This window comes from Erythrolamprus reginae, chromosome 3, assembly GCF_031021105.1.
Source record: "Erythrolamprus reginae isolate rEryReg1 chromosome 3, rEryReg1.hap1, whole genome shotgun sequence".
Taxonomy (NCBI): domain Eukaryota; kingdom Metazoa; phylum Chordata; class Lepidosauria; order Squamata; family Dipsadidae; genus Erythrolamprus; species Erythrolamprus reginae.
Window position 1 is genome coordinate 58,251,644 of NC_091952.1, and position 144,179 is coordinate 58,395,822.

A 144,179-nucleotide genomic window follows, 5' to 3' on the forward strand; every position below is an offset into this window, starting at 1 on the left:
CTAATTAAAGTCATTGGGATTTATCTAAGAGTAGACATTACAGAGTTACATTATACAAAGTCTTGTTTAGACATTCATTCCTGCCTTTATCTATCCTTTTCATTATCTGAAACAGACTATTTCATTGTGTTCCTATGAAATATCATGTCACCTGATGAAGTTATTTTACATGGATTGTTATACATAGGTTAATTAGTTTTTGCAGCTTTTGTGGGACCAATTAATCATAGAAAATGGGGAAGTTCATTCTACTATGTTTTCTGTCAAATGAATCTCATAATAAATGGTCCTCCCAATTCAAATATTAGGTACATAGATAGTTCTGTTGTGATTAAAATGACAGTACATTATATTTACTCAAAATAGCTATTTTGAACTGTCGCAGAAGATGTATTACTTGAATAATTCATTGTGCCAGTTAAACACCAAGATGGATCACTAGATTGTGACAGGGCAAGAGTTACTATCACTTGGTAAAAATCCATCGCCCAACCTAGAGGGGCATTGTTGTGGTTCAGACATTGTGCCAGCCATTACCTTTCAGCCCTAGGAAGAAAATATCACCAAGAAAACTGCTTATTATAGTCCATGTAGTCACCAAGAGTAAAGCCTAATTGAAAGTACAAATACACCCAAAAAAGGCTACTGTTATTTTTCTGGATTATTTTATTTTGGAACTGCAGTCAGAGTGACTCATTTGATAGGATAGGAAAAGACAGAGCAAAAATATAATACTGTTCTTATGTGTTGAAGTCATATGACTGAGTATTTAGTCTTGAAGTTACTGTGTGTTGTATGTTGTTCAAGTTCTGCTTAGACCACAAAGCTCAAAGTGAATGTTTTAAACAAGACTCAAAGCAACCTATAAAATGTGGGTCATCTTTTTCTGTAGGAGTTGGGAACTGGAACAAAATTCATGTTCAAAGACTTTATTGTGAAAGTAGCAAAAGCCTCTATTCAGGCAATATATTATATAAATATAGTATCAATACTGTTGGAAATATAAATGCACCCACAAAAACATTACCACAGTACAGTAAATCAGATGACTTGAATCTGACAAACCGCTGACCAAAATGGCAATATGATTTGAGGTTGTTATGGACAATGATGGAGGAAGAGTAAGTCCGAATCCGGTTGAACACTTGTAAGAGCTCATATTAAGACTTACAAAGTGGCGCTCAAGGCAGCAAGATGCACGTATCATACCACCTTGATTGCAACCGCAGAATCTCACCCAGCCGCTCTGTTTAGGGTGACCCGCTCCCTTCTTTACCAGGGGGGAGTTGGGGAGCCCTTGCAGAGTAGTGCTGAGGACTTTAACACATTTTTTGCTGATAAAGTTACTCACATCCAGGCAGACCTTGACTCCGATTGGATAACAGAGTCGACTGACAATGAGTCAGTCGAGGTGACTGGGGCCTGTACTTGTCCATCTGTCTGGTAAGAGTTTGATCTGACGACACCTGATGAAGTGCACAAGGCCATTGGAGCTGTGAGTTCCGCCACCTGCTTACTGGATCCGTGTACCTCCTGGCTGGTCTCGGCCAGCAGGGAGGTGACACGGAGCTGGGTCCAGGAGATTGTCAACGCTTCTTTGGGGACGGGGTCCTTTCCAGCTCCCTACAAGGAGGCACTTGTGCACCCCCTCCTCAAGAAGCCTTCCCTGGACCCGGCCATTCTCAACAACTATCGTCCAGTCTCCAACCTTCCCTTTATGGGGAAGGTTGTCGAGAAGGTGGTGGCGCTCCAGCGGTCCTTGGAAGAAGCCGATTATCTAGGCTCTCAAAAGTCAGGATTCAGGCCCGGCTACAGCACGGAAACTGCTTTGGTCGCATTGATGGATGATCTCTGGCAGGCCCGGGACAGGGGTTTATCCTCTGTCTTGGAGCTTCTTGACCTCTCAACGGCTTTCGATACCATCGACCATGGTATCCTTCTGCGCCGGCTGGAGGGATTGGGAGTGGGAGGCACTGTTCTTCAGTGGTTCTCCTCCTACTTCTCTGGTCGGTCGCAGTCGGTGTTAGTGGAGGGTCAGAGGTCGACCTCTAGGTTTCTCCCTTGTGGAGTGCCTCAGGGGTCAGTCCTCTCCCCCCTGTTGTTTAATAGGGTGAGATCATCCAGGGGCATAAGGGGCGAGATCATCCAGGGGCATGGGGTGAGGTAAGCATGTTATGCACATTGCTTCCTTGCCTTTTAAAAGTGATAAGATTGACTCAGCCTTCCATCCTTCTGAAGGGGGGTAAAATGAGGACCCGGATTGTGGGGGCAATATGCTGGCTCTGTTAAAAAGTGCTATTGCTAACATGTTGTAAGCCGCCCTGAGTCTAAGGAGAAGGGTGGCATAAAATCAAACAAACAAACAAATAAATAAATAAAATAATATCAAGGTTCCAATAATGGGAAGAAAACAAAACAAAATATAGTGGTACCTCTACTTAAGAACTTAATTCGTTCCATGACTGGGTTCTTAAGTAGAAATGTTCTTAATTAGAAGCAATTTTTCCCATAGGAGTCAATGTAAAAGCAAATAATGCGAGCAAACCCATTAGGAAAGAAATAAAAGCTCGGAATTTGGGTGAAAAGAGGAGGAGGAAGAAGAGGAGGAGGACAGTCACTGCCGAAGGAAGGAGGTGAGGTGAGGGGAATAAAAAAAATACAAAACTCCTTCCCATGCTGAAGGGCTCCCCTCTCCTCTCGCTCGCTCATTTGTAGCCGGCGCCTTTCTTTCGCTGTGGTGACTCCTCAGCTGCCCAGAGTGCAGGGGGCGTTTCTTTTCTCTGGGTGCTGGCAGAGGTTTATTCCCTCTCCATGCGCCCAGAGAAAGGAAAATGCTTTGTTCGCTCTGGACTGCCCAAGCCTCCTTAAGCACCACCAAAAGGCTCCTCTGGCAGCCTAGATGGCTGGAATTAAAGGAGGAATGGAAGGAAACTGGCCGGGCCTTCCTGCCGCTCTCAAATTTCCTGGGAGATTTTTCTGGGCTCTTGTTCTTAAGTATAAAATGGTTCTTAAATAGAGGCAAAAAAATCTTGAACACCCAGTTCTTATCTAAAAAAGTCCTTAAGTAGAGGCATTCTTAAGTAGAGGTACCACTGTGCCGTAGTGTGTGACACACGATAGCCTTCACATACATTAATGCCATGTGGTGAAATGTGGGCAAATAGATTTAATAAATACGATTGAATAAATTGAATAAGAACATATTCATGGCATCGGACCAGAATACCTTCGGAACCGCCTTCTGCACGAATCCCAGTGACCAATTAGGTCCCACAGAGTTGGCGTTCTCTGGGACCCGTCGACAAAACAATGTCTGGCAGGCCCCAGGGGAAGAGCCTTCTCTGTGGCGGCCCTGGCCCTCTGGAACCAATTCCCCCCAGAGATTAGAATGCCCCCACCCTTCTTGCCTTTCATAAGCTATTAAAGACCCACCTATGTCGTCAGGCATGGGGAAGCTGAGCCCCTGGGTTATATTATTTATGTATGGTATGAGTGTGTTGTATGCTTTTTAAATAATGGGTTTTAGACTTCTTTTAATGTATTAGATTTGTTACATTGTTGTTATTGTGAGTCTTCAGAGAGGGGCCGCATACAAATCTAATAAATAATAATAATAATAATAATAATAATTAATAATAATAACATTTGAAATAAGTTTGCCCAGGAGCAATTGGCAGGCTGGGGCTGATGGGTGCTGTGATGGATTCTTTTTGCTGCGTGCTTTACGCACGAAATCATAAAACACCTCTCCCCGTCCTTTCAGTGGAATTGGTCACGAAGTGTCTAAACAGAAGTACGAATTCCGCACGTCCTGTCGACACCGACACGCACACCTGAAAACGCACAGCCAGGATTCTTAACCGGAAAAGCAACCAAATGTTTACCACGGGGAAGCTGGGAATAAATTCGAAGCAAAAGCAGTCCTCGGGTGAGGGGGGGCTTGCTGGTGGGAGGAGTTCCCATGGCGATAAGAAAGAGTCGGCATGACTGGTATCAGCCGCATCCCCCCCCCCCCTCAAAAAACCCAAAACAGGCTAAGCGGGACCCCGCCAGTGTCCTCCCTCAGGTCCGCGCAACAACGCTGCGAAGGAAGCGAACTCCCGCCCGCACTGCAAAGCCGCAGCCCAGTGCAGCACCATTCCCCTATTGACAGCTCCTGATAGCGAGAAGGGGCGGGCGGCGGGCGGGCGGGGGGGATGGAGGAGGGCGAGAGCCAACCGGCCAACCAAACCTTGGAAAGCGCTCGAGGCTTAATCCCCGCCTCCTCGCTCTCCAGATCGAGCTACGGCTCGGATTGGCTAGGCCCGGCTATCAATCACCCTAAACCAGCCGGCTAGCTTAAAATGGGTGGGTTACGCTGAGGGAATTGGTTTCTTCGGGCTCGCCGGGAACGGCGGAAAGCGGGTCCCTTTTTTTTTTGCCTGCGCGGGGGAAGTAAGCAAGCGGCGACCAGCCGTCGCGTCAATACGCAAGAGGGAGACATGCCCTCGGCGGCGGGAGAGCGTTGCCCCCCGTGCAGGACGCTGGGCTCAAGACCGCTCTTTCGTTTCCCTAAGCGGTGAGTAGCCTATGAAAGGAGGGAGGGGAGCGCTAACAAATGCCACACTGTTTACTCGCGCGTCATCCTCCCAGTCATCCTCCCAGCTCTTTTCTCCCAGTTGCAGTTTTTTTAAAACTCTGGCCGTCAAAGTTGGGTGGTGGGAGCGGGTCCTCCTTGCCCTGCCAATCCAGCGCATTGAGTTGAATGGACATGTTTTGTTTTATTTTCCTTCTTCTTCTTTGCAGCTCCTCCCTTGTAGTCTGCTCACCTCCCTCCGGATCACAGGTGAAAATGAACTCCAGCTTTCTGGGATGATCTGACTTGGGTCCTTTGCTTCCCCCCCCCCCCGTTTCCCCTTCCCTTCCTCCTGTTTCTTTACCTGCGATGCTTTGGCAAAGCAAGAACCAGAGGCTGGTGTCTCGCCCAGCATGAAGAGGTGCAAGTCAGATGAGCTGCAGCAGTTAGAAGGAGACTCTGCTGGGACGGAAGATGCCCTCCTCCTGCCAACCATGGATGCCAAGCTTGGGGACGCGGCTGCTGCCCCAGCGGATTTGGGTGCCTCCAATCCCAACCCAGCTCCCCATCCTGTTACCCGGAGCAAACCTCCTGATTTAAAGGTATTTTTTAAAAAGCTGTTATTATTATTATTATTATTATTATTATTATTATTATTATTATTTTATTTATTAGATTTGTATGCCGCCCCTCTCCAAGGACTCGGAGCGGCTTCCAACAAACAATACAATCTACAAATCCAACATTAAAACAAAACATATTAAGAAACCCTTGTTAAAAACAATCACACAACTCAATAAACCATGCGTAAAACGGAACAGTCTGGGCACTCAATTCCCCCATGCCTGGCAACCTAGGTGGGTTTTAAAGAGTTTATAAAAAATGTATTTGGCTAGAACCGGAGCCCCCCAACCGGGAGGTGTATAAATTATTGACAAGTGCAAAAATGTCACAGGTGCTACATTCGCATATGGGCCATTCTTTGTCAAGTGGATCAAATTTCAGAATCTTCCCACCCAAAATTTTGCGCACCTCAGTTTTATACCCTAAGGAATATATGTGCAAAGTTTCGTTGAAATTGAAGGTGGTTGAGTGGGGAAGATTCTGAAAATTGGTCCACTTGACAAAAAAAATGACCCATATACTTATTTTTAAAGGTGCACCATTCAAAGCAATCATTGTACTATCCAGCTTGCATGGCAAGTTCCCAGTGCTGAGTTTTCTTGTGGTTCATATATGTTCATTGTTAAATAATAGACTTCCTTCTGTTCATTACCTTTGCAACATAATATAAATAAAATATATTCTACTGTATAGTGGTGCAGTGGTTGAAAAATCTGATCATATTCGATGACATTTTAAGTTAACATTTCACACCATCATTTTTACCTATTATATATTTAAGCTGCAGTTCCATACTTAAAGATAAAACCCAGTGAGCCCATTGGGACCTACATTTAAACAAACACTGTTGTATTGCTAGTTCAAAATTTTATCTAGTAATTCCTTCACTGTTATTTACTGTGTGTAGAGAATAAATATAAGTTACTATGTAAAACTTAATAAAGTAACACCCAATTTAGTGAAAATTTAGACAGCTGTTAGCCAAAATTAGACATCAGTAACTATCAAAAGATGTTGATCTTAATGGAAGATGTTGTTATAACGGGACAATGAATATAAATGGGCCAGTAGAAGTGACCCAATGTGGGTATGATTATTTTTCTGATTTAATGAACTTGGTATAATTTATCTGTACAACTGCAAAATATATTAAAATTATAAACTGTAATCTTATCATATATACTATATAATATAGCCTCTCCTAACAATTGTTTTTGCATTAATGATTGTGTGGTAGTGAAAATTGTATAGATTATTTATTACTTTGGAGTCTAAGATGTTTGCAAAAGAACTTCCCAGATGGGTCTTTATCATTAACAGTGAATTATTTTTAATAAAATCAGACTAAGTACTGTTTGTTAAACTATTTAGTAAACTAGTTTGAATATGAAAGTTATAGGTTACATTTCGAGTCCTGTTGCAAGTTTGTCAACTTACTTGCAACAAGAAAATTTCTTCTTCTAGTAACCAGGAATAAAACCTTTTATAAGTTACAAGAGCATTCCTGCTGCTTTTCTTTTAGACCTTAATGAGCCATAAATGACGGTTTCAGGGCACAACCAGATGGCTGCATTATGATATTATTCCTGAATCAGCAGAAAACTATGCCAGCATAAATTGTGCTGCCCTGAACCTTATCCTGTCTCAGGGAAGAGCCAATTAGTGGTGCCAACATTAAAAATGTTATTGCAAGATGGGTTAAGGAAATTGATTGCTGGATTCCCCTAACAACTTTTCGCCTTCTGCTGAGCATCATTTCCACAGATGAGGTGAGGAATCACTGTTAATCACTCTTCTTAACCTATGGTACACTAGGGTTAGCCAGGTCTAGAAGATCCTAGGATGAGAAGTTTAGCCATCTTTCAAATTGCCTGAGTGATAGGTTGCTGATATAGAAGAAAGCTTTTGAGGACTATCATGGCTTTTCTTATCTTCCACCTTACCTCAGGTCTTCTGGTGCTTGTGATCTGTAATGTGGATAAGATGGGATCAGGTGAAGCAAGAAGAGAAACAATGAATAAATAAGCAACTTCCATTCTCAGCTAGTGATACAAGGGAAGGTTATTGGTGGGCAGAATGCAGAAATAATCTGTAGAATGGTCAAAATGACGCTGCTGGAAATAAGGACAAGACAGCAATATGCAATGGACAGCATCTGTCTCTGTTTCGCTGTTTAAATGGACCCTTAGTGAAACATAGGATTACACTGTTAAAATATTGTTAATCCTGTCGACAGAGATCTAATTCTTTTTCAAAAGAGCACTGAATCTGTACACAATAATGAGGTCAGATGAAAGTGTCTCTCGGACATTACATGGAAAGTCCCTCTAAGGAATCTGGTATCTTCTTCAACTCACACGAAAATGAACGCAAAGGGATCTAGAGGAGTAGAGGGTATACCTCTAACAATGCAAAATGGCCGATAGGAGTTGAACTGATCCCCAGCCCATACCACATTATTAATCATATGGTTGATTAAGTATGTGAAAAAGTATCCCCAGCAAAAATTGAAAAGAGGGAGAACACCTTGAATAGCTGAAGATAATGGAGATGTGGTACATACAAAATGGGGCACCTGGGTATGTCAGTGTTGCGGTTAGGGGCTCAGATGGACTAGTAATTACTGTAGATACTTTTGCAAAAGTGGTATAACTGTACATTAATTATTTTAGTTGGTGTTTATATTTGCCCAAGATGTAGGTTGGGACATATTTGTCTTGTCTCTGTGGAACCTTGTTTATTACATCTTGAAAGCTAATGAAATTTCTGCAGACATTTTATAATAATCCCATTTTCTTGCTGTTCTGGGTTTTATTGGTTGAAAGCTAAGGACAGAAATAAAACAAAATAAGTTAAAATGTATAAACTATATTTTTTCTACTGTCTCAGTCTATGAACAGAACACTAGATATACCCTGTCCATCACTGTTCTATAATTCTTCAGCTCCCATCCCATTTAAGATCTATGCATCTCTACTTCCACAAGTGATCTTCCCATGAGAATATTTATCTATTAAATTATCACAAATTGCAAGGCCCACACCAGTACATACTTGTAGCTTTGTCTTTTTAAACATTTCTATTGGGTTTATATGACCCTGGGTATTTATTTTTAATTAAAAAAAACTAATGATGAGAACATGCAAAATATTTTTCAGTGGTGTCTCATGCTTGGCATTTCTACGTTTTTGATGTATTTGTCCAACATATTTCTTTAAAATGTTAGTTCTATTATGTTTTTCAGAACAGTAGTAGTCTTTTTACAGTTATATTTGCAGCCAACAAAATATATGGATTTTTTAAAAAAAATGTAAGGACACATTTGAACAAGTTGCACCCAGTATACAACTTGTTGAAATGTAGGGATTGGTGAGCAAATCAGACAGAGATGTTAATCTCTTTTGATAAGAATAAATATGGGTGAGATTAAAACATGTCTTGTCTAAGGAAGAATTATACTCCCAGAACATGTACACATGCATAATTTTAACATTAACACTAGGAAATTTATATATTGCTCTTCGTCCCGTGATTATAGAGCGGTTTACAATAGAGAAAAGAAATCTGAGAAATTTAAGAGTCCAATAAAAAGAAGACAGCTCTAGAGGCATCAGAAGGAATCAAGATCACAATAAGTTTTTCAGATAGTGTAAAATTGTAGAGAATGATGTTTAATGAATTTCACTGCTGTGTTTTATATTTCCTAGGAATTGGAAACTTGCAAATGTAGCATTGTTAGCATTCAGAAAAACGCAAGGAAATTTCAATTGCGATGTACTGAAGATATGTTAATCACAATATATTAAATACTAGTGGTTTAAAAAGAAAATAGAACAACATTCATGCAGATATAGTATGTAAACAGACACTATGACAAAAAATGGAATGCTATTTTCCCTGGAAAGAAGAACAAGTGTTTTTCTTTTCAAAACTCCTTTAGCCAGGATTCTCAAACTTTGCAGCATTATGATGCCTCAAAATGAGAGGTGAATTTGTGGAACCACTTCATAAAAATGTCAAGGTAACAAATAAATCAGAAATTCTATAACATATAAAGGACTACACCAATGGGTTTCAATACTGTATCTGTCAACCAGGGCTTTGCTTCCTGCTTTATGTCAGTTTGTACTTCTTGTTTGCTTTGCCTAAGCAAGCCTGACAAACTTTAAAAGGTTTTTGTAAGTCCCACCTTGAGTTCAACTAGCTACTTACTTGCTTACTTACTTATTTATTTACTTATTTACTTATTTATTTATTTGACTTATATTCCACCTAATACTATGAGACTCAGGGTGGCTTACAACAATAAAGTAATAAAATGATGTATTAGAAGTCAAAAATAACAATAAAAACCCAGTTTACTAATCAACAAAAACCCCTGCATTCCACTATACAATCGTATACACATACATACCAAGCAAAATGTAATTCAGCTGTGACTAAATGTTATTCTCACAGCCCCCAGGCCGGATGCAAAGCCAGGTCTTCAAGGTCTTTTGGGGGTGGTGGTGTAGTTGGTTCCAAAGAGCTATGAACTGTGGTTTGTTTGATCATGATTTACTGAACAACCAAAGAGTTCATTCAACACATAGCCATAAACTATGAGTCTTAGAAGACCCCTAATTGCATGCCAGTGTTGAATGGGAATTATACGGCCATTATATGCCCATGAAGATTAAAGATGGAAGATCTCCAGGATTGGAGAATTCAGATATCTGCAGCCACTCAAACCTGTCAGGGCTCTGTTCCTTCTTTTCCAGACAATCAATAAATGAGGGGTTCTTCTAGTTATTCTATATATAGTTCAGTACTTGGTCGGTATTCCCATCATCTATATCAGACCTGGGCAAGGGGCGGCCCACGGGCCACATCCATCCTGCCCACTGTCTGTGACCGGTCCATGGAGGTTGGGGTCCGCTCCAGTGCGAGGATGAAAGAGCTCACCACATCTGCCGGGACTCCTCCAGTTCCTGCTTTCCTGATGAATCGCACTGGAGTGGACCCCGACTTCCTACCGAGAGCGGCCGAGCACAGAAACCATGCAAACACTCCAGTGCAGTGACTGTGGTGCACCGTGTTGCCGTAAAGCAAACAATTAGGGGTCTGTAGAGTGGGTCAGGGTGTTTAGGTCAGGGCAGAACTGAGTTAATTATATATAAAACCATCCCAATTTCTCATGTGGCCCCATGCCAAAATTAATTGCCCACCCCGATCTATATTATCATTTTTTTCTGCTTAAAAATTCAAATAAATATTTGGGGGGGGGGAACAATGTTGGCCTAATTTTTTCACCATTGTAACTGAAAGATTTGCTAAACAAGGCAATTGCTAAATGAACAGAGTCATGATTTCATTTAGCAACCCCTTGATTTAACAATTAAGTTGCCAGTGCTAGTAATCACTAAACAAGGACTATCTGTATTGATAAATATTTTCTCTTCTAAATGTGTAGATAAGGATTTTGAAAGAGAAGGTATGTCTTTTAGATATCACAAGAAGCCTTCTTGCCCAGAGTTATTCTACTATGTGTTAGGTTCCATTTATGCAGCGGTGTCTGTCTGTCTGTCTGTCTGTCTGTCTGTCTGTCTGTCTGTCTGTCTGTCTGTCTATCTATCTATCTATCTATCTATCTATCTATCTATCTATGTATCTAGTCTTCAGAGAGGGGCGGCATACAAATCTAATTAATAAATAAAATAAATATCTATCTACCTACCTACCTACCTACCTACCTACCTGGGGTGGCTTACAACAAAAATAGTATGTTACAATAAGAACAAATCCAATTAAATTAAAAATTATATAACTATCTAAAATCCCTGGTTATATTAAAATTCAATTCAATTTATTAGATTTGTATGCTGCCCCTCTCCGAAGACTCACACCCATTCATACAGCAACCATACAATCATTTGTTGGCCAGGGGCTAAGGTCTAATTGGCTTCATAAATGGTGACATTAATGAGTCTTAAGACTCTTATGAAAGGCGAGGAGGGTGGGGGCATACAAATCATTATGGTAAGGACTGTCACATGTCACAAGACAGCCAGTAAGTAAGTTTCCACTTTATGCTATAAATTATAACACTGGTCTTGAGCAATTCAGGATTTCTGTCAATGCTAAGTTAATTTCTGATTGACTGCTCACTCAATTTTCCTCCTTTTGCCTACAGATTGTCAGATATTTTGACATCATTTTTCTCTGAGCATATTTTTTAATAGTAAACTTACTGTATATAAATATGTCACATACCTGTCACTGCTTTCTTATACTATACAGTTTATAAAGATAAATTATAATATACAGCTGTCTCTCAAAATCTAAAGGATTATTCAGAACTGCTTTAATAATATGCTTCAATCCTTTTGATCTTATAAGACAATTTTTAAAATGCTGTCCTTCAACAGCAATATTATTTAGCAGATCCCTTAGAGCAAGAATGCATTACAAGTGATGGTCAGAAAGATAATTTTAACACATGTTTTTATACATTTGTGAATAATAAAATTATCCAAGTTCATTCATAGCAGAAACAATCAGGATTAGATATGGTCAATAAACGTTTCAGACATAAGATACACAACATCCAAGTAAAAAGCAACCCACCATATCTAACCGATAGTAAAGGTCAGTTTTCCAGAAAAATCAGTTACATAAGCTACTGCTAAGAATATATAAGGCAAGCTTGTTGCTGATACTGTTCTGGGACCTGACTCATCATAGCAACCATAGATGTTTTTATACAGGAAGTCTTTTAGTCTTCACCTACATCCATGCTAATTGCACTGAAATAGAATCTAGAACTACTTAAGAGGAATTCCCAACTTCCATGCAACTCTTCCTTGGTCTAGTGATTCTGTATCTCCCTCGTTTCTTTGCATCTCAATCTAGTACAACTAGATTTCATGCAATTTCATCAGAGATGTAATTAATCCAAGGGCAAAATCTAAAACTGAGTTCTGTTGTGATTCTGCTGAGTCAGACTTTAAAATATGTAACCTACTTGTCCTCCTCTTGTTACTCACCTCAGTTAATGATTGCAATTGAAGTAATGGCATGCACTATCTTAAGCCACATTGAGTGCCCCATCATAAAATTTGTGATTGTATTTATTATTATTATTTATTGGATTTGTATGCCGCCCCTCTCCGCAGACTCGGATAGGACTTTGGATAGGACTTTAGTCAGCTATGAGGTTCTGGTAAAAGTACTGGCATACAATGAAGGCCAACTCAAACTGGATAAATATTTGCTCCCTTTCCCTTTCTGGAGTCAGGTTGGGAATGATCTTTTCTAGAATTTGAGGTCAAAAATTGGAAATTCACCTTGTATTATTGTTTTAAATAGGGTAGACATGTCTATGTTTGCAAGACACACTAGTATAACCAAGGTTTTCTGAACCCAGTTTTAAGGGATTATGTGAAATATTGAAATCTTTTTTCCCTCTAGAACCTTGCATCACTATGAATAATCATTTATACTGTACTTCACTCACTTATGCAACCAAACTCAGTTTGAAGCAGTATTCTGTTGGCCTGTTCATGTGCTTATGCTTTACACTTTACTCAGGTTCAGGGGGGGAAAAAGACACCTCGTGTAATTTTGAGGGGCAAATCTCTAAAAGACTCAATTCAGAATTGAGTCCCCAATTAAAATCAAAATATTTGGATTGTTAGATTTTATTTTAACTCAGCTTGCTTGTATTTTGTGAACCTGGACTGGAGTTTAAAGTGAAATGAATTCCCTTTCCAGCTATGAATACAGAGACAAGAAGATAGGGCATCAATTCTTTTCCATGTTTTAAAATCCATGTAGGTAATAAAATGGAGGCAGAAGAAGGTGCTAACAGAAACATAGAAACATAGAAGTCTGACGGCAGAAAAAGACCCCATGGTCCATCTAGTCTGCCCTTATACTATTTTCTGTATTTTATCTTAGGATGGATATATGTTTATCCCAGGCATGTTTAAATTCAGTTACTGTGGATTTATCTACCACGTCTGCTGGAAGTTTGTTCCAAGGATCTACTACTCTTTCAGTAAAATAATATTTTCTCATGTTGCTTTTGATCTTTCCCCCAACTAACCTCAGATTGTGTCCCCTTGTTCTTGTGTCTCCATATGCATTGGTTTTGATCCCAATCACCATTCTAGGTCACCATTTTAATTTTTTCCCCAACCTGAAAGCAAAGAGTGGAAGAGAAAATAGGACATAAACCTAGATTTTGTTTTGTAATTGATAAAGGAAAATGTGACTTTCCCCATTGTATAATATGAATTACTAAGTGCATAGCAACCCTGTAGTATCAGTATCAGCAGAGAAGACTTAAGTCTACCATAAGAACATAAACAGTCTTAAGTCAAGGCTCCTTCTCCCAATAATACAGTTACTGTATTATAGCTACTGTAAAGCCAATTTACACAACTAAGAAGACATTCTGCTTTCTTACTTTAGTTGTACTGTAATTGGTTCCCTAAATTGATTGGATGCAGCTGTTATTGTTTTGCTGGGATATTCTTTAAAGATGCCCCTGGTGAATCACATTGCTTGCTCAATTCTTCCTTGAAAAACAGAGAACCTGTGAAGTGTTTAAGGAGTCACTGCAAAAGAGAGGAGACCTGAAGATAATAATCTGAGGGTGAATTAGAGAAAATAGGTGGTATGTTATTTTGTAACTTTAAAATTTTCTGCCACCTTTTGGGTTTGAAATTAAACGAAAAATTATTGTTACTAGTTTCATTTTACTTCCATTTACTATGTCTTCTTCCTTTATTTTCCCATCATTTTCTATTCTTTTTTTCTTTGTTTTACGTTTCTTTTATATTTTAATGCTTTTTAGGTTCTATTTATTTTCTTCCCTCATCCCCAATTGCTATAGAGAAGTACAAAGAGTAACTGATTAGAGTTAGAGTGTATGGTATGCCAGGATGTGTTGTGGTTAGCTCTGGCCCAGCTCCTGCCCCAAGGACTGTGGATGTGGGGGAGACATCCACATGCTGCAGGCCTGTTTTGCCCCCCCCCTCCCTGTGGAATCTGATGATGAAGGCTCCTCTGACCAAGAAGACATGAGTGACAGGGAGGAGGAGAGTGTGGCAGACAGCTCAGAAGGAGATCAATTATCTAGGTCCTCCTTGGATTCAGAACAAGAGTTAATGATACAGCCATGAATGCGGAGAGCAATGCATAGGCAACAACAACTGAGAGATTATTATCAAAGAAAATGAGGCCACCTGTGGTTGGGTGGGGCTGTGGTAATTAGTGAGGCTGCTATAAATAGCCTGTGGGTTTGGCCATTGTGGAGGATTATCTGATCCTTGTGTTTCGTGACTGCTTTACTGACTTTGACCTTTTGTGTGCTGATTTTTCCCCACTTTGAAACTAAACCAGGGCAAAGTGTGTTTCACTTTGTGAAAAAAGAAGGACTGAATTACCTCACAGCTGCAAGCTAAGTATCACAGAACTGACAAGGGACTTGTACAAATTACCAGTTTGTTTGGAGACAAGTGCTCTTTGCTATACAAAAAGAGGGCTTAGTTTAAGTGAATTTTCATTATAAAGAACATTGTTTTGAATTTTCAAACGTGTGTGTGTCTGAAATTGTATCTGTGCATTTTTGGGAGGATTCTACCAGAGAGCTCGACAGAACAGGATGTATATTTTTGTGAGGCATAAAAGATACCACAAAAGAAAGCTTGTGTAGGTTCATTTATCAGAACTGTAATTCTGCCAATTACAATGGACCTTATCCTACATTTGTATGATAGAATTGTAATCTTAAGAATAAAAAAGGAAAAGTGGTAAATGGGAGAGGAAACACAAAGTGTGGATGGATACAAAAGATGTTATGTTCCCAGTATGTAAATGAGGGGATTCTAAATAAGCCTACTGTATTATTTTATATCTGGTGGTCCTATAAGCATCAAAACACATATTTTGCTATTTTATTAGAATGTCAAACTGCTGTATTTTAAAGATATTTCAAAAGTCTGGGAGTAGAATTTAATTATTATCGATAAAATACTTCTTATTGTAGAACAAATGAAAATATTTTGAAGTTTTGTGTGTGAACATTGCATCCACCATATTCTGCTTTATATACATACAATTTGCCTTTTAGTCTTCATTTACATTTCTGTGAAATAGGATTCTATTGGAGATAAATTTTCTGTTATGATATGAAAAGATAATCTGCCTGTTTTCCCACCATCACTTTACCACTAGTACAGACTTATGGAGGTCTGTTATCAATTTTGCTCCCATGTATTTTTTAAAGTCTGTAACCACAGTGATTGAGTGAGGAATTGGGTTACTAATTATAAACATAAAACTGCCTGATAAGACTGGTTGATGATTGTGAAGGTATTTCTATAGCACCATCCTCATTGGGACACTATTGGAATAAATAAAATGCCTTTCCAGAAAAGAGGGGAAAATATAGTTATAAAATCTAAGCAGTCTGGTGCTTAATGTGCTTAGCCCTTCCCTGCCAAATTTTTTTTAGGAAACTGATATCGCACTCATCAGGCTTACCTCGCTACTGTGGCTCAGTGCTAGCAGAGTCCAGCGCAATTCTGCTACTGCCCTTGTGCAGGTAGCAGAATTGCAGGCGCGGAGACGCAGGTGCACCTGTATTTCAGCACGCATGCGTGGAAACAAAAAAATTGCACCAAAACACAGGCGCACTTGCATCTCCATGCGTGATTTTGCTGCCTGCACAGGTGCAGTAGCAGAATTGCACTGGACTCCGCTAGCACTCAGAGCCACGGGAGTGATCAGATGTCACCGTTCCACCTTAGTAGCCCACCTCTGCTTCCTTGAAGATGGGAAGTGGCAGCAAGAACTTTAAAGCCATTGCACCAAAAACAAGTTAAAACTAAAATGAATAGACCCTGAAGACATCTGGAAGAGGAAGTTTGAGACTTCCAGTTTCTTACCTCACATGCTTAATCACGCTGCTGCAGCTACATATATATTTTTCTTTCTATAAATGTTACTTTACCAAGTAAATAAGTAGTAAATTATAGTCTCATGACTTTTTCTTTTGTTGTGTTCCATAGTATTGCCTTTCTGAATAAGGTTGTGATTGAAGACTTTTGCTTTTTCAGCTGTCGAAAAATGCTGATGCATCCTTTATTTTATTTTGTGGAGTAAAAGACAATATAATTTCATCATTGTCCATATAATTTCAGAATTCCATACAAACAGCTTTGTTTTCCTTGCTTAAAGTCAGTTTTGCGAAGATCCTGTTCTTCATGAGGCATATGATTATAATTATTCTTTGCAAGCTAAGCTTTTAAAGAAAGAAAACACAATCCTGCAATTATAATGGGCTCCAATATTTCCCTAAGGGTAAAAAAGGATGATAGTTAATTGTTTTCCTCATCTTTATTGAAGTGAGCATTGGAAGCTATATATTAAAAAAGCCAACTATTAACTCATAGAAACCAACCTCTTAATTCTTGACTGGCAAACTTTATTATCTGGCTGTAACACTGCCAATGATCTTTATAACATCTTCCTCAAAGTCAAAAGAACTATCAGACTACATATTAATAACCACCATAATAACCACCATTAATAACCACCATAAACAAGAAAAACAAACTGCCCATAAGGAAGCTACAATCCCCCCAAAAAAATCCCTCTGGCGAAAAAACAAAGCAGGCTATATAGCTAACTTCAAATACTGCTACAAAAATATATGCCACCAAATAAAGACAGAATGCTCCAACTATCACAGCAAACAAGAGGAAAACCTTCTTCACACAAAATCCAATCATGCCTTCTACAACTTCGTAAATAATAAACTCCAGGACTCAAGACTCCTCCCACCACTAAAAGGACCCAACAACAAAGAATGCTATGATGAAACAGTCAAAACTAAACTCTTCAACACATTCCTTGGCTCAGTATTTGTAAACAGCAATGGTTCATGTCCAAAATTCCCTAGATGCGCCACAAATACTCACAACGATTTAACATAAATAGATTTCACTGAAGACAACATTGAAAAAGCGTTGCACAGCCTAAAACCTCTGTCAATCGGAACTGATGGACTATGTGCATATTTCCTAACAAAACTCTTCACAGCCATAGCTGAACCACTAAGCATAATCTTTGAAAAATTTTACAAGACCAGTTCCCTACCAAATCTATGGACACTAGCCACAGTCATCCCCATCTTCAAAAAGGGAGATCCCAGTCTAGGAAAAAACTACAGACCAATCTCTCTATGCTGCATCACATGCAAAGTCATGGAATCAATCATAAACAAATCCATTACCTTCCACCTAGAAACTAAGAACCTACTTTCAAATAAGCAATTTGGTGTCAGGAAAAAATTATCCTGCAATCTGCAACTACTACACGGCAAAAGCATATGGACCTCAAAACTTGACCAGGGTAAATCAGTAGATGCAATTTACATAGACTTCTGTAAAGCCTTCGCCTCAGTGGTTCATGATAAACTAGTTCTGAAACTGAAATCCTATGGCATCTCTGGATCCCTACATGATTGGATAACTGCGTTCCTGTCAAACAGACAACAAGTGGTCAAAATAGAGAGAGCCCTATCTAATCTCATTCCTGTTAACAGCGGTGTACGCAAGGCAGTGTACTAGGACCAACACTCTTTATACTCTATATAAATTATCTTTGCAATCACATTACAAAGGACTGTGTTCTCTTTGCTGATGATGTAAAAATCTTCAACATCACCGACAATACTGCTACCCTCCAAAAAGACCTTGACTTTGTATCAGAATGGTCAAACATCTTGCAACTCCAAATCTCAATCAACAAATGCTCTGTCTTACACATTGGCAAAAAGAATCAGAACACCAAATACAAACTGAATAAACAAGACCTTGCAGACGATCCTCACTCTGTCAAAGACCTTGGAATACTCATATCAAATAACCTAAGTGTTAAAGCCCACTGCAACAACACTGCCAAAAAGAACAAGGAAGATGTTCTTGCATACCTTTCTAAACTAAATGTCAACAAATCGCCAGGTCCAGATGGCATCCCCCTCAAGGAACTCAACAGTGTGAAATTGTTGAACTTCTAGCTGAAATATATAATCTTTCTCTAAGATCAGGCACTGTACCTGAGGATTGGAGGGGGGCAAATGTAACTCCGATCTGCAAGAAAGGATCCAGAGGTGATCCAGGAAATTATAAACCAGTCAGTTTAACCTCAGTTCCAGGCAAAGTGATGAAAACCATTATTAAAGCCATTATTACTGGGCACATAGAAAAACAGGCATTTCTGAAAGAAAATCAACACAGTTTCTTCAAAGGCAAATCATGTCTTACTAACTTGTTAGAATTATTTGAGGGTGTAAATAAACACATAGATAAATGGGACCCAGTTGATATTGTATATCTGAACTTTCAAAAGGCTTTTGACAAAATCGCTCACCAAAGGCTCCTAAAAAGGCTCTTCAACTATGGAATTAGAGGACAGGTCTTGTCTTGGATTGGTAACTGGCTAAATTTTGGAAGCAAAGGGGAGCAATAAATGGACAATTCTCTGGATGGAAAGAAGTGAGAAGTGTTGCACCCCAAGGTTCAGTTTTTGGACCATTATTTTTTAATTTATTCATTAATGATCTGGATGTAGAAGTAAATAGTAAGGTGGCAAAGTTTGCTGACAATACTAATTCCGGGTAGTGAAAAGTGAAACTGATTGTCGGGAGCTCCAGAAGGATCTCTTGAAATTGAGTGAGTGGGCAACAAAGTGGCAAATGCATTTTAACCTAAACAAGTTATGCATATCAGGGCAAAGAACCCCAATTATATCTACTGATGGGGACTAAGCTTTCTGAGACAATCTAAGAAAGGGATCTTAGGGTTTTGGTGGACAGCTCAATAAAGATGTCAACCTAGTGCACAGCAGCAGTAAAAAAAGCGAATTCCATGCTTGGCTTCATTAGGAAGGGAATCAAAAATAAGTAAGTGTTGTATCGCCTCTGTACAAATCGATGGTGAAACCACACTTGGAGTACAGTACTTGTACAGTGCTGGTCACCACACCTCAAGAAGGCTATAATAGAACTGGAAAAGGTCAAAAAAGGGCAACAAGTATGATCAAGGAAATGGAGCACCTCCCTTATGAAACCAGGTTGCAACGCCTTGGTCTCTTTAGTCTTGAAAGACGGCATTTAAGGGGTGACTTGATTGACGTGTATAAAATCATGCATGGGATAGAAAAGGTGGATAGAGAAAAATTCTTTCTTCTATCACACAATAGGGGGCCACTCCCTAAAGCTCATAAGTGAGAATGTGAGGACTAATATAGGGAAATATTTCTTCACCCAGAGGGTTGTTGGTTTATGGAATTCACTTCCAGAAGAGGTCATGACAGCTGTCAGCCTTAGACAGATTCATGGATGCCAAGTATCTCGGTGGTTATTGAAATGGATTCCCTTGAGTACCATTTGTTGTGTGTCAAGGGAAAGAGAGGGTTTTGCCTTCTCTTTCTGCTCAAGATCCCCATGTACAATTGGTGGGCCACTGTGACACAGAATGTTGGACTCAATGGGCTTTGGCCTGATTCAGCATGGCTCTTCTTATGTTGTTATGCTTCAAGAGTTGTTAACCTAATCTTATGTAACTTCTTCTCCAGTAATATCACACTACTAACCAGAGCATACAAAACATTTGCTAGATCAATCCTTGAATATAGCTCATCTGTCTGGAACCCACACTACATATTGGACATAAATACATTAGAAAGTGTCCAGAGATACTTTATGGGAAGAGCCCTCCACTCCTCTACCCACAACAATTTATCTTATGCAACCAAACTTGAAATCCTGGGCTTAGAATACTTAGAAGTACATCGCCTTCGGCACGACCGAAGCATAGCTCATAAAGTTATCTGCTACAACATCCTTCCTGTCAATGACTTTTTCAGCTTCAACCACAACAATACACTAGCATACAACAGATACAAATTCAAAATGAACCACTTCAAATTTGACTGTATAAAATACGACTAGCAACAGAGTGGTTAATACCTGAAACTCACTACCTGTCTGTGGTTTTGTCACCTAAACCCCCAAACTTTACCCTTAGACTGTCCACTGTTGACTTTACCCAGTTCCTAAGAGGTCAGTAAGTGGTGTGCATAAGTGCACCACATGCCTACTGTCTCTGCCCTAATGTTCCCTGTTATCAATATCCATCTCATGTATCTAAACAATTTATATATACTGTATGTTTATTACCAATACATGCTTCACAAATAAGTAAATATAGTAAATGCCATTACAAAGTTGTCAACTTCTTGCTTTTTTTTTTTTAAAGGCTATGTTTTTGGAGGAGACGTTAATTGAAATTGTGGAATTTGGGGAAAGCAAGTTTTTTTTCCAATCATAGACATCTACAAAAATAACTCCTATAGATATAATATCAAATAAAAGAACAATGCTTTATTATTTTCAGCGGGAATGAATTTTCTTTCTGTATTCCTGATATCTCTTCTACTAAATTAATTTGCAGTGAGAAAAACTACTTGCATACATGAGATATTTTCATACAAAAGGAGAACAATCCATTTAATCTCAAACCTGTTTTTAGAACGAAATAGCAGCAGGAAGCTCACAAGCATGATTTAAAAGTAATAGCAGTTTTCCAATAATTTTCCCTAGCCATTGGTATTTAGAGTATATAGGTCCTATTATTCTCGAGAGTAGATACAGCCTTTATTGCCTTTATTAATTTGTCTTGTTTTCTTTTAAAAGGCATTTAAGTTGATGGGACCATCACTATATCTTAGGTTAGATAATTCCAAAGGTCAGTTATGTACTGTACGCCATTTAGTGCATTGCAGGGATCTATCCAAAGCAATTTTGATTGATTGGCTTCAAATATATCATTAAGCTATGATTTACTTAATCAATATTTCTCTGCTTTCTCTCTCTGCTGCCTGTTACTTCCTTGCCATCTTCTGTCTTTAATGGACTGTTTTCTTGAATTTTTTTTTGTTATCTTTGACTTTTATTGCAAGTCTTTTGTTCATTCTGTGCCTTTGTTTTCCTGATTTCGTCTTTGCAGATTCTGGCTATCTGCTGATATTCTGCCTTAGTTGTGTGTCCTTCTTTCCATTTTTTATACTCGTCCTTTTTGTCTTTCAGTTTGTCAGAGAAATCTTTGTGGTTTCTTCTTGAATTTCTTGTTTTTCTTTTTCAGTTGTATTGTGTTGGACTACACTTTTATGATCATATTTCCTGATTAAAAACAATTGGCTAGATTCTACTAATATGATGAACCAAAGCTAAACAAATTATATTATATTTTAGGCTGAACAGTAAATCCAGCTATTGCTTTGCCTGTAGAAATTAGGTTTTGAAGTGAATGGATGCCTTCCCAGAAGGGTTAGGATTATGTTAACAAGATTTCCCACTTACTTGGATGTTATCATGATGCCATAATTAGAGGGCATCAAATTGGGAAAGGTTGAGAAACTATTACCAGCAAAAGACTATATGCTTCTGATTGTCATATGGTGCTTTTATTGATGCCTAGGAATGAATTTAATCATAAGTATCCAATAATTTTGGAATAGATGAAATTGTTTACTTGCCTCATTAATGCTAAAATGGGATGAGTGAAGAAGTGGACTGTTGAAACTGATTTCCAAAGTATTCAACAGAGAGAGAACAGTGGGGATCCTATTAGAATTCTATTTAATTAGGATAATTTTGCAACACATTGTAGTGAACAATTTTCATTGTTTGGGATTATCTATATGTCTATCAGAACTATATATTTTTTTAAAGTACTGTACTGTATATGCATTTTATTTTATTTCCAGTAGGTATTTTTGTGAGTGCCAAGAAACCCAGTTTAATTTGGGAATGAAAGAAGTAACTATCTAGTTCTCAGGTACCAAAAACAAACAGTGCAGATCAAGTAGATTATACTGTAAAAGAAAGAGCTTGCAATGGATAAAAGAGGTCAGACTTATTACAGCTTCTATAACTTATCTATGCAATAAATTTTTTTGCAGAAGCTGACTCATGTCTTCCACACCTGAATAGTAAGATTTCAAAATAGCAGTCTGCAGAAGTGGAATATTTCTACCATCTGCATCATGGCACCTGCTATTTTCATTAAAATAATATGCACGATGTGTTATTTGGAAATAGTTCCCAGGTTTTCATACATGCAGTAGTACAAATGACTAGTTTTCCAGCTGTATCCTTTGAAGATGAACTCGTTTCCTATCAACTGAAGCCTAAAAATAAATAAATAAATAAATCATTTCATCAAATTTTAAATTTAAATGCATCATTATATACCTATATTTAAGCATACTTCCTTATTTTTAAGCCACCAAACCCCATGCATCTATATCCATTCTGACAATTTGGATTTTTCTTTGCTTAAAATTAATACTCTTCACCAAGAGCCATTAACATTAACAGCATACAGTGTCAGAGTTTTTGCTATTGCTAACATCTGTAACATGCAGGGTGGAAGAATCTATTGTGTTTCGGCCTCTTCAGTTATATTTGTTTGGAAAATAGTTTAGGACCATCTTAGTTTCTGGAATGTCATGATTAGAAACTTTCTTGTTAACGCCACCTTTCAGGTACTGGATTTTGTTCTTGTATCAAGTTACTGGTATGCCTTTTTATACACTTGGTAGGGGGCTGCACTATTTATTTATTTATTTATTTGTTTGGATTTCTATACTGCCCTTTTCCATAGACTCGGGGCGACTTAATCTCTGAGGCACCATTATGATAAGATGTTTGGGAAAAAGACTTTCCAGAGTATACTGTAGTTCAGCGGTCCCCAAACTACGGCCCACGGGCCGGATGCGGCCCACTGAGGTCTTTTAACCGGCCCGCGGCAGCACACGAGATTTTACCGATTTATATAATAAGAGGGAGAAATAGAGAGGGAGAGAGAAATGAAGAGAAGAGATAGAAAGGGAGAGAGAGAAAGGGAGAAATAGAGAGAGGGGGAGAGAGAGAAAGTGTGAGAGATACAAAGAGGGAGAGTTAGAAAGAGAGTGACTGAGAGAAAGAGAGAAGAGAGAGAGAAAGAAAGGGAAAGAGGGAGAGATAGAGAGGGAGAGAGAAAGGAAGAGGGAGAGATGGAAAGAGAGAGAGAGAAAGAGAAAAATGAGAAAATGATGGAGGGAAAGAACGAGGGAGAGGAAAATGAAACAAATGAGAGAAAAGGAAGAGGGAAGAGAGAAGTGGAGAGGAAGGAGGGAGGGAAGGAAGGAAGGAGAAATGGAGTTTGTTGATTTAAGTTTAAATTTACTTGTTAATAAAGAAGTATAAATTACTTTATTACTTAATTATTAATTACTTAATTACTTATTACTTCTTCTTTATTTTAAATATTGTATTTGTTCCCATTTTGTTTTTTACCTTAAATAAGGTATGTGTAGTGTGCATAGGGATTTGTTCATAGGTTTTATTTATAGTCCAGCCCTCCAACAGTCTGAGGGACAGTGAACTGGCCCCCTGTGTAAAAAGTTTGGGGACCCCTGCTGTAGTTATTCACAGTTGCTAAAGCTCAATATAAGAGAGCTAAACCACCTTGCCTTTTGCACTTATTTATTTTATTAGATTATATATACTGCTGACTTCTGAAATACCCCAGTGATTTGCAACTTAAAGATAAAATCTTAAAGTGATGTTAAAAGTAAGGATATTAAAAATGAATGAAAATATGTATGAAGATATGCGTTTCAAGTCTTTAAAAAGTGAACAAAGTAGTGAGTTCTTCCACTGAGAAAGAAGTGGTGCAGAGAAGGTTCAGTCCCACAATGGGATTCTCCTCAGATTACCTCAGTTAGCATGATGGTTGGATACAAAAGCGGGACGTGGCATTGCAACAGCTTCTTTGTTATACTATTTGAGATTGAATAAGAGAAGCCAAGTGTAAATACTTTAAATTGGTACATTAAATAATGTTGCATTCCTGGGTTGTTTTGAAATCCAAAGAAGGCCTTTGTTTTTATGTCTCCAAACTGGCCCATTCATTATGTAGAGAAGTTTTTATAAAAACCATAATTGTTTAAAGTTTGCAATTTGGAAAGTAAGAGAATGAAATGGGTTCATCCCCTCCGTCGACCCCTTCCCCCCGCCCGCCAACCCACGGAGGAGAACTTCAATGTTTCCTCCGCCCTTGAGGAAATCCAGTTTGACGTCCCTGTTCTAGATCAGTGTTTCTCAACCTTTTTTGAGCCGCGGCACCTTATTCACATTTTCAAAATCCTGGGGAACATTGAGGAGGGTGGGGGGGGCTAAAGAAAAGTTTGGACAAAAAAAATATCTCTCTTCCTCCCTTTTGCTCTATTTCTCTCTCCCTCCCTCTTTCTCTCTCTTCCTTCCTCCCTCTTTCTCTCTCTCTCTCCATCCCTCTTTCTTTCTCTCTTCCTTCCTTCCTCTCTTTTTTGCTCTCTTTCTCTCTCCTTCCTTCCCTCCCTCTATGTCTTTCTCCCTCCTTCCCCCTCTCTTGCTCTCTCACTTGCTTTCTCTCTTTCTCTCTTGCTTTCTTTCTCTCTTTCTCTGTCTCTCTTACTATCGCTTTCTTTCTTTCTCTCTCTCTCTCTCTTGCTATCTCTCTCTTTCAAAGGACATTTGTCGCCGCCCCTGCCAGGGAAGCTCCAGCTGGGTGGTGCGGTGCCGGTGCCTTCGACCTGGAGCTCCCGCTCGCAGCCGCCGCCCCCGGCTACTGTCTGAAGCCACTGCTGCCGGCACTCTCCCACTGGGCCCCAAAGCTCATCTGCCACGAAGAAGGAAGGCGTGAAAAAGAATGAAGGCGCAAAGAATGAAGCTCAGCTTCCGATCTCAGAAGCTGAGCTTCGCGGCACACCTGACCATGTCTTGCAGCACACTAGTGTGCCGCAGCACAGTGGTTGAAAAACACTGGTCTAGAATCTAGATGATATATGATATAAATTAATAGATGAGTGATAGTTTCATGATACGCTCCAGGGTATAGTAATAACAAAGTAATCACAGATGCATTTTAGGAAATACAGTATTGTACAATGTTCTGAATGAAAGTGATACCAAGGCAAGGTTACAGACTAAAGAAAAGTGGGCCATTCAAAGACTCAATAATGAGAATAGTGTTTATTTGGTGAGTATATTCTAGAAAAAGTTCCAGTTCCAATCTATGGCTTATGGATAAATGTAATTTATACATGCATTCATACATGCATACATACATATCTCCCCAAATGCTGCTCTATTGCTTTATTGCCGTGGGGATTATTTCTGGGAGGGACGAGTGAAGAATGCAAGGAAATGTGCCAAAAGTATTGCAGCGCCACCTCCGACCCACAGAAATACAATTCCTGAAATGCCCAAGTTCAGCTATGGGAATACTTTAAAACATATTTAGAATTCCTTCAGATCCTGGGAGAAATATGACCTTTTATAGCTTCTTCTAGAACTAAAATGGCGTTTTAACAGAAAATTAACCCAAATCCAAATATGAATGCATCATAGGTGAGTTCCTTCCAGTTCGGACTGACCTATAGAACTGTTAGTAACTTGGTGGCCCCAGTCATTGGAACTGGCAGTGACCCTGGCCTGCCATGCCCCAAGCCAGTTCTCTCTACATCAGTGCCATCTTATTTTTTGCTTCTGTGCATGCTCAGAAACCTTTTTTTTACTACTGTACATGTGCAGAGGGTCATTTTTGGGAAGTGCAAAACATGCACTTCCGTTGCGATGTGAAGCGGTGGGGAATGTAAGTAGAATCCACCCCTGGAATGCATACCTAGAAAACATTACTCCATGGAAGTTCTTTTCAACAAAACTCTTGAGTCATATTAAGCTGCTACTACCATATTTATTATACAGTATTTATTTGAATCAACTGTATATGCAAAATATTTAGGGCAGGTTCACATGGTATATATTTTTTTTCTTCCATAGCAGTTCAAGGTTTTTGCTCCTGGTGAATTGAAGTTCTGTGAAAATTCTGAAAACTGTGAATAACATCAAGAGTTAGTTAATGCTTCCTCTAGCCAATAAAATGGAATGTGCTAAACCATCAATTAAGTGTGTTTTCTTTCCAAATCAGGGCAACCTGGTCTATCCAAATATGGGATGGAGCTTCTGCTAAATATAAATTTAACCATATCATTTAGTGTTCCTCTTCTGAATGTCAGTAGCTAATGGGGTAATAGAAATTCCCTTTCTTTTGCTCCATACAGAAAAGAGAGAAAAAAGTTATAGTACTTTCAGTTCTTGGTATAAATATTTGCTTAGTCATTTTGCAAAAAGTGTGAAGTGTCAGTATGGGGGGAAAGCTGCTTAGCCTTCAACATGTCAGTTTTCCTGATATAAATTTCAGTGAAAGCTGTAGTGGTTACAAGCAACCTATATTTATATTTGTGGCAGGGGTCAGGGAATAACAGCTTGCTTGATTTCAGAGATGGCGAGGCTTGGTAAAGTGAGAATGATGTGTATAAGCAAAACTGAATAGAGGGATTAAAAAGTAGTTATACCAATAGGGCTGCCTGTGAAATCTACCCAGAGAAATCTGAATTCAGGCTATGTGAGATAGGGCAAGACAATGATTCTTGTTACTGAAGTTCTATCCTGCCCCCAAATTCTTGGTACACAAAACTTAAATATTATAACATTGAATTTTGCAATTTGACCAGCAAATTTCTGAAATGGAATAATGATTATCTTAGCTGGACAGTATTATGGGAAGTGCAATGCTGGTGCCAGAATGGCATAAATACTGCAGATGGAAGAGTCCCAATCATATCCAAAATGAGGAAAAATAATATGAGTCTGTCTCTATTCTCAGTATATTGTTCCTTTGCATTTCCCCCTGTATTTTAAGGGAAATGAATCAGGTTTGCTTATTTTTTTTCATTTCTTTCAGCTCGAAAGGCAGTTGTTGAGTCATCCGGCTAAGGTTGGCAGGTCAGTGCAGCTGTTCTTCAATAAGATTTTTGCCATCAGTTTTTCAGTAGAGAAACATTTCCACATTTCTATCATAACATTCAAGGTTTGAAGTTCATAGAATCATAAAAATGCAAGGTTTGGGACGGACTTGGAGTTCAAGTACAGGTAGTCCTCATTTAGTCCTCGTTTTCCCGAACACCATCACTCTACTAAACAAATAATTCCCTCAACACTATCAGACTTTTTACTAAATCTGCACTTCTATTTCTATTAGTTTTTCTCATAATTCCTATTGTCCTTTTCCTCCAATTTAGGACTGTATGACTGTTACTTGTTGCTTGTATCCTATGATTTTTATTAATATTGATTGTTTCTTCATTGTTATTTGACCCCTATGACAATCATTAAGTGTTGTACCACATGATTCTTTTTCTTTTATGTACCCTGAGAGCATATGCACCAAGACAAATTCCTTGTGTGTCCAATCACACTTGGCCAATAAAATTCTATTCTATTCTATTCTAGTGACCAGTGATGAAAACGTGTCTGTATAACTAATCTTCACTTTTACTACCTTTTATTTATTTATTATTTTATTTATTCTTTGTCCAATATACAATACATATGGAAGAGAATAGACATTAAGTAATATATATAAAGATAGAAAGTAAAAAAGAAGAGAATATATGTGATATAAGAGATACGGAGAGAATATATATGATATATATATATATATATAATAGATAGATAGATAGATAGATAGATAGATAGATAGATAGATAGATAGAAAGAAACATAGAAACATAGAAACATAGAAGACTGACGGCAGAAAAAGACCCCATGGTCCATCTAGTCTGCCCTTTTACTATTTCCTGTATTTTATCTTACAATGGATATATATATATATATATATATATATATAGATAGATAGATAGATAGATAGATAGATAGATAGATAGATAGATAAGGAGAGGATATATATGATATATGAGATAAGGAAAGACAATTGGACAGGGGACGATAGGCACATCAGTGCACTTATATACGCCCCTTACTGGCCTCTTAGGAACCTGGAGAGGTCAATCGTGGATAGTCTAAGGGAGAAATGTTGGGGGTTGGGAGTTGACACTATTGAGTCCGGTAATGAGTTCCACGCTTCGACAACTCGATTGTTAAAGTCATATTTTTTACAGTCAAGTTTGGAGCGGTTAATATTAAGTTTGAATCTTTTATGTGCTCTTGTGTTGTTGCGGTTGAAGCTGAAGTAGTCGTTGACCGTAAGGACGTTGCAGCATATGATCTTGTGGGCAATACTTAAATCGTGTTTTAGGCGCCGTAGTTCTAAGCTTTCAAGACCCAGGATATTTAGTCTATTTTCATAGGATATTCTGTTTCGAGTGGAGGAGTGAAGGGCTCTTCTGGTGCAATATCTTTGGACGTTTTCGAGAGTGTTGATGTCTGAGATGTGGTGTGGGTTCCAGACAGATGAGCTGTATTCGAGAATGGGTCTGGCATAGGTTTTGTAGGCTCTAGTCAGTAGTGTGAGATTGCCAGAGCAGAAGCTACGTAGGATCAGGTTAACAATTCTGGAAGCCTTTTTGGCGATATTGTTGCAGTGGGCTTTAGGTCTATACAGCAAAGGAAAGCTAAAGGATAATCATAAGCACAATCATGGTTTCACTTAGCAACCATTTCACTTAAAATCACATGGTCCCACTTGTGGTTGTTGAGTGGAGTTCAACATCCAGTGCAGGAATTCATCATTACTTCATTCATAATAAGTAGTCATCCAGTCTATTTCTATAGCTCCTGTGAAGTACATAGCAATGGGGGGTGGGCGGTGGGGTGGGGATATTTTAATTGCTTTTAAAATAATAGACAGAGAGAGAGAGCGAACAAAACACTGACAATTAGTGTGATAAATTAGTGTGATAAAAATGCATACCTAGTTGAAGAAAAAAACTATTATTTTTTCCTCATTTTTGGGATGTGATTAGGTTTCTTCCATCTGGAGTATTTATGCCAATTCTGGCGTTAGCATTTCAGTTCTGTGTTACATAACACTCTATTTACTTATACATACATTGGACAAGTATGGAGCCCTTTTGCAATTCAACTATACTGTACTTCCCTCCAGCTTGATGTAGGCCAGTGGTGACGAACCTTGTTTTCCTCGGGTCCTGAAAGAGTGTGGCTGCTATCGCGCATGCGCAAGTGCCCACACCCATAATTCAATGCCTGGGGAGGGCGAAAACAGCTTTTCCCACTTCCCGGAAGCCCCCTGGAGGCCAGAAACAGCCTGGTTCCCAACTTCTGGTGGGCCCAGTAGGTTCGTGTTTCACCCTCCCCAGGCTCCAAAGTCTTCCCTGGAGCTGGGGGAGGATAAAAATGCTCTCCCGCATCCCCCCGGAGGCTCTCTGGAAGCCAGAAATGCCCTCCAAAAGCTGGCCCACAGTGAGCTAGGGCAATGGCTTGTGTGTCAGCAGATATTGGCTCGGTGTGCCACCTGTGGCACCTGTGCCATAGGTTCGCCATCACTGATGTAGGCTATTAATGTAAACTCTTTGGCATAGGTATTCAACCATCTTTATTTTTTTCTAATAGTAGCCTAGTCCAGGCCTCATTTTTGCCATCTTCTCTACTAGAATTGCAATGAAAGTTTGTCAAATGCTGTGTTAAAATCAAAGTACACTACATCTGCTACATTTCCCATTGCTGACTAATGTGGTCAATCTATCAAAAAAACACAAAACAGACATCGGGTCGCTTCGGTTTCCAACTGACCATTTAATAAGTAATATTCTGCTTAATATTCTGGTACCAATTCAGCAAGAAATATTACCGCTAAATTTCAGTATTTGTATTGTGAATGAACCCGTGGTATTTGTAATCAAATTCTGTGGGAATGTGAATTATCCAGGAGCAATGTATTTTTTCAAAAACAGTTGCTTCTCTGTCAACTATATGTAACCTTGTTAGTAAATCCTGACACTGCATGAAATTGGATACCACTGCTGTTTGCTGATATTTTGCAGATGTGCTGGGACTACAATAACCCAGCAGAGTCGAGCAGATGTGGGAAGTTCTGGGAGTTGTAGTTCCAACACAAGGCTGGAGGCCGACTTACTTGATGTGACCACTTATTCTCTTTCTGTGTTATGTGTCTTCCTGAATAATGTACAAAACAAAAAATTCAGCTGTTATTTATTTGTTTTGCTATTTAGTTGTCATCTGTCACTCCCAATCTACTCCCACCCCCATCCCCATTTAATGGAAAAAATGAGATTAAGTTAGTCTCTGTATGTTGCTGTCAAAAAACTTGATTTTCCTTCTCTGCAACCAACTTTGTCTTTTTAATGTTTGACTTTAGTTATTTTTAGAATGTGGGAACTGTTCACTTTGGTTCCCATGAGTCTTTTTAAGGCAGATGAAGAATCTAAATCCATCTTGTATCGTGATGGGAGAAATCTGTAGGTTTTGTAGTTCTTTTTTATCTTAGGTACACTGTTTCCATAGAAACACTATAAATAGGATAAACTTTAAATTATGATGTCCAAAGCAACAATTCAGTAGAGAGATTTCCCCCTCTTTCAAAAATAATTTTCTAAGATAACAATCCATAGGATATGAATGATGAAATATATCTTGTTCAAAACACCGGATTCTATTTTTCATACATCTTAGACTCAGATGTTTTGTGAAAGGCCAGTTAATATTAAATTCTGGACTTCTAAAATGCATATGCTGTTTATAAATACTAATGTAAAAAAGGGATGTCCTCAGTGAATCTTTTACTGCTAATTTATTTAACCGGCAAAAGGGATGTTTAGTGATTGAAATGCCAGTGTGTTTGCAATGACATGAAGCTGCTTCACAAAATAAATTATTATTCAATAATATTTGTATTCATAACAACAAGAACAGAGTTGGAAGGGACGTTGTAGGTCTTCTAGTCCAACCCACTGCTTGGTCAAGAAACCTTATACTACTTCAGACAAATGGTTATCCATCATGATAGGGTTGAGAATACTATAAAAGAGAATCATCCTTAATACATATTGTATATGTAATGGTATTGCTACATATTACTAGTCTGGTGCAGGAAGAGCTATTTATCCTACTTATGTTTCACTTCATAGGGTGAAACAGAATTGGAAACAGCCTGATCTATTTGTCATCTCAGGTTTTGTGGATTACTGTTCCAATCCAGAAATGTATGCATGCAGGTCATATGTCCACAACCAAATCTCAGAATCTCTCCACATTCATTGTAGAATGGATTATTAACTTGAAAAACTGAAAAAAGTAGAAGAACTTTAGAAAGAGGCAGGGAGGTTTGAAAAGTTTCAAAACTTTAATAAGAAAACAATAGCTAGACATTTATTGGAATTTTATAGCATTCTGTTACTCTCTGTTGATTAATCTCTTGTGCTGTAACATGATAACTGGTTTTGTATATGACTCTTGACTTGACCCATCATTAAGCCCTTTCTTGACCCATCATCAAGCCTTTTCTTGCTTCCTATTGCATCAGAGTGAAGGTTCTATACAAGTAGAAAACATTGATAGAAGAAATGATTATTGATTTATGTCCCACAATTTGCATCTTTTCCTGAATGCTTATTGCTTATTTTTATCATAAAATAATAACACCGCCATCATTGCTATTAAAAGGTAGCTTTACTTGGAACAGCTTATATTAGGGGTGGGTTCTAACTTACCTTGCTGTCGGTTCACTTCTTCTTGCTCCGAGTCCCGAGTCTTCGGAGAGGGGCGGCATACAAATCTAATAAATTATTAAATTATTATTATTGCACCACGTGGGTGCACATGCATTGTATACCCCATGCACCTGCGCAGTGCTGAAAACCAAAAAACAAGATGGCAACCCATAGGTGCTGGTAAGAGAGCCAGTTCAGCAAGAGGAGAGAAATTTCCGCTATCGGTTCTATAGAACCTGTCCGAACAGGGAGCAACCCATCTCTAGTTTATGTCTATAATCTCATTGGACTTTACTTGTGAATATTGTAGGAACTTTCCTTTCCTATTGGTTTTTTTATTTATACAATGTATCTCCATTAGGCTTATTTTCCAATATCTGTAACCTCAGCAAGCCTTGTGGTTTGGTAAAAAATAAATGAACCTACAGAGCACGCTGCTCTTCCTTAGAATAACTTCTCCCTTAGGCTTTTCAGATTCTGACTTTGGCAATAGCTGGTGCCAATGGAGAGCAGTAAAGAAACAGAAGTAGAGCTAACACTGCATACTGTATGTAACAGACTAATCAAGCTTTTGGGGCTGCTTTATAATTAAATTATACTAAGAAGAGCAAAAATAAATATTTCATTTGGAAATATTGTTAAGGTAAATCAAAACAAAAGTGATCACAGTATTGTTGTCACACAAGTTAGACTTTAGAGTGTGGATTCTGTGAGCTGCTTTGATATTCAAAATATCCAACCCTGGATATACCTTACCATGCCATGTTTCAAATGACACACAGCAATGATGATTGACTTTCATGATTTAGTAAGTTTGCCATCGTATAAGAAATGTATCTTTAGAAGGAACAATATACTAATCTGAAAGAACAAGTGACAATATCAATATGTAAATCTAGGGGAAGCAGGATAGGAATGGAGAAGAATACTGAATGGTGATGGTATATAAACTACATTTTGCTATATATATTTTTATGCTTATATCTAACTCCTTGGGCTGATTATTTCTTTTCTATGCCTTTACACTTAAGCATTAATCCTCGCCCTCCTCAGAGTTTTGATACCAACAGCCTTATAAGAAACTGTGTTTTCCTACCACAACAATTTTTTTTTTATTTATTTATTTATTTATTTATTTATTTATTTATTTATTTATCAGATTTGTATGCCGCCCCTCTCCATAGACTCGGGAGGGCTCACAACAACAATAAAACAATTCAAGACAAATCTAATAATTTAAAAACATTTAAAAAAAACCGTTATTAAAGCAGACATGCACACAAACATACCATACATGAATTGTATAGGCCCGGGGGAGATGTCTCAATTCCCCCATGCCTGACGGCAGAGGTGGGTTTTAAGGAGTTTACGAAAGGCAAGGAGGGTGGGCAGTTCTAATCTCAGGGGGGAGCTGGTTCCAGAGGGTCGGGGACGCCACAGAGAAGGCTCTTTCCCTGGGACCTGCCAAACAACATTGTTTAGTCGGCGGGACCCGGAGAACGCCAACTCTGTGAGACCTAATCGGTCGCTGGGATTCGTGTGGCAGAAGGCGGTCCCTGAGATATTATTAGAATAGTTATAGTAACAGAATCTTACAAGTCCCAATATGGTTCCCTCTTTTTCCCCCTTTTCTCTATCATGATGGAGGGAGGGGAGTTCTCTGAGAATTTTTATACAACTCTTTTTTGATATGGGCTCAAGTCACTTTATCTGACTGTTGCCTTGGTAATGGATCTTTCCTGTCTCCATCAAGGCCTGCCTCTTTATTCTCTGCTCCTACTTCTTCAGCACATATCTCTGACTGTTGCTGATGTCACCCCTTCAAGATGAACCATACAAGGAAACAGACGACACACAAAAATAGAACTAAACTTTATTTAGATAAGTCTGTTCACATGACTTCCTCTGGGGGAGTCAGATGAGGAGCTTTTGCACCTTTTTAGATTTAATACGTATTTTTTCTGCGCTTGGCGTTTTCCTACTGGCCTCTGGATTCCTTCTCCGTGGTTTTTTTCCATAGCACTCCATAGCCACTGACATTGGTACCTTTCAAAGGGGGAACAATGTACTGTATTCTCTATTGCAGATAGGCCAACACAGGAATCTACTAATGTGATGAAGAAGCATGCTATCCAGGCTTCTTGGTTATAATGTGCACTTCATATGGATGAAATCTGGACTTCAAAAGAATAACACCAGACAGTGACAATAGACATTTGTAAAATTGTGTTTGGGGGTGGCATGGACAGGGTGGGTTTCTTCATATTTTCATATTTCATCTGTGTTTTGCAACAAATTTTATGTAGCTCCTTCCATAACTATCTTTCCAATATTTTGTCTTCTTTCTTGGGACAGAAGATACAACAGCTGTCTGAAGGTTCTATGTTTGGACATGGATTCAAACATCTTTTCCATAGTCGTAGACGATCCCGGGAACGGGAGCATCAAAATTCCCAGGAGTCATCCCAGCAACACCATGGAATGTCTGACCATGACTCCCCTGATGAAAAAGAACGCTCTCCTGAGATGCATCGTGTGTCTTATGCTGTGTCTCTCCATGATCTCCCTGCTCGACCCACTGCCTTCAACAGGGTGTTACAGCAGATTCGCTCCCGTCCATCCATCAAGAGAGGAACCAGTTTGCATAGTGGCAGTCGCCGAGCCAAGAGTGGCTCTGTAGAACCACAAAAAAGCAGTCCACACCTTGTGCGTAGAGCTCCCCAGGATAGCAGCCTGACAGCAATCCTGCATCAACATCAAGGCCGGCCAAGATCTTCATCTACTACAGACACTACTATCCTTATGGCTGAAAGTGGAAATGTTTACCTTCTGACAGAAGAGTCTGAATGCCTCACTGACAAGGTAAGATTAAATGGTCATGGCTTTGGTAAAGCTTAGAAAAAAATGGGAGACACCATTTGTACATTGCTCAGTTCTACATCACTGCTGGATTTGTCATAGATAAGAAAACTGGGCCCTAGAATCCAACTTTGTTTTTTAAAAAAATATTTTTATTGATTTTTATAATATAAGAAAAACACACAAACAACATATAACAAGTGCTCAGTGATTGTGCCCACCAGCAGACAAACATTCGCACCGCACCACCAATCGGGGATGTTACTTATATAAATCGTTTTAACCCAAGAGCGAAATATTTATTTACATATTATAAAGTGATTCCAACTTGTTTCTTATAGCTAGAATCCAACTTTGTTTTTTAAAAAAATATTTTTATTGATTTTTATAATGTAAGAAAAACACACACACAACATATAGCAAGTGCTCAGTGATTGTGCCCACCACCAGACAAACATTCATACCGCACCACCAATCGGGGATGTTACTTATATAAATCTTTTTAACCCAAGAGCGAAATATTTATTTACATATTATAAAGTGATTTCAACTTGTTTCTTATAGCTAGAATCCAACTTTGCAGGACAAGTATTTAAAGTTAAGAGTATACGTATACCTATTAAGTGTATGGCATTGATATGTATACACAGATATTTGATACTGGAGATTTAGCACTTCACTTTTTTTCAAGAAAATGAGAAATATACAGCATTCAGCCAAAATCATATACATCTGTTCAATGTTTAAGAAAACATTGAAAATGTTTCTTGTTTCAGGTGAATTATGCAGGCCGTGCTACAGGAGGTAGAGATTTTCTCCCCATCCTCATTGCACAAATCAAAATTTAGGGCATGCTTAAACATTTTCCCTGTAAACATGCTCTAATGATTATACTATTTATGCATTCAGGAAATATTGTTAATATTGTTAAATTGTATTCCATTGCCTTTACAGCAAACTTGTGTTATATTCATCATATACAGTATTTCCCAATTGGGAAGGGTTACTTTGATGCCTATACCAAGAGACAAGGGGTGGAGCAAAAGCAGTTGAAGTTACAACTCAAGAAAATACAATGGAATCTGGGTGCCCTTTAAGGACTGAATTATTCTAGAAATTTTCAGGGATTACATCAGAAGTTTTGAGTATTGAATTTAACACACAGTTGGTAATGGAGGAAAATTAGCTTTTTTTAAAAAAAAAAATCTGACCTTTCAAAGACATTATTTTCAGTCAATTTTCAATTATGAGTGACCATGTTACATAGTGTTTTTTAATGGCATAATTCTTATGGCAGTATCTTTAATAGATAACGGCTATAAGAATTATGCTATTAAAAAAGAATGACAATCTAAAGCATTTCAACTTACTTAACAGATAGCATATAGAAACTGATTTCATAGTTACAGTTGCTTGCCTTAGAGGAATTTGAATTTTACTCAGTGACTCATCTTTACATTTTGTTATTTTGACCATCTCGTCTGATGAAGAGTTCTAAAAACTAAAAATATCTGTTGCTCTAGGTAAGGTACTACTTGTGTACTTCTGTTGCCCTTGGTAAGGTGCTACTTGTGAACATATGAAGTCCAGGTTGTACTGTTGAATTCTTAGTGCTATCTGCAGATTACTATTTCCCTTTGTTTGGATTGTTTTTCTGTATTGCATGAATATTAATTTGCATGAACAAGAGATTTATTTGGATTTTTATAAACTTGTAGATTAGCTAGTAATTCCAATTTCAGAGAATGATTCCCCTCATGTTCTCTATACTCGTAGTACAGCATAAGAGGCAATCATTACATCTTACCTTACTCAGCAAATGAAGTTCCCTAATAAGAGACCCTAGTTTGCTCTAACTATTCTTTTTGCAGTTGAGTGCAGTTAAAATATTTTTGTTGAGAACCGTTTGGGAATATTCCATAAAGCTAAAGGTCAGCAGTCACTACAAGCTGTTATTAAGGCAGACATTGGCATTGGTAAGAAATTATAGTTCTACTGAACTTCTATCAAAGAAGGCCAGTAATTCAAAAAGAAACATTTTGATGAAATAAGCATATCTGTCTTTAATTCATTATTAGGATCTTAGCTATTTTAACCTTATCAGACAAGGAATACTTGGGAGTTCAGAGAGGACTTGGAAAAAGATTAGGGTGTGAATGTTAATCAAGTTGCTTTGTCTGACTCATAATGAATTACCCAGAAAAAGGTAAGTCAATATCACAGGAAAAATGTATTCAATTTTCTTGTTGCAACTACTACTACCTGCCCAGGGCAACAAAGGCAAAATATTTTGCTATGTTTTTCAATATAGGGAGTATTACAAATGGCATGTGCCCGCAATGGTGGTAGCTACTAACAAACAGATCTACATACAAAGAGTTCAATACGCTGTTTGATAATTTGCACCTAGGACAGACTGATAAGCTTGAATGACTTTACCATCTTATGCCCATATAGGGTTTCCAGACTAACTCCCTATTTGATTCCCTTCATTCAGCTCAGCCAGTTTGTCTTTGACAAGAAAATGTATATTTTCATTAATCCATCCATTTTGCCTTCTACTGATGATTTTACAAAATCCAGTCATATTCTTTTATATTTTTAAGAGGGTTTCTTGGCTTGCTGCTAGTGAAAGACAGGCAATAAATAATGTAGCTAAGGACAAAATCTGGACAAACCCTTATCTCCAGTGTGTCTTTTTCAGTGCAGTATTGTAGTTGTTTTTTCCTTGAAACTTAATTGTTCATACTTACAAAATTCTGGATCTCAAATAGTGGAGGGGTTATAAACCTTCCAGAGAATATGTCAGAAATGGAACTAGGAAGTCTTGATACCCAATTTTTGGGTGTGTTGGTTCTCTGTGGAAAGGGAGATGATGGTAATAGAACTGGAAAACTGCAGAACTCTTCCTAGAATGACAAGAAGGACGTCATCTCATTTATTTCCTAAGACTGAGGAGTGTTGATAAACAAGCCTTCCAACTTTAGTTGGTTATTTTCAAGGAGGCTTAATCAAATGCTTAGCAGAGAGGGACAGGCACAATAAAATTATCTCTCTTTTTTTGGGGGGGGGAGCAGTTAAGCATTCATGTACCCAACAGTGTCCCAGCAGTTCCTTGTCATAATTTGTTAGCCATAAATTCTATGCTGATGTCATAAGAAGATGGCATTTTTCTCTTGCTTAATCCAGCCTAGTACAGTGTTCCCTCGCTTTTCGCGGGGGATGCGTTCCAAGACCGCCCGCAAAAGTCAAATTTCCACGAAGTAGAGATGCGGAAGTAAATACACTATTTTTCGCTATGAACAGTATCACAAGCCTTCCTTTGACACTTTAAACCCCTAAATTGCAATTTTCCATTCCCTTAGCAACCATTCAGATTATTACTCACCATGTTTATTTATTAAAGTTTATTAAAAAAAATATTTATTAAAGGCAGACGAAAATTTGGCGATGACATATGACGTCATCGGGTGGGAAAAACCATGGTATAGGGAAAAAACCCGCAAAATATTTTTTAATTAATATTTTTGAAAAACCGTGGTATAGACTTCCGCGAAGTTTGAATCCGCGAAACTCGAGGGAACACTGTATTTGCTAAGGACTCAGCCGCCCAGATTCCTCGGAGAGGGGCGGCGTATAAATCCAATAAATAAATAAATAAGTAAGTGAAGTGTGGAACAAAAATCAAAGATTCCATGAAGACACCCCCCCCCCCCCCCAGTAAACCATTCAAAACCATATTCCTTTCCTCATGTTCTTTGTAGGACTATATTTCCACTTATTCACAGAGGAGCTAGTACTGGACTCAACGTGTTACTTTATCTGTCCTTTCCTTTGGTATGTAGGTGACTGTTCATTATGGACAGTTTCCTTGGCAGTCCACTTTCAGCTCTGCTAATCTGTCCAGTGGGGGATATGACCAGTTACCTTATACTAATCTAATAATAGATTAAAATTGAGGGTTTTTTTTAAAAAAGGGGGGGTATTAGTCATGATGTATAATATTTGTAGAAATTATATCCAGAACAGTGATGGCTTACTAAGATTCTGAAAATTAACCATAGACTAGCTTTTCAGTTCGGTTACTGATTTTGGTGCATTGGACAAGTGACATTTGGTCTCACGGCTCTGCATGGTGGATGCCACAACAGAGCTTTTTTTCGCTTGAAAGGCAAGAAGAAGTCTCAGGTGACAGGATCCTGTTTCCTGTTGATACCATTCAACAAGCAGCAACCTCCAGTCAACCTGATTTATACCTTCAAAAGAAAAGGAATCAGAGAAGAGGCACAGATGGCTCACGACTGCTGCAATTGTTCCTTAAGTACAACTGAAATGAATTTCTTTTTGCATGTCATGATCGTTTGATCTTTGTGTGGATTGATGTTGTAATAGGAAACAATAGCATTTGCATTCCCTTCTCTTATTTCACTCATTGTTTGGTGTACAGGTAGTCCTCAACTTAACAACCATTTGTTTAATGACCAAAGTTACAAAGGTGCTGGGTAAAGTGACTTATGACCTATTCTCACACTTAGGATTGTCCCAGCTATCCCCATAGCCATGCAGTCAAGTTTCATGTGCTCGGCAACTGGTAAGTATTTACAATGGTTGCAACATGCTGGGGTCCTGGGACTGTCGTTTGCAACCTTCCTAGGGAGCTTCTGACAAGTAGAGTTAATTGGGAAAGCCAGATTCATTTAAAGACTGCATGATTCCTTTAACAACTGCAGTAATTTTCTTAACCGTGGCAAAAAGGATGTAAAAATGAGTATGATTCATTTAACAACTGCCTTGTTATTAGAGTGTGTTGCAAAATCAAAACCAGAAGAACACAGAGATGACTGATTCAGCTGAATTCTATAAACATAATAACTGATACATTTATAATACCATTAGCAGAGTTCTTCTTCAAGCAGTTACAGACAGCAAAGAACAGTTACATTTCAGCAGAGTTCAGAGAGAGAGAAAGAGAGAGGGAGGGAGAGAGAGAGAGAGTACAGAGTGGACAGGGAGCAGTGTGGGAATGGAGCCATGCCCAGCCTAAGTATTCAGTTTCGATTCTCTACACAGACTCAGAAATGGTTAGCTCCCGTTGGCTGACTTAGTTGCTATGCCTATTCATTGGCTAACCTTGTTACAACCGGCGGTCCCAGTTCATGAATATCTTAACACTTATTTGTTTGTTTGTTTGTTTGTTTGTTTGTTTGTTTATTTATTTATTTATTTATTTATTTATTTATTCAATTTTTATGCAGCCCTTCTCCTTAGACTCAGGGTGGCTTACAACATGTTAGCAATAGCACTTTTTAAACAGAGCTAGGCTATTGCCCCCACAATCTGGGTCCTCATTTTACCCACCTTGGAAGGATGGAAGGCTGAGTCAACCTTGAGCCGGTGCTGACCTTCAGATCTACAAGTCAGCTTCAGAGGCCTGCAGTACAGCACTTGTTAGCAATGAAAATGTTGTGGTCGTAAGTCTAGGACTATAGCAAAAAACTAGTGTTGGCAAATACCATCTCTGGCTGGTTCCAGAGTGGGGTGAGAATGGAGATTTTGCAATATCCGTCCCCCAGGAGTGGGGAAGGAATGGGGGGGGTAGTATTCTTTCCCTGCCACGCCCACCAAACCATGTTCACAGAATCGGTAGCAAAAAAAAATTCACCACTGAAATTTTTCTTTTTCATCTGATTTCCATTAGGCAATGGAAATGCTGAGTAAATAATGCGGAATCCGAATTGGACCAGCTAAGCGATGTATAATGTGGAGATTATATTCAACCTGTTTTGGTGAAGATTGCATTCCCCTAAAATTCTTATAGCTCAGGAGCACCAGAAGACTTATCTACTTTATTTGTTAGTCCAGATTGCTTCTGTGAGCAAGGAATGCCTTTCCTCAACTGTTACGTCAAATATGAGTACTCATAGCTTGATCATACTTGTCTGTACTTTGATAACATTAAAATAGAATAGAATAGAATAGAATTTTATTAGCCAAGTGTGATTGGATACACAAGGAATTTTTCTTGGTGCATATGCTCTCAGTGTACATACAAAAAAGTTCATCAAGAATCATAAGGTACAACACTTAATGATAGTCCGGGTACAAATAAGCAATCCAATAATATCAATATACAGTGTTCCCTTGATTTTCGCGGGGGTTGCATTCCAAGACTGCCCGCGAAAGTTGAATTTCCGTGAAGTAGCGGTGCGGAAGTAAAAACACCATTTTTGGCTATGGACAGCCAAAAAGTACCCCACGCACCCTTTTTCAAGGCAGCGCAAGGAGCCGGGCTTCAAGTTGGGGGCGGGGAGCGACGAAAGTGCGGAGGCCGGCAAAGATTGTTTTGAATGTCAGTTGCCTCCGCCCCCCAGTGCCTCCGGCCCCCTCGCCGCTACCCCCCCGCCCGCCCGATTCGCCCCTCTCAACGGCTTTCTTGGGACACAGGTTCTCCTGCAGCAGCGCTGGCGGCTACGGCTTCTCATCCTCCTCATTCGGCCGCTCGCCGCTCTGAGCGCTTTGAGAATGCCCGCCCCGCCCCTCTCACAGTCCCTTAGCCGAGAGCGCTTTTGTCCCAGCTATCAGCGAGGGGGCTGCAGGAGAGACAGGGCAGGCGTTCTCATAGAGAGGGAGAAAGAGAGAGAGACAGAGAGCAAGAGGGGGGAGAGTGGAAGGTAGAGAGAGAGAGAGAGAGAAATGATAGAAAAAAGGGGAGAAAAAAAGAGAAATGAGAAAATGATTGAAGCAGAGAATGAAGGAGAGAAAGAGAAAGAGAGAGAGAAGTGACTCTTGGTGATGACGTATGACGTCATCAGGTGGGAAAAACCGTGGTGTAGAAAAAAAACCACAGAGTATTTTTTAATTAATATTTTTTGAAAAACCGTGGTACAGTGGTCCCCCGATTATCGCGAGGGTTCCGTTCCAGGACCCCTCGCAATGATCGGTTTTTCGCGAAGTAGCAGTGCGGAAGTAAAAACACCATCTGCGCATGCGCAGATGGTGTTTTTACTTCCGCCGCAGCAGCGAGGAGCCGAAGATTGGGGTTTCCCCGCCGCCCACGCAAACTCCTCGCTGCTGCCGCGCCCGCCGCTTGTCTTGTCCGCCCGCCACTTGTCCGCCGCCTGCCTTCCTGCGAGCCCGCCGCTCGCCCGCCCTTCACCCGCCCACGCCGTTCGCTCGCGCCGCTTCCCAGCTGAGTCCTGAAGCCAGAAGGCAAAGGCGAACTTCCGCGTTTGGCTTTGGGACTCAGCTGGGAAGCGGCGCTGGGGTCTCCCCACCGCCCATGCAAACTCCTCGCTGCCGCTCGCCCGCCCTTTGCCCGCCCACGCCGTTCGCTCGCGCCGCTTCCCAGCTGAGTCCTGAAGCCAAACGCGGAAGTTCGCTTCAGGACTCAGCTGGGAAGCGGCGTGAGCGAACGGCGTGGGCGGGCGAAGGGCGGGCGAGCGGCAGCGAGGAGTTTGCGTGGGCGGTGGGGAAACCCCAGCGCCGCTTCCCAGCTGAGTCCCGAAGCCAAACGCGGAAGTTCGCCTTTGCCTTCTGGCTTCAGGACTCAGCTGGGAAGCGGCGCGAGCAAACGGCGTGGGCGGGCGAAGGGCGGGCGAGCGGCGGGCGCGCGGGCAGGCAGGCGGCGGACAAGCGGTGGGCGGACAAGACAAGCGGCGGGCGCGGCAGCAGCGAGGAGTTTGCGTGGGCGGTGGGGAAACTCCTCGCTGATGCCCGCCGCTCGCCCTCCCGCCAGCAAGAGGGGGAAGACCCAGGGAAGCCGCCCAGCAGCTGATCTGCCCGGCGCCATCTATGCATGCGTGGCCATAGAAAAAAGGGCGCGCATGCGCAGATGGTGTTTTGACTTCCGGGTTGAAAAATCGCGATATAGCCTTTCGCAATGATCGGGATCGCGAAACGCAGGGGATCACTGTATAACCGTTTGGCAAAGTTTGAACCCGCGAAAATTGAAGGATCACTGTAAATTGTAAGAATACAAGCCACAAAGTTACAGCCATACAGTCATTTGTGGGAAGGGGTGGATGATGGGAACTATAAGAAGATTAATAGTAGTGCAGACTTAGTAAATAGTTTGACTGTTGAGGGAATTATTTGTTTAGCAGAGTGATGGCTATGCATTATATTAATTATTAGATAATTATAATGCATACTTGAGGCTCACTTTAGATAGCTTTTGGAAGTTACAGTTCTTAGTTGCATTTTCAAGGACACAAGGCACCATATATAGTGCTTTCTCCTCCTTTTTTCCTCACAGCAATCCTGTGATATAGAAGAGACTGAAAGAATGTGACTGTTTCCAAAATCCCAAATGAATTTTTGTGGCTGATGCTATTTTAGTTTTTTTTAAAGGACATGTTTACATTTTTAACCCATCCACTGGGAACACATTGGGTGACTTGTGGAGTACACCAATATAATTCACAGGATTGCTGTTATACTGTACTGTGTATATAAAATGAAGGAAGAAAGTCATTTTAGACAGTCAGAAGAAAATACATTTTACAAATCTAACCATTTATAAATCTACAATAACAAATAAGTGAAAGGTTAAATATAAAACAACTCACTACCCTAAGTCAGTTGAGAAGGGCAGCATAGAAGTCAAACAAACAAACAATAAAATTATGAAATCCCAGTGACTACCAACAAATAATTAAATCAGCTAAAGACAAAATAAAGTTAGTTTAGTTATTAAAAATGAGTTGAAAAATCATATTAATTTTATTTATCTGCACTGAAACATCATATTTTTCCATTCCATTTTTTTAAACTGAGATTCTACCCAACAGTCTATATTAGGAACGTGTGTGTGAGAGATTGGGGAGTGAGCATCTGCTTGGGCGTAAACTGGGCAAAGGAGATCATTATATATTTTAACATTATATTAACAACAGTAAGTTGCTATATTATGCTTTAAATGCACATGCAAATAATGCATTGCTGTGTAAGTTTGCACATGCATTCATATACGCATTCTCAAGTCATAGTCGTATCACCAGATGCGGTTGCAAGCATGCACAAAGGTGTATATATACACACACAGAGCAAAAAGAGTTGGCTGAGATAGTCTGTAAATGCTGTAAGCAAATGTTTGAGTAATACCTTTACTGCTGCTTTGCTACTAGCCTTTATGTGCCACATTCAAACACTATGCTTCTCATTCTCAGTGTGGTACTTATTGACCTTGACTGCCCTAGAAACTGAGAAGAGGCTGGAGCAGTCAAGATACATGATTCCAGTTTTTCTTTTCCCTTGAGAAGAATTCTGTACATCTGCTTCACAGAACTGGCTTCATCTTCCTGCTGGCACTTAAGCCTTCAGGACAAATGGCCTGTTAGAGGCATCGTTTCTAGGACAGCTCATTTTTAGCTGTGCTGGAAAGAACACCAAAGCTTGTACACAAAAATAGAAAACTCTGTGTGATGTACACTTTTGCTGTAGCGGTGGCAATTAAGCAATAACAAGCTTAATATGCCTGTTAATTTAAAAGCTCTATGACAGAGGTGCAAGGTTATGGCCATCCAGGTAGTGATCTATTTATCTGTTATTTAATTCTGCTTTATCCTTATGAATACAATGATTACGGTAATAGTTATACTCTATCAGTGCTGTGAAGATGAACTACTTTCATTCTAGCAGCTCCACTCAATGAACCCAGTCACTTGACATTTTGTGATAGTACTGAGTTACCTTGTTGGCAACAGTTAGAACCCTCCTAAAACCCTCCTAAATATTTGTAAAGGTGGATATTAAACAGGTTTGAGATCCTTATTAACTTCTTTTTGTTAACTAGAATTTTTAGGTTTCGTGCGCAATCCCTTTGTATTCAGGGAACTGCATTATAAACATTAACAGATTTATCTGTTTGCTTTGTAGCAGGTATGGGACATGGGGCAGCCAGGGAAACAAATATTTATTTATTTATTTACTTACTTACTTACTTACTTACTTACTTACTTACTTACTTACTTACTTACTTACTTACTTATTTAGTCCAATACACAATGAGGGTTTTAGTGGGTATATATCTATATACACATAGTAAAATACATGATGAAGGTTATAGAGGAGATACTCATAGTAAAATATATCTAAGAAAAAATAGAAAAGAAGATATAGTAATAGAACATATCAGTGAAAGAATAGAAGAAGAGATATAGGAATAGAAGAAAGGTATAGGAGATATAGGAGAGCAATAGGACAGGGGACGGAAGGTACTCTAGTGCGCTTATGTACGCCCCTTACTGACCTCTTAGGAATCTGGAGAGGTCAACCGTAGATAATCTAAGGGTAAAGTGTTGGGGGTTTGGGGATGACACTATGGAATCTGGTAATGAGTTCCACGCTTCGACAACTTGGTTACTGAAGCCATATTTTTTACAGTCAAGTTTGGAGCGGTTAATATTAAGTTTAAATCTGTTGTGTGCTCTTGTGTTGTTGTGGTTGAAGCTGAAGTAGTCACTGACGGGCAGGACGTTGCAGCATATGATCTTGTGGGCAATACTTAGATCTTGCTTAAGGCGTCTTAGTTCTAAACTTTCTAGGCCCAGGATTGAAAGTCTAGAATGGGGCAAATGCAGAGTAAGTATCCTGCCAAATATCATGTGTGTTAAATCTAAAGACTCACTCATAGGCATATGGACTCCTACAGAATGTTTATTGAATACAGCAAGAAAAGAACAAAGTACTAAACAGCAGAACGAATCAAAGAAGAACTCCTCAGCTGAGTCTTGTGACAGCTCTTTCATAGAGAGCTGTCAGACGCGGCAGCCAATCCAGCACTTCCAAACTTTCCCTTGAAACAGCGCCCAATCAGGAAGCCTCTGGCTGTTGCTGGGATGGAATAATGTGCCATTCAAAATATAGACACATCCACACAACATAAGGCATCATTCTGCTTTCTTGGAGAATGTTTTGATTTCCTAGAATTTATCTGTTTGATAACTTCAGGAAAAGTTTGGGATGATCCCTAGTACAGTGATGGCGAACCTTTTTTTCCTCAGGTGCCAAAAGAGCATGGGTGACTGCTATCGCGCATGCACGAGTGCCCACACCCATAATTCAATGCCTGGGGAGGGTGAAAACTGCTTCTCCCACCCTCTGGAGGCCCTCTGCAGGCCGGAAAGGGCCTGTTTCCCAACTTCTGGTGGGCCCAGTAGGCTCATGTGTCACGCTCCCCAAGCTCCAAAGATTTCCCTGGAGCTGGGGAGGATAAAAATGCCCTCACCCATCCCCCCTAGAGGCTCTCTGGAAGCCAAAAACTCCCTCCCAGAGCCTCTATGCAAGCCAAAAGTCAGCTGTCCGGAACACATATGCACATTGGAGCTTAACTAGGGCAATGGCTCGCATGCCTGCAGATATAGCTTCGTGTGCCACCTTTGGCACCCATGCCATAGGTTCGCCATCACTGCCATATTCCATATATTTCTGAAAGTGCTCATCAGGTATAAATGTTGCTGTGATTGGGGCTTTAACCTGGTAATATATATATAAAGGTATTAAATAAATACAGACAGGCTTACTGTTCAAATAATAAAGGAACCGATTAACGTGTCTGTCGGCATATGAAACATCATTGGAAAGTTTCTAGAGTTTTTATGCAATTAGCTTGTCAGTTTTTGTCATCAGGTACCTTTCAGGTACCTTTCAAAAAATTGGTTCTTTGATTGTCTGGTTCCATGCTATTCATCTTATTTATAAAATAACCATATTGAAAATTCTGTAATGAGTCCAACTCTTTGGTTTTATGTGTATTGGATAATTGGAGAAAGCTAGAAATGTTTATTGATGTGGATACTTTAACCATCACGGCATAGGAACTATACTTTAGCAATGGATCTTCTACATCAGGGGTCTCCAACCTTGGCAACTTTAAGAATTGTGGACTTCAACTCCCAGAATTGAAGCCCCCAATTCTTAAAATTCGCTAAGGTTGGAGACCCCTGTTCTACATGTACACGTGTAGATCCATGTGCAGGTCCTAATGGACCAGGATTTGGAAAATTTGTACATAAATATAGTGTCTCAAGGAAATATCGCCTTCTCACTATAAAAAGTAGTCTCTTTCTCACATATTTGAAGTACAACATTTTAATACTTTTTAATGTTCAAGAAGCTCCATAAAACCATCCTGAATAGCACAGAAATCTATTTGAATTGTTATATCAGGTCTCTTGACCTCCTGCTTGTACATATCTATGCAATTAGAGATATGATTCTCTAGTTCTAACTGTGCTGACACCAGGTGCCTGGCATTTCATGCTGAATGTGGGTACTTCTACGTTCAGCTCATCTGGATATTATATACTGCTCAAATAAATAAAGGGAACACTCAAATAACACATCCAAGATCTGAATATGTATATAGATCTATCCTTAATTTTCAAATTCAGCAAAAAAACATGTGATATATATATATGTTTTCGTAGATTTTCACGGGTATATGTATGTAGATTGTTCTGAGTTCGGGTTTTGCCCCGTGTAATATTTTGAGTGTCTATGCGACGTTTTGGTGAAATCACATTCACCATCATCAGGCTGAAGTTGTAAGCTTTGTGCTGCTGTAAATATAGTCTATATTTACAGCAGCACGAAGCTTACAACTTCAGCCTGATGATGGTGAATGTGATTTCACCGAAACGTCGCATAGACACTCAAAATATTACACGGGGCAAAACCCGAACTCAGAACAATCTATATATATATATGTCACATGTTTTTTTGCTGAATTTGAAAATTAAGTGAGACTAGGATAGATCTATTTCGGCCTTATTTTGGCCTCATCAGCTAGCCATACCATATGTGTGTGTGTGTGTGTATGTGTGTATATGTGTGTATGTGTATATATACTGTATATGTGTATATGTGTATATATACTGTATATATATTCTCATTGAATACTTTGTTCTGTACAAAGTTGAATGTTCACAACAGCATGTGAAATGAATTGTCAATCAGTGTTGCTTCCTAAGTGGACAGTTTGATTTCACAGTTTTATTTACTTGGAGTTATATTGTATTGTTTAAGTGTTCCCTTTATTTTTAGAGCATTTAATGATAGGAAGAGTGAAAAGAACATAGTGTTCATTGCATAATGCTTTCAGTAGAAAAACTAGATTATTTTTTTATATGACAGCTCTTTCTCAGCAAGCAGTTGAAATAGCTGTTAATATTCATAATTAAATACTTACCACCTGTTTTATCAAACCTATTTGGATGCTGCACACTGGAAAACTTTTTTAAAAATCTCAGTTCACACTGCCAATTCACTGCCAGTTGTGTTAAGATAGATCTCCCTCTACTGGTAGCAAAAATTAATACTATATGTGCTTCAATTTATAAAATCTAGAGTTGGGTGGAGGGAGGGAGGGAGGGAGGAAAGAAGGAAGGAAGGAAGGAAGGAAACATAGAAGTCTGACGGCAGAAAAAGACCTCATGGTCCATCCAGTCTGCCCTTATACTATTTTCTGTATTTTATCTTAGGATGGATATATGTTTATTCCAGGCATGTTTAAATTCAGTTACTGTGGATTTATCTACCATGTCTGCTGGAAGTTTGTTCCAAGGATCTACTACTCTTTCAGTAAAATAATATTTTCTCAGGTTGCTTTTGATCTTTCCCCCAACTAACTTCAGATTGTGTCCCCTTGTTCTTGTGTTCACTTTCCTATTAAAAACATTTCCCTCCTGGACCTTATTTAACCCTTTAACATATTTAAATGTTTCGATCATGTCCCCACTTTTCCTTCTGTCCTCCAGACCAGTGTTTCCCAACCTTTTTTGAGCCACGGCACATTATTCATATTTTCAAAATTCTGGGAAACACTGAACGGGGGGGCGGGGGGGGGGCGGGGGGGGGGGGCTAAAGAAAAGTTTGGACAAAAAAAATATCTCTTCCTCCATTTCACTCTATTTCTCCCTCTTTCTCTCTCTTCCTTCCTTCCCTTCTTTCTCTCTCCATCCCTCTTTCTTTCTTCCTCTCTTTTTTGCTCTCTTTCTCTCTCCCTCCTTCCCTCCCTCTATGTCTTTCCCTCTCCCTCCTTCCCCCCTCTCTTTCTCTCTCTCTCTTGCTTTCTTTCCCTCTCTCTTGCTTTCTTTCTCTCTCATTCTCTCTCCCCCCTTTTTCTCTCTCTCTCTTTCACCACGCCGGCAACAGAGAAAAAGAAAGAGAGAGAGAGAGCCGGAGAGAGAGTGGAGGGCGCCGTTGTCTTCACCTCCACCCGCCGGCTCTGCATCTAAGAGGCAGCAGCCATCAGCCCCCTCGCCCTCCCAGACGTCCCCAGCGCTCGACCACGCGCCGCCTCCCGTTAGCCCGGCCGACTTTTCCCTGCTGCTGTTTTCTCTTCATGGCGCAAAGCCACACAGTCCCGGACTCCCGGATCGCTCACTTCTCTGGCCAGCAAGCCGGCTGCCAGGAAAAGCATCGCGCTTTTTCAATGCACGGCGCTTTCCTGGGCAGATGGCTTTGCTGACCGGAGAAGCGAGCGATCCGGGAGTCCGGGACTGTGTGGCTTTGCGCCATGAAGAGAAAACGGCTCCGCCAGCAGGGAAAAGTCAGCTGTTTTCTCTTCATGTCCGGGTCCTAATGGACCCAGGATTTGGAAAATTTGGAAAACTAGTCACAGTTTAACTAATTAAAAAAAATTATACTATTTGCCCAGCTAGGTGGCAGCATATAGTTGGCCTTGGCTGATACTGAAAAAATTGCGGTAAGTTGAGTCAAAGTTGGCTACAGTTCAGTAGTGGGTTCTAAAACCTGTTGCTACTGGTTTGCGCTTATGCTTGTGCAACACTTCTGCAAAGAACCAGGCCAAACTGGGAGCAACACTGCTGATACAGTTTGGATGAAAATTCCTGAAGGCTGTAAACTAGTCTGAAAGGTTTTTGTTTTTTAAAAAAATAGCCTGGCAAAGCAGCAGTAATAAACTGCTTCCATATTGTCACCCATGAAAGCAAAATGTGTATGTGAATAACTGAAGTTTATCTTGAGGAGTAAATAATCTTTTCACCTAGATATAGTGATGATGTTCGTCCATCGTGTTCGAAGAAGTCCTTGACATCTAATGGGTTGTGGGTTGTATGCAATGTGTCCACTGGTAAGGCATATACGGGCATGAAATGTTCTGCCATTTGTTGGGTAGGTATGTGTGGGCACCGTTGTCACAGCGTTTGCAGCTCTAGCTTTGTGGAGTGTTCACTTCTCTTCTGCTATGAATGTTCTTCTGTCCTCAGATGTCTAGCAGCCTTGGTGAATTAGCATACACCATGTTGGTCAATCTTGTGCCAGGGCTTCCCAGGAGGTGGTGTCGATATCGAGGGATTTGAAGGAGGCTTTCAATGTGTCTTTGTATCGCTTCCTTTGTCCCCCATGCAATCACTTTCCATTAGAAAGAGGAGCTGTTTAGGGATGGGATGGTTTGGCATCCTATCAATATAGCCTGCCCAGCTTGCCTAGGCTTTTATCAGCAGGGTGGGAATTGATGCCAAGCCTGCTCTGGAGAGGACCTCAGTGTCAGACACCTTATCCTGCACTGGATCCTCAGAATTCTACAGAGGTAGGTCATGTGGAAGTGGTTCAATTGCCTAGCATGTCTCCTGTATACAGTCCAAGTCACACTGGCATACAACAGGGTAGTTAACACTACTGCTTGGTACACTTTGAACTTTGTAGCACGGCTTATTCCACAGCGGTCCCATACATTGGTCATTAATCTGCTAATTGCAGAACTTGCCTTGGTGATTCTGCAGTTGACCTCAATGTCAATTGTCATTGCATGGGAAAGAGTGCTGCCCAGGTATGTGAATTGGTCCACTGCTTGTAGCTTTTGTCCCTATACTGTGATGGTGGGCTCTTGGTATTTGGCTTTCAGAGCTGGCTGATGCATCACTTTGGTCTATGTTGATAAGGAGACCAAAGTTGTCGCATGCTGCTGGTTTGCATTTCCTGCTCTGATCCAGCATTCAGGGCATAGTCGTCAGCAAAGAAGAGGAGATCACGTAGCACAGTCTCCTGTTCCGGTTCCGGTTGGGGAGCAGAGAGGAGGGGTGGGACTGCTGCTCCGCTGGCTACGGTAGATAACATCAAATAATATAGGAACCCCTGGTATTCCTCTCTGAGCAACTGAGTAATGGTCTGAGACTAAGAGGCTTAGAAGTGTTGCCTGTGTCATGGTCAGACCATTTTCTACTGCGGCTTGACTTCCTGGCTCCAATCCTTCCCCGCAGGGAGGCGGAACCGATTAAGCTGTTCCGCCCCAGACGCCTGATGGATCCAGAGGGCTTTCAGAAGGCGCTTGGGGTTATTCCAGATACACTCGTACACAGTTCGGCAGAGTCTCTGGCTGAGGCCTGGAACAAGGCTGCAGCGGAGGCTCTTGACCGAATTGCGCCATTGCGACCTCTCCGCGGCACTAGACCCCGTAGAGCTCCATGGTTCAACGAGGAGCTCCGGGAGTTGAAACGCCAGAAGAGACGTCTAGAGAAGCGATGGAGGAAGAGTAAGTCCGAATGCGATCGAACACTTGTAAGAGCACATGTTAAGACTTACAAAGTGGCGCTCAAGGCGGCAAGATGCGCGTATCATTCCGCCTTGATTGCATCAGCGGAATCCCGCCCGGCCGCTCTGTTTAGGGTGACCCGCTCCCTTCTTAATCAGGGGGGAGTTGGGGAGCCCTTGCAGAGTAGCGCCGAGGATTTTAACACGTTTTTCGCTGATAAAATCGCTCGGATCCGAGCGGACCTCGACTCCAATTGGAATACAGAGTCGACTGACAACGAGTCAGTTGAGGTGACTGGGGCACGTACTTGTCCACCTGTCTGGGAAGAGTTTGATCTGGTGACACCTGATGAAGTGGACAAGGCCATTGGAGCTGTGAGTTCCGCCACCTGTTTACTGGATCCGTGTCCCTCCTGGCTGGTTTCGGCCAGCAGGGAGGTGACACGGAGCTGGGTCCAGGAGATTGTCAACGCTTCTTTGGGGAGGGGGTCCTTCCCGGATCCCTACAAGGAGGCACTTGTGCGCCCCCTCCTCAAGAAGCCTTCCCTGGACCCAGCCATTCTCAACAACTATCGACCAGTCTCCAACCTTCCCTTTATGGGGAAGGTTGTTGAGAAGGTGGTGGCGCTCCAGCTCCAGCGGTCCTTGGAAGAAGCCGATTATCTAGGTCCTCAGCAGTCAGGATTCAGGCCCGGCTACAGCACGGAAACTGCTTTGGTCGCGCTGATGGATGATCTCTGGCGGGCCCGGGACGGGGGTTTATCCTCTGTCCTGGTGCTTCTTGACCTCTCAGCGGCTTTCGATACCATCGACCATGGTATCCTTCTGCACCGGCTGGAGGGGTTGGGAGTGGGAGGCACTGTCCTTCAGTGGTTCTCTTCCTACCTCTCTGGCCGGTCGCAGTCGGTGTTAGTGGGGGGTCAGAGGTCGACCTCTAGGTTACTCCCTTGTGGGGTGCCTCAGGGGTCGGTCCTCTCCCCCCTACTATTTAATATCTACATGAAACCGCTGGGTGAGATCATCCAAGGGCATGGGGTGAGGTATCATCAGTATGCAGATGATACCCAGCTTTACATCTCCACCCCTTGTCCAGTCGGCGAAGCAGTGGAAGTGATGTGCCGGTGCTTGGAGGCTGTTGGGGTCTGGATGGGTGCCAACAGACTCAAACTCAACCCGGATAAGATGGAGTGGCTGTGGGTTTTGCCTCCCAAGGACAATTCCATCTGTCCATCCATCACCCTGGGGGGGGAGTCACTAACCCCCTCAGAGAGGGTCCGCAACTTGGGCGTCCTCCTCGATCCACAGCTCACATTAGAGAAACATCTTTCAGCTGTGGCGAGGGGGGCGTTTGCCCAGGTTCGTCTGGTGCACCAGTTGCGGCCCTATTTGGACCGGGAGTCACTGCTCACAGTCACTCATGCCCTCATCACCTCGAGGCTCGACTACTGTAACGCTCTCTACATGGGGCTACCTTTGAAAAGTGTTCGGAAACTTCAGATCGTGCAGAATGCAGCTGCGAGAGCTATCATGGGCTTTCCTAAATTTGCCCATGTCACACCAACACTCCGCAGTCTGCATTGGTTGCCGATCAGTTTCCGGTCACAATTCAAAGTGTTGGTTATGACCTATAAAGCCCTTCATGGCACCGGACCAGAATATCTCCGGGACCGCCTTCTGCCGCACGAATCCCAGCGACCAGTTAGGTCCCACAGAGTTGGCCTTCTCCGGGTCCCGTCAACTAAACAATGTCGTTTGGCGGGACCCAGGGGAAGAGCCTTCTCTGTGGCGGCCCCGACCCTTTGGAATCAACTCCCCCCAGATATCAGAGTTGCCCCCACCCTCCTAGCCTTTCGTAAGCTCCTTAAAACCCACCTCTGTCGTCAGGCATGGGGGAATTGACATGTTCCTTCCCCCTAGGCTTATAAAATTTGTGTATGGTATGCTAGTGTGTATGATTGGTTTTTAACTTGTGGTGTTCTTAAAATTAATTTAATATTGGATTTGTCTTGTATTGCTGTTGCTGTGAGCCGCCCCGAGTCTGCGGAGAGGGGCGGCATACAAATCTGATTAAACTTAAACTTAAACTTAAACTCCTTTATCTTGGTGTGAGCCTGGAGTCTTCGCAGGTTAAACAGTTTCCCATCAGTCCTTTATCTCAGGCTAACTCCCAAGGAATTGTTCTGGAAGGCATCTGACAGCATGGCTGAAAACATGCTGAACAAGATTGGTGCCAACATGCACAGTTACTTGACACAATGTGACGGAAAATGCCTCTGAAGCTTCTCCATTGTCCAGCGCACTGGCCATTATTTCATTGTGAAATTGACGTACCATCAGGATGAATTTATCAGAGCACCTAAATTTTGACATGATGCGCCACAGGCCTTCATGACTGACAGTGTCAAAAGCCTTAGTGAGATCCACAAAGGTACAATTCACGATTCTGCTCTTGACACTTTTTTTGGAGCTGTTGCTGTGAAGATCATGTCCACAGTGCTACGCGTTCTGCAGAAATCGCACTGTGCTTCGGGTAGTAGATCCTGTTCCAGGTGGTCAGTCAGAAGGTTCGGCAACACTTATGCAAGGATCTTGCCTGAGATGGAAAGCAGTGATATTCCTCTATGATTATCACAGACTTGTTGGTTCCCTTTCCTCTTGAAAAAGTGTATGATGGACACATCTTTCAGTTCTTGAGGAATGACTATTCATTGATTCCAGAAAGACTATAATAGCTGAGTGAGTTTGTTGACAAGCACTGCACCATCATCCTTATAGATCTCTACTGGTATCGCATCAGATCCTGGTTGATGGCCTGTAAGCTTTCAGTCTTTGATGGTGGGGAGTCCAAGCTGTGGTGGGAGTCCAAATCAACACAGACTGTGGAAACTTTATACTGGACCTCAAGCATCTTGTAGTGAGATGCAAAAGTTTCCACAGTCTGTGATGATTTCGGGAGCCATGTCATCTACTGGTATCCGTCCACTGTGCTTCATTAAGTCCAGGATCAATACAGCCACCTACTGGAAGATTTTGGAGCACTCCATGCTTCCATCCGCATATGAGTATTATGGGAATGTTGACTTAAATTTTCCAGCAGGACTTGTCACTTGCCCATACTGCCCAAAGCACCAAAACCTGCTTCAATGACCATGGGATTGCTGTCCTTGATTGGCCAGCAAGCTCACCTGACCTGAATCCCATGGAGAATCTATGGGGCATTGCCTAGAGAAAGAGATGGAACAATTCAGAAGAGCTGAAGGCCGCTATTGAAGCATCCTGGTCTTCCATTACAGCTCAGCAGTGCCACAGGCTAATAGCGTCCATGCCAAGCTGCATTGAAGCAGTAATTGCTGCAAAAGGGGCCCAAATGAAGTACATATGCATGCTTATACTTTTCAGAAGCCCAATATTTATTTATTTATTTATTTATTTATTTATTTGTTTGTTTGTTTGTTTTATTTATTTTATTTATTTATTTGTTTTATTTATTAGATTTGTATGCTGCCCCTCTCCATAGACTCGGGGCGGCTCACAACAATATTGTTCTATGTACAATCCTTTTTTATTGATTGCATGTCATATTCTAATTTTCTGAGATGGGAGATTTGGGGTTTTCATGAGCTGTACCCAGTGAAGGGCTACCAAAAGTTTACTACTACACTGTGGGCGTGGCTTATGCAGGTTGCTCTGCATTTCCTTTCAACATCTTTCTGTGCAAATTGGGTGCTCTGGGATGGAACTCCATTTTCGCTACCCCACTGCGTTCCCCCCCCTCCAGGCAGTAGCCCACCCCTGGCTGTACCCCATAATCATCACAATTATGACAAGTCACAGCTTGAACTATCTTGCCTTGCAGGTTGTGAATAATCTCTCATACATTAAGTTTTTCCTTTTAAAGTTACATTACTGAAATAAATGAACATTTGCACTATATTCTTATTTTTTGAGTTTCACCTGTAGCTGCTGTTTTTGTGAATTGCAGCTTTCAAATAATGTTCAAAAGCAGCCCATGTTCAATTTGATGTGGCAATTAAAATGTGAGATGACAATATGAGTCACTACAGTATTGCCAGGGCTTCATGGTCTAAAAAGATGACAATATGAGTCATTACAGTATTGCCAGGGCTTCATGATCTAAAAAGAGCTCAAACTGACCTAGGTTTCTTTGGCCGTAGCTTGTACCTGCTGTTCTAGATAATAGAAGACTGCCAATTACAGAAGTAATTCAGAGGCACCTTGATCTGCTTAAAGCTATCACTGGAACTGAATTATAGCCACATCCAAATACATTTGGAATGTATTTATTCCAAATAAATAGAAACTCTTACTTGATAGGATTTAATTTGAGCTTTTTGTGACATATCTGCTCCACACATCAGTAAAAAACTACCGTATTTCCAGTCCATTGTGAGGAGGTGTTGCATCATTAGCATTAGCATGTTTATAGTATCTTCTCCAGACCAATAGATCATTTATTTATCTTCTCCAGACCAATAAATTATTTGTTTGTTTGTTTGTTTGTTTGTTTGTTTGTTTGTTTGTTTTGCATGCCGCCCCTCTCCGTGGACTCGGGGCGGCTAACAACAGTGATAAAAACAGCATGTAACAATCCAATACTAAAACAACTAAAAAACCCTTATTTATAAAACCAAACATACATACAAACATACCATGCATAAATTGTAGAGGCCTAGGGGGAAAGAATATCTCAGTTCCTCCATGCCTGATGGCAGAGGTGGGTTTTAAGGAGCTTACAAAAGGCGAGGAGGGTGGGGGCAGTTCTAATCTCTGGGGGAGTTGGTTCCAGAGGGCCGGGGGCCACCACAGAGAAGGCTCTTCCCCTGGGTCCCACCAAACGACATTGATCTCTCCCAGTGGGTTTTTAAATAGATATTAAACAATCCAAGAGCATGAAGTCCTGTAGAACAGCCAAGAATTTGACTTCTGCACTATCACAACTACCAACTGGGACGAAAGATTTTGTTAGGAATAGAACCATTGTAAACAGTAAAGAATACTTCCACTCTTTATTTTCAGAGGTGGTCAAAACTGATATCACAGATGGCGGTAGTGAATGTTACTGAAAGTTTCAAAAGTAAATTCCCTTTACCAACTGGCAACAGAGCTCTTTCACAAGATCAATGAGTTCTGTCTCAATTGTCTGTCCTGAATCTTGATTGGAAGGAATCTAAATAATCTTCTTCATCTATGATCTTCCATAGCTACCATTTCCCCCCCCACCCCCAAAATCTTAAATGGGAGAAATTTCTTTTAACACAATGGTATCTAAATATGGCTTCTTCAAGACAAGGCATACTAGTGCCTTGTTCAAAACGTACAGTACCTTATCTTTTCTCAAAGGTACATTTGTTACTTCTTAAATCTAGCAACCCATGCTCTAAAACAGTGGTTCTCAAACTTTCTAATGCTGCAACCCCTTAATACAGTTCGTCATGTTGTGGTGACCTCCAACCATAAGTCTAGTGCCAATTCTCCCAACAGAGCTTTAAGCTGCTTGGCAGGAAGGTCAGAGGGACACCTCCACTGTAAATGCCCAATTGGTTGGATTGTAAAAATTTGTTCCATAGCACCAGAATAGAAGCTTTATTTCCTAATGCCATGGGAAATTTGTCTTTTCCCACGGTCTTAGGCCCTTACACCCTTGTGAAAAAGTTGTTTGACCTCCAAAGGGGTCCCGACCGACAGGTTGAGAACCACTGGTCTAAAAAGATCATATTTCTGTTCAAATGTGGCAGAAGTCATACTGCAGAGAATCGTACCATACCCTCAGGCTCCATAGGGTATAGAATAAAATAGAATAACAGAGTTGGAAGGTCTTCTAGTCTAACCGCATGCTTAGGCAGGAAACCCTACATCACTTAAAACAAATAGTTATCCAACATCTTCTTAAAAACTTCCAGTGTTGGAGCATAATTTTGTGAAGCTGCTTCTCTGGTTACATTGTACTGTAAACCGGGGCATATAAAACATTTCCAGACCGATTCTCGAATACAGCTTATCTGCTTGGAATCAACACTGTATATCACACATTAATACAATTTAACGGAGTCCAGAGGTATGTCACATATATCCTATATATTGTCTCCCTCTCATCCACTCCTCTTCTTTTTTACTTACTATCCCTATATATACTACTTAATGTCTATTTCATTCCATATGTATTGTATATTGGACAAAGAATAAATAAATAAATAAATAAATAAATAAATAAATAAATAAATAAATAAATAAATCTTCTCACAATAGAATATCTTGGCGGGACCTGGTAGAGGATTTCTGGGAGCTGAAGTCCACTAGTCTTGAAGCTGTCAGGTTTGAAGACCCCTGACTTAGGGGTTAGAAGTGCAGGGGTCATCAAACCTGGCAATATTAGGGCTTGTGGACTTTAACTCCCATTCCTATGGTAGCATGATTGGTGGAGGAATTCTGGGAGTTGAAGTCCACAAGTCTTGAAGCTGTCAAGTTTGAAGTTTGTAAAAAGTGTACAGTGGTACCTCAAGATACGAACCCCTCGTCTTACGAACAACTCGTGATACGAACCCGGGGTTCAGAAAAATTTTGCCTCTTCTTACGAACTTTTTTCGAGTTACGAACCGGCGTTCAGAGACTGCTGGGAAGCCACGCGGCTGTTTTAAAAGGTAACAGCCGGGCGGCGGGGCTTCCCAGAAGCCTCCCGAACGCCGGTTCGTAACTCGAACAAAGTTCGTAAGAAGAGGCAAAATTTTGCTGAACCCCGGGTTTGGTTCGGGAGGTTGCTGGGAAGCCCCCCAGGCCGGCTGCAACCTTTTAAAACAGCCGCGCCGCTTCCCAGCTGTCTCCCGAAGCCGAACGTGGAAGTTCGGCTTTAGCGTTCGGCTTCAGGAGACAGCTGGGAAGCGGCACGGGTGTTTTAAAAGGTCGCAGCCGGCCTGGGGGGCTTGCCAGCACCCCCCGAACCCGGGTTCGGGGGGGTGCTGGGAAGCCCCCCAGGCCGGCTGTCACCTTTTAAAACAGCCGTGCGGCTTCCCAGCAGTCGCCGAAAGCCGGTTTTTTGCGGGGGTTTTTTTGGTTGCACGGATTAATTGACTTTACATTGTTTCCTATGGGAAACAATGTTTCGTCTTACGAACCTTTCGTCTTACGAACCTCCTCCTTGCACCAATTAAGTTCGTATCATGAGGTATTACTGTACATGGTTTAAAAAAGTATACATGCTTATAAAAAAGTATTCTGCTACACTGGTATTTTATTATTAAACAATATAATAGTAAAAAAAAAAAAAAAAAAAAATTTCACAATATAATACCTTATTCCACCAGGCTTGAATTGTTGGGCTTGGACAACCTAAAACTATGCCGCCTATGTTCTGACCTAAGCTTAGTACACCAAATTGTCTACTACAACATCCTATCTGTCAATGACTACTTTAACTGCAACCAGAATAATAAACGGGCAAACAATAGATATAAACTCATTAAAAATTGCTCCAAATTCAATTGCAGAATATACGACTTCAGCAACAGAATGCTCAGTGCCTGGAATGCACTCCTGACTCAGTTGTTATATCCTCAACCCCCCATAACTTTATCCTTAAACTGTCTACTGGAATGGGGGGACCTCACCCCATTCCTAAGAGGTCTGTAAGGGGGTGTACACCATCTTGCCTACTGTCCCTGTCCTATTGTTCCCTTTTATTCATACTCATTTCTTATGCTTATTCCTGTTTATACTTATATGTTTATATACACTGCTCAAAAATAAATAAAGGAAACACTTAAACAACACAATATAACTCCAAGTAAATAAAACTTTTGTGAAATCAAACTGTCCACTTAGGAAGCAACACTGATTGACAATCAATTTCACATGCTGTTGTGCACATTCAACTTTGTACAAAACAAAGTATTCAATGAGAATATTTCATTCATTCAGATCTAGGATGTGTTGTTTGAGTGTTCCCTTTATTTTTTTTGAGCAGTATATTATGTTTATACTTATACTTATTTTCTTTTATTTCACTTATTTTCTCATACATGCTTGACAAAATAAATAAATAAATAATAAAATAAATAATGGTTTCGATTATATGTGTGTGTTGAAAATACAGGAGAGGAAGAGATAGATTTTAACATTGAAAAGATTTTTAGAGAGAGAATTTGTGCAGCATTTCTGTCTGATGCCAGCAGATGGTGCTGCAGCACGTAGGAAGAAGGCGTAGAGTTGTGAGGAATAAAGATTTCTCCATACTGAGATCAAACCAAACACTAGAGAACTGAAGCATCTGTCTCATCCAGGGAGGATGAGGCAGTGCTCAAATCTCAGCGGCGGAATTAGGAGTGCTCCAAAGAGGGGCATTTTCATTATCTCACTAATCTCCCCTTTGATGACCTGCCAGACTTTCTTGGAAGAGAGTGACAGAGGGAATTACCAAGACAGAATCATCCATCTCACTGGACAGTCATAGGGGGAGGCGGAAGGGATGGAAATGATTGGAATTCACTCTCGGGCCTTAACCTTCACTGCCTGTCAGTCAGGCCGGGTGGTATATAGGCGGCGTTGGACTAATGCTGAATGAAAGGACTCTCCCTGTGGATTTGGAAGAGCCTGTATGGCTGAAGCAGAATTTTTTTTCCCCTCCCGACCTCCACCTCCACAAGACGGACGGCAGCATGCTGTGGCCCCAAGCTGCACTGATCTGTAATGCTGCCGGAGAGAGGGGCAGAAGGTCAGCCGCTGGGGTTGTGCAGCCTTTATGATTCCGCGAGATGGTTCACGCCCAGGTGAGCATTCTTTCCTGGACGTCCATTCGGTACTCCAGGATAAATTCCTCGAAATAGCTTGTTCTGGCTTTAAAATGTGGATGCTTAGTGGAACAAAGAAGTAACTGATTCAAAATTTAATTGAAAATGCAGGGTAAGAGGCTTGTAGAGGGGTAGAAGTTTGCTATTTCTATTGTTAATATAATGTTTATTGTCATTATTATCGTGTGTATTGGATCCCTTGTCATTTCCAGTGCACAGTCAGCCCTACTAGCAGCGTTTGTTCTATTAACATATAGATATGGAGACAGAAGAAGAAGAACAGAGAAGGGAGCAGATTAACTAGGCTGTGATTTTTCAGCCCACCGAGAGAGTGGGAAGCGAGAGCCGTTTGGGTACACGGAGAATGTAGGATGATTTGCACCTGTGATGAAGCATGCTAGCTGTGCTCTGGTGTGGTGGAGGAGGCAGAGCAGCTGTCCTGATCTATTAACAGTATTTGTCTCATTGCAGCAGGGGAGCGATGGCTTCATGTTCTAGATAGCTGCTGTTGCTGCTTCTGCTTCTTCTTTTTTTAAACTTTCCTTTGTTTCTATTCAAAGACAGCTCAAAGGATTCTCATCAGGCAGAAGTGATCCAAAGTTTTAATACAAAGTTTCTGGATTTTATATTCCACTGGGTTGTCCAAGAAGGCTCTTGAGTTCAATGGCCAGAATTTTAAGGGCTAAATGTACAAATGGTAACCATGACCAATGAAGGTCATACATTGCTAAACATCTCTATCACCCAGCATTCTCTCCAAAAGAGGACCTGCCTATAGATCCATGAGAAACTTAACAAAAGGAACAGAAGTTTGCAATAATCACCCGGGTTGATTTTCTATAGCATTTAAAAAACCAACAGTTTATTATTAATTCCCAGCAGTCATGTGTAATTCATTGATGTTGCTGGTTGCTCTTAATAATTTTTCGTAGCTAGTGTTATTATAGCATTCCCCAGCTAAATTACAAAAAAACGTTTATTAAGTTACTATGTCTATTTCCCCCCCTCTGAATGTGTATTTAGATCAGAGACATTTTGGATACCTCAATAAGCCATTCGCAGTCCTTTGATCATTTAATATTATTCTCAGTACTTGTTTGATGGGTGTCTGTTAAAGTAGAAGCACTAGGATTACTTTCAGTTGGCACTGAACCAAAATTTAATTTCAAAAGAAAGAAACAAGTTTTAATTAGTTTCTACCTCTGAAACAAAAACTACCGTAGGCTTCCTAAATGCTGTGTTGCACAGATAGATGCACTTGATGCTTTGAATCCCATCCAGCACTGCTAACAGACAATGACGAATGGAAGCTATCAAGTTTAGAATATTGGACTAGTGATCTGTCTAGGTCAAGATTGTGTACCATGGTTGACCTTAGCGGTCACAAATTTCAGACAGAAATCTCTCCCAGGCTTATTTGGAGATATAAGGACAGAATTGAGAACTTTGATTAGTTAATCATAATTGTATGATCCCGACCCCTCCCAGGATTGGAAATACAGTACTAATATTATGTTTGGAGAATCTCATAAAGAAGTGAGATTTGTCTAGCTCTGTCTCACATCTTCCACAAAAACATTAATGAAACCATGAAATTACTTAAATCTGTTTTGGTGTACATTTAAATGCAAGGGTAAGGGCAATGAATTTAGGACATAACATTCTGAGAAACTTTAGTTTTATAAAAAGGAGGAGGGGAGGGCAAGCCTAGGTTATATTTTATGTATCGGGAACGGGATATGAAAAATGAAAAGCATATTCATTTGTGCACTGATATTTGTGAGGATAAAAGCTTGAACATTCTGTCTTTTAAAAGCTTTCATTAGTCTCTTAACTATTTTGTTATATTTCCTAAGTATACTCCTCCTTTATTGTGGTTTTTCTAATCTGTTTGTTCAGAATTTCTAAAATTAGCTGAAATATATTGATGTATATTTCAATATATTTCACTCAGTGATATTGGCAAAGGGTTTTTTTTTTCCCTGTCCAAAATTGTTCCTTTCAGATCATAATTGAACATCCTGCGATGTTAAAATGGTCTATTATTACTTTGTCATCAGTTTGAGTTCTGGTTACAAATTTGTGTCCATTGTTTTGCACAAACTCTGGCGTATTTATCTTATATAGTATCTAGAGATCATCACTTGTAAATGAGGGATATATCACACTAGAGGCACAGGTCTTCCAATGTGGAAAAATAGATTCTTATAGAAGCTTGAATAAATCATTTTCTAGCAGGAGGTTTGCCCTATAGCTGTGATGACAAACCTATGGCATGCGTGGGTGGAGCCAAATCTGCAGGCACATGAGCCATTGCCCTAACTCAGCTCCAGCGCACAGGCACGCACCCGCCAACTGATTTTCGGCTGGCCCCACCCACACTGCCACTACCCTCCTAGGAGTCTCCACATGGCCCATTTTGGATGCCAGGTACGTACAGGGCTTGCATGGAGGCTCTGAGAGGGCGTTTTCGCCCTCCAGAATGCCTCCGGGGAAGGGCAGGCGGGCTGTTTTCACCCTCCCCAGATTCCAGGAAAGCCTCTAGAGCAGTGATAGCGAACCTATGGCACAGATGCCACAGGTGGCAAGTGGAGCCATATCTGCTGGTACACAAGGTGTTGCCCTGACTCAGCTCCAACATGCATGTGTGTGCCAACCAGCTGATTTTTGGTTCACATGGAAGCTCTGGGAGGGTATTTTTGGTTTCTAGAGAGCCTCCGGGGGTGTGTGGGAAGGTGTTTTACTCTCCCTTGGCTCCAGGGAAGCCTTTGGAGCCTGGGGAAGGTGAAACATGAGCCTACTGGGCCCACTAGAAGTTGGGAAACAGGCCATTTCCAGCCTCCAGAGGGTCTCCAGGAGGCTGGGAAAGCTGTTTTCGCCCTCCCCAGGCATTGAATTATGGGTGTGGGCACTCATGTATGCACAATAGTGCACACCCATGCTCTTTCGGCACCTGAGGGAAAAAAGGTTCGACATCACTGCTCTAGAGCCTCGGGAGCATGGAAAACATTGGACCTACCGGAAGTCAGAAAATGGCCTATTTCCGGCTTCTGGAGGGCCTCCCAAGTGCTGGGGGCAGGGCAAATGGGGGCATTGAATTATCCTGTGGACACGGCGTGCACACTTTCAGCACAAGGGGAAAAAAAGGTTCCCCATCACTGTTCTATAGTGTAATTTTATTATATTGGCAAAGTTCTGAGGAAATTGGGGTTTAAAAGCATAGTTCCCTCTAAGCTGAGCAGTGAGCAATCTCTCACTTAAAAATCATCATCAACTCAGAGTTTTCCAAACCTGCCCAGAAGCCGAGAGGGAAAGAGTGAGAGGGAAGGAGAGAGAGAGGAAGAGAGGAAGAGAGAGAAACAGATAGAAAAAAGAGAGGAAGGAAAAGAGAAAGAAAAAGAATGGGAGTAAGGAAGAGAGAAAGAAAATCAAAATCTAGTTTGAAACTAGCTCAACTATTTAAGTGGCATTTTGATATTGATAGAGTTGCCCTATTATGAGCTCACTGTTATAGACACACAGTACAGTATTTTATTTTGAAATTCTCTGAGGCAAAACAGGGTGGGTTTTTTATTTGTTTGTTTGTTTATTTATTTATTTATTTATTTATTTATTTATTTATTTATTTATTTATTTATTTATTATTTCTGTGCCGCCCAGTCCCGAAGGGACTGCCGCTCAGACACTATACTTTTCCGCCCACCCACCCCCCAAAAAATTAGAGGGAACACTGTTTAAAAGTACAGATGGCATTGGTGATTAATTTTTGCTTATTGTAAGGAATGCTGATTCAATAGTTGAGTAATTTCCTTGAGAGCCTATAATAGGACGTTTGGCTTTCTGCACTATATAGACTGTAAAGAGTGCTTTACATCCTGTCCTCTACGAATGACATTATGTTATAGCTATCATTCCCATAATTCCCTGGAAATAGATCTGGAATAAGTTATAACTCAGCACATGAGGACAATCCAGGCTCAACTCTTCATAAATGAGGGGTTGTTTTTTTTCCTACAACGATCCATTTCTTATTGTCCCAAAATAATAGCAATGGCTTCACATTGCTTCAGTGATGACTGGGTAATGCTATGAGAAATTCATAAGTCACTCCTGAGGAAATGACAAGGTGGAACAGCTGGCATAGATGAACTCATTGAGAGATAATATATTAGATTAAGGATGTTGAATCTGAGGAAGCAGCTAGGTTTATTTCATCATGTGGTCAAAAACCAAAGTATAGAGGATTTGAAGCTTGTTACTTTGATAATTCCAAACAGTCCTTCAGTATTCTATGTGTGTGTTTCGGATTTCTTTTTAACTTTAGACTCCAAAATGGGGGTTCTAAAAATAGGAACTTTAAGGTATCAAATAATTGCCAGAGAACATATAAATTATTTTCTAGTAAGAGAGAAGGTGGGTGAACCCAATGTGTCTGTTTGAAGATTCTGAAATAGGACATCGACAAAGCTAATTATCCTGGTACCCAGAGTCCTAAAACTTGCCAGAAAACCTGTTTTATGGTCTCATTGTGGGGACTGTCTTTATGGCACTTTAAAGAACACCTTCATGGCACTGGACCAGGTTATCTCCGGGACCGCCTTCTGCCACACAAATCCCAGCAACCAGTTAGGTCCCACAGAGTGGGCCTTCTCCGAGTCCCATCAACTAAACAATATCATTTTGCGGGATCCAGGGGAAGAGCCTTCTCTGTGGCGGCCCCGGCCCTCTGGAACCAGCTCCCCCCCAGAGAGTAGAATTGCCCCCACCCTCCTCGCCTTTCGTAAGCTCCTTAAAACCCACCTCTGCTGCCAGGCATGGGGGAACTGAGATATTCCTTCCCCCTAGGCCTTACAATTTATGCATGGTATGTTTGTGTGTACGTTTGGTTTTATAATAAGGGTTTTTTAGTTGTTTTATTATTGGATTGTTACATGTTGTTTTTATCATTGTTGTTAGCCGCCCCGAGTCTACGGAGAGGGGCGGCATACAAATCCAATAAATAATAATAATAATAATAATAATAATAATAATAATAATAATAATGATAATGAGGATCCTTAACTCAGAGAGGAATTTGGGGACCCAATTTATTCACTGAACTATCTTCAATCCTCAGCATTGCTTCCCCAGGTGATCAATCTGTCTGTCTGACTGTCTGTCCGCTTGTCCATCTATCCATCCAAATATGTGTATAGCAAAAGAATGAATTGTGATTTAATATTGAAAAATGTTACTAATGTTAGAAAATCTAATGCATTTCTAATCTAATGCATTTGCCATTTAAACAAAAACCCTCTCCTGAAAGCTCACTTATATAAGCACTCATGCTTATATTCTTGATTAGTTCTTTATTTAGAAAACTCATTAAGATGAAAATTGCCTGTAACACTATTGGTGTATCAGGTTTTTAAACTGGATTAGAATCATGATGATAACATTTAATGATTGATTCCAGTGATCCCAGTGATAGCATTCCTCCCAGGGATGGGAAGACACCACTAGGCAATGTAATTCCTTTGTTGATTCTTCCTAGGCTGCTATTTCAATTTTAAAAATAGCAATGTAAATATATAAAGCATTTAGATGCATTTATCTAATTTAGACCTAAAATGGGTTTAGTTTATTTTTCTGTGCATCTTGGTTCTCCTGCAGGTGCAATTTAGTTCTAATAAAAATGGCAGCGGTACCTATGCCTTAAAAAAAAAGTAAAAGTTCTTACAATTATTTAGATATTAAAGTTACAATTACAGTTTCAAAAATCAGATTAAGTTGAAAATAGTTTGAAGCCTCCCTTACCTGATGGCAACGGACCTCATTTTAAACAACACACCAGTGTGAGCACCATCAAAATAAACTTATGGAGTTGAAAAAGTAGACTGATTTTATATCTCCAATTTCTCTAAAGAATGTTTCATCAAATTTTATGGTGATGGCTACCCATCCAGTTATGAAATGCAATCACATTGCCTCTAGGATGAAAACATGGCATTTTATTTTGGACAGCAGGACCAATCAAGTCTATTTATGAAATCCCGTTTACCAAATCTATTTATGAAGCCCTTTTTACCATTTATGCAATCAATTTATTTTTTCTTCTTTTTATGAAGAAAAATAAAAATAGAAATCCATTTTTGCTTCTTTCCCTCTTTTTTGTATTCATTTCTTTTCCTTTGTAAATTATAATGATAAAATAATTTCCGGTACTTGTTTCTTGGGTAATCTAATCTTAAAGATAATCATCTTTAGTGTTTTTGAATTTCTATTACAAACAGTTCTAAAAAGAGAAATCTGAGATTTATTTTATGTTCATTTTGTACAGTGTTCTACAAGTTCAAAAGGGTCTACAGGTGCTTCATCTGACTTATTTTCACTGGTCTTAAAAATTAAGCAGGGCTGAGTCTGGTGAATACTGGAATGAATAGCCTCTTAGGAATATAAAGAATATAAGCTAGAATGAGAAGTTGAGGCATGTCCTTCAAGATGGCAGGGACAAATCACTTCCATACATACAGAAAACCACATGGATGTCTTTATAGAGTTACAAAAAGCTGAACTAGAATTGATAGAGGCTTGATCTCTTTATAGCTGAAAAAAACCCTCTAATTGATTTTTTAAAAAGATCAGCAATGACAATCCCATTATTCAGACTTGCAGGCCAAAAAACATAAGAAAAAGGAAAGGGATTGGAAAAAGGAAGAAAAACAAAGGCAAGGATATACTAAATATTTGTTACAATTTTATTATCATAACCAGAGATGCCAAAAATCTGTCCTTCCATTAAGGCTCTTATTTTATCTGTTCTCTTTTCTGGCCTTTCCAAAGTACTTGGAAATTAAAATGTTTTGGGGAATTCTATGCGCTTTTTAATGACTTAAATTGCATTCTTTATTGTACTATTCATTCATTCATTCATTCATTCATTCAATTTTTATGCCACCCTTCTCCTTAGACTCAGGGCGGCTTACAACATGTAAGCAATAGCACTTTTTAACAGAGCCAGCCTATTGCCCCCACAATCCGGGTCCTCATTTTACCCACCTCGGAAGAATGGAAGGCTGAGTCAACCTTGAGCCGGTGATGAGATTTGAACCGCTGACCTTCAGATCTACAGTCAGCTTCAGTGACCTGCAGTACAGCACCCTACCTGCTGCGCCACCCCGGCTCTCTCTATCATGTTCCTTTGCTAGACTAAATCTCAGTTCCTTCCTTTAAATTGCATTATAGAGAATACTGATTTGAAAAAGAGGTCATTTTAATAGTACTTGCTTGATACTGAAAACGTTAGGAAACAAAAGTGATATTTTCCTTCTGTGGCTTTGTTCCATGTGAAGGCTTCATAGAACTGAGTTCTTGAGAGTCTTGTTCTATAACCTTTGCCCTACTAAATTGAAAAGAAATGGAACCATACCCTGTGTCCTAATTTCTTGAAGGTATAACATGATAGTCCGAGATGGTGGCTCTATGCTCGTGTGTTGAAATAGAAACTCGTCCCATAGGTTTTCAATGACTGGGCACTTCTCATGCTTGAAAATCCTAGGATGCCTCAAATGAGCTGTCTGAGCTTCAGACAAGAAGTTGTTGCTGGAGAAGGATTGAAAATGCTTGTCATTTCTGACGAGGCATTTTCTCATTGGTTGGAATTTGGGTGCAACTGTGGCTCCTTCCTTCATGCCAGCTGACTTCTAGCTGTATTAGGTTTCAAAGTTCTGCCTCTTCATGCCCTTTTAAAGATTGGGTTACTAAGTAAGAACATGTCAGAGTTGACAACTGTCCCAGAATTAAAAACGGCTGCAGAGAGCTGAAACATTTGGACTGTTTGAAGCACTGTTCACAAACCGTGCAGGAACCAGAGCAAGCAAATTAAATTAGAGGAGTATTTTCAGAGAAGAAAAAGAATGATGGAGGCAAAAGACATTCCTTGGGAGACATTTTGAAGAGCAAAATACCCTCACCTAGCACACCATAATATTGGACTAAGGACAAGAGTATCCTTTATATTATATAGCACTGTAGCTTGAAAATAGCAGCCTTCTGTTCCTTTTCAAATTAATGGAACTTAATTTTAGAGTTTTAGAGTGGAATTGTGTTACAATATGCTTTTGTGTGCAGATCTTACCTATATATGATTTTTATTAATACATTTGCTTTTTGTTTCTGTTTTTCAAATATCTATACATTAAGGACACATATATGAAAGTCACAAACATATATTTGTATATATCTTCAACAGCTCTCATTAATTTTTTCTATGCAACTTCTTATCCATTACATGAGATAAACTCTGTATTTTTTTAAAAAGCTAAGGTTAAGGATGCCTTTGCTTCTACCTACCAGATTAGAACAGATTAGTTAATTTCATGTGGTGTAAATTTAGTTTTGAGTGATGACTCGAGAATAGCAATGTTGCATAGAGATTAAAATAAAATACTATATTTCTAGCAAATTGTAATGATGTATTTTTTCAGGTCTGTTACTATATTTGTGAAGGTGACCATAGTTCGCCTGAATGAAACCTTTGTTTGCAGAGTTCGCAGAGTTCTGAATTCAGGGGATGAAATCATAGTAATATGAGCCTTCTTGGCTGCTTCTTTTCATAGTGCTAAAATGAGATGAGATCTTTGATCCCGTAACCTAGACTTTTTGGCTGGCAAGAAAGCAAAGAAGGAATCAGCCGTGTACAGAGATCCACGTACAGAGAAGGAAATACTAATTTCTTTCTCTGTACATGGATGTAGTTCACTTTAAACTTATGGACAATTCCCAACACTTATAGCAATCTTTTTTCTCTATACAGTATAACTTTACTGCAATCATTGCACAATTAGTAAAAAGATACAAAATTATGAACCCTAAAACATAAGTTACTTACAATGATGCTAATAAAAAAACCAAACAAATATTGCAGTATACATAAAATTTATTTATTTATTTTATTTATTTATTTTGTCCAATACACAATGAGGGTTTTAGTGGGTATATATATCTATATACACATAGTAAAATACATGATGAAGGTTATAGAGGAGATACTCATAGTAAAATATATCTAAGAAATAATAGAAAAGAAGATATAGTAATAGAACATATCAATGAAAGAATAGAAGAAGAGATATAGGAATAGAAGAAAGGTATAGGAGATATAGGAGAGCAATAGGACAGGGGACGGAAGGCACTCTAGTGCACTTGTACTCGCCCCTTACTGACCTCTTAGGAATCTGGATAGGTCAACCGTAGATAATCTAAGGGTAAAGTATTGGGGGTTTGGGGATGACACTATGGAGTCCGGTAATGAGTTCCACGCTTTGACAACTCGGTTACTGAAGTCATATTTTTTACAGTCAAGTTTGGAGCAGTTAATATTAAGTTTAAATCTGTTGTGTGCTCTTGTGTTGTTGTGGTTGAAGCTGAAGTAGTCACCGACAGGCAGGACATTGCAGCATATGATCTTGTGGGCAATACTTAGATCTTGTTTAAGGTGTCTTAGTTTTAAACTTTCTAGGCCCAGGATTGAAAGTCTAGTCTCATAGGGTATTCTATTTCGAGTGGAGGAGTGAAGGGCTCTTCTGGTGAAGTATCTTTGGACAATGTGTAATCATCTTTTGGCAAGCATGTTTAAAATAGGATAGCAATACCTGTAGAGCAGATACTAGCTGAACTGAGTTGGGGAGAGTGAAGCTGATAAAAAGATATGCTTAAGACAGAGCATATGGCATTCACTTTATTCAACCATAAAAGCCTTTGAAAAGGTATGTAAGACTAGAGGCAGATAGATATCATCTGATAGGGCTATGACTATGGATCTAGTATTCTGCCTTGAGTTCTTTTTTTTTGCCATAAACATCTTTGGCCTTCTGTTTCTGTCTGCAGGTCTTGGGTCCTTGTCATTTGTATGTTGGCACAGAAAGTGATTGTTCATCTTCATTTTCAAAATAATTCAGATTTTGATTCTGAGTTTATAGGAATTCTGAGAATAGGAATTCTCCCATGTCTCTGGAAGGAGAGTCCATCATGGAGAGTCCATCATGGGTTTAGCTCGAGTCTTATTGGTAGGGACTGAGTTATAAATTAATATAATTATCATATTAATTAGGTACCGCCCCCTTGCTGCCCCTGTACCTCAGTTTTAAAAAACTCAGTCAAGGAAGGGACTATGAGTTTTTTACTCCTGAGGGAGAGTAATTAATTTTATGGTTAATAAAGAGTATCAACTGTTAATTTCTGTATTAATGTTGTTGTTTTATCTTTCTACAGGTGACAGAAGGTTTGGGGTTCCTGCCCTCCGCGGGCAGCACCCCCCTCGGTCTCCTTATGGGGCCTCTTCTCCCCGCGAGTACTGCCCTGAAGAGGAGAGGATGGGCTGCAGGTCCCTGTCCCCAGAGGTCAAACCTAGCCCTACACCTCGGGTGGGGGGGGTCCACCCCCCCATTAACGAGGGCGGCAAGAAGTCAAATAACGTAAATATAAAATGAATAAAATGAACAGACCAAGCGAAAGCAGCACATTGGAGCGCCTGTCAGCTGATCCCCAGCGTGCTGGACACAGGCACCGAGACAAGCCGGGCTAAAGGCAGGCAGAGCGCAGCAGCGCCGCAGGAAGCGATTCCTTGCTGTCCCCAGCTTCCCGGCTAGATGGACGGCCAGAGAGCCGAGGGGAAAGTCGCGCCCGCCATTTTGGATGGCAAAAAAAGTGCGAAAAGCCGGCATTGCTACCGGCAAGCTTGGCGGCGAGCCAGGAGCAGTTTGGAGTCTGCCTAGTGACTCCTCTGATTGGCGGTGGGCAGGTCACGTGACGTGACGTCATAGCCCACATCGAGCAACCAAGCTGTGCTGCAGCCTACTGCTTTAATTGTGAGAGAGAGTTGCTTCGATTGTCATTCTGGTGCTGCTTGTATAAAAATAGACTGTGAGTACGCTGCCCCGTTATAATATTAAACAAGGATGGCTGATCAATCCAGCACTCGTGGGGAGGACCAGCCTCAATCCACTGCTGTGCCTGCAAAAAGCAAGGAAAAGGTGTCTGGCAAGGCCAAATCCAAGTCTTCCCAGTCCTCAGCTTCAATTAAGGAGGCTGAGAGAAAGATCAAGGCCTTAGAACAGAGGCTGGAGGCGGCCTTAGCTTCTCCTGCTTCAGGAATCCTGGCCATACCCCCATTCCAGCCTCTTCCCCCTTCAAGAACAGCATCCCCTGGATTGTCCTTGGGGGCCATGGGCACTGCAAGTGAAAGGGATTGGTCTCCTGACCGCCAGGCCTTACCAGGCCCTACTCCACCTTCATCTTTCGCTAGGCCAGATAGGCCTGCTTCAGCCAGCCATCATGCTTATAGGGTTTCTTCAGGAACACAGGCTTGTGCTCCAACAGCAACGTTTACACCAACAGCTGCAGGGCTTAGATCCCACACTGATGTCTGGCAGGCCTTCCCGCCATCCCTGCAGGACATGATTGCTAACGTTTATGCACAGGGAATGGCGGTTGGGGCCCAAAGTGTGACACCCCCATTGCCACAGTCATACCATCCAGGGACCTTTGGTCAGCACCACCACCCCCACCTGGGCTGGATTCACTGGCAGAAGACACTGGGCTGCTGGAGGAGGACAGTGAGCATGGGAACAATGAACTGTCTGATGATGAGTATGCCTTTCCAGAACAGCCCGCTCCCGCAGGGCTATTTAAGCCAACATTGTTTAGGCTACTCTTGCACAAGGTGAAACAAACCTTGGATGTGCCAGGTGCGGCAGCACCTCCGGATGCAGGTGATGGACTTAGAACTTCTGCTTCCATGTGTAAGGAGCAGCCCAGGGAGTCCGATACTGTTCCGGCAATGGAGATATTCTTGGAGAACATCAAGCGCACCTGGCAACACCCAGCAGCGGCCCAAGGCCCTTCTAATGTAGAGCGTCGTTTCTACACATTTGATAGCGAGATGGAGAATCTATTACAGTTTCCGCCTGTGGACAAGCCGGTAGCCACACTGGTGTCCAATGCCGCCTTTCCTTCCGAAACGGCGGATAGTCTTAAGCCGGATGAGAGACGGGCCGAAACCCTCCTGAAGAAGGCCCATCAGATGGCAGCTTGGGCCCTACGAGCTGCATCAACGGCATCCATCTTTAATAGGGCATCCATCATGTGGCTCCAGGAGGTTCAGGCTCGGATGGGTCCTGAAGATCCTCGTCTTAAACAGGATCTCAACAAGCTCCTGGCTGCGGCCGAATTCTCGGCGGACGCTACCTTGCACGCAGCGAAATTTGCCGCAAGGGGCATGGCCTCTACGATTTCTTCTCGACGCCTACTTTGGCTTCGACACTGGCAGGCGGATGCCAAGTCGAAGTGGCGCTTGTCATCTGCCCCCTTCAAAGGCACGAAGTTGTTCGGGGAGGTGTTGGAGGCTGTTCTGGTGGAGGACAAGGACAAGAGGAAGGTCCTCACCAGATCCTCTAGGCGCCAAGATCGCAATAGTACCCCGTACCGACGCCGGCAGCCATTTCGATGGGACCCAGCTTCCGGAGTTACCCAGGCCTCCAGGCCTTATTCGCAGGGCCAATATGGTCAGTCCTATTCGTACCGCAACGATAGGACCTACTTCCAGGGCCGGGGCAGAGGATATCAATCGTCAAAACGGCCCTTTCGTGGTTCCAACCAGCGAGGTTTCCATGGAGCCAAGTGACTCCACAGGGCAGGTCCCTTTGGGGGGAAAACTCCAAAGGTTTTGTACCGCCTGGACGGCCACAACCTCCGATGCTTGGATTTTGGACACAGTGACCCGAGGGCTCCGCCTCGAATTTTTATGTCTCCCACCTACCCAATTTGTGCCCTGTCCAGTGCCCGCCGATGCTGCCAGGCGGGCATTGCTGGAGCAGGAGATCGCACATCTCCTGGAGATCCACGCCATCGAGAAGATGCCAACCCACATGGAGGGCATGGGGTTCTACTCCAGGGTCTTCATAGTGCCCAAGTCATCGGGAGGTTGCAGGCTAATTTTGAACCTGAAGCGCCTAAACAGGTACGTGCTATACCGCAGGTTCAAAATGGCCTCCCTTCGCACCATACTCGCGTCAATCAGAAACCGAGATCTCATGTCATCCATCGACCTGAAGGAGGCGTATTTGCATATCCCCATCCATCCGGGGCACCGGAGATACCTCCGGTTTTATGTCCAAGGGAAGCACTACCAGTACCGGGCAATGCCATTTGGCCTATCCTCCGCCCCGCGTACCTTCACGAAGTTACTGGACTCGCTGATCGCCTTCTTATGGTCCCGATCGATAAGAATAATTGCTTACTTGGACGATATCCTCTTACTGGCCAGGGATCTGGCGACTGCGCAACGAGACCTACGAGCCACGTTAGCACTGTTGCAGGAACATGGCTTTACAATAAACGAGGGAAAGAGTCACCTTTTCCCCACCTCCACTATTACTCATCTCAGCGCGGTGATAGGCACCACCACCATGGAAGTCTACCTGTCATTGGAACGACGACGCAACATTCAGACCTTAGTCAACAAGTTGCAACACCACCGGATGGTGACGCTGGCCCTTTTATCCAAGGTGCTCGGGACACTAGTGTCATGCGTGGACATTGTTCCCTGGGCACGGTATCATTTTCGCACGCTGCAATGGACATTACTCCCATACCAGAAACGACGGGTCAGTCATACACACAGACTGGTCACGGTAGGAAGTCGCCTACGAGCCTCCTTGAAATGGTGGCAGTCCCGGGCAATACATCGAGGGTCTCCCTTTGGCCACTTACACCACGTCATTGTGACCACGGATGCAAGCCTCCTTGGTTGGGGGGCACATGTGGACCGTCATGTAACTCAGGGGTTGTGGCTTCCCCAGGACTTGACCCCAACGAATATCAACTTCCTGGAGCTGAAAGCGGTCCGTCTCGCCCTGCTAACCTTCACTCCGTTCCTTCAGGGAAAGCATGTGCTGATTCGTACGGACAATGTCGCGACCAGGGCGCATCTCAACCACCAGGGGGGGACCAGATCGCTCAGACTGATGGAGGAAACTCAGCTCCTCTTCGACTGGGCAGAGGTCCACCTGGCATCTCTCCACGCGGAGCACATTGCGGGGGAAACCAATACTCAGGCGGATTGGCTAAGTCGGCAAACAGTGGACCCAGGGGAATGGAGTCTCACCCTGCTGTTGTTCCAGCAGGTGACCAAAAGGTTTGGCAACCCGACGGTGGATCTGTTTGCGACTACGTACAATACTCAGCTTCCCCGCTTTTATTCCAGGTTCCCCACGCCGGGAGCCGAGGGGACCAATGCCTTGCACTCCCCGTGGCCCAAAGAACTGCTATACGCCTTCCCGCCAATACCACTCATCCCCAAGGTGATAGAGCAGATCATAGTGGAACAGGCGGAGATCATCTTGATGGCACCCCATTGGCCGCGGAGGGCTTGGTTCGCCGACCTAATGGGACTCTCAATTGTTCAACCCTGGCGGATTCCAGACGACCAAATCATCCTCACTCAGGGAGCAATCTTCCATCCGGAGCCACAGTGGTTCCATCTGACCGCTTGGCGCTTGAGGGGGACAGATTGAGAGCCTGGCATATTCCTGAGAATGTCATCGCTACGATCCAGTCGGCCAGGAGGCCTTCGACGACTAGGATTTACCAGGCCACTTGGACCGCATTCGACACCTTTTGTAGGGATAGACATCAGCGACCGCAAGATGCTAGTGTGGTAGTGGTGTTGGAATTCTTACAATCCGGACTAGAGAAAGGGCTGGCTCCCAACACCTTGAAAAGGCAGGTGGCAGCTTTGGCAACGATTGTTCGACCTGAGAATGGTGGTTCGTTGGCTCACCATGCCTTGATCAGGGACTTTCTGAAAGGGGCTGCCAATAGGCATCCTCCACCAATACGACGTTTTCCTACTTGGGATCTTACCATAGTACTACAAGCGCTCACAGCGCCCCCATTCGAGCCGCTGAGGACGGTTTCTTTAAGGATGTTATCCCTTAAGACAGCGTTCTTGGTGGCCATTACATTGGCACGACGGGTGTCGGAACTGTCTGCCTTGTCAGTAAGGCCGGACCTTTGTACGTTTCATCCTAATAAGGTTGTTCTCCGTTTGGACCCAACGTTCATACCAAAGGTCAACACCCATTTTCACCGGATACAGGAACTTGTCCTGCCAGATTTCTGCGTGCATGGGTCACATCCGCTGGAGCTTAAGTGGCATAAAATAGATGTGCGCAGAGCTGTGAAACTCTATATTAGGTGCACTGCCCCTTTCCGCAAGTCTGAGGCCCTGTTTGTCTCCTTTGGTCAACATCGATTGGGCCTCAGGGTGTCCTCGCAGACCATTAGCCAGTGGTTGAAGCTTTGTATCACAGAGGCGTACAAAGCAGATTCCCGGACGTTGCCTAGTGGAATCACGGCTCATTCGACTCGTAGTGCCGCTACTTCTGCGGCATGGGCCACTCAGGCATCGATAGAGGACATCTGTAGGGCGGCCACGTGGGCCTCTCCGACCACCTTTATACGGCATTATAAACTGGACACATTTGCTTCGGCTGAGACGTCCTTTGGGAGGAGAGTTTTGCAGCAAGTGTGTGATCCTACTAGGACATGATTCAATGATATCCCTCCCTGGAACACTGGAACTTGGGTATATCCCATGATGGACTCTCCTTCCAGAGACATGGGAGAAGAACCGTTGTACTCACCTGAACGGTCTTCTCCAGGTCCTGGAAGGAGAGTCCATACCCTCCCATTGAACCATGGTTATTGTGGCATTCAGTTACTGGTTGTTGTTGGTTGTTAAATAAATTTCTGTTATTACTTGAATTCGTTTTTTAAAACTGAGGTACAGGGGCAGCAAGGGGGCGGTACCTAATTAATATGATAATTATATTAATTTATAACTCAGTCCCTACCAATAAGACTCGAGCTAAACCCATGATGGACTCTCCATGATGGACTCTCCTTCCAGGACCTGGAGAAGACCGTTCAGGTGAGTACAACGGTTCTTTACTTGCTGACACCCTTTTCTTTGTTTGGTGAAATGCTTGCAGAAAACTCTAACCCTCTTGAGCAGGTATGTTAGAGAGAGATATTTATTGATAAAAGTGATTGCACACATGATGGTTGGAATTTTTATCAATAGTTATTTTATGGCAGAGTAAAAATAGTGTGACAGTGTATGAAGTTTTACCAAAAAAAACATTTATTTTTAACGTAATCATTAAAGAGAATGACGGAGAGGCTTTGAGGTTACTTACTGGTATTTCTGCTTGGTAACAGACTAAGCAGGCACACAAAGCACCAAAGCATGTCCTTACCAGCTATATGTATTTCTGATTCAGGTATCATTGTTCTAAATAAATCAATGCAAGCCTGATTCCATTTTGATTTCCCTTGAAGCTATAAGCAGGGAAAAGCTGGGTGGTTATTTATCAGCAATATCTACATCAGCCTGCCAGACCTCTTTCTGGGATTTCCAACTTTGCACTCCCCCATCAGAGTTCCAGGTTGCCCAGGTATAACAATTCCCACCAGTGAAAGAACAGAAGTTGATGCTGTTATCTATTCTTGACTAGGAAGAAACCTCATTCAATTAGTATCTGGATGGGGCAGAATCTTTCTTGTCTAGGAATAAGCCCTTAAATGAATGCCACAGTTTTCCTCACCAGATTATCAATTCCAAGTCATTTTGAAGTAACCAAGAAAATAATGTTTATATTTTATAATAAAAATAGCAAAGGTTTTCAGAGAATAGTTCAGCTGCTAGAAGCACCATCACTGCAGATGACAGCAGCTCAAAAAGTCTGAAATAGAATAGAATAGAATAGAATTCTTTGTTAATCAAGTGTGATTGGACACACAAGGAATTTGTCTTTGGTGCATATGCTCTTAGTGTACATAAAAGAAAAGATACATTTGTCAAAAATAATGGGGTACAACAATGATTGTCATAGGGGCCAAATAAGCAATCAGGAAAAATGAAGAGATAACAAACTATAATATTATCTAGATTTGAGCAAGCACTACTGAACTGAAATAAACAATCCCCTATTTAACTAAATAAAGGCCAGATCCAATTTTTCAAGGATAGTGTTTAATTTTATTACAAAGATGTATGGGATCTTGGTTCTAGATTCTTCAGACCAATCATGTGGCGTCTGTTTTATGACTGCCACTTCTCTTATGGGTGGCTTTTAGCCAAAACTTTTAGGGAACAAAAAAAAGTCCTAACTTCCTCCTTCCCATTCCCTCTTATTGGACAGGACAAACATTCTTGTCTTTAAAATCCCCTTATCTAGTCAGGAGTCCTCAAAATTAAACAAAAAAACGAAAAACAAAAACCTCAGCTACAGGTAGCCCAGCAGGGTATTCAGAATTAAGAGTTCCTTTTGTTTCCTCTGGTTGCGTTTGCTTTTGTTCAGGTATATTGGTGGCTATTTTGGGTGTGAGAATCTGAGATCAAAGTTATTTTAATATATAATAAGGACAATCTGAAAGAAGATGGATTATACTGTGAGAAGGACCAATTGTAATTAAAAGAAATCTTTATATTCAGACCTCCCCTTTAAAAAAAAAGCCCATCATCCCATTAAAAAGATTGTTCATTTGAAGAATACATAATTTTCCACATCAATCAAATATAGCGAAAATCATCTGAACAGTTTCTTCATAATTTGATAACAGCTATAATCAAGTATATTTTTTTCTATCATAATCCTCATCAGGAGAAAATTATCTGGCTGTGATTTGCATTAATAATTGTTTACAAAGTAGAATGGAAAAGGCAATATATTCAGGGGGAAATACCGAACTAGAATCTCCTTAAACTTTATAAGCAAAACAATATTTTCCATGTACTGCTTAAAGGAATCAAATCCAAGTGAGAGGAGAACCAAGGATAAATAATAGATTAAAAACTGCTGCTTAATTGTTAATGATCAAAAGACTGCTTGCTCTACACACTAGGGAAAATAACCACAATGACATGTTTATGATTCATTTTTCCTGTTCAGAGGTTTGCTTAAATTAGCATAAGGCATAACTTGAGATTTTAGTCATAAATATTCATCTGTCTTTAACAGGTATATTTATTGATCATATTTATCTATTGATTTTGCTTTACCAAAAAAATAAAAGAAATACAACAGGGAGAAGTTAATTCATAAAAATATTTATCTGTTAACCTTCCTTTTATTATCTTACGATTAAGATGAATATGAGCAGATTTATTTAATAATAATAATAATAATAATAATAATAATAATAATAATAATTTATTTGATTTGTATGCCGCTCCTCTCCGAAGACTCGGGGCGGCTCACAACAATAATAATAACAACAGTGTTACAATGTACAATTACATTGTAACAATTACAATTTAAACACCTCTGACGTGTAAATTGATAAAATTATCTTTATTTTTCTTCCAGAGTCTAGAAGTACAACAAATGACTTGTAATAATATTCATGAAGAGGTGAGCAAGTAACAGTGTGGACTAGTAAAAGGGTGGCAAAGCTTGTTAAGATAGAACAGTTGAGAGTCTATTTGGGGTATGTTTTATTATTATTTATTATTATTATTATTATTATTATTATTATTATTATTATTATTATTATTACTATTATTATCATCATCTCTTTTATTCATTAAACATGAAACTCAGTCAATTGAACATTTTAAAATGTGTCACAAATATCATTGATTGGTGCTGATGGTTGATATGGGTTACTGCCAGCATTCTAGGTATCAACCAAGTATCTTCTTAAGTTATATCATGTTCCGAGTAGTATAGGTTTTTTGCAGTTCTGCTGGTGTTATTGCAGGAAACTGCAATTTATTGATGTGTATTGTTGTTGTTGTTGTTATTGTTTTGTTAGTGCTGGTCACCTGGTCTTCCAGGGAATTGCTCTTCTGGTTTCCGGTGCTCCCGTGCATGTGCACCAGGGAGCTGCTCTTATGTTTTCTGGTGCTCCCCCCCTCCCCGTGCCAAAAAGGTTTGCCAACACTGCCCTGTGATAAGATGAAAAATTCAAAAGCAGTACACACTATTGGCTTCTGATTTTGTGTTTGAATTTTATTAAACTAAACAGAATTCTTCAAATAACCACAAAATTAATTGCTCAACATGTCAAAATCTAATTGTTTGCATCAGCCTGTTGCTCTTCGGGTTTTTTGGCACTCCTGCCTGTGGTTGGTGTGGAATACGGAAGAGCAATGGGCTGTTGCGCCTGGAGAGATAACTCTGCGTGCCACTTCAGGCACACATGCCATAAGTTTGCCCTCATGGTTATAGGACCATCTTTTAACTTTGATGAACATTTTCAGGCTTTTTTAGTTCTTTGCCCTGAAAGAATAGACCTATTATTCTAAACACATCTTCATTCGCTGCCCTGAGTCCATTGGAGACGGGCGGCCTATAAATTCAAATAATAAATAAATAATAAATTTTCAGTACTAATCTTTCATACCCCTTGCTGTCTCACACTTGCAGTTGTAAATTCCAAAAAGTTGTAAATTATTTGTTGTGAGCCGCTCCGAGACCTAGAAGAGGGGCAGCATACAAATCTAATTAATAATAATAATAATAATAATAATTATAATAATAATAATTATTATTATTATTATCATTATTATTATTATTATTATTTTTATTATTATTATTATGTCAGTACAACACAGCAAACGAGATCACTATGCTGGATTTCGTATTTCATCACCAGTCGGGCGCTTCCCAAGCACCTAGGACTGCGTGATGTAGCGGCAAATTATGTTTGCCGATCCCAGTAAAGCGGCCTTTTGCAATTGACAGATGGAGATTTTGTCAATTCCAATGGTTTTCAAATGTCCGCTGAGATCCTTTGGCACTGTGCCCAGCGTGCCAAGTACCACTGGGACCACTTTCACTGGCTTATGCCAGAGTCGTTGCAGCTCGATTTTTAGATCTTCATATTTCACTAATTTCTCTAGCTGCTTCTCCTCAATTCTGCTGTCTCCTGGGATTGCGATGTCGATGATCCATACTTTCTTTTTCTATTATTATTATTATTATTATTATTATTATTATTATTATTAAATAGGAGTAAATAAAGATGATTTCTCTATGTTTTCTGTTGCTCTAAGGTTCCATTTAAAAAAATGACTAGCTGTTTGTTTAGTTTGATTGCTCACAACCAGGCAAGATTGAAATATCCTAGTTTCCCTGTTCCCACAGTTCAAATGTGTAGCAGTTCCTTTACTGGTAATGGGAACTGGAATGACTCCATGGTGCAGAGTGAAAGTTGGTTTCTGATACGAAATAATGATTTCATGAACTCCCAGTTGCGTGTTGTGGCGCCAAACCACAGGAAGCTGTCTAGCATTGCCTTCAATTTACTGAGATGATAAGAAGTGAAGGCAGATAAAAAGGAGTGTAGACAGATAAACATTTCAAGCTATTTTGCATTCATCACGTAATCTAACTTTCTTCAAAGCGAGCTTTGATGTTTTGCCAGCAGGTCCAAGCATGCATTATCATCTCTATGGGACTAGACTATACACAAACAGTGATGGTGAAACATCTGGAATGAACCGTTGTTCTCCTTACCTGAACAGTCATTTTCTTAGTAGGGAAGAAATATATTTCACTATAATTCACACAAATTGACCACTGTACCTCGTAATTCACCAAAAGCGGGAAAATGCTACTGGACAGAAAAGATATTGAAAAACAGCCTCACTCCTCATTGACTGACGGATGAGTTAACCCACGTCTGGTTGCTATCTCCTCCCCAGCTCCCCACTATGGAAAATTTCTTATCATGAAGAAACAAAATAGCTTCAGTAGATCACCATCCTGATGAATGGTCAGTGATCTGAGTTTGAAAACTAGCAGGAATATGTAATTAGTAGTTTAATTGGCTAATCCACTTGGCTTTGCCCAGCAAATCAGTTTTTAGTACTACATTTGCCCAGCAAATCAGTTAAATTTAGTACTACATTTCTATTTATATGTTTTTATATGTATAAAAACAATCTGCTACAAAAACCAAGTTAGATGTAGCTTAAAATTAGAATGGTGCTGGCTTTCTTCTACTCACCATATTTAATAATATTTTGCAGTATAAAAAATTTGACATGTTCAGTTTGGGGAAAGTGTATTGCATAACAGCACGGAAAGAAAAACATTCTATTTCAATAAGAGAAATTAAGAACTAAGAAATTAAATAAAATAGTGTTTATAAACTTGCTTTTTCTGTAAATTGGAACCTTACATTTTTGAGGATACTTCATCAAGAGAATCATTCCCCAAATATATTTATTAAATATGGTGGGTAGAAGAAAGCCAGCACCATTCTAATTTTAAACTACATCTAACTTGGTTTTTGTAGCAGATTGTTTTTATTATAATTTTGCATCTTATTGTGAAAAAATAGAATTTTTATAATGATGACAATTTGAATGCTGAGAATGTATTTCTCTGAGTCTATTGACAATGGAATATTAAACATTTTAAAATTAATGTATTCTCAGAATATATTTTATAGTCATAGAATGAATGTTAACCAAAAACAGTGATGATATGTTTGATAGAGTTTGTTGCTTCAACTTGATTTGCTAATGTGGAAAAAGCTTTTCGGTTTATATACAATGGTGTCTCTTTGGTTATACCTGGCATCCAAAGAAACTTTGGAAACTAATCCTAGGAGCCTATGTTCATATGAATTTTTGATTGTGACCATTTTTACTTGCATGGATACTTACGTAGTAAGTTATTTGAAAAGTTTTTCAGACTATACTTTTATTAGGATGTAAGTCTAGTTGAGTTCAGTGTTACTAGATAAACAATTGGATTATCAGCAGTGCACGAGCCAGATCATCCATTACGGACAAAAGTTTAAATACTCTAAATCCAGAGTACTTTGTTCAACTAATTGCATTTAGTTCCCATGCTCTTTGTAGTGATTGTCATAAATAAATAAACAGAATAATTCATTTAATCAATTTATGAATTTCTCCCTTGAAAGACAATCCAAATTCAAACCTAAATTGTGGTGATGTTTGTTCTCTGAAGGCACTTGAGGAAGGAGAGAGAGGGCAGAGACTAAATAGAAGGACCGAGGGGGCCCTCTGCCAATTGAGAGTTGTGTGTTCTTTTTGCCTTTGAGTTCATGCTGTTCTCCTCCGTATTAGCCAGAGCTTATTGTACTGGCTGGTGACTGAGAACTTGAGCTTCCAGAGAGCGCCTTACCTCACATGCCTTCCTTCCTGACAAATGTAACTTTTATTTTATGTAAACTGAGAGCATATGCACCAAAGACAAATTCCTTGTGTGTCCAATCATACTTGGCCAATAAAGAATTCTATCCTATCCTTTCCTATCCTATCCTATCCTATCCTATTCTATTCTATCCTTTTTTCTTTTCTTTTTTCTTTTCTTTTCTTACATGCTTTGCATGCCCCCACCAAAACATAGCTTTCCAGCCCTTAACTCAGTTTATGTCAGGAGGCTGGTCTCATATTCCTTGGAGTTTGTTGACATAAAATTTGAAATTTGGATTAAGAGTTTCCCTGTGCAACAATATACAAAGAGTATAACTAAATGCCTCATGCCACATTCCTGTGATTCCTGTGTTGGGAAAAAGATACTGCTGCTCAACTCTTTCCTTGGAGTCTTTGTAAGTACAACCTTCTTCCTTCTGCGCTTGGTTAAGGCAAAGTGTTTCTTGGGCATGAACTCTTCTTCCAAAGGGGAAGCATAGTTTAAGTCATCCTTAAGTAGAATGAGGAAGCAGGTGAGAGAACAAGGCGTGGTAAGGTTATATGGTCCCACAATGAGTGAGGAGACATGTTTGCAAAAGAGCATCATAAGGGACCATAAAAAAGTTCATCAACGTTATGGTCTTGGATCCAAGGATGTTATTTTCTCTGTTTTGGCAAAGAAGCAAACTTCTCCCTGCACAACATTTATTTTTCTTTTAAATAATCTTTATTGAATATATACATTAAAAAGGAATATAGCAGAAAAACAGAATATGTGATAAGTATTAGCATAATCATAAATATCATGTTGAAAGACAAAATGAGTAAAGAAAGAGAAGAAAAATTAAAAAGAAATATAGTATAGGTAGAAAGAAAAGATTATAAAGATGAAAGAGAGAGAGAGTCAGCTAATTGGCTGGCACTTACATAGTATCATTTTAAAAAATATGAGAGATATGCCAGCTGTTCTGATTAGTGAACTTTGAACAGAAGTACTACTTTTAATTGGCAGTGGCTAGGAACATATGCGTGGTTATGAGAATAATTTTTTATGAGAAAATTGTTTCAGTCTTGTTCTAATCCTAGTCTAAATTTTATTCACTGTGGACTTTTCCTTCTCTAAGTTTATTTATTTTATTTATTTATTTTGTCAAGTATTTTATTTATTTGTTTTGTCAAGTACGTATACCCTGCTAGCCTTATTCAACTTCATGGATATTCCAAACTTTTGTTTTATTATATATTCTGCAACATTTTGTAACTGACTTATTAAATGGGTCCAAAACCCATCTTCTTCCTCTCTCCCTCCCTCCCACCCTGGTCATATTGTAGATTGAAGCATATTATAACAAGTATATATTCTGTATATTAATGTAGTAACAACGACTGTACTGTTTGAAAGATCCAAGAATGACTGTTAATGTATAATGCACACAGTGTATTTATTGGACTTGTATGACTTGTATATTCATGCAGCTGTTATGAACTGGTACTGGTCTTAATATTCATTTCTAAATTGGATCATAGGCAACAATAGAGCAGAACAGGAGGGATACTGTAAGCCCCCATTCCTACCTCGCAGAAAACCCTCCACAACTTGTTTCTGATTTAGGGTGAAAAATACTTTTTGGTTATGTGTTGAAGAGTTGGTATTTGGAAACCCTAGTTGATTTAAATGTAATATTAACCGCTCCAAGCTTGACTGTAAAAAATATGACTTCAGTAACCGAGTTGTCGAAGCGTGGAACTCATTACCGGATGCCATAGTGTCATCCCCAAACCCCCAACACTTTACCCTTAGATTATCTACGGTTGACCTATCCAGATTCCTAAGAGGTCAGTAAGGGACGAGTACAAGTGCACTAGAGTGCCTTCCGTCCCCTGTCCTATTGCTCTCCTATATCTCCTATACCTTTCTTCTATTCCTATATCTCTTCTTCTATTCTTTCATTGATATGTTCTTTTCTATTATTTCTTAGATATATTTTACTATGAGTATCTCCTCTATAACCTTCATCATGTATTTTACTATGTGTATATAGATATATACCCACTAAGACCCGCATTGTGTATTGGACAAAATAAATATAAATAGATAGATAGATAGATAGATAGATAGATAGATAGATAGATAGATAGATAGATAGATAGATAGATAGATAGATAAAAATTTAGGCTGATCTGCATTTGTCCCAGCATGAAGATGCTCTGTATATCATTTGGAGATGGTAGGAAAGGATTATAACAACCCCAGTCCAACTTTTATCTGCTGGGAAGGCACTTTCTATTCAGGTTTCTGGCTTTGTTTCAAAAGTAGAATCTTCTACTCTTATTGGTTGTGGCCCACATTTTCTGCGTCATTTTCTCCTTTGCAAATGCCTCGGTTCTGAGTGACTGGCATGGGTTCTTGTGCTTCCTCACCTCCTACCAGACTCTGCTGTTTACCTTCAACCGACCACTTTGCGATGGCTGGTTCAAAGCTGTCATGAAAGACTAGACTTTTGTTTTGTGGTTGTTTACAGGCTTGGTAGGGGAAGGGGGAATGGCTCTCCCTCTCTTTTAATTGCTGAAATTGAGAAGAACCCTATTTAGTTTCTCCTTTGGCCCAGGTGACAAGAGCCTTAAAATAGTTGCATTTTTAATCAGGGCTCAGAACTGGCCCACAGAAGGGAAAGCTGTTGACGCTTGCTTTCTTGGGATGGGCGGGAAGAGAAAAGGGAGAGGGATATCCACCAAATAAGACCCACTGTTTAATTGAGGTCAAGACAGGATACAATTATAATCAAAGTGAAGGAAGAGATTAAAATCCAAAAAGAGATTTCTTAATGAGGCTTCACGTGCAGCTAATTTAGAGATGGAGGGTCAAGTATCTGAGAGATGCTACTCCTATCTTGATATTTTTCTTCGTGCGGGGAGGGGGGGGAGGGAAAGATTTATTTATTTTATTTATTTATTCATTTGTCCAATACACAAATACATAGGAAGAAAAATAGACATGTGGTAATATATATAAGGGTAAAAGTGAACTTAGAGGAGAAGATATATGAAAGGAAGAGAATATATATGATAGGTGAAAGAAAGTAAAGACAATTGGACAGGGGACGAAAGGCACACCAGTGCACTTATGTACGCCCCTTACTGGCCTCTTAGGAACCTGGAGAGGTCAATCGTGGAGAGTCTATGGGAGAAATGTTGGGGGTTAGGGGTTGACACAATTGAGTCCGGTAATGAGTTCCACGCTTCGATAACTCGATTGTTGAAATAATATTTTTTACAGTCAAGTTTGGAGCGGTTCGTATTAAGTTTGAATCTGTTGCGTGCTCTTGTGTTGTTGCGGTTGAAGTAGTCATTGACCGGTAGGACGTTGCAGCATATGATCTTGTGGGCAATACTGTTGTACTTGGAATGTGCTGATCCTATAACAGTCTGATTCAGTTAGTGTTAGTACAAGATGTTAAGGAAAATATTAAACCATCCTTTATAGTTTATTTTAAGAAAAAAATATGCATAATCTGATTTGTTTAAAGTCATGCCTTGAGTATTAAATGTAAAATTGTGGTTTATTCATACATTTAAATGTGTTCTGATTTGACCATACATTTTCAATTAAAATGATTTAATTATAATAATAGGAGCTCTTAGAATTCAGTTGAATTCAACTGGGAGGAGGACTTTATTCTTTTCTGTGTTGCTTGAGCACTAAGAGAGATAACATTCTTGTTTCTAGCCAAGAGAAATAAACAGATTGCTTCACTAGCAAGCTAGCAAGGACATGTTTCTACAAAAGTGAATAAGATAGCACCCAGATAAATCATTGTCTAATCTTTTCTTTAAAACTTCCAATGTTAAAGCACCCATAACTTCTGGAGGCAAGTCATTCCACTGATTAATTGTTGACTATCAGGACATTTCTCCTTAATTCTACCTTTGTTCTCTCCTTGATTAGTTTCCATCCACTGCCTTTTGTTCTGTCTTCAGGTGCTTTGGAGAATAGGATAATAGTCCTTTCCCCCTCCTATTTTTTCTACAACAACAATCCTATGAAGGTTTCCCTTTCTAAATCTCCTGCCTCCCACATGATACTGGAGGAGCTGAAATGCAAGAGGATACCAGATTGCTTAGAGACAGAATCCATCTGAACATTCAACCATCTGTTTCTGCAAGTTGGCATCTTTTACTTCTGAGCTTCCTGCCTTGTGGCAATGCAACTCCGTGGCTCTACAATTTCTGTTGTGGGTTTGAAACTTTATAAAAGCACTGACATTGTTGCATTTAATGCTGTAATTGTCCTAACATCAGTATTACTAATTCCATTTTATTTTAATCATTTTGTTTTGGTGTGAGTATGCATTGCAGTAGCAATAGTTGCACTAGAAGTTTTACATTCGTGATTCATTCTTTCAAACTATGGGTCATCTTTTGCCTCTCATGTGATCAAAGGAGCCAAGTGGCTTAAAAAAAAAAATAGAGAATTTTCTTGAACAAAGCCTTCTGCCCCCTGCACAATAATGAAACATTTGCTAATCTTCTCATAAGTCTATTTATTATACAGGTGTTTTGGATTTATTACAACTGTGCATTACTTTATCCTTTTTATAGTTTTTGACACCAGCGCAGATCATTTTATTCCAGAGCACAATTGACAAGTTGGGGGGGGGGTTGTTCTTTCTGGGGTGGGATGGCTGCAAATTTGATTCAAAATCAAGTTTTTGCAAGTAATACATTAAATGTAAATGAATTTAGGAAATTATCCTAACAGGTTGAAGGCTCAACATGAGCTACAGCTACCAGAGATTATCAGTTTCCACTTTGCTGGAAATTACTGTCTTTTGAAAAATGACAAGTTTGTTTTTTACTTCTCTCTAGTCTAACCCATTGCAGGGACTAAACCAATACAATGGGCTCTTAAGAAGGCTTCATCTTATTTTGCAATTTCAACTGCACACCCTTATTATGATGTTACTTGGAATGTGCAGATCCTCTAACAGTCTGATTCAGTTAGTGTTAGTACAAGACTGATGGGGGTGGCTGGGTTTAAGAGTCAAAACATATCAATCATCCTTGGAAGGAATGCATTTGTTTCCTCTTCTAAAATGGATTCCTGGTTTCAAATGGTTTTGATTTCATAAAATGTTTGCTTTAATGAATTGGTTAACAAAAGACTTAAAGGTTTGTATTAATAAGCTACAAACTGAGTATGATATCACAGAATTCATTTGAATTCATGTGGCTGTCTGCTAGCTTCTGGCTGGTCTATCCATTCTGCTTTCTATGTCCTATTTTGCATTTTAATAATACATTGTCCTTTTAATTTCTCACTAGTAACTTCCTGGGAAGCTTGTAGATGATAAATAAAGATTGGACCAACAATTTTAATACACAAAGTATCAGTCAGCAAGGCACTGGTTGTTATCATTTTCCCCCCTTGGAATTCATATTGACTTCTGGTGAGAATTCTGGCAAGTGGTTCGCCATTGTTTCCTTCCTGCTAAGGAGTATTTGGCTCAAGTTATCCAAATGATTTTGTGCTGCAGATGGGATTAGAACTTGTGGTTTCCCAGGTTCTAGCCTGATGCATTAACCAGACACCAAACTGGCTCTTACGTTCTTTCATTAACATAATATCAACTTTTTTTTTTTACTTAGAAATAAATAGGCTTAATATTCCTTTGGTAAAACTGTTAACCATTGTAAGCTTCAGTAGTCATGGAAACCTATGCTAAATACTGGAATTAATTTTAGCTATATGTGTGTAATGAAACAATGCTATGTCAGCACGGTGAAATCATGCTGCAGTAGGAGCACAACTCATTACAAAGTTGCTGTTTTATCTGACTACACTTGTGCTAATGTATAGACCATATTTTTACAGGTACATCCATGGTCCTTATCTTCATGAGATCTATATGAACCTAATTTATAAATGTTGTTTTGGGTAAAGTTACGGTAGACTAGAAAATTTCTCAACATATCCTCTGTTTTTACCCATACATTCCCATCTTTTTATAATGAATTTGGAAAATATTTTGTTTTTAATTGAACGTGAAAAATCAATTAAGCCATAAATTTAGACTATCTTTGGTATTTTTAGAATAGAATAGAATTCTTTATTGGCCATGTGTGATTGGACACTCAAGGAATTTGCCTTTGGTGCATGTGCTCTCAGTGTACATAAAAAGAAAATACAGTATACATTTATCAAGAATTTATTTATTTATTTTATTTATTTATTAGATTTGTATGCCGCCCCTCTCCACAGACTCGGAATTGCAGAATCATGGGGTACAACACTTAATGATTGTCATAGGGGTCAAATAAGCAATCAGGAAACAATCAATATTAAGAGAAATCTTAAGGATACAAGCAACAAAGTTACAGTCATAAATGGGAGGAGATGGGTGATAGGAATGATGAGAAAAAACTAGTAGTAATACTAGTGCAGACTTAGTAAATAGCTTGACAGTGTTGGGGGATTATTTGTTTAGCAGAGTTATGGCATTCAGGAAAAAAATGTTCTTGTGTCTAGTTGTCTTGGTGTACAGTTCTCTATAGCGACGTTTTGAGGATAGGAGTTGAAACAGATTGTGTCCTAGGTGCAAGAGGTCAGTAAATATTTTCCCCGTCCTCTTTTTGACTTGTGCAGTATACAGGTCCTCAATGGAAGGCAGGTTGGCAGGTTTTATCCAACTATTGAGTCCTTTCCAATGACCTGGTATAGAAAGATATTTTTGACAACAATAATGTATTATCTATTAGGTAACTTGGGAAAACTGTTAATTGACTGTATGGACAAGTTTGTACAGAGGCATTTATAAAAGTCCCTAGAATTGTTAGGAATATTTCTTTTCCACTGCCAGTTAGGAGTACTGAGGGCTCTTATCACCTTACAAGATCAAGGTAGTGAAATGTCTACCTTGCAATTTTATTACCTTTTGGTTAAATTAATATTTGCAATGTTACAAAACTGACCTCTCATCCACAGTGTTCTGCAGTATCAAAGATTATAATGTTTAAAAATAGAGGCACTACCCTAATACATGTTGAAAAGTGTTCGGAAACTTCAGATCGTGCAAAATGCAGCTGCGAGAGCTATCATGGGCTTTCCCAAAAATGCCCATGTAACACCAACACTCCACAGTCTGCATTGGTTGCCGATCAGTTTCCGGTCACAATTCAAAGTGTTGGTCATCACCTATAAAGCCCTTCATGGCACCGGACCAGGGTATCTACAAGACCGCCTTCTGCCGCACGAATCTCAGCGACCGGTTAGGTCCCACAGAGTGGGCCTCCTCCAGGTCCCGTCAACAAAACAATGTCGCTTGGCGGGGCCCAGGGGAAAAGCCTTCTCTGTGGCGGCCCCGGCCCTCTGGAATCAACTGCCCCCAGAGATTGGAATTGCCCCCACCCTCCTTGCCTTTTGTAAGCTCCTTAAAACCCACCTCTGCCATCAGGCATGGGGGAATTGAGATATTCTTTCCCCCTAGGCCTTTACAATTTATGCAGGGTATGTTTGTTTGTATGGATGTTTAGTTTTATAATAAGGGTTTTTTAGTTGTTTTTAGTATTGGATTTACGTGATGTTTTTTATTACTGTTGTTAGCCGCCCCGAGTCTACGGAGAGGGGTGGCATACAAATCCAATAAATAAATAAATAAAATATATGTTCATACAGCATACATACAATTGCTGATTCACTCATCTTTCTGTCAAAAATTGCCATCGGCCGAGATACTGACAAGGGTTGAAGTCCAATATGACTGGAAGACTCAGATTGGGGAAACGGAAATGCCCATTCTTCTTTTGTGAGGTTTCTTTCCTAATTTTGCTCTCTTCAGTAATGCAATTCTTCATTTGAACTGCTTTTTCTCTCCAAATTCTCCTCACAAATTGTACTTTTCCATGTTCCTCATGCCCTCCTGGGAAAGGGGGGGAGGGAAATAAAAAGAAACCCTGAATGCTTTGTCTCTTGCTTTATCAGAGAATGAAGGCATGCTGGGGATCTCTAAGTTGTTGCCTAGCAACCCGATCCATGATACACCATTATCCTTTCCTTGTGCTTTCTCCCCCCTCCCCTTTTAAAATTGCTGTAAGCCTCTCCTTTTCAGTTCCATTGTTTTCATTTTTTTCAAATCCTGTGATGAACTGACAGGATTATACTTCCCCATAATTCTTTCCATTCCCTCCAAGCCTTGCTGTAGTTTGTCCTTCCTGTTCTTATTTTCAAAGGCCCACTGGTAGCTATCCGTCAGAAGCTATATTTGCTCCAAAATTGATATATTTAGCTGATTTTTTTTTTATTTGCTCAAGAGAAAAATATTATAGTTATAGTTTATTAGATTTGTATGCCGCCCCTCTCCGGAGACTCGGGGCGACTCACAGCATAGCAATAATACAATACATTACAAATCTAACAATAAAAAATTAGATCCATTTAAAAGACATTAATAACATAATAAAACCCCTAGCTATGCAGTCACACACATTCAACCTAATCTATCATGCAGTAAGGCCAAAAATATAATAAAAAGGGGGAAAGATGGTAATTATTCCCACCCCTGGCGACAAAAGTGGGTCTTGAGCATTTTATGGAAGGCGAGGAGGGTGGGTGCTATTTGAATCTCTGGAGGGAGTTGATTCCAGAGGGCCGGGGCCGCCACAGAGAAGGCTTTTCCCCTGGGTCCCACCAGCCGACATTGTTTGGTCAACGGGACCCGGAGAAGGCCCACTCTGAGTTAATGCATTTTCCCCAACCAAATGGTTTACCAGTTGTTTGTTTAATTTATTTGCTTGCTTGTTTGTTTATTGATTAATTGATTGATTTGATTTGATTTGATTTCTCCTTAGCTCAGGGCGGCTTACAACATGTTAGCAATAGCACTTTATAACAGAGCCAGCATTTTGCCCCCACAATCTGGGTCCTCATTTTACCCACCTCAGAAGGATGGAAGGCTGAGTCAACCTTGAGCCGGCGGTGAGATTTGAACCTCTGGCCTGCACTCTACCCACTGTGCCACCTCAGCTCATAATTAATGATTAAAAGTATAGACTGGGGGGGAGGAGGGACCAAATTCTGAGAAGGAGATATGACTGATATTTGAGCCATGCATGTGTCAGATCACATCTTTTGACAGAGTGCCATCATCTATGGAAATAAATAGAAAGGACTTTGCTGCCATCTTCCCTGGCAGAAAAATGAACTGCGTCTTCCAGTATTCTTTCCAATCAGCGCTGAAGGCTGTGTTTTTTCAGAATTTCAGTGTTAGGATTCTAAAACATAGCAATAGCATTTAGATTTACAGTACATACCGTTTCACAGTGCTTTACAGCCCTCTCTAAACGGTTTACAGAGAGTAAGCATCTTGCCCCCAACAATCTGGCTCCTCATTTTACCAACCTTGGGAGGATGGAAGGTTGAATCAACCTCCAGCCTACTGAGATTCGATCTGCCAAACTGCTGGCAGACGGTGATCAGCAGAAGTAACTTGTAGTACTGCACTCTAACCACTGCATCGCCTAAGCATAATCTCTGTACAGAGTAAAGTTGATGAACAAGAAGCCACAGTCCTAGGCTGGAGAAGTCTATTATGCCAACATGGGTTGGATGCCCTCAAAGTTTATTGAAAGAGTGGGTACTGACCAGTGATGGGCTACAACCAGCTTAAAAACTGGTTCGGTGATCGCATGCTTTGCGTATGTGTGCGCACCTAATGTATTTGGGCAAAGTGTTCAAAATAGAGCAGTTTGAAGCTCAGCTGCTTACCTTCTAAGGCAGCCCCAGTTAGCATAACAGCGAAGGGGCTGAAATCAGCTGTGCCGTACGAAGCCAGAAAGATGGAAATATAGGACAGAATAGGGCATGGTGGGTGGCGGGGACAGACTGATCGCCGGAACTACCAATTCACCTGAATCCATCCGAACTAGCCGCTGGGACCGGGACTCACTACTCACAGTCACTCACGCCCTCATCACCTCGAGGTTCGACTACTGTAATGCTCTCTAAATGGGGCTACCTTTGAAAAGTGTTCGGAAACTTCAGATTGTGCAGAATGCAGCTGCGAGAGCAGTCATGGGCTTTCCTAAATATGCTCATGTTACTCCAACACTCCGCAGTCTGCATTGGTTGCCGATCAATTTCCGGTCACAATTCAAAGTGTTGGTTATGACCTTTAAAGCCCTTCATGGCATCGGACCAGAATATCTCCGAGATTGCCTTCTGCCGCACGAATCCCAGCGACCGATTAGGTCCCACAGAGTGGGCCTTCTCCAGGTCCCGTCAACTAAACAATGTCGATTGGCGGGCCCCAGGGGAAGAGCCTTCTCTGTGGCGGCCCCGACTCTCTGGAACCAGCTCCCCCCAGAGATTAGAACTGCCCCTACCCTCCTCGCCTTTCGCAAACGCCTTAAAACCCACCTTTGTCGTCAGGCATGGGGGAACTGAGATATCTCCCCCGGGCCTACACAATTTATGTATGGTATGCTTGTGTGTATGTCTGTTTAATAATGGGGTTTTTTAATATTTTAAATTGTAAATTATTAGATTTGTTATAAACTGTTTTTATTGTGTGGGAGCTGCCCCGAGTCTACGGAGAGGGGCGGCATACAAATCTAATTAATAATAATAATAATAATAATAATAATAATAATAATAATAATAATAATAATAAGCCCTGATTCAGAAAAGAAGGAGGAAAAATACTAGAATTTAAACCCTGATGTAAATCACACAGTCCAAGTATCTGTATAAAGCTTTGACATATGTATAGCTACCGGTATGTATTGCAGGGAACAAATACAGAATATGATGTCTATATGGCTTAATTCTTGCCTGCAATAACATACGGTAGTTAATTTAGCCAGTTGTGTCTGGAACCTGCTGCTGAATAAGCCAATTCCTGAATAATAGCTTGGTGGACCAAGACTGAGTCTGAGAAAAGCTTGAGGATCTTTGCTTGTTTGCTTTGCTTTCCTTATGAAATCAAATGTCTCTTCTCCCTTCCAAACCTTAAATATTTTTCTGAGTTCAAGGCACTGACCTTTCTTACTTGAGGTTTCCTCAGGCAGTTTAACATATTTCTTCTATCAGCAAACTTGTTGTTCCCATATATACTTTCATTTTGTCAGACATGATTTGTAAGCAAGAAAGCTGGTCAAAGAAAAAGTCATTCATCAATAGTTTCCATCTTCTAAAATTTCACTTCTATTTTTATTTCCACTTTTAGAAAAACAGTCTAGAGAAACTAGTAGGGAACTAGGAAGAAAATTTTGGTCTTGAGTAGACCAAGAATAACTTTACATATTTAATTGGCAGAAGCAAAGTTTTGAAGATTTGTTTTAATGGCTGGGGGGGGGGGATGCTAAAAAAAAAATTAAATAAAGTTTTATTAATTTTCTACTACTATATTTAATTAGTGCTAGTGCTTAATAAACATCATATTGTCTGGGTTGTCTTGTTTGTTTAACAATACAAATTATATTCCTAATCTTTACCCCTTTTTTGCAGCCATTGATAAAATAAATTCCGTATTTGGTAGTACAGTATTCCTTATCTTCTTTCCGTTTAATCTTCAATGTAAGTCCATCCATTTCTGCATAGTCTAATATCATCTTAATAATATCTTCATCATTTTTTCAATGCTATTCAGAAACAATCCTTGCTGCTGTTAATATATGCAATATTAAACATACACTTTGTTTATGAATTTTTTCTGGTATTATACCTAATTTAAAAGAAGTTCAGGTTTAAGATGTACATGTTTTTCTGACAACTTTTCTAGCCACATGTATATTTTTGTCCATTTTTTTTTTCACAAGTCCACCACAGATGATACAAATTTTTGGTTACATTTACCTTGGCAACTTGAAGATATTTGGACTTCAACTCCCAGCATTCGCTGGCTGGGGAATTCTGGGAGTTGAAGTCCTGATATCTTCAAGTTGCCAAGGTTGGGAAACACTGTATTAGACATATTTTTGAACATTTTGGCTAATCTAGCAGGTGATAAATGCCATCTATAAAACATTTTACATAGGTTTCCTTTATAAGAAGTTGCCATTATTAATTTATAATTTTTCTCATTTATTTTGTCATTTCACTAATTTTATATTCTATCCAAAGCTTTTTGCTCACTGTATCATTGTTTCTCTAAAAACAGAATTATTCTGAGAATTATTTTAGCTGAACAGTTTTACAGGCCATAAATGATCTTTTGAAATATGAGAATACAGTAGCCAGTGGAGTTATTCTTAGTCTGCTATAAACCCCATGACCAGTCCCACTTGATAATCAATCATCTAGTATTTGGTATATTTTCCAGTCTTCTAAGGTAATTCCACTGCAGTTAATCAAAACTAGGATCATCCAGACATCGGTATCTACTTAAAAGTGTGCATTTCTAACTTAGATATGGTGAACTAATACTCACACTGGATTAAAATCAAGTACTCTATGGGGTGGGGTATGCATCTTTGAATTTGTAAACTTTTACTTATTTCTAAGTTTAAAAAATAGATTTATAATTAAGTCTGAAGAGGGTTTTGGTAGATCTGTCCTAAATTTGTTGAGTTTTGTACATTACAGGAATATACCAAGAAGGTACAGGTTCGTTTAAAAATCCTTAAAAGAATTCGGCCTATTGTATAGTTAGGCTTCCTACTACTTTTATAAATGTATGTTCTGGGAATCTGACACAGTTGCTTTAAAGACTTGTGAAGAAATTGTTTCCTTCCCCCATCTCCTCTTCTCTCTTAAATCATACTTTGATTGAGGAAATCAAAAGAACTGGCTGTGTAGTTGCCTACAATTGATATTTGAAATTATTCTTCGGGCAAGGTTATTGGAGACCAACTAGTTTCTTTATCTCTCTTTGAAAGCAGAATCAGATGTAGCATGGGGAATGTATGTTTGTGATTTGATTGATTTGATTTGATTTGATTTGATTTGTCACCCCTCTCCGTAGACTCACAACAAGAAACAATACAAATCCAATACTTCAAAACACTTTAAAACCCTTAATATAAAAGACAATCATGAATCTCATACATACCATACACAAAGCGGGAACGGCCCAGGGGAATCAATTTCCCCATGCCTGATGACAGAGGTGTGTTTTGAGGAGTTTACGAAAGGCAAGGAGGGTGGGGGCAGTCCTAATCTCCGGGGAAGTTGATTCCAGGGGGTCGGGGCCGCCACAGAAAAGGCTGTTCCCCTGGGTCCCGCCAGATGACATTGTTGTTAACTTGTCCTTCAGTGTTCCTGAGTTGTATAAATGGTTTCCCCATAAATTATAGCAGTGGTTCTCAACCTTTCTAATGCTGTGACCTCTTAATACAGTTCCTCATGTTGTGATGACCCCCCCAACCATAGGTCTAGCGCCAATTGTCCCAACAGAGCTTTAAGCTGATTGGCAGGAAGGTCAGAGGAACCCCTCCACTGTAAGTGCCTCATTGGTCAGATTCAAAAAATATATTCCTAGGCACCAGAATAGAACCTTTAGTTCCTAACACCATGGGAAATTTGTCTTTTCCCATGGTCTTAGGCGACCCTTGTGAAACAGTCATTCAACCCCCAAAGAGGTCCCGACCCCCAGGTTAAGAGCCACTGTTGTAGAGGATTGGATTAGAAGATACTTGTGACCCTCCCCAGCTCCACCGTGTATGCTTTTCTTCACATACATGCTTTACAAAAGTTAAAGCATATTCTGATATTGTTTAGAATAATAGCATTAGGAAAGCAAATGATACCTCATTGCTTCTATATGCAGACTCTTCGTATGTATGAAGCCATACGAAGCCTCACAGCAGGAGAAAGACAAGTATCTTCATTAGATCTTCAAGGCTATTATCAGCTTTAGGGTGAGCCAGGTAATAAAATGGCCACTGAGATAGATTAATTCATCCTCTTAGATTCATCCTCTGATTAAAATTGGAGACCTATATACCTATGATCGTTACAAAGTGATAGGGGAAATAAAACATTCTAATTATGGGTTTCTTATTTTGACGATTATTTTAATTCTGGGACCCAGCTACCCTGATTTATAAATCTCCAGATAGTTCTTCAAATCTTGACAGCTCAATCCTTTCGAAATTGTTTAGCAAATACATTGCAGACATTTGTATCTGCACCCCGTGCTGTCATTAAGGATTACTTCTCTCAATTTATCAGATAGCGGTAGATCGGATCTTAGTTCTTTCACAGTTTCCCATGTGGGCTGCAGTCTGTCTTGTTAAAAAAAAAAAGATCTGAATGATCTTGTCTCTGCATACTCCATACTCCATGTTTGCACAGTTACTAAAACCAAGGTGGGCAATTTCACTTTGCTACTAAAACCAAATCAGGCAATTTTATCTTTGCCAAACCAAAACAATCCGGTTTTTAAAAAAATGTTCATTTCCTGCATGTCCAATGTCTGTAAATTGATAAGAGCACAAGATAAACCTTTTGCTCCATTCTTCCTCCTAGAAAACTTCAGAGCAATACAGGGAAGCTAAGAATAGGCCAGCAGCAAAGTTTGTGAAGTCTGCATTTTTTAAAAGTGCTGATATGAGATTGAGACAAATTTGTGGTTGTTCCGTATGCTGATGTACCGCACTCCATGTGGGTGGTGTTTTCCTCCCTTCATGCCTCTATAACCCAGCAAAACCAGCAAAATCAGTGTGGAGGCACTGATGAGAAAAACCTGGACAAGTATACAGTGGCTTTTGGAGCTGTTGTTTCCTGGTAGTTTTCCATTATCAGGGATTTTTCTCTTGCTCATCAGTGAGGCTTTGCTATGAGAAAGAAGAAAGTGCTGGAACCGGATAAGCTCTGTAAGGTATGGTGTAAAGGTTGTGTGGCTTGTATACGCCAGCCAGCTGTTCCTAGAGAAGAGTGGTCATAAATAGGCATTTCTGGACCATCAACACAATTTGGTTTTCTTATTATACCAAATCTAGTATTTTGTTTATATTAAATGGAACCTCGTCACTTAAAAAGTGCTAAAGTGCATAAGTTCAGGTTCACCCTGCATGAATATTGAAGGGATTTTTTTAAAATAAAAAAACCTTTTATAACTATAAAGTAGTGGCGACTATGCAGCAGCAGACAAGCATCTATAGAGATTATGTGTATAAAAATATTTTTATTAATTGAAACAGTAATTTGAAGGTTATTTTAGAGAAGCTAGCAAGGACAGCGGTGCTGGGTAGCTGGTTCAGGTCACAGAAAGGCCTTTGGAACTGTATCTTAGACCAACAAAGACAACTAGTTGCTTTCTGAGCACCAATATCAAAGGAGCAAAATCTTTTACAAACTGTAGTGGTCTATATAATATAAACGTAGACCTGGACCTTAAGATAAAAATGTTTCACTATATTCAAAACAGCAGCACATGTTTAATGGGTACTGGTTCTGATGTTCAAAACTGAAGCAGAGGGGTTAATCTATCAAAACTAACCTTTTATTTATTTTATTTTAGGAAATGGTTCTTTGGGAGGTTGAACATTTCTGTTTTAAATACACTGCTCAAAAAATAAAGGGAACACTTAAACAACAGAATATAACTCCAAGTAAATCAAACATCTGTGAAATCAAACTGTCCACTTAGGAAGTATCACTGATTGACCATCAATTTCACATGCTGTTGTGCACATTCAACTTTGTACAGAATAAAGTATTCAGTGAGAATATTTCATTCATTCAGATCTAGGATGTGTTATTTGAGTGTTCCCTTTATTTTTTTTGAGCAGTATATATTGAAGTAGGAATGATATTTTGTTCTTGGATGATGTTTTTTCTAATCCTGTCACAATTTGTGCCCTGACATCTGACAGTGCCTGCATGCTTGTTTGAACAGATAGATGTGTAATTACATAGTTAGGAAAAACAAGGTCAGTCTCCTTTGTTGTAATCTTTAGGAAGTATCCTTCAACCCCTTACCTGTTGAGACTTGTCTTGATTTGATTTGATTTTAACAAACACCTTTGTAAAAGGTGAACTGATAATGCCCTTTTGTTTTGTATGCTGACAATCTATACTGCTAAGACTCTTTTTGTTATGACTTTAACTGGTGTATCATACGACAACAATTTTTGAAACAAAGTGCCTCAAATGAGCTAATTTATGGAATGCGTCCAAAATCTGAGACCCATGACTCTCGAGAGAATGAAATTTGGGGAAACTCTGGCTGTTTCAGTGTTACTGGCTGCTGCTGCACTGCTGGGATGCTGATGCTGCGATCACATGATCTTCATTTTCAACGATTGGCGACAGTTTCCCAGCCAGTCTTGCAATCCCTTGGTCCTTCCTCCACCCATCACCACCCACTCACCTGCCTGCTGGTAAGAGGAAGGGGAGGGAAGATATCTGATGCTCTCTGCCAGATTTTCACAAGGAAATTCAAAGAGGAAGCTAGCAGGAAATCACTCCTGCTCCCACTACTTTTTTGCCCTTGGTCATTCTGTTTCTCTGTGTGGGTAAGAAAATACTTCTGAAACAACGATCCAGTGGGGTTATATACCATATTTTTCAGAATATAAGACACCAGAATATAAGATGCACCTTAGTTTTTGGGGAGGAAAATAGGAAAAAGAATCTGCTTATCGGGTATTCATCTGGCTAGCGTCCTTAGTCTGGTCAGCTTCAGCATGTTATTTTATCCTCTGGTTAAAAGCTTTAAAAAATTTATTCTGAGAGAGTAACAATGAAAGAGCTTGCAAGCCAGTAAGAGCTGGGAACATCACTAGCACCTGGAAAGAAATAGTCTGAGCAAGTAGAGCAATGGAAAAATCCTGCAAAGACTTGGGACTTGGAAAACATTCTTTTTTGCAGAGAGTAACAAAGAAAGAGCTTGCAAGCAGGTAAGAACTGGGAACATTGTTAGCACCTGGTTAGGGCTGGAAAGAAACATTTGGAGCAAGTTAGATCAATGGGGTGGGGGGGGGGTGGAAACTTGCAAAGACTTAGGGCTTGGAAAACATTCTTTGCAGAGAGTAACAATGAAAGAGCTTGGGTATATTAATAGCACCTGGATAGGGCTGAAAAAAAATATCTGGAGCAAGTAAAGCAATTTTAAAAAACCCTACAAAGACAGGGTTTAGAATACATTCTTGGTAGAAAGTAACAAAGAAAGAGCTTGCAAGCCAGTAAGAGCTGGGAACATTGTTAGCACCTGGTTAGGGCTAGAAAGAAACTTACTCAGAGCAAGTTAGAGTAATGAAACAAACCCTGCAAAGACTTAGGGCTTGGAAAACATTCTTCACAGAGAGAAACAATGAAAGAGCCTGCAAGGCAAGAGCTGGGAAGATCATTAGCAGCTAGTTAGGGCTGAAAAAAAAAGCTACATTCACAGTATAAGATGCACCCTAATTATCAGCCTCTTTTAGGGAGGAAAAAGGTGCGTGTTATACACCGAAAAATACAGTAGTTATTTATAACAATTGAAGATCAGTCTTATTTGCCCCTGGATATATGAAATTTATCATATAACTTGAGATATAGGAATTGTGAAGTATCGTTGAAGTTGCATTTTCATTGGGCCAATTTTCCAAACAAATGCAAGTAGTATTCATCTGTTACAAATTCCTCAAGCCTCAGGTTCAAGATACATTGTAAATGAAGATCAAAAGCTAATCTGTGTACTACATACAGTAATGTAATGTATAGCTTATCTATATATAGTTTGGTATAATGTTTGATCTTATTTCCTTATGATGTCCCTTGTGAGTAGTACAAACAGTTTCATTTTTAGAGAGCTATTCCAGGACCCTGAGTTCTAGTCTATTGGTCTATAAAAAAAATAGGTCAAGATCCTGGGGAAAACTTCCTTAATATTTCCAGGGATCCCAATGAGAATCATTAGGGCATTCTGTTTTTGCAGTCAGAGGCAATGGACACATTTGCATTTTGCAGGAAAAATGCTATAGCTTTTTGCCTACCAGTAAAAACTGAAGAGAATGGAAGCTGATGATTTGAAACTAAAATCACAGTATGTCTTTTAAACCTGTTGTATTACCATAATAGGAAATATTCTATGTTCCTTATTCCAGGAAAAGAAAAAAAAATGAAATATAGCATTTAAAATTGTTCTTATCTGATGGGACTTGTGCAGTCATCTCAATTTTAAGAATTCAAAATATATCAAGAATTTGATAGCAAGAACCTTTATATACATGTATTAATTGGGTGATTAAAAAGCAATTTTTAAAAGATTACGTGATTTGATCAAATATACTTTACCAGATATTGTTCCTTTTAAAACTAATTCAACTTTTCCCCAGCTGATTCCCTTGAGAAGTGTTTGAGATTACAATTTTCAACAAAGAAATTCTGAAAGTTGCTGTTTTAACACATTTGGAGGGAACCACTAGGGAAGAGTATTATAACTATTTCTTTAATCGCTTTAATGTTTGTTCCAGAGAAAGAAAAATATTTCTCAAAGCTTTACTCCTATTTCTATCTTCTTTCTTTTCTTCCTGCCTCCTTCAACAGCTAGACAAGGGGGATGTGACCCAACTCAACCTGCCTTCCAATACAAGCCACAGTGATGCTGAAAGCAACATCTGTCTTGATGTCCCAGATGGCAACCCTGACCCACAGAGGACAAAAGCGGCCATTGACCATCTGCACCAGAAGATTCTTAAGATCACTGAGCAAATAAAGATTGAGCAGGAGGCTCGAGATGACAATGTAGCAGAATACCTGAAGCTTGCTAATAATGCTGATAAGCAGCAAGCCTCTCGAATCAAGCAGGTCTTTGAGAAGAAGAACCAGAAGTCAGCCCAAACCATTGCCCAGCTGCATAAGAAGCTTGAACATTACCACAAAAAACTAAAGGAGATTGAACAAAATGGGCCATCACGTCAGCCCAAAGATGTCTTCCGGGACATGCATCAGGGACTCAAGGATGTAGGAGCCAATGTTCGCTCCAGTATTAGTGGTTTTGGTGGTGGTGTGGTAGTGGGGGTCAAGGGTGGGTTGTCAGGCCTTTCTCAAGCAACACACTCAGCTGTCGTTTCCAAGCCCCGTGAATTTGCAAGTTTAATACGCAACAAATTTGGCAGTGCAGACAACATTTCCCACTTTAAGGACACTCTGGAAGATGGCCACCCCGAAGAGGCCTCACGGACTCTGAGTGGCAGTGCTACCCTCGTGTCCAGTCCCAAATATGGAAGCGATGATGAGTGCTCCAGTGCCACATCTGGCTCAGCAGCTGGTAGCAATTCTGGGGCTGGGGCTGGGGGCTTGGGCAGTCCTAAGTCTAACACCTTGGAAAGCCATCATTATAACTTTGACACCATTGTAGAAGAACTGAGAGATATTAAAGACATTCAATCCCATCTAGAGGACTCCATGGAAGAACTCAAGGCTCAACTCCAACGAGACTATACATACATGACTCAATGCTTGCAGGAGGAACGATACAGGTAAGATTTATTAAATGACTTCCTGTTCCTCACTAAGGGACAAATGCTCCTTACTGATTAAAAAATGCCCTTAATTGTTCATTTCTGATGACAGAATTTCAGTAAAGGAGAATAAGATGTTGATTGCTGAGCGTGGAAGAGCAATTTAACTGTGGATCTCACTTTACAAAGAGTATAGATTGTGTACACATATAATAAGCAAAATAAGTAAAATAAGCAACAATCTACATACGAAAGAAAAGGGTAAATTTTATAGCAAGAATTATAACTTATAGCCAGTAATAGCTTAGGGTTTTATCTTCCATCTTATAAATGAGAAATGGGGAGCTTTTTTTGACCAAGAATTGAACTTGCCTTTGGCCGATATATTCAGACCAAAATATGGAGTATGGAGAACTATCAAGGGACAGGAAAGAAACCAAAATGTATTTAACTTAAAGCTACTTTAAGATGCAAATAATGCAGCCATTGCCCACATTGTCCCTTGTTGTATTAAAATTAAAATTTGGTGGCAACTTTTAGAAACTTTCTAAGTGCTGTGTGCAAGACTTGGTTTGGGTTGAGAGGTAGAATTTTGACCTATTGAGAAAACCTGTTATAAAGAAACATACCGGTATGTTTAAATCTTCTCTTAATTGTTAGTCTGTACTTTTCTAATATTAAGGATACTTAGATCAGAATCCTAGGCTTGGAAGTGAGTCAACAGAATTCATATACACTGCTGAAAAAAATTAAGGGAACACTCAAATAACACATCCTAGATCTGAATCAGTGGTCCCCAAACTACGGCCCGGGGGCCGGATGTGGCCCGCTGAGGCAATTTTTCCGGCCCGCGGCAGCCCACAAGATTTTATCAATAGATATAATAAGCTCCCGAATCTCCTGTCAACTCACCGCGGTCTGCTGCTGAGCGAGGAGGCGGTACAGAGGCAAGGGGTGGGGAGGATAGGAGGGAGATAGAGAGGGAGAGATACAAAGAGGGAGAGAGAAAGAGAATGAGTGAGAGAAAGAAAGAGAGAAAGAGAGAGAGGGACAGAGAAAGAAAGAGAGAGAAAGAGGGAGAGATAGAGAGGAAGAGAGGAAGGGGGATAGATGGAAAGAGTGAGAGAGAGAGAGAAAAGAGAAAAATGAGAAAATGATGGAGAGAAAACGAGGGAGAGGAAAATGAAACAAATGAGAGAGAAGGAAGAAAAGAGAGAGGGAAGAGAAATGGAGGGAGTTTGTTGATTTAAGTTTAAATTTACTTGTTAATAAAGAAGTATAAATTACTTTATTACTTAATTATTTAATTACTTCTTTATATTAAATATTGTATTTGTTCCCATTTTGTTTTTTACTTTAAATAATATTTGTGCAGTGTGCATAGGGATTTGTTCATAGGTTTTTTTTATAGTCCGGCCCTCCAACAGTCTGAGGGACAGTAAACTGGCCCCCTGTGTAAAAAGTTTGGGGACCCCTGATCTGAATGAATGAAATATTCTCATTGAATACTTTGTTCTGTACAAAGTTGAATGTGCTGACAACAAAATGAAATTGATTGTCAATCAGTGTTCCTTCCTAAGTGGACAGTTTGATTTCATAGAAGTTTGATTTACTTGGAATTATATTGTGTTGTTTAAGTGTTCCCTATATTTTTTTTGAGCACTATATTTATATTAAAAGCAGTTTACAAAGTTGGTTTTAGAAACAATTCAGTCACAAATGTCTACAGCAAATCACAGAAAACCTTTCTTTGCCTAACAGATGATACAGTAGCCTACTAATTTAAACTAAGAAAAAAAAATCCCAGCAACTGTCTTCCAGCACTGGGCTTATAATGAGAATATGCAGTCATAAATAATTGTTTATTATGTTGCTGGCTCATTCTGTCTAATAGTAGGGGCAGTCTTGGAACAGGACCAGTATAAAGGCACAAACTTGCAAATTGAGGCTTACTTCTAACTCGTATGTTTGCACTATTAACCTCAAAAAATAAACAAACAACCTTTTGATTGAGAAACCCAAATAGGTACAAAGTATACCAAAGAGAACTGAACTTCTAAACAGGCAGATGGAAAGTGGCTGTGTATGCATCATTTAGGTGAATTTACATTCCATGCATGGAGATTATTCTATGCTAATTGCTAAAGTAAATCCTTGAGAAATAATTTCCTAGTTGCTCAGAAAATAGATTAATTGCAAATGAGAAAACTGATTTAAATCAGTGATTGCAACAGAGCTTCCCTCCCCGCCCCCAATGATTTAAATAAATCCATCCTGCCTGCCTGCCTGGTGGTAGCTTTGAAGAACCTTTTGGCATTTCCTATCTAAATTGTCTTCAAGAGGAAAGACACCCTATTAATTCATTTTTGTCTATTTATAATACATGAAAGGAAAGCCTTCCTGGCTCAGTACTTAATATTGGCTTTTTATCTCCCATGGATGGGAAGTTCAGAATCAAGCAAGCTTTTGTTCTGGGCCCTAAGAGTTTTGTCAGTGAAGAAAGAATTATGTATTCACTTTTTTTTGTGGGAAGGAGCCAATGAACCTAAATGACTGGACATAGTTGCAAAGGTTGTGTTTTTCATGGATCAATTGGGCTTGGGGAGGGAAAGTTAAGCATCGGTCTTTCATAGTCTTCATCATTCTGACTTTCCACTATCATCATGACAGATCCACCTATGAATTCATTCATTCATTCATTCATTCATTCATTCATTCATTCATTTATTTATTTATTTATTTATTTAGATTTGTATGCCGTCCCTCTCCACAGACTTGGGGCGGCTCACAACAAAGTGAAAACAATTTACAACAAATCTAAATTACTGCTTAAAAACATTTAAAAACCCCATTTTCTAAACACACATACATACAAACATACCATTCATAAATTGTATATGCCCGGGGGAGATGTCTCAGTTCCCCCATGCCTGACGACACAGGTGGGTCTTAAGGAGCTTACGAAAGGCAAGGAGAGTAGGGGCAGTTCTAATCTCCGGGGGGAGTTGGTTCCAGAGGGCCGGGGCCGCCACAGAGAAGGCTCTTCCCCTGGGGCCCGCCAACCGACATTGTTTAGTTGATGGGACCCGGAGAAGGCCCACTCTGTGGGACCTAATCGGTCGCTGGGATTCGTGCGGCAGCAGGCGGTCTCGGAGATATTCTGGTCCAGTGCCATGAAGGGCTTTAAAGGTCATTAATAGATTAATGTGAACAAAAAGCATTTTATCAACAGATATATAAATGTTCATATATAGGTGGAACAGTGGACACATTCGCTGCATGAAATCAGGAACTGTACAAAGTTTCTGAAATGGCCAGATAATTGTTCTCATTGGTTATTGTTATAGGTTTTATTCTGCATTTCCCCCCCTTTTTAAACTCTGTTGAAAAATGAACTGGAAATTTTCCCGTAATATTCTGGAAATCAGTTATCAGTAACAGCAGGGATGGAAATAAAACTCTTTGTTCCCACGGGCAGATTTCAGAAAAGACATTCCTTCCTCCCCCGCTTCATTTGTTTTCCACTCATTTACATCTGTCCTATTTGAAGGACTAAAGACTTAACATTTAATAGGGGGAAAGCCCTAAGGAGTCACTAGAACTATATTTATTTTTATAAATTTATTCATACTGCCTTTCAGTTTATTTATTTGGTCTATTTATATATTCCGAGAATAGTTCGTATAACACAATCTAAGTATCAAAAGAGCGTCAACATCATAAACACAGCATAAAACAATTATCTGAATTAAAAATGTATCTGAAACCTTAAGAAAATAAAAAGGTCTTTACCTAGTAGTGAAAAAAAAAGAAGATATAACAGGTTTTACAGAAAGAGGAAATCAGAGTCAGGAGCTTGCATAAAAGTCTCCCCTAATTTAATTCTCAGAATAAAATTCCATGCAGTACTGCAGTAGGTTGTGTGAATGGGAGTGATTCAAAGTCACCTAACGAGCTGTAAGGATGAGTAGGGACTTAAGCCAGTCTTATATACATACTACAATGTACTAGATCCTTGCCTTGGGAATCATTACTAAGAAAAGACCTTTTTATATACAGTCGCCACATGTCTCACCTTGTCATGTTCAGGATACCTTTTGTTGAATAATTATGTAAATAAATAAGTAATGTAATTTACCTTTTATTTCCAAATATGCATGCATAGACTCACATGTTAATATGTGCAGTTTTAAATTGTGTACCAACATCATACCATCACAGGCATCCTTGGGTGAAGGAGTTGTAGCATAATTAGCTAGCAAGAAGCAAGCAAGCAAATAGTTTCCCATTCCCACTTTCAATATTTTGGAGAAAATAAACTTGAAAATATGAATTAGGAAGCCCACGTTTATAATTGCTCTACATAGTAAACAATTATATAACAATTGTAATACTAAACAACAATTAGGACACATCAGACATACAGAGATCAAGTATGCTTTTCAATATGGTGTAAATTCATTCTTGAGATACCTAACATAACCATCTCATTTTCATTTGCTGAAAAGAAATGTGACGCCTCTAGTTTAATTTAACTTAATTTAATTAATTGAACTTTTAAGCCGCCCTACTCCCTGAGGACTCTGGGCAGCATACAGTCATAATAAAATAGTAAATACGGAATAAAATTCAATAGCAATGTAACAACAATAATAAAGTAGCCAATTAAAAATAAACTAAATATCACATTCATTCAACAGTCATATTGTAGGGGTAGCTAGTTGTTAATGCCCCACAGGCCTGCTGACAGAGCCATGTTTTCACAGCCTTTCAGAAGGCCAGGAGGGTGGGGGCGGTACGAGCTTCTGGGGGAAGTTGGTTCCATAGAGCCAGAGCTGCCACCGACAAGGCCCTGCCCCGTAGTCCCACTAAGCGGAATTGTTTTGCCAACAGGATCTGGAGAAGGCCAGCCCTGTGGGCTCTAGTTGATCACTGGGAGTCACTTTATTGAGTTATTGCTACTAGTTATTGAGAGTTGCTACTTTGAGGGTGATGGGATGTGATATAGGATGGGGCTGAGAAAAAGTAAAATAGAAAAAACACCACTGAAAACAAGTGGAGAGGCAATTATGTTAGTCCAGCTTCTAGAATGCCATATTTTCTCTACTTACCATTTTGGGATCTACTTTAAAATCTATCACACTGATAATATCAGTATAGTCAGTCTTCTAAATTTACATTATTAAGTAGAGGCTGTAAGCAAATACTTCTCCTCATCTATTTATTTCAATGCGTAATGACAGATGTGATCCTTATTTTGAAGGCCCTTAATGACTTGGAGTTCTTATTTAATAAATCGTCTTTTTGTGATCAAAATTGCCTACGCAACGCAGACAAACAGAATGTAGAGAATGTCACTTGGAATCCCGACCACACACAGGACATGTATTAGAAAAGAGCCCAAATAATGTGTTCCCTTCCTATGAAACAGGTTACCTAAGGAAGGGTCATATGACTTTAAAGACTTGTCCCTTTCCAAAGAATCATTCATTATTGATACTGGAGCAATCAATGCAAATTTCATTAAAATTGCCTCTTGTTTATGTGTCATGATGGAATGCCTTACTTGTCCAAATGTGATTGGACACAAAAGGAATTTGTTTTTGGTGCAGAAGCTCTCAGTGTACATGTAAGCAACAGGGTAATAATAATCGTAATTTGATTTGATTTGATTTTATTGGATTTGTATGCCGCCCCTCTCCGTAGACTCGGGTCGGCTAACAACAGTAGTAAACAGTATATGACAATCCAATATTAAAACAGTTAAAAACCCTTATTATAAAACCAAACATACATACATACAGACATACCACACATAAAATTGTAAAGGCCTAGGGGGAAAGAGTATCTCAATTCCCCCATGCTTGGCGGCAGAGGTGGGTTTTAAGAAGCTTATGAAAGGCAAGGAGGGTGGGAGCAATTCTAATCTCTGGGGGGAGTTGGTTCCAGAGGGCCGGGGCCGCCACAGAGAAGGCTCTTCCCTTGGGTCCCGCCAAGCGACATTGTTTAGTTGACTGGACCCGGAGAAGACCCACTCTGTGGGACCTAACTGGTCGCTGGGATTCGTGCAGCAGAAGGCGGTCCGGTGCCATGAAGGGCTTTATAGGTCATAACCAACACTTTAAATTGTGATCGGAAACTGATCAGCAGCAAATGCAGACTGCGGAGTGTTGGTGTAACATGGGCATATTTGGGAAAGCCCATGATTGCTCTCGCAGCTGCATTCTGCACGATCTGAAGTTTCCGAACACTCTTCAAAGGTAGCCCCATGTAGAGAGCATTACAGTAGTTGAGCCTCGAGGTGATGAGGGCATGAGTGACTGTGAGCAGTGACTCCCGGTCCAAATAGGGCCGCAACTGGTGCACCAGGCGAACCTGGGCAAATGCCCCCAGGTAATGTTACCAATACGAGGAGATAGTAAAGAAGATGGGAAGATAACCACAACCACAACCATAAAGAGAAAGGTAAAGGTGTTCCCCACACATGTGTGCTAGTAGTTTTTGGCTCTAGGGATGGTGCTCATCTCCATTTCTTAGCAGAAGAGCCAGCACTGTCCAAGATGTCTCTGTGGTCATGTGGCTTGCATGACTAAACACCACAGGCACATGGAGCAGTGTTACTTTCCACCACAATGGTCCCTATTTTTTTATTTGCATTTTTTACATACTTTTGAACGGCTAGGTTGGCAGAAGCTGGGAAACAGGAGCTTACTCAGTTACGCAGCACTAGGGATTCAAACCGCTAAACTGCCAATCTTCTGATTGACAAGTTCAGCGTCTTACCCACTGAGCCACCATGTCCCCTTACCACAACCTGGTAAATATACTTAGACATACTGTGGGAATTAGGCTTTCAGCAGAGTGATAGAACGAGGGAAGAAACTGTCCCTGTGTCTAATTGTTTTGGCATGCAATGCCCTATAGAGGTGTTCTAAGGGGAGGAATTGAGACCGTTTATGTCCAGGATGTGAGGGGTCACACATGCAAACACGTGCATATACATATTTTAAATGTATGTACATCGCACTGCTCACAGGCTTGTTTCTATCAACTCCTAAGAAATTGCTGGGAATTTTACAGCAAGTTCTTATGCATAAGTATTAGAAGGCAAATCTTCCTGAAATAAGGGAGGCTTACTTTCAAATAAACAAAATTGAGGTGTTATTGGTACTCTCAAAATGATTCAGGTACGCACAAGAGTGCGCTGCTAGCTGGAATGCTAAATTGGGCTCACCATCACAGCTCGTGAGTGCTAGTGGGGTCAGTGCAATTTTGCTTCTGCACCTGTGGAGGTAGCAAAATCGTGTATGGAGGCGCAGGTCCACCCATGTTTTGGTGAGGGTTTTTTTGCTTCGGCACATGCCGAAAAACGGGCACACCTGCAGCTCCGTGCACGATTTTGCTACCTCCACAGGTACAGAAGCAAAACCGCACTGACCCTGATAGCACTCACAAGCCACGGCGGCGAGCCCAATTTAGCGCTGTGGCTAGCAGCCCACCCCTGGGTACACATAAAGTTTTCCTCTTCTTTAAGCTAGCCATTGGTCGAATGTTTTCTCTTATTTCCATTCTTCAGATATGAACGTTTAGAAGAGCAGCTCAATGACCTGACTGAGCTTCATCAGAATGAGATGACCAATCTGAAGCAGGAACTAGCCAGCATGGAAGAGAAGGTGGCTTACCAGTCCTACGAAAGGGCCAGGGATATTCAGGTACAGACTTATGTGGGGTGTTTATGCAGTTGGTCCAAAACCCAGTTTTTCACACACATTGCAACTTTGTTGCTGCTCTCTTTCTGTTGATTGATTGATTAGATTTGTATGCCGCCCCTCTCCGTAGACTTGGGGCGGCTAACAACAGCAAAAAGACAATATGAACAAATCTAATACTAAAAGTAATGTAACAAAAAAAAAACCAGTTTAAGAAACCAATCATACATACAGACATACCATGCATAAATTTTATAAGCCTAGGGGGAAGGGAATATCTCAATTCCCCCATGCCTGACGACAGAGGTGGGTTTTAAGGAGCTTGTTTAGTTGTGTAAATAATATACTGTATAATCTGATGTACACAAATGTCTTTCTTTATAAATTATATAAAGTTGCATGTACTTGAGAATTGTATTCCTGATGTGTGTTGTTCTGCCCCCACGTGGCAATTCTAGGAACATCTCCATCTGATTAAAATACTTCAAAGAAAATAAATAAGTAAAAGGACAGACATATTGAAGAAGATAGTGCATTAAAAAAGATTCATCAGAATTTTTAAGGAAGTGCATCTTCTTTAAAATACAATGATACCTTGTCTTACGAAATTAATTGGTTCCAGGATGAGGTTCATAAGGTGAAAAGTTCGTAAGACAAAACAATGTTTCCCATAGGAATCAATGCAAAAGTGATTAATGCGTGCAAGCCCCAAATTCACCGCTTTTGCCAGCCAAAGCGCCTGTTTTCGTGCTGGTGGGATTCCCCTGAGGCTCCCCTCCATGGGAAACCCCACCTCCGGATTTTGCAGTGCTGCAGGGGAATCCCAGCAGGGGAATCCCACCAGCGCAAAAACGGGCGCTTCGGCTGGCAATGGAAGTCTGGAGGTGGGGTTTCCCAGTGAGGGAAGCCTCAGCAAAATCGCAGCACGAGGTATCACTATATTTTAAAGTAAATGCATCTTCTTTACATCGCTGTCAGATATTACCATCCTATTACTTCGATTCAGCAGCAGTTCTGGGGAGGTTTTTTCATGCATGCATGGGCATGATCAGAGAATCAGGCAAAGCTACACAAGTCTTTGTGGGATACAGCGGCTTTAGCATTTCAAACTATGGTTTTAGAGGGGCACTCTGAATGCTGAACCTAGCTAAATACCTTCCACAACTTACTCTAATCTTCTTCCATCATGTACAGTGATCCCCCGCCCCCCGCTCTTTGCGAGGGTTCCGTTCCAGGACCCCCCGCAACGAGCGGGTTTTCGCGAAGTAGCGCTGCGGAAGTAAAAACACCCTCTGCGCATGTGCAGAGGGTGTTTTTACTTCCGCAGCGCTAGCGAGGAGCCTAAGATTGGGGGCGGCGCGGGTGTTTTAAAACATCCCCGCCGACATGAGGGGCTCGCTAGCACACCCCCAAACCCGGGTTGGGGGTTCGGGGGTGTGCTAGCGAGCCTCCCATGTCGGCGGGGATGTTTTAAAACACCCGCGCGACTTTCCAATGAGTCCCGAAGACAAACGCGTTGTCTTCGGGACTCATTGGAAAGTCGCGCGGGTGTTTTAAAACATCCCCGCCGACATGGGAGGCTCGCTAGCACACCCCCGAGCCCCCAACCCGGGTTTGGGGGGTGCTAGGAAGCTCCCATTGTTGGCGGAGACCTTTTAAAACACTCGCGCGGCTTCCAAACCGAGTCCTGGAAGCCGTGCGAGTGTTTTAAAAGGTCTCCGCCAACAATGGGAGCTTCCTAGCACCCCCCAAACCCGGGTTGGGGGCTCGGGGGGGGGTGCTAGGAAGCTCCCATTGTTGGCGGAGACCTTTTAAAACACTCGCGCGGCTTCCAAACCGAGTCCTGGAAGCCGCGCGAGTGTTTTAAAAGGTCTCCGCCAACAATGGGAGCTTCCTAGCACCCCCCAAACCCGGGTTGGGGGCTCGGGGGGGTGCTAGGAAGCTCCCATTGTTGGCGGAGACCTTTTAAAACACTCGCGCGGCTTCCAAACCGAGTCCTGGAAGCCGCGCGAGTGTTTTAAAAGGTCTCCGCCAACAATGGGAGCTTCCTAGCACCCCCCAAACCCGGGTTGGGGGTCCGGGGGGCGCTGTCTCTCGGCGCTTTCGTGCTGAGTCCGGGAGCGAACTCGCTCCCCGACTCAGCTGGAAAGCGCCGAGAGACAGCGTGGACAGGCCCGTTCCTTGGCGCTGTCTCTCGGGGTTTTCCAGCTGAGTCGGGGAGCGAGTTCGCTCCCGGACTCAGCACGAAAGCCCCGAGTGACAGCGCCAAGGAACGGGCCTGTCCACGCTGTCTCTCGGGGCTTTCGTGCTGAGTCGGGGAGCGAGTTCGCTCCCGGACTCAGCACGAAAGCCCCGAGTGACAGCGCCAAGGAACGGGCCTGTCCACGCTGTCTCTCGGCGCTTTCCAGCTGAGTCGGGGAGCGAGTTCGCTCGCGGACTCAGCTGGAAAGCGCCGAGAGACAGCGTGGACAGGCCCGTGCGGCGAGAATGAACGGCGTGGGCGGGCGAAGGGCGGGCGGCAGCGAGGAGTTTGCGTGGGCGGTGGGGAAACTCCTCGCTGACGCCAGCAAGAGGGGGAAGACTCAGGGAAGCCGCCCAGCAGCTGATCTCCCGGTTGCCATCTACGCATGCGTGCCCACGGGCACGCATGCGTAGATGGTATTTTGACTTCCGGGTTGAAAAATAGCGAAGTACCCTGTTCGCAATGGTTGGGGACGCAATAAACGGGGGATCACTGTATACTAATCAAACCTTTGAAAAAGAAATCTCATTGTTCAGATGATTGAGACAATTGTTTCCATCTGACAGGAGATATGGATAAGAGAGGAATCCTGGGAAGGCAATGGGCCATGCTCTAAGCATCACTGAGTGATCCCATTACATGTATTGTAGAACCCTTCACGGGGGTTACTTCAACGCCACTATAGTGAACGGCAGTGACATTCACCATAAGGAAAGCAAACACTCTAAATCAGCGGTTCTCAACCTGTGGGTAACGACCCCTTTGGGGCTCGGACAACCCTTTCACAGGGGTTGCGTAAGATCATTGGAAAACACATATTTCCAGTGGTCTTAAGAATTGAGACACTGCTCTTATATCCATCTCCAGGCAGGTCTACCTACATGCAAATAGACTACTGAAAAGGAAAAAAAAATCTGTACTATGGAAATTTCTGGGCATGCACAGAAGCCAAATTTCTGGTGCTGTGAATGTGTTGCTATCTTATTTTTGGTTTTTTTGGTGTTTTTTTTCATTTTTTAAAAAAATTCGGCACTGTACAAACGTGCGTACACATAGTGCCCACGCGCCCCTGAGGCGCAATTATGCAGCACAGGAAGAAGTGAACCAGCAGTGAGACAAGTTATAACCCACCCTTGAGTTTCCTAATAATTTTATTATTTTATGGTTGGGGGTCACCACAACATAAGGAAACTGTATTAAAGGGTCACGGCATTAGGAAGGTTGAGAACCACTGCTCTAAACCATCTAAAAATATGTATTCATTACATGCATTTCTTACCCTTGCCCGAGGTTTGTGGTAGTTTCCTGTCCATATTATCACCTATCCAATGGTGATGCAGCTCATGTTCAAGTTACATATTAGTATTATCGTCAATTGTGGAAATTCTTAATGCGACTAAAGAAGTTCCTGTGGGTGACATAATTAGAGTGTCACAATAGAAGATACCACAATGTTATAACTATTCATTTTATATACACTTCCTGGTGCCAGAACATTGTGAAAATTGTGCGCTTTCCTCAAAGGAGATGCACCATATCAATAGAAAGTTGATTAATGCTAGACTAGACAATGGATGAATTTATTTATTTTTATTTATTTATTTATTCAATTTTTATGCTGCCCTTCTCCTTAGACTCAGGGCAACTTACAACATGTTAGCAATAGCACTTTTTAACAGAGCCAGCATATTGCCCCCACAATCCGAGTCCTCATTTTACCCACCTCGGAAGGATGGAAGGCTGAGTCAACCTTGAGCTGGTGATGAGATTTGAACCACTGACCTACAGATCTACAGTCAGCTTCAGTGGCCTGCAGTATAGCACTCTACCTGCTGTGCCACCCCGGCTTAGTATTGACTCTTCCGTATATTATAATCAGTGGTGGGTTGCTACCAGTTTGCCCCGGTTCGGGTGAACTGGTAGCAGCGGTGGTGGGAGGTTCTGCCCACCCACCCAGATATCATCACAGGCGATCTGCGTATGCTCAGAAGCTTTTGTGCAGAAGCAAAAGCAGGGCACACGTGAATGAGCGAAGCGAGCACACATCTCTGAACTGGTAGCAAAGGTAAGTGAAACCCATTACTGATTATAATGCCTTTCCATATGTCCGATTACAAATTTACCTGCTATTGGGTCACCATAATTAGAAACAATGAACTGAGTCTAATGATCATTTTATTGTAGCTAGGTAGAATAAGCATGCAAAAATTATTGCTTAGTTATCCATTAATTTTGTTTCCTTCTTTGGGTTTCTTCCCCCCCCACAGGAAGCTGTGGAGTCCTGCCTGACTCGGGTCACCAAGCTAGAGCTTCAGCAGCAGCAGCAGCAAGTTGTGCAACTGGAAGGAGTGGAAAACGCCAATGCCCGAGCTCTACTGGGAAAATTCATCAATGTCATCTTAGCCTTAATGGCTGTGCTGCTGGTCTTTGTCTCCACCATTGCTAGTTTCATCACTCCAATGGTGAAAACCCGCATGCGTCTCCTGAGCACCACCTTATTTGTGCTTTTTGTCTTCCTCCTCTGGAAGCACTGGGACTCCATCACTTATCTCCTGGAACATGTGCTGCTGCCTAGCTGATTTTCTTGGCAGCCAGTTGCTGTGGCTAGAGGGGGTTCGTTTCTTGCAGAAAGGAAGGAACACTGAGGCAGCTCCCAGTTGGTTTTATGTCCATTTGGAGTGTGTGCAATTCTCACTTGCTTCCTCTTCAGAGCCTTTTGTTGTTGTGCTCAACACTGACTCAGCAGTAGGGAGAGCAATTATAGTGGAGCTTATGAAAGGCTTACTATGCCATACCTCTCCTCTGGAATCCCCTTGCAAGGCAGAATTGGAAGGCAAATAACCCCCATAAAGAGCTCAATCTTTCCAATTTTATCCATTCCTTAAATCAGATAAAGGGATGGTGATGATGATGAGGGCAGTAATCCATGTACAATCAAAATGATCGTCTATGCTGGAGAGAAGTAATGGAACATTTATCAATGTAGTGATGTATGAAGACAAACACAAAGATTCGACACTGAACTTTTTTATATATATATATAACTCATGGAGATGAAAACAATCCAAGAATTAAATTGTACATACAGCAGAAGATAATTCAGGTGACTACGTGGAGCTTACTTTCCCTTCCTATAGGACAACTGAAATTCCAGATATTTAGCTGGATTGCTTCATGTGATGGATTTGTTGTCTTTGTGAGTTGGTTGATGAACTAAAGACAACAGGATCTGAGGAGAAAGCATTGAGCCTTCTGATGCAAACTCAACTGTTTGGGTTGGCTTTGTTTTCCTTTTTGATATTTCCATGGACTTTAGAAATACTTATAATATTTACGTGTGTGTGTGTGTGCGAGTGTGTGTGTGTGTGTAAGTGTGCATGTGTTAATTTATTGATTTCAGATTTTTTATTTAAACCAAGCATTAGTAGGTAGTCACCTGCCTTCATTTGATGGAGGGCTTTAAAGTGCTCTACTAGCAATAAACCCTCAGCCTGCACAAAGTGAATGAGCCACCACTTGAATTCGACAGTGTTCATTAACTAGGAGCAGTAGATAATTTGTCCAACTGTCACTGGAGACTTTGGAGAAATCATATTCTTTGATATACATTTTCTTATGAATGGGTAAGCATCTGATATTCATAATCTGGTCTTGGGATATCTCTCTAGTACTTATTTGAATATAGCAATTGTTGCAACTCATTTGATGCCATTTTGTTTTCAGCTGAAGCTGTCAGATCATGGCATATTGAAAGCTGAAATTGTGTTGATTTGACTAGGGAGTTTATGCCAGATGATATTTTAGCATCTGCTCTTATTCTGCTGAAATATACTTGTTCTTCTGGGCAACAGAGAGACTTAATTGCATGTTAGGGTTAAAAGGCTGGCATCTAAATATCTAACAGAATGAAATGGGGGAGTCCTACGGTAGTGGAGAACAGACGCTTCAGACTCATGGCATAGCTATCCTCATTCTCTTCTGCCACTTTATTCTGTTGCATGTATAGATATTGTCTGAAAACCCATAGGTGTTTATTTTGCACTTGCAGGAACTTTGCACAGCCTTTGTTATAGATAGGAAAAGGGAAGGTAGTGCTGACGTCTGTGAGGATCTGCTCATCTACAAGTGAGCAGGGTAGAAGAAGTTGTTTTCCATGTAACACAGGAAAATTATGAAAGTTTAATTTTTGCAGTAGCCATTTCCATTCTCCAGCATCAAGACGACCAATAAGGATGCATCGGTTTGACTTCATTCTCCTTAGGACTACTAAAGGTTGAATAACTTCACCCTGTCAAAACAATGATTTTATTCTCCCTTCACTAGTCTTCTTTCCTGTAACCATACTACACACTTGCTCTTTATTACACAAAACATTCCTGGATTTTCTTGGGCAAAATAATATCTATAGGGAATAAGTCTAAACAAATAACAATCATCCTGGTTCAGATCTGAGTACCTATGTTTACTCAGTGCTAGCAGTAGGAAAATAGGAAAATGGTTTTAGTTACCAAAAGCTGAGACCAAAAGGGGCCTATATGTTAGAATAGCATCACGGAATTTTGGCCTGAGGCTGATTCTTTTCCCAGTAGAGGCCGAAGTGTTGATTTTTCCTAAATACCATGTTTTTCTAAAGACAAAATTCCTATGAATGTAAGCATCGTTCTGGCCCTAATAAGCCCTGGAGATGTGAAGAACCCAACCTTCATTTAGGCATCTACTTGATTTGTACATTTTCTTCGAAAAATCTGGAAACCAGTTGTTATCATCAGTTACAGAAGGATCTGGTTTTATACTGTAATTTGAATGGGTAACCTATTAAATGACATTAGGATGAATGCTGAATGAGGTAGGAAGATGATGTTGGTTGCAAGACAAGTGCGACCCTGGAACATAAAATAAATGTTGACTATTATCAGTGGTCAAAGTGTCATTGTGCGGGATTGGATTTTTCATCTATGATTCTTATTTTGCACTGTTCCCGACTTCTCCCTGTTAGTAAATGACAGTAGGAATCGGAAAGAAAAATTGCTTTATTAAAGAAAGTTTGTGGTACTGTTCCTTGCTTTCAACAGCAATAGGAGAATATAATTATTTGGGATGTTTTACCATCCCAGACTCAGCTGAGTCAGAGCACTGTTTTCCCCCTTCGCTCCCTAGGTGTGGCATTGGCCACATATTGAGTTTCCTGAAAGCCTAAATTTCTGCCTCTTTAGGATAGATCTGTGCATGCTATGAAAATGATTCAGAAGGACTGCTTTGGGCCTCGGGCAAGCACAACACATCTCCTCTGTTCATTAAAAGAGCCATGCCCCCACCTTTTGCAGACTTCTACAGAAGCCTGAAGAAAAGAGGCGGCTCCTTTATACACCCCCTTAATGGGACGAATTCACTCCTTGAAGCTGCTTTGAGGCATAAGAGAAACTGCGGTGTCCCCAGGAGATCTGCTCACCTTTCTGAATATTTTGAAGCATACTCTACCTTAGTTTAGGATTCTTATCACGCCATCAGTTATACCATTATATATTTAAATATATGTATGGAAGATTCTCATGATACTCTATGTTAAAGTCTAAACCTCACCCTCAGGCATAGTCCTTTTCTGAAAATGTTTGACTGTATTTATTATGTATGCTTGAATCTTTCCCACCAACTCCCCTCGCCCCATACTATAATATTATATTTCTTTTTCAATAGGAGCCCCAGGCAAGCCCTGCAGATTTGGATTAATTTACTGTGCTTTTTTCATTTACTTTTTTTTTTCAAATAAAATGACATTCAAAACTTTGGCATAAGAAAAGTGCTTTATTAAGCCTGTTAGAACCGTTATTTACCAGAAAGAAATACACAGAAATTTGCTGAATGGGCAAAAAGATAGTCAAAATCTTTTAGAACAGAGGTATCCAACCTTGGCAAATTTAAGACTTGTAGCTGAGGAATTCTGGGAGTTGAAGTCTACAAATCTTAAAGTTTGGAGACCCTTGTTCTAGAACAGTTTCTTAAATCTGGAGATATGCGGGTTTCAACTCCTGAAATGTCCCAGCCAGTATGTTATGACCAGTTATCCTTAGCTTGGGGAAAGATTTAATTTTCCCCAGACCGAGGATAGCTGGTCTTAACTTATCGACTATTGCTGAGGTCTTCAAACTTGGCAACTTTAAGACTTGTGGACTTCAACTCCCAGAATTCTCCAGCTGGCTCCAGATTTTGCCATGTTGGGCAACCCATTAGCATCAGCCTGAAACTCTATATCCCTTATTTGGGGGGATGAGCAGTCGTTTGGAAAATAAGATTCTTGTCTCGCAGACAATCTCTGTTTTATGCAGAAAAAGCATGTTTGCTGAGAAATATGCAGAAGGCCCAGAATGGCCAAACCAAATTTCTAGTAAGTCCCAGAAGACCAGGGCTTCAGTCTTTGCATATGATTTCATCCTTTGCAGTTATCTATTTACAATGGATTAATTTGCTTAAAGAAAATTTTCCCTTACAGAGAAAAGATGGAACTGTTGTTGTAAAATGTGGCTCAGACCTGCTTGCTGAGAAGTGAATGTGGAATAACAAATATGTGGAAGAAGAAATGCACAGAAGATGTCGGACTGCAATTATCGGAACAAGAACTGATAGACAGAAATTAATGAAGCAGATTTTGGATAATCCAGAAAGAATGCCTTATTGTGAGAGCTATTCAGTTGTAGAATGGCTGCCTTAGAAGTAGCAGGTGCTTCTTTGCCCAATGGTCTTTCTGTAATGGTTGAACAGCAATGGGTCAGGAGCGCTATAGCTTTATTGCACATCCTTTATTAGGCGGGGAGTTAAATGACCTCCAGTGCCACTTCCAACTCAATAATTCTTTTATTTAAGAAGAGCTACAGCTGAAGGTTCCACGAAGGGTTATATTTTTAAAAAGTGGAGCAACCCACTTTAAGAGGGGCTCATTTCTACTCAGTCCGTTTGGGAGTATAAACCTGCACTTATCCACCTTTAATGTTCACCTGCCCATGACTTGACTCAATATTTGTCAGAGAATCCCTTTCCATCTTCCACCAAATAATATTGGCCATTAATTCTCTTCCTGCTCCATGCAGACGTTCAATTCTTTATTTAAGAATTTTATATACAGTATAGAATTCTGGTATGTAGGCAGTGAATCCCTTTTATCATTCCTACCTACAAATGATCCTTTACTAAGTATTAGGTTAAATATGATAGCATAGATGAATGGAAGGAGATCAGCCTCCTGCAAGAAGTCTCAAATGCTGGATTTAGTACAACCAACCTGCTAGCAGAACCATGTTGTCTATTTATAAAGCTCCAGAAAATGATAGGCCCTGTTAATCTAAGGCTGGAGTTCACTCACTGCATTTAAATCCAGCTGAGACACTCTATCAGAGTGAAATTCAAACCCAATGAGCAAAACAATTTGCACATTAATGATTCAAAGAGAATTAGAGCTTTGCTATTGAAAGTACTTAATACCACTATCTTTGTAGCAGACTTAAGAATGGACAATAAACATTCCCTTTGTTTCCCAGGAATCAATCCAACATTTTCAATCAATATACAGAGACAGGAGGCTCAAAGGCAACTTGAAGCGGAAAGTGTAGGAAGTCTTACACATTGATCTTACAATCAATGTGAGATAATGTCTTCAGTATAGTGGACCATTATAAAACAAGTTAGTACTTGGGCCCATATATTTTTCAGATCCTTAGTTTCAGCCCATGCTGTCTTTTGGATGGCAATATATATTAGAGTGAAGGATAAGAATAGCTAAAATATGAAAGGAAAGGTGACTGTACAGTCTAAAACTATCCCAATTGCCATCAATGCTATCATTAATTCCTATCACTGATAGCTAGATTTATCAAGGCAATAGCAAACTGTTGAAAATATTGAGTTGGTTAGAGGCCTTGTATTGTTCTAGGAATTCTCCATGTGAATTGGCTGCAAAAGGATTCTTTTATACATCAAAATCAATACTTGAAGTTTTGTCCTAGCTTTAAATGGGAGAAAGTCAGATTAAGCCAAGATTATCTGGATTATGATTCACATTGTCATCAGGCCGAAGGATTTACTGTTCTGCATAAGCTTTCACATCTAATCGACTTTCAAGGACAACTTGGTGTACACATATCCGCGAGTACAATCACAAACCTGAATAATAAAGATAAATGTGCAATCTTCAAAGCATTTGTGTATGTATTTATTTATTTGTTGCTGGGCAGTTTCTTCAGTCAATATCCACTCTTAGTTTATATTTCTAATATCTATAAATAAGACTAGAAGGTACTAGAAATCATTGCAATCATTACATAACATCTCTTTTATCATGCAGGGCTCCAATCCACATTGGATGATTCTTAGCATTATTTTGCTAACATATAAAGTTAAGGACACTGTATAATTGTTTGCACAACTGTTAAATCCCCCTTTTGAGTAGAGTATTGGAATGTAGATTGACCTTTTCATTCGGTTGGCCATTGTGTTGCTATCCAGATTGACTGATGTAGTTTAGTGAGAACTTTTATGGTTCTTCTTCAATTACTTGCAATATTTCTATGGATGTTTCATAAGTTCTTGTAGCCTTCTGATTTTACAACCGGACTGCTGCTATAACTTCTTTTTCTGGTACTAGAGGTTCTTATGTTCTATAATATATTGGGTGTCCAGGTGTTAATGCCTGCCTTACATCCCAGTAGAATTGGAACCATCTGGCTCTGAAGAGGAATACAAAGAGCCAACTTCCATGGTCCAATCCAGAGAGTCCACTTTTCTTGATCTTATTTGATGGGCAAATATAAAAAGAATTAGTGGTCCAAAGTTAGATAAAACAGCAAAAAAATCTACATAGACAGCAAATACAGTAAAACTACTTAGGTTTTATGAATGAACTTGCTAGCTCTGATTAAAAGGCTTCACTAAAACTTTCAAATGCATTTTGGGAAGTAGTGGAACCTTAACCTGAATGGTGATAGGTAGCCAAATTTAGTACTTTGATAGAAATCTGCAGATGCAGCTTTAACCTAGTTCCATGGCCAATTATAGCTGCCAAGATTTCTGTAAAGCAACCTGAGTCAAAAGAGGCTGTGAGGGTATTCACAGGATATAGTTATATAGCCTATTTGTACTAGGTTTTGTTGCACTTTTTTTTCCATGATTGATCATGTTAAACAGATGGAGAAGATGAACATTTTGTCCTAACAATGCTTTTAAGAACCGCAGAAAAAATAATTGCTGCCAACCTGCCTTCCATTGAGGACCCTGTATACTGCATGAGTCAAAAAACGGGCAGGGAAAATATTTACGGACCCCTCGCATCCTGGACATAAACTGTTTCAACTCCTACCCTCAAAACATCACTACAGAGCACTGCACACCAAGACAACTAGACATAAGTGCTGCCTGTGCTACTCGAGGAGGTAGCCAGGCTGGCGGTGAGGTTCCCCAGACTTATTGTCTTGGGGGACCTCAACCTGCCTTCGCTCGGTGAATCCTCTGGACTGGCATAGGAGTTCATGGCCACCATGGCAGCCATGGACCTGACCCAAGTAGTACAGGGTCCGACTCACGAGGTGGGGGCACGCACCCGACATGATATTCCTCTCTGAGCAACTGAGTAATGGTCTGAGACTAAGGGGCTTAGAAGTGTTGCCTTTGTCATGGTCAGACTATTTTCTACTGCGGCTTGACTTCCTGGCTCCAATCCTCCCCCGCAGGGAGGCGGAACTGATTAAGTTGTTCCGCCCCAGGCGCCTGATGGTTCCAGAAGGCTTCCAGAAGACACTTGGGGTTATTCCAGATACACTCATCCACAGTTCGGCAGAGTCTCTGGCTGAGGCCTGGAACAAAGCCCTCTCAGAAGAAAAAATAAAATACTAGTACAAAGATATATTTTGATCCTCTATTAAAAAAAGAGCAAATATTCAGGTTTTGCTTTTTTGATAAGAGAAAAAACAATATTTATGTTTATTGCTGACTGGAAACTCATTATGGACTTTTTGCATAAAACAAAAAATAATGAACTTATGATATATGGCGTTGGTGATTGGAAAGGATAGATTGTGGAAAGAGAAATATAACCATAAAGTAAGAGGCAAATTTATAGTTACATGCTGTAAAGAAAACTGCTGTAAAGAAAATTGGAAGCTACTTTTATCTTTCTTCCCTTTCTTTCTATTTTTCTTTATTCTTTCTTGTATTTTTAGATTGCTCTTTGATTTATTTCTCCCCCCCCCCTGTTGTGGTTAGCTCTGGCCCTGCTCCTGCCCCAAGGGCTGTGGATGTGGGGGAGACATCCACATGCTGCACGCCTGTTTTGCCCCCGCCCCGGTGGAATCTGTTGATGAAGGCTCCTCTGACCAAGAAGACATGAGTGACAGGGAAGAGGAGAGTGGGGCAGACAGCTCAGAAGAAGATCAATTATCTAGCTCCTCCTTGGATTCAGAACAAGAGTTAATGATACAGCCATGCATGCAGAGAGCGATGCATAGGCTACAACAACTGAGAGATTATTATCAAAGAAAATGAGGCCACCTGTGGTTGGGTGGGGCTGTGATAATTAGTGAGGCTGCTATAAATAGCAGCCTGTGGGTTTGGCCATTGTGGAGGATTATCTGATCATTGTATTTTGTGACTGCTTTACTGACTTTGACTTTTTGTGTGCTGATTTTTTCCCCGCTTTGAAACTAAACCAGAGCAAAGTGTGTTTCACTTTGTGAAAGAAGAAGGACTGTGAATTGCCTCACAGCTGCAAGATAAGTATCACAGAACTGATAAGGGACTTGTCCAAATTACCAGTTTGTTTGGAGACGAGTGCTCTTTGCTATACCAAAAGAGGGCTTAGTTTAAGTGAATTTTCATTATAAAGAACATTGTTTTGAATTTTCAAACGTGTGTGTGTCTGAAATTTGTATCTGTGAATTTTTGGGAGGATTCTACCAGAGAGCCCGACAGAACACCCCCCCCACTTTATATTAGCAAATATTAGTGTGTGTGTGTGTTTCAGTATGTGTAAAATAATCTCCTATAATTATTAGATATAATGACTGCAATAATGTAGTTCTTCCATCACCATGAAAAGTACATTTTAAATAGCATATTCATCTTCATAAACAGATTTGAAAACTCATGCAATCATTTACTTATAGACACATCTATGAAAATAGAAGCACTGCCATTCATAACCTATTATATACATATGAACACGTATGAATCATAATATTCAAAAAAGGGGAAATAGTGTATATCATGTGCATCCAATCATCTGGGAGAAGCTTTGTGGTGTGAGAGAGGGCGAGTGGTTCCTTTCTGACTTGGAAAAAGTTTAACACCATATTGCTGTGTTCACACAGAATACTTAACACTTGACTTAATAGAAGCTGTTCCTATTATTCTAAATTTAAATTAGATTATGATTAATTTAGATTATGATCTAAAGTAGTTTTTGTGGCTCAGCCTATTTACAAGCTCAGCTCATTGTCAGTTTATGGCTCAGTATATTGCGTTAACAGAGAAAATAGGTTACCTCAGTTAAATATAACCTAGTTAAAGAGATTTAATGTTTCATATTGAGTGCAAAATCTCCCAATTCCTGTTTTAAAAGCATTTCAGGAACTTCATATTAACAAGACCAAATGCATGCTTATTGTTTTGGTAATAGCAACTGATAAAAACACAGTGCCAAACCTGACTATTTGCACTTTTCTTGATAGCAGGAGTTGAGGACCAAACTTTATGTTTGCACCTGTGTTTTATTTTTCTCGTTCTAAAAGATTTTGGATTGAAAGGAAGTTTGGACATTACGAAGTCTCACAGGACTTCTAAAACAAGTACTATCTCAGGCTCTCTACCATCTTCCTTATATGCAGGGGTGGGTTCCACTGAGGAGCTGATCAGCTGTGCTTGGGGCAAAGGAATAAATAATAATAACTGACTCAGGGTGGCATACAGCATAATAAATACAATGCAACATAATGTGTAGAAATCTAATTTTTTAAAAAATACTACAAAACTAACAAAATTTCTAAAAAAACCCTCCATCTATCCCAACACAGTGGTCCGCATTCATCCAATCACTCACAGTATCTGCCGGAGCCAATCTCACGGCTCACGGCCCCCATGCCCATCAGTAGAGATAGGAATTCAAAGCTTTGTGAAAGATCAGGAGGGATGGGGTGATATGTATCTCCGGAGGGAGTTCGTTCCAAAGGGCCGAGGCCACCACAGAGAAGGCTCTTCCCCTTCTAGACGACATTGGTCCTACCAGTTGACATTGTCTGGCCGACGTGACCTGGAGAAGGCCGACTCTGGGGGACCTAACTGGTCACTGTCTTTCTAATAACTGTAAATGAGAGAACCACTGATGACTATGTCCCTCCGCCATCAAGTCTTCACTTGACTTTAGTTATCTAAGGACATTTTTTAATGAAGGGACTGAACTAAAGGAGAAAGGGAAAAAGGAGGATTCAACTTTCAATTTCTTATGTTTCCCACCGCTTTGCAGTACGTTTCAAAACAGAATTGCTGTTGAGGATTTAAAAAATGGGGGTGTATGCAAAATATTTGTGAGAGGTCTTCACAAACCATATTAGTTCAGACAAATGATGCCCCCTGAAGGGATTGACATGTTTCCATACTTTGGAGGAGTTAGCTTGGCTGCTTCCTTTGGGTGATGGTTCCAATAGAAGCGGCTGTCCAGACACATGTCCAGACAGCCAGACCAACTCTTCAAAACAGCTGTGCCAGCCTTGTCGGAGCACCTGTCTGCTTCAACACTTGGAGTAGGAGAGATTTGCCTGCACAGGCATGTTTTACAAACTGATCATTTCAAATGCTTTGCAAAGCCCCCACAGCAATGCCACTGCCATACTACAGACTTCATCCAATATATAGTAGGCATTTTTGCAGCCAGGGAGTGAGCCAGATGGTATAATTAAAGGGAAAAGAAACCACCCCAAGTGTCAATGCAGCAGTAAAGTCAGGAAGTTGGGTGGAGAGGAGAAAACATGGTTATCCTTGTAATTGGAAGAAATGATGTACAGGGTGCATTCCAAAAGTAATGCAATTATTTTTTTTAGAAAAGTAATTTATTGAACAGATTTGCACAAACTTTATTTATTTATTTATTAGATTTGTATGCCGCCCCTCTCCGAAGACTCGGGGCGGCTAACAACAATAAAGAGGACAATGTAACAAATCTAATATTAAAAAATAATCTAAAAAACCCCAATTTAAGAGACCAATCATACAAACAAGCATACCATGTATAAATCCTATAAGCCTAGGGGGAAGGGAAAAAATTTAAATTCCCCCATGCCTGACGACAGAGGTGGGTTTTAAGGAGCTTGCGAAAAGCAAGGAGGGTGGGGGCAACTCTGATATCTGGGGGGAGCTGGTTCCAGAGGATCGGGGCCGCCACAGAGAAGGCTCTTCTCCTGGGTCCCATCAAATGACATTGTTTAGTCAACAGGACCTGGAGAAGGCCAACTCTGTGGGACCTAACCGGTCGCTGGGATTTGTGCGGCAGAACTTAAGATTCTTCAAAGTACTGTCCTTGGGCCTCTATACATTTTTTCCAGCGATTCTGCCATGACCGGTACACACCCTGGAAGGCTTCTTTGGGGACTTCAAGCAAGGTCTTTGTCACGGCTCATTGGATCTCTTCTATGGATGAAAAATGCGCCTTGCCACAAAGCGCTATGAGTCCGCAAGTTCCTGGCCAAACGCCGGGTGCCAATGCTGCCCCACCCCCTATAGTCCTGACGTCACCCCAGCAGACTTCTTTTTGTTCCCAGCCCTGAAAGAACCCATTTTTCATCCATAGAAGCGATCCAATCAGCTGTGACGAAGACCTTGTGAGAGGTCCCCGAAGAGGCCTTCCAGGGTGCATACCGGTCATGGCAGAGTCGCAGGAAAAAATGTGTAGAAGCCCAAGGACAGTACTTTGAATAATTTTAAGTGTTTGTGCAAATCTGTTCAATAAATTACTTTTTAAAAAAAATTGCGTTACTTTTGGAACGCACCCTGTAGTTCTTGGCATACTGCAGACACCCATAGTAAATGAGGATGATGCTATAGATTCCACTATCAGCTCAGGGGCAGTAGCAGGTTGCTACCGGTACAGATAAGGATGCTGCACCGGTACTGAAAGTTGATCCGCATGCACAGCTTCGCATCTCTGGTGTGTACATGCACACACCTTGTGAGGGGACACACGTGTGCATAAGATTTTGACCATTTTTTTTCTTCTGCGCATGAGAGTCTATACCAGTGATGGCAAACCTATGGCACGGATGCCACAACTGGCACGCGGAGCCATATCTGCTGACACGCGAGCTGTTGCCATGGCTCAGCTCCAATGCGCATGGGTGTGCTGGCTAGCTGATTTTTGGCCTGCACAGAGGCCCTGGGAGGGCAGTTATGGCTTCCAGAGAGCCTCCAGTGGGGTGGGGAGGGCCTTTGTACCCTCCTCCGGCTCCAGGGAATCCTTTGGAGCCTGGGGAGGGTGAAACACAAGCCTACTGGGCCCACCAGAAGTTGGGAAATAAGCCAGTTCCAAGCCTCCAGAGGGCCTCTCGAGGGTGGGGGAAGCTGTTTTTGCCCTCACCAGGCATTGAATTATGGTTGTGGGCACTTGCCCATGCATGATAGAACGTGCCCGTGCTCTTTCGGCACCCGTGGGGAAAAAGATTTGCCATCACTGGTCTAGACTGAGTATAGATGGTGAGTTTCACTTCATGAAACTGTGTTATTCTGTGCATTTCAAAGAAAAATTGAGGCGGGGCAATTTATCCGAGTCCATGGAGAGGGGCGGCATACAAATCCAATAAATAAATAAATAAATAAAATATCCCACCAAAATTGGGTTCTGTGCAAAAACTGTTGTTAGCAAGTGAAGTGAAGCAGGGGTGGGGTTCCACTTACCTTCATTACTGGTTCACATTTCCCTCATGCAATTCTGCTTCTATGAATGCCCAGTACCTATAATCAGCCCAATACACAGCTGAGGAGCTGATCAGCTGTGCTTCCAGCAAAGGAGTAAAGGTAAGTATAAACCCAGGGGCAGGCGGGAGGGTCCTTTTTCAAGCAGCAGCAGAAGAAAAAACTTTCAAATAGTTAAAAAAAATGGGGGGGAAATTCAAAAAAATGATGTTGGGGCCCACGGACAGGCACTGAGTGAACCGGATCTTTGACACCATTGTGACATCACCAGTTTGGACAATCTGGTCTGAACTGGCTGGAATTCACCCCTGAAGTGAAGTGAAGCAACACAACTGCTCTTCACAACTTCTCTGGAGAGAAACTACTGTATGACTGAATCTCCCAAAAAACAGGCTGTTCACATTCATCCACTAGAGGGTGACATGATTCCAATTTTCAACAAGCAGCAGCTTAGGAAAAAAAGGAGGAAGCATTGATTTCTTTTGTTTGAGACATAACAAGACATTATATATATATATACTGTATATATACATTTAAAAATGCAATATACAGTACTGTGTTTTACCTTCTCAATACTCAATGACACCTGGAGTCATTGGGTTCCAGTTCTCTCCTCTCCCATCTCAGCATCCATATGATGAGCATATGGCAATAATGTATATTTCCCCTCTTCCCTCTCCTTCCTTCTAGGGTTGACCAAATTAATCTCCAGCAAGTAGCTTTTACCCTTAGCAAAAGAACAAGCTACTCAACAAATTAACAGGAAATGTAGTTATAGAACTGCAGTTATAGAATGATATGTGTGTATGTATGGTATGTTTAGGCTTTTATGTATTTTATAATATTGCTTTTTTATCATTGTGGTATTTTTATTGCTTTTACTATTTATAATTACTGTTAGCCACCCTGAGTCCTATTGGAGTGGGTGGCATATAAATACAATTAATAAACAAACAAACAAACAAAATTTGTACCATTCATTCCTGCAATTTTTGCAAAAGGAGATACAGTACAACTATCCTCTTAGCCTAAGGGAAAAGTGAATTTAATTTAATTAACTTCTAAGCCACCCAATTCCTACTGAGCATACAAAAGGATATATGCTCGGGTGTGTTAGACTACAGGTGCCACCATTCAGAGCCAGCATGGCAATACTGTATTGACAAAAAAGAAGACTTTCATAAACCTTAACATTTGTGATTCAACAGAGGACATTTTATTAAGTTCTTTGGCTCAACTGGTGCAACATGATTTACCCATGTTTAGTGACCATGATTTTACTATATATATTTTTACCACCCCCTGAACCATATACTGATCACACAGGCTGGGTTATGCCACCCATTAGATTAAAATATGGCTACTTGATACTTTGTCCTATAAACAAAGCTTGTTCTATACATAAAAATCTTTTCTTCGCTCAGCTTTTATAAAGACACAGTCCCCTTTTCTTGAACCACAGGCCTCCCTCCAATGAGCAATCTAAAAAGCTGGGGATAAAAAATTATTTGCTTGATGCATGCTGTGTGTTTAAGCCTTTTGCATGGGTTGTCTACTATAATGCAGCTCTTGGTTTTAAATTATATATAGAATCCTGGATTTTATTTTTCTTTTGTTGCATGCCATCACAGAATGGGGAAATGGATGGATGGGCAAAATATCAGAATTCCAGGTCTTCTTTTTGCATTAGGTTTTCCCTTCACTCCAACATGCATAAACATATGCACAGTTCTGGCCCAAGGTGATCCTGTTGCTTTATGATGGTCAGAGAATCAACAAAAGGTTCCTATAGAGCTATTGCTGTTAGGATTGCCACACCAGCCAGGTAAATGTTGGCCTTCCACCCTGGATCTTCAGACTTAGCTAAACAATTCACCCTTCCAAAACCTGGTCTTGGCCCCTGGCTATTCTTGGAATGATTGAAGAATGACAGTTAGTATGCAAACACTTGGAATGGATTTTCAATGCCACTCAGGGATTACATTACATGAAAAAGGGGACTTGCCCTTTCTAACTCTACAATTTGATGATTCATTAAAACAATCTTTTATAATTTATAATCCTGTTAAACAGCATCAGTCAAGATGTTTTTTCTAAGAGCTAGCCAGAAACTAGGTCCTCCTCTTTCCTAGAGCTGTAGGAATACAGAAGATTTCCGTTACACCAGATGATTAGCTGCTTGTTCTCAGGAGTTCAATAGTCTCAAATTTATGTTTCAGATAAATTCTCCCCGTGTTGCCTGATTGCTTGGCACAATGAAAATTAATATTACAGGATATGATACACTCCCGCAGGTACATATTATTAATATTAGCACCAGTAGCATATTAAAAGTATTCATATCAAGTTGAAAGATGTGGTAGACAAATTGCAGCAATAGTTGTACCAGCTTTATTTTAAAACATCACTTCAGTGTCTCTATCTGGGAGCCATGTAATAGATTTTGAGGGGCAAGTTCTATTGCCAGCTTAGTATCCTAAATTTCATTTCTAATGGAAATTTAACAGCTGTCCAACATAGCCATTGAATGTGGGAGGTCATTTTTAACTGGCCTTTTTATTTAATATGGCCATCTTTTTCTATAGTCACTATGCAATCAGTGAAGTAATTCCAGAAAATCCCTGCATTTTAGAAGACAGTCATTTTATATTTATGCCTAGAATTTGAAGCTTCTCACCTGTTTTCAGTTTCCATAACTTACCCTTATTTTAATTGCTCACAATTTCTCATAACTTGCATGACTATTTTATTGTATAATGAAGATATTCCCACAAGCATCCTTTAGAATCTGTAATTCCTTGAAGATACTAGCATCAAGCAAAAAGAAAAGAAATGTATTGTGGAAAACAATAGGACATAATAGGTTTCATGCAACATTAAGAACAGTGGTTATATTCTTCATCTCCCCGTGGCTGTTCAGGTTTTAGAAATATCATATGCAAAAAGCTTCTCTTTTGAACAGTCCTCTTATACAGGTCTTCAATGGAAGGCAGGTTGGCAGTTTTCTGCAGAATAAGATAGAAGAATGGAATGGAACGGAACAGAATGGAAAATAGAATAGAATAGAATTCTTTATTGGCCAAGAGTGATTGGACACACAAGGAATTTGTCGTTTGTGCATATGCTCTCAGTGTACATAAAACAAAAGATACATTTCTCAAGAATCATGAGGTACAACACTTAATGATTGTCATAGGGGTCAAATAAGCAATTAGGGAACCGGTCACTTTATATTCAGTTGTTGGTGTATTTCTGTCTGGTTTTTATAGGCAAGTAATGGAAGTTATAGAAGCAATTAGGTCTGCCACAGGTAGGCCAAACTGGCTTGTCAAGGCTTTGTAGATGGAAGGATGGAGACACCACTCTCTTATCGATAGTGGTGTGAATGAGCCAGTCTGCTGTCACATTGGACATCCTGGAGATGTGGTCTGCTGAGAGTGACAATAGGTGGTGCTCTGCCCAAAGAATAGAATGGAATGGAATAGAATAGAACAGAACAGAATAGAATACAGTAATTAGATTTGAATGCCGCCCCTCTCTGGAGACTTGGAACGGCTCACAACAGCAAAACACAGTACAAATCCAATGATTAAAAGAAAACAGTTAAAACCCTTAATATAAAAAACAGCCATACATCCCAGACAAACCATACATAAAACGAAACGGCCAAGGGGAATCAATTTCCCTATGCCTGACAACAAAGGTGGGTTTTAAGGAGTTTGCAAAAGGCAAGGAGGGTGGGGGCAGTCCTGATCTCTGGGTGGAGTTGATTCCAGAGGGTCAGGGCTGCCACAGAGAAGGCTCTTCCCCTGGGTCCCGCCAGACGACATTGTTTCGTCGACAGGACCCGGAGAAGGCCGACTCTGTGGGACCTAATCAGTCGCTGGGATTCGTGCAGCAGAAGGCAGTCCCGGGGGTATTCTGGTCCGATGCTATGAAGAATAGAATAGAATAGAATTGGAATGGAACGGAGTGGAGTAGAAGAGAAAAGAATAGAAATCTTTATTGGCCAAGGGTGATTGGTCACACCAGAGCCCTATTGCTATATTCTAACTTCCCTTTTTCAAGGGAAATATTATAGGATTTTTAACCTATTACATAAAAGCCAATTATTTGGGGAAAGAAACTTATTTCCCAATACTATTTTATCTCTTTTTTTCCCCTACTACTTTTCTTACTGAGAAATTTATGACGTGGGAAGGACAAAATGTCTTGCTTCACACCCAACTTACTTCTAGATAGATCAGCGCTGAATGTTTTGTTCTTAATGGCATTACACAAAGGACTTTGGCTTGTTTATGCCCCTCTCAGGCATGCCGCATAAAATGAGTGACCATATAAATATGTACACATAAAACAACTTTCTGCAGAAGATGTTAAGAGGAAAAATGTATCACATTTTTAAATAAATATTCTGAATGCTCTGTTGAATATGGAGGAATTCAGGAATTTGTGAAGTAGTACTCTCATTGTCCCCTCCAGAAGAAAATATTCATCTAGACATTTGTACAAGGAATGCTTTGCACACAACAGATACAAACTTGAAGTAAACCGCTCTAAACTCAACTGCAGGAAATACGACTGTAGTAAGAGCAGTTGATGCATGGAACTTACTACCAGACTGTAGTTTTCGCCACCTAACCTCCAAAACTTTATGCTTAGACCAGCGGTGGGCTACGAGCCGGAACGCTAAATTGTGCTTGCTGCCACAGCTTGTAAGTTCTTGCGGAGCCAGCGCAATTTTGCTTCTGCACCTGTTTAGGTAGCAAAATCACAAAGGGACCCGCAGGTGCGCCTGTGTTTCAGCAAGATTTTTTTTCTTTCACGCATGACAAAACACTGGCGAATCTACAGCTCCGTGCACGATTTTGCTACCTGCACAGGTGCAGAAGCAAAATCGCACTGGCCCCCCAAGAACTTATGAGCCATGGCGGCGAGCACAATTTAGCGTTCCGGCCTGTAGCTCAGCACTGGTTTAGACTATCCACTGTTGACCTCTCCTGATTCCTAAGAGGTCGGTAAGGGGCATGCATAAATGCACCAGCGTGGTTACCGTCCCCAGCCCTAATGTTTCTCTTTTACTCATATAATGTATGTAAATATTGCTATATCTTTGTATACCACCAATACATACTTGACAAAACTAACTAACTAACTAACTAACTAACTAACTAACTAACTAACTAACTAACTAACTAATGAGCTGGCTCTATTAAAAAGTGCTATTGCTAACATACTGTAAGCTGCCCTGAGTCTAAGGAGCAGAGCAGCATAAAAATTAAATGAATGAATGAATACCAATAATACATTTCTTGAAAGCCTTGCTCTCTTCTTTGACTTTCTTTCTTTTTCTTTCTTTCATTTATTTATTTTTTTCTTTCTCTCTCTCTCCCTTCCTTTTTTTCTTTCATTCATTCATTCATTCATTTATTTTATTACATTTCTGTGCCGCCCTTCTCCTTAGGTTCAGACTCCTTATACTATTTGCTCGGTGTCCCTCAAGGGTGGTCCCCCTGTGCTGAGAAGGTGGCTTCTCCACTTCCATTCCCACGAACCTCCTGGCAACTGTGGTGGGATCCATTCCTTTGCCCGATGCAACCTTGCCCCCGGCAAAGAGGGAAGCATAAACCTGCCGCCCGACCTTTCCCCCTGACGGATTTGCATTCTTAACCAACGGGGCCCATATTATTTATCGCCGTCTGCTAAGCGTCGCCGCGGGTTAGCAAATCTGGTCCCTTCCAGGCCTTTCCAGCCATCTTGTGAGCCTGGAAGGCAACTGCCCAGCGGCGATAGGAGAGGACGGGTGAAGGCTCCCTCATCCCTAAAACGCCCTTGGTTGTCCCACAGAGCCGCGTCTCAGACAACTTTCATTTGCGTTAGCGGCGGGGCGAGGGAGCCTCTGGACGCTGCCCCCAAAGCTTGGCCCCCTGCCCTTTGGCTTCGCCTGCTCTGAATAGAGCCCCGGGCGCCCAGCTGCAGCTTACATAAAGGGCAATTAGCAGCCCGGAGCTGAATGGCATGAAGGAATTTCTCCTCCAATGACGTCAGCGGCTCGTGCCGCGCAGACAAAAGGGGACGGGACGGGGTGCGCGCGCTTTCCCCCCCTCGCCCCCGCTGAGCCCCCAGGGAGCGCGAAGCATTCAGAAGGCCCGAGGGGCCCGCGCAGGAGCCATTGTCCTCGGGCTGAGTGGAGCGGAAAGAACGCCTCGGCGCTGCCGCTTCCAACGCCCCCGCGCGCCTCATTGTTAGCTGCAGGCAGATGCCCGTCTGTCTCCTGTGCGCCATCTGCTTGCCTCTCCGGTGGGAGACGGGACGGGACGGGGGGTGGGGGGAGAACGGGCAGATGCCCAGCGCAACAAAGGCGTCCCGACTTCTGTCACGGTCCGTTTGTCAAAAGGAGGACTTACTTTCCAAGCACCACTCTATGCCTTATTTGGCTATGTGGTTATATCAGCCACAGGATTAGAATAGGACAGGAATAAGAATGGGAATAGGAATTGAATTGAATTGAATTCTTTATTGGCCAAGTGTGATTGGACACACAAGGAATGTGTCTTTGGTGCATATATATGCTCCCAATGTACAGAAAAGATACATTTGTCAAGAATGATTGACAGTTGTCATAGGGGTCAAGCAATCAGGGAAACAATCGATATTAATAAAAATCTTAAGGATACAAGCAACAAGTTACAATCATACAGTCATAGGTGGGAGGAGATGGGTGATAGGAATGATGAGAAAAAAACCTACTAGTAATAGTAGTAGCGAGTTAGTAAATAGTTTGACACTGTTGACGGAATTATTTGTTTAGCAGAGTGATGGCGTTTGGGGAAAAACTGTTCTCGTGTCTAGTTGTCTTGGTGTGCGGTGCTCTATAGCAGTGTTTTTCAACCAGTGTGCCATGGTACACTAGTGTGCCGTGAGACATGGTCAGGTGTGCCGCGAAGAAGGAAGCTCAGGTTCCGATCTCACAACTTTTTGTTGTGAGAGTGAGAAAGAGAGAGAGAAAGAAAGAGAGAAAGAGAAAGAAAGCAAGTGAAAGAGAGAGAAAGAGAGAGAGGGAGAGAAAGCAAGAGAGAGAAAGAAAAGAGAGAAAGAGAGAGAAAGCAAGAGTGAGACAGAAAGAAGGCAAGAGAGAGAAAGAGAAAGAAAGAAAGCAAGAGAGAGAAAGGGGGAGAGAGAAAAATGAGCAAAAAGGGGAGGAAAAAAGAGAAACGAGAAAATGATTGAGACAGAGAATGAGAGGAAAGAGAGAGAAACAAAAGAGAGAGAGAAGTGACTCTTGATTTAAAGCATATGATAAAAAGCACCCAAAGAATAAGAGAAAACCCCCCAGCCCTCACCTGTTTTTGGAAATGGTTCAAAAGTGTGTATACACACACACACACACACACACACAAGGGTGGGGAGGAGACAGGGATGGAAAAAGAGAGGAGAGTGTCTTAGAGTGTCATTTTGTGTCATTTTAGTTGGTGGTGTGCCCCAGGATTTTGTAAATGTAAAAAATGTGCCGCGGCTCAAAAAAGGTTGAAAATCACTGCTCTATAGTGACGTTTTGAAGTTAGGAGTTGAAACAGTTCATGTCCAGGATGCGGACTTAAACTGTTGTGGGGGTCAGTAAATATTTCCACAGTCCTCTTTTTGCCTTGTGCAGTATATAGTTCCTCAAAGGAAGGCAGGTTGGCAGCAATTGTTTTTTCTGCAGTTTTATGTAGAATAGAATAAAAGAATTGGAATGGAATTCTTTTATTGGCCAAGTGTGATTGGACACACAAGGAATTTGTCTTTGGTGCATATGCTCTCAGTGTACGTGAAATAAAATATACTTTTGTCAAGAATCATGAAGTACAACACTTAATGATTGTCATGGAGTTCAAATAAGCAATTAGGGAAGAGGTCACTTTATTTTCAGTTGTTGGTGTATTTTTGTCTGGATTTATTTATAGGCAAGAGATGGATGATTTCTTCCATACTGAACTGTACTTCAAAAAATTGGTAGGATCAGGTTGCATAGGGTTCATAGAATGACATCTTTAATACTGTGATGTTCATCTTGGGTCACATTTATAAATTTGTTAATGACCGTGGAGGTCTACAGATTACAAATGAACAGAGTTGGGGAAGGGACCTAGTCCAAACTCTCCCCACCCCAAGGAGGAGACTCGACACCAGTGGTTCTCAATCTTTCCAATGCCGTGACCCCTTAATGCAGTTCCTCATGTTGTGGTGACCTCCAACCATAAGTCTAGCACCAATTCTCCCAACAGCTTTAAGCTGTTTGGCAGGAAGGTCAGAGGGACACTACTGTAAATACTTGATGGGTCAGATTGTAAAAAATATGTTCCAAGGTGCCAGAATAGAAGCTTTAGTTCCTAACACCATGGGAAATTTGTCTTTTCCCATGGTCTTAGGTGACCCCTGTGAAACAGTTGTTAGAGCTCAAAGGGGCCTGACCCCTAGGTTGACAACCACTGCTCTACCCCATTTCTGATAAATGACAGTCCAGTCTCTTCTTGAAACCCTCCAGTGATGAAGTTACCACAATTTCCGAAGGCAAGCTGTTCCACTGGTGGATTGTTCTCACCGTCAGAAAATGTCTCCTTATTTCTAGATTGAATCTCTCCTTGATCAGTTTCAATCCATTATTCCTTGTCTGGTCTCTCAAAGTGGAGAGATTGTGGAGTCTGTGATGTTGCCTTGTGAGCTTTCTAGACCAGCTATCATTCTCAACTATGCAAGCCAAGTTTATTATCAACTATCCAGGAAAGTCTGTTTTTCCAAGCTGGTGTCTTTCAGCAATAGATTCATTGTTCAAGAGATGATGAAAATTATAGTGCAATACTTGTGGAGGTTACAGAGAACATATAGCTGCCATACGATCAAGAGAAGGACATATTTTATTTGAAGTACTCCTGATAAAAAATTCACATATGCCTGTTCTGCCGGTGTGTTTCAACTGCTCGTAATTACAGGGTAATTAGTCCAGGAAGACACACACCACACGATAAAAGGAAAACCCAAAAGTTTTTATAAACAGGAAAAACAGAAACAGCTCCCTTTTTAAATGTCAAAGGGATTTTCTGGTACACACAAGGCACAGGTTAAATGCAATCCAATTGCTCACCCAATAACTGGGAAATTGAGTCCAGTTCTAAAGTCCAGAGAGTCCACACACAATCTTGAACAGCACAAAAACCACGATCTTGATGAAATAATGAATCAGATAAACTGCCATGAGGCTAAAACACCAGGCTGCACTTTTATCTGTAGCACTAATTACAGCAGCCCCACCCAACCACAGGTGACCTCATTTTCTCTTGTAATAATCCTTCAGTTGTTGTCTCCTATGCATCACTCTACGCATGCGTGGATGTGTCATTAATTCTTGTTCAGAATCCAGGGATGATACAGATGATTGATCTCCTCCTGGGCTGTCTGCCAAACTCCCCTCTTCCCTGTCACTCACGCTTCCTTGGTCAGAGGAGGCTTCGTCAGCAGATTCCATTAGGAGCAAAACAGGCCTGCGGCATGTGGATGTTTCCCCCATATCCACCTGCACATTACTTGGGGCAGAAGCTGGGCCAGAGCTAACCACAACAATGCCTAATGAAAGGCTACCAAAATTTTTACTACCACTGTGGGTGTGGCTTATGCAGGATGCCCTGCATTTTCTTTCAACATCTTTCAGTGCAAATTGGGAGCTCTGGGGTGGAGCTCCATTTTTACTACCCCACTGCGTTTCCCCCCATCCGGGCAGTAGCCCACCCCGCATGTGCCCCTCTTTGTGTGGTTTGAATTAGATTTTGCTCTTAAAGTTGGGAGGCAATTCAAGGGGCTAGTAATAATCTCTAAAGCCATTCACAGCACAGTGATTATTAGCTGCAGGACTATCTGCAGTTGTTGTCTCTTCCCATTGCATATGCTGTGGCATCAATCAAACAATGGTACCTTATTATTTGTAACATGCTTCGTTTGTTGCCGTGCCTGCACCATGTAAATACTTCTCCCCAAAAATTTAATTGAGCCCACTTCTGTCAGCCTTTATGATGGTTCTGAAGACCTGGTTCTTCCACAGGTCCTAACCCAGGACATTGGATGAGGCAGCCAAACAGCATGAGTTGTGTGTCTAGCTCTTCCCATGGTTGTGTTATGGCAAACAGTTCCCGTTTATTAACCTAGTTGAGACCCACAACTTGGTCATTAAGCAAAGTGCGCACTAAGTAAAACCATGACTGTATTTTTTATCTCACTCTAGCTTTCCTTTGCTTTATACACTTGAGAAGATTGTAAATGGGAGGATTGGACATAAAGTTATGTTTACATCATCGTCATAAGTGCAAACAGTCATTAAAAGAAGTAGTAGCTAAATAACATCTACCTGAATGTTTTATTATAGCCTCATTCATTCATTCATTCATTCATTCATTCATTCATTCATTCATTCATTCATTCATTCAGTCAGTCAGTCAGTCAGTCAGTCAGTCAGTCAGTCAGTCAGTCAGTCAAGTACTATTTGCAATGTACATATATATAACATTGTTTATATATAAGATGGGTACTGATAAGGGGGAACATTAAGACAGGGATGGTGTTACTGACCTCTTAGGAATCTATTTATTTATTTATTTATTGGATTTGTATGCCACCCCTCTCCGCAGACTCGGGGCGGCTAACAACAGCAATAAAACAGCATATAATAATAATCCAATACTAAAACAGTTAAAAACCCTTATTATAAAACCAAACATACGTACAGACATACCATGCATAAAATTGTAAAGGCCTAGGGGGAAAGCGTATCTCAATTCCCCCATGCCTGGCGGCAGAGGTGGGTTTTAAGCAGCTTACGAAAGGCAAGGAGGGTGGGGGCAATTCTAATCTCTGGGGGGAGTTGGTTCCAGAGGGCCGGGGCCACCACACAGAAGGCTCTTCCCCTGGGTCCCACTAAGCAACATTGTTTAGTTGACGGGACCCAGAGAAGACCCACTCTGTGGGACCTAACCGATCGCTAGGATTCGTGCAGCAGAAGGCGGTCCCTGAGATAATCTGGTCCGGTGCCATGAAGGGCTTTATATTGGGTGAGGTCTGAATGTTTTAACCATTGTTGATCTCCCAGAATTGTTTGAAGACTTTTTTTAAAAGAAGAGGCAGCCCTATATTATGATATTAAGTAAAGCCAAAATTGAAAGTCTGAAAGCAGTCCATCTATGAAAATTCTTCCAATATTTTCTGAAGTGAATAGTCTTCTGTAAAATTGAACAGGAACTGAAGACAGTCTTAAAATATGCATCTGGTTTGCTCATGGAGAGGCTGAGGAAGTTGTTTAATATGTATGAAGTCTGCATTCCTGCTTGATGATTGGAACAATACCATTATTATTCTCCTGTACAAAGGTAAAAGTATCAGGAGTGAATGCAAAAAATAAGGGGGATTATGGGTTTGGTAGATATGTAAGGTTGGCAGAATTGTGACTGAAAACCTATGAGTAAAATATGGGAAGTGCCATGTAATATTATGCTGGTTGTTGGGTGTAGAGAAAACAGACTTTTCAGGAAGTCTATACAAAACATGTGAAAAAGATTATGTATTTGTTGAGTTAGAGAATGCATAGGATTAAGTGAATTATAGAAAGTTTGGTACATATAAAGGTGTATTATTTAATTCATTAAGAGGAGTATATGAGAACCAGTTTGGTCTAGTGATTAAGGCATCAGGCTAGAAAGTGGGAGATTATCAATACAAGTCCTGCCTTACCCATGAAAGCCAGCTGGGAAACTAGGCGTTTTCTTTTTCTCTCAATCTAACCCAATCACAGGGATGTTGTGAGGAAAAGAGGAGGGGGAAGGTGTGTTGGATATGTTCACTACTTTGAATTATTTGTAAAAATAATAAAGGGATACAAATACATAAAAATTAAAAAATGATAGAAGTAAAGCTTAACCGCTCCAAACTTGACTGTAAAAAATATGACTTCAGTAACCGAGTTGTCGAAGCGTGGAACTCATTACCGGACTCCATAGTGTCATCCCCAAACCCCCAACACTTTACCCTTAGATTATCTACGGTTGACCTATCCAGATTTCTAAGAGGTCAGTAAGGGGCGAGTACAAGTGCACTAGGGTGCCTTCCATCCCCTGTCCTATTGCTCTCCTATATCTCCTATACCTTTCTTCTATTCCTATATCTCTTCTTCTATTCTTTCATTGATATGTTCTATTACTATACCTTCTTTCTATTATTTCTTAGATATATTTTACTATGAGTATCTCCTCTATAACCGTCATCATGTATTTTACTATGTGTATATAGATATATACCCACTAAAACCCTCATTGTGTTTTGGACTAACTAACTAACTAACTAACTAACTAACTAACTAACTAACTAACTAACTAACTAACTAACTAAATAAATAAATAAATAAATAAATAAATAAGATGAAATCTTTAAGCAATGGTTCAATACTAAGTGGGGTTAGAATAACATAAAGATAACTGATGCCTCCCTTGATTGTTTAATGTACAGTGGTACCTCTACTTACAAACTTAATTCGTTCCGTGACCAGGTTCTGAAGTAGAAAAGTTTGTAAGAAAAAGCCATTTTTCCCATAGAAATCAATGTAAAAGCAAATAATGTATGCGATTGGGGAAACCACAGGGAGGGTGGAGGCCCTGTTTCTTCCCAGGAGATTCCTAGAGAGGCCCCACAGAGGCTTCTCGCCGCCTTTTCCGGCCCTGTTTCCTCCCAGGAGATTCCCAGAGAGGCCCCATGGAGTCTTCTCCCCGCCTTTACCGGCCCTGGTTCCTCACAGGAGATTCTTAGAGAGGCCCCATGGAGGCTTCTCCCTGCCTTTTCCGGTTACAGTTTTAGAGGGTAGGGTTTGTAAGTGGAAAATGGTTCTTGAGAAGAAGCAAAAAAATCTTGAACACCCAGTTCTTATCTAGAAAAGTTCTTATCTAGAAAAGTTCGTAAGTAGAGGCGTTCTTAGGTAGAGGTAGCACTGTAATACGTTTATGGATAAATGTATAACTAAAACAGGTAGTCTTCATTTAACGTCCACTCTTTCAGTGACTGTTTAAAATTATGATGGTGCTGAACAAGGGATACCTATGATAGATCCTCATAGTTGTGAATATCAGTATCAGTCATCAGTGGGAAGTGAGACTTTTATTTTCAAGTCTTATTAGTTGGCTGCTATGGTGCTACCAGTAGTTAGTAATAACATTGTCATGACCCAATGGCTCATTACATGAGCTTGTAAATTACAAGACAATATTAACTAAGTATCGTATTATAAAATTGGAGAGTTGTCTTCTCATAGATGGCAGAGTTGCTCCCATAATTTAAGCAAGGCAAAATGCTAGCGAGCAATGCTTTCTGAAGCAAGATTGCACTTACAATAAATGTTCACGACATAAGGTGTTTAACTGACTGCAGAAAAAAAAAATTTGTGGATAGTGGAATTCTAATTATTTTACATAGAGCATTGCAGTGTATATAACAAGATAGTGGAGAGGGGATCCAGGAGACCAGGATCCTCTAGTGCAGTGGTTCTCAACCTGGAGGGGCTAGGACCGCTTTGGGGGTCGAATGACCATTTCCTGGGGGTTGCCTATGACTATGGGAAAAGACAAATTCCCCATGGTGTTAGGAACTAAAGCTTCTCTTCTGGCACCCTGGAACATATTTTTGCAATCCAACCAATCAGGTGTTTACAGTGGGGGTGTCCCTCTGACCTTCCTGCCAATCAGCTTAAAGCTCTGTTGGGAGAATTGGCGCTAGACTTATGGTTGGGGGTCAACACAACTGTATTAAGGGTTCAAGATATTAGAAAGATTGAGAACCACTCTCTAGTGCAAATGCTTCTCAACTGTGGCAACTTTAAGATGTGTGGACTTCAAGACCTAAAATTTCCAAGTCTGCAAAATGCTGGTTGGGAAATCCTGGTAGTAATCCACACATCTTAAAGTTGCCAAGGTTGAGAAGCATTTGCACTAGAACGGGGTAGGCAAAGTTGGCTCTTCTATGACTTGTGGACTTCAACTCCCAGAATTCCTGAGCCAATCATGCTAGCTCAGGAATTCTAGGATTTGAAGTCCACATGTCATAGAAGAACCAACTTTGCCTACCCCTGCACTAGAAGATCCTGCTGTGAGCTGGAGACAGACTAGATGAGCGCTCCCCAACCTTTCTGGCATCAGGGATCAGTTTCAGAAGAAAAATGGTCTATGTACTGAGGGTGGTGGTTTTGCATGCAACCTACATCCTGTGTATGTACAGAGATGAAGCGATGGTCTCTATGGTTATTTTCAACACTTTTTACGACAAATTTCGGCATATGCTATCTCAAACAGCTCTTGACTATATCACAGTCACCTGAATGAGATGGGTAGCTAGTAAATTTGATAAAGAAAATGATAGATGATAGATAATAATAATAATAATAACAATAATAATAATAATAATAATAATTATTATTATTATTATTTATTAGATTTGTATGCCGCCCCTCTCCGAAGACTCGGGGCGGCTAGATAGATAGAGAGATGGATGGATGGATGGATGGATGGATAGATAGATAGATAGATAGATAGATAGATAGATAGATAGATAGATGGATGGATGGATAAATGGATGGATGCGTGGATGGATGCATGGGTGGATGGATGGATGGATGGATGGATGGATGGATGGATGGATGGATAGATAGATAGATAGATAGATAGATAGATAGATAGATAGATAGATAGATAGATAGATAGATACTGTAGATGATAGATACTTCGGACTTTAAAAAGATGTTTCCAACATGTTTTCTAATTATATTGAACTGGCTCCCCAAATTATAGCTACTTCCTACTAGAATGGAGTGTTTTAAATCTTGGCCTGGGTATGTACAGTATGTCTAATATCCAACCTGTTATGTTTGGCTATAGGCAGCTGCAAATAAAATGAAAATAGCTTGGAGTGAATATGGAAGTAAAGTTTGGTAATTTTGAACTTTGAGGCCAATAAATTATGCATTTTAATGCTGAAAGAATTTTTTTTTAATTTGAAACTTTGGATTCCAACTTTATTATCATATTTTGGTAGGTTCCTTAGTTTATTCACTGCTCAAAAATTACCTATTTTATTTGGCTGCTTTTATCTGGCAATATTATTTGTGTTTTCTATTAGCATCTATATTCAAGGACAAGACTTGTATGTGTGGGATGTAGTGGTTGGCTTCATATTGCATGTTAAACCATAGTTTGTTTGAAGCAATTGGTTGTATAGACCACAATTGTCAGTACTGTAGTGCAGTAAACTACATTGAGAGCCAGTTTGGTGTAGTGGTTAAGTATCAGGCTACAAACTGGAAGGCCATGATTTCTATTACCACCTTAGGCACAAAGGTAGTTTGATGACCTTGGCCCAGTCACTTTCTTTCAGCCCTAGGAAGTAGGTAATGGGAAACCATTTCAAAAGTTTTGCGAAAAAAACCGAAGGACTTGTCCAGGCAGTCTCTGAGATTCAGACACAACTGGAATGAGGAGGGGGTCTTTATTATGGCTTAGTGAATTGTATGAACTTTTGTATTTGTGGAGTGAATCAATAGAGATGAACAATGAATGAATGAATGAAAATGAACAAAGCATTTCTCCTGTGTTCAGAATCCTTCATTGAGGCTTGTTCTGATTATTACCACCTTCATACTTCAAATGGGGCTAAGACTGATTGGGAGGGGATCCCCACAGGGCTGAAATATGTGGGATGTGGGAGGTCCCTGTCTGGATTTTCCCTTTGTCTTTCAACTTTAAAAAGAGCTAGAGGGGCTCTGATTATAATAAGAAGAGCAGAAACCCTTGCAAGACAGGTTAAATTTTTCAATGTTTGCAAATTTGGATCCCTGTCCCAGTGCCATCACTAAAGCTACTCTTAGACTTAAGGAGCCTACCTCTTTATTTCCCCTTCCAATTGTTTTGGTGGTAGTTCACAAAGTGTGAATCCAGTATAAAAAGTTTTTTAAAAGCTCTTGGAAAACCTTGGAGACAAGGATAAAAAAAACAGTTCAACCCTGAGCCACGAATATTCTTTTCTATCAGTACAAAAAATCTTTTTTGTCAATAAGTAGAGGCTTTTATTTGGAATAGGTTGCAGTTGGAACTCAGATTGTGATTGTGCAAATAACCAGTGCCAGCAATTATCTTACCTTTTTTTCCTTCCTTCTACAAGCAACTTTGTTTCGGGTTTATCTAATGTATTAAAAGAATGCTGGATTTGGAGATTCCAAGAATACTTTGCATTCCATGACTATTTTTAGGGGGAAATTGGACTGACCTACATGACAAATACCCAGCCTGTCTCCAGGTCAAAGAGTCCCCAAGAAATATGCTCCAGTGGGAAAATGATCAATGCAGCACTATATTCAAAGGCCAGAATAACTTAGCAACTCCTGTGAGATAGAGCTGACAAAACAGACACACCATTTATTTTTGTAGGACAGCATTATTCTAATGGTGTCTTACATAGGGAAAAGCTATTAAATTGATTGATATTAGTCACTCTTCTCCAGACCAGATGCTATCCCCACACAGATGCTATCCAAATATATTGGACTACCAACAGCTTGAACTTTTAATTAGCGTGGCCAACAGTAGTTTAAGTAATGGAAAAGTAGGCAATTAACTAATTAAGACAATTACTTTGTAGATGTTCATGTCCAATTATACCAGCCTTCTCTCATTCCTCTTGTCCTTATGTAGTTATGCTGAGATAATGGGACAGCAGCAATTTAAGGATGATAGCATGGGATGGGGATGGGATTTCAGAAGAAAAAGCAAATCTAATTTATGACGGTTAGGCAAGTAATATGTAACAGGCAAAGTTCCTTAGTTTTACTAATATTACTTGATGGCAGAATACTTCAGTTCCATGAGCCAGTTAAAGAGATGTGTAACATCTAGACCTTGATTTTAATATGTGATTGGAGTCTTCATGCCTGTTGAACAGAAAAGTTATCTGCTGCATTTCTTATGCAAAATGTTTGCTATCTTTGTTTTTCTGCCATACATTTAAGGCTCCCCCATTCTTTTTTTTTCTAGAATCAAGATATTATATTGTTATACTTTATACAGTAATAGCACAGAAAGGAGTAGCTCAGGAACAAACTTGTTTGAGCTTTTAAGCTATGAAGGGTCAATCAGAAATAATATTTTCCTATTCTCTTTTAAGCTGTTTAAATATGGAATATAGCTATTTTTTATGTTCTACTTGAGTATACCTATCCCATTCTTTATGCAAATTCCTTCAATATTTCATTTTTTTAAAGACAGCAGTAAGACAGACCAGATCCTCTTTTCAGACATAATTTTCCACTGATTTTGGAAGAACCTAATAGCTTGGTGACTGATTAATTACTTCTGTTACTTGCATTTTTGATCTTAAGATTAAGCAGTTCATAAATACAGGCAATCTCTCTTAACATGAAAATACTGAGTTACTAGGCCATTGAGCATGAAAAAAGGAAGGATCAAACTATGAGAGATGCAGTGGCTGATATTCAGCTCTATGAACTATGCTGGACAATCCCAATGTCAGGACCCAAAGTGAATAATCAAGGCTCATAGCAGTGTTTATTAGACAATATGAAGCACAGAGGTGGGTTCCTCCCAGTTCGCACCGGTTCTTTAGAACTGGTAGTGGGAATTTCCCCCCGCTCGCCAAACCAGGAGCAATGGCCTTGCGG

At 40.5% G+C, this 144,179-nt stretch overlaps 1 protein-coding gene across 2 annotated transcripts; it reads left to right on the forward strand.

The window, feature by feature from the left end:
• Positions 1-4,368: 4,368 nt before the first annotated feature.
• TMCC2 (transmembrane and coiled-coil domain family 2) lies at positions 4,369-117,311 on the forward strand. Of its 2 annotated transcripts, XM_070745500.1 has the most exons (6): positions 4,369-4,558; positions 4,786-5,157; positions 34,163-34,669; positions 100,647-101,581; positions 109,140-109,275; positions 113,782-117,311. In XM_070745500.1, the coding sequence occupies exons 2-6, from the start codon at positions 4,969-4,971 to the stop codon at positions 114,091-114,093; spliced, it is 2,079 nt and encodes a 692-aa protein (XP_070601601.1). In that variant the 5' UTR covers positions 4,369-4,558; positions 4,786-4,968; the 3' UTR covers positions 114,094-117,311. The 2 variants fall into 2 exon arrangements, with proteins under 2 accessions (XP_070601601.1, XP_070601603.1); XM_070745502.1 differs by lacking the exons at positions 4,369-4,558; positions 4,786-5,157; positions 34,163-34,669 and adding an exon at positions 59,848-59,940.
• The last annotated feature ends 26,868 nt before the right edge of the window (positions 117,312-144,179 follow it).

Bases quoted from the DNA above. Each gene is read 5' to 3' on its own strand.
- TMCC2 (XM_070745500.1), top strand. From the start codon at position 4,969: ATGAAGAGGTGCAAGTCAGATGAGCTGCAGCAGTTAGAAGGAGACTCT. The intron at 34,670-100,646 runs GTAAGATTAAAT...CTCCTTCAACAG, and splicing joins CTGAATGCCTCACTGACAAG to CTAGACAAGGGGGATGTGAC. The intron at 109,276-113,781 runs GTACAGACTTAT...CCCCCCCCACAG, and splicing joins AAAGGGCCAGGGATATTCAG to GAAGCTGTGGAGTCCTGCCT.